Source organism: Prinia subflava, chromosome 3, assembly GCF_021018805.1.
Source record: "Prinia subflava isolate CZ2003 ecotype Zambia chromosome 3, Cam_Psub_1.2, whole genome shotgun sequence".
In the NCBI taxonomy this organism is placed as follows: Eukaryota; Metazoa; Chordata; class Aves; order Passeriformes; family Cisticolidae; genus Prinia; species Prinia subflava.
The window spans coordinates 79578351-79722529 of NC_086249.1; the positions used below are offsets into that span (position 1 = coordinate 79578351).

The following is a 144179-nucleotide window of genomic DNA, read 5'->3' on the forward strand; positions in this document are numbered from 1 at the left end:
TTGCTTATCAAAGGATTTAGGTTTAACTTCCTAGAAAAAGCTGGCACAGACTAAGCCCAGCTCAGCCCCACCAATATCTAGGAGAAACTGGGCTCCTCAGTTCCCAGACCTCTTTGAAAATCCCAGACTTCCTCTCCCCTCCTGCCCCTGAGGGACTGGGACCATCTCAGAGTGCTTACTTGTGACTTATTTCATAATGTAGCAAAATAATAATGATATGGCAGATCTTAAGCTCACTAAACTCCAACTATGGATGCTGAAAACTTAATCAGAGAGAGAAATTAGGCAGCAGCGGAGTTTGTGAGAAATCGAGGCACATAACTTTCTCACACTGGCTTGAGAAATTGTGAAGAAGAATTAAAAACAATCTTTGAAAGCTGAAAAACCATTAAGGTGGAAAACTGAGGGTGAAAAACTGTTAGCAAGTGGTGGTTTTTTTTACTTGTTATTTACTTGGAAAAAACGGTCAAGGGGTTGTTCTGAGTGTCCAACAGTGTTTCTTTCTCAGAAATGCCTGTAAAAGAATGGTGAAAAAATGAAGATTGCTCTCTTTGCCTTCTGAGAATAGAGAGTCTGTGTGGTTGTTATTTTACCATCCCTAATCCTACAGTGATGTCCAACAGCCAGTGTAACGTGGAGTCTGAAGAGCTGGCCATCATAAATGGTTTACTAACAAGTGTTTACAGTGCCTCGTGATAGCTGCTGGCACTAAGACAAGGGCAGCAAAAAGTGGATTAGATTAAGATAAATGTGAGACACAGGCAGAAACAAGTACTCTAGCAGATGTGTGTGGAAATTAATGGGCTGGTGATAATAACAAATTCTGATTCGCCACACAGTAAATGTGTCTCTTGATAATCGGTTTCCAGCAGAACACCAGCCGGGCATGCAGAAGACAGAAACCTAGATGGGGTGACATCTCCACATTGCCAATGCATTGGATGGACACAGAAAAGCTCAAAAAAGATAGCTGGAAAAGTTGAGTTTGTTTTGTACCCTGCAGTTTTCAAGATTTTATTTTCTGGATCTGCGACCAAGTCTCATGACAAATAAATCCCCAGGGCTACCAGGGAAAGATTTCTCCCAACTCAAGATGAGATCTTGGCCATGTTCCAACCACTGCTGCAGATATCCTGTCTGACATGGGGCAGGCAGCCACCACTGACCCCACATGTCTGCTCATCTACCAAACTGGGATGTGAAAGCTCCCACACAGCACAATGCTTTGCCAGATGTGTTGTTGAACTTCATGTGTTTATGTTTGTGAAGAGAACATAGGATGAAAGGCATTGCAGAAATGCAAGATATGATTTGTTATGATTTAAAAGCCATTCTGGTTTAGCAATGCTACTTTCAAATATTTGCATCCTGCAGGAATTTCCAGATAAGGACTCAAGCCCAGCTTTTCTTTTCCGGTACCATTTTTTTAAAAAAGCAGGATTGTTTCCAAACCCTTTGGCAATGGAACTTTGAGCTTGCCTGCTGCAGCCTGTGTGACCACAGGGACCAGGCTGTGGCTCCACAGGCATGGAGGCATGGAAAGCAGTCCTGGTTTTGCCTCTGTTCCCTATGAGAGCCTGTATCTCCTCCAGCTTCCCCCTGCACACCCATCCTGGGGGGCGTTGCAATGAAGGTGACACAGCCCGAGCTGGGACATTTTGCCAACGTGTGTGGGGTTGGGGCTGTGGCAGGGCAGGGAGGGCAGGAAGCCCCAAGATTGCTGTCACCATGGAAGTAACTGCTAAAAGGACCCACCTCATCACTGGTACCCGGAATTTCTACCCACTTACCCAAAGTAAGGTTTGCATGAATGTGAGAATAATTCCTGTGGGATGTCTCTGAGCCCCTGCTAAAATCCAGTAATTTGAATAAGCATAGGGAACTAAAGACAAAGACAGCGGAATTTATGGATATCTGTCTTACATCCTAAAATAAATATGACATTTTGCAGTGAAGGTAGCAAGTACCTCCCTGCTCAAAGTCATCCAGCTGAGAACACTCTGGCCACATGTGATGGTGCTGCTGAGATACTCTGGCCCATGACCCCTTTCTCTGGCCTCCCCATGTTCAGCCGTATCAGTCCTGGGCCTCATTGCCTCAGGCTTGGGTAGTGAGGGGTCAGCAGCTGAGTGCAGTGCCCCAAAATCCCCAAAAGCAGTGAGTGGGGACCTGCTGACTTCAGTCTACCAACAGCAGCCCAATCAAACGTATCTAATTTCCCAGTCACTGCTTCTTGCACACACGACCTGTTAAAAGAATTAAATTAAAAAGAATTCCCAGAGCTAATCTAGTGATGATATGATGAAAGACAGGAGCTCAAGTATATCCCAGAGGTCACTGATCAGGTTTCCTAGGATGTATTATTTATGGGGCCATCTGCTTTAGACAAGCGTTGAAGTCTGAAGGGGAGGAGGATTTTGATGGAATTCACTCATTTAACTGGGACAGGGTGATGGTGGAAGAGATACCGTGGTTTCTTGCCACTCTCACCATCCCTCTCCAAAAAGTGATGCAGTAGTTATTTATGGAATAAAGCTGGCAGCAGGGTACCTCTGTGTCAGTGCCTTCAACAAAATGCTGCTGAGCTCTGAGAGCTCACGTGTGTCCTCACAGAAGGGGCCATTCACGGCAAGGCCCATTAGCATAAGGGAGAGAGGTGAAAATATGTTCCAGTCTGAGCTACTGCTACTGTGAAAAATACAGGAGTAGAAACAGAGCCATGACTGGAATGTGGGAGGTAGGGGGCGGCCAAAAAGAGGCAGAGTGGGCAGGTGAACAGGAAGAATTTTCCCAAGATAGATGATTTAATTACTATACAGCTCAGTAACTGCAGGATCTGTTTACAGCAATTACAGACAACACAAAGCAAAGTCACAAATATATAAAAGGAAATTCTCTTTCTGATTTAGGCTGACATACTATTTAAATAATGTGGGTCAAGCAATCTGAAATAAAATATCTTCATGAACAGAATTCCCTTCTGTCCATCTCCCACAGCGCTAATAGTAGCCACCTTCTGCTGACATTTCCCCATCACATGTGCTTTATCAGATTTCTAAATATTGACGCTTCCTCGGGGTAGTGTCTAAGCCTTTCTTAGTGATCAGGAGTGAAAGTCCTGAAAGTCTCAAAGCTTTGGCTGGGAAAGTTCTACTAAACCTTTACACAGAAATTTGCTGGAAGCTACCTGTCAATTTGCTGCCCACTTTCCAGTAATTCAGACTAATGACTCGTCAACACCCCCTTTTTTTTGCCTTTTGCATCTGTCTGGAAGGAGCTTTCTGGTCCAGTTACTGGTTTAATAACACAAAGCTATGTACCGAGGCAAAATTCTCACCCAGTCTTACTTGATTTGTCTCATGACTGTTTTTCTAATCCTTAGTTTTCAGTTTTTGAAAAACATTATCTGAGCAACTAGTGCTAGCATATAAAGATTTGTACTTCTGAATTGGAGTATTGCTTCAGAGCTGTTCTTCTGGACCCTGGGTTTATGCAGGAAAGTTTTGATTACAAAAACTGCAGCCTTAGAGTCACAGGCTATAAGAAAGGTGGCTGTGAACAGCACCAGAATTCCTTTTATGCAGTTTTTGCTTAGCTGAAATTTCAGTTTCTGTGTTATGGAAGGTTTGTCCCAGAGTTGCTACCCATCAGTGTTTTACCAGACAGGGAATTAGACTTCTCTCTGGTGATTTGTTGTATCATCCGTGTGCTGGATGTTCAGGGTGGGACACACAGCCTGCAGAAGGAGCCTGGATTAGGTCGTTTGGCAGGATTGCTCTTGCTCATGAGTTTCACTGAGGTGCCTTTCTGGTGTAGCTGCTATCTCACTTCACCCTTGGCAGTGTGGGGACATCGTCAGGCTCTTCTGGCTGGAGGACGGTCATGGATGGTCATGGACAGCTACGGATCATGGCAGCCAGGAAGAGGGAGCAGCAAAGGTCCCCCATGAGTGGCCTTCAGCCACAAGTGTAACATCAGCTGCACCTCCCTGAGGGCCTGTGGCAACCTCATCCCCTGCTCTGTGGCACCCGGACAGTGAGGGTTAGGGTGCTACCAGCTGTATGTGTGCAGTGCAGGGAGTCACATGAAACCCCATCCATGGGGCAATGCAGGCATGTGTCCCTTGGATACTGCCAAACATCCATGAAGACAACTCCTGGGCACGTGCTTCAGTCTCTAGACAGCCAGCAAGGTGTGTGCAGACAGAAACCTGCATGAACATGAGTGCCTGGGGACAAGCAAAGATGTGCACTCTCTTCTTGCTGCAAAAGTTGGAGTCAGCAAGGTGATAAAAAGCAATCATGCCACTGGAGTCCCTTTCTGTTCTTGTTGCTGCAAAAATAAAACTAGTGGAAGATTTGTCTCTCCACCTCCAAGCCCAAAGTTGTCCCAAGGACTGGATTTCTCTCCCAGATTACTCTGATTGGCATCCCCTCACTTCAGGGAAATGACTCACAAAAGACAAGACCTTTGGACAGGACAGAGGGACAGGAATTTCAAAGCCCTTGCAGACAAAATACTGGAGGTGCTTGTCATGTGAGTGGTTTTGAGCAGGTATCTCTACAGAGACTTCTTCATTTTCCAGGAAAATGGGCTGAATACGAGAGCTTCTTAAGGAGCACCTACAGCAAGCAAGCCTCCCTGTGTGTTGGTGCAGCCCTTGCTGCTGCTACTGTGCAGTTAAAGGAGGGGTTAATCCTCCATTACTGCTGGATTAATTTTTGCTGGGTTATTCTTCTGCCAGATTATTCTTCTGGTGATTTAGTGAGTTAAACTGTAGGTAAAGAGATGATGTTGGAGTCAAGGTGGTATAGGCAGTGAGAGTAGCTCCTGGATGGATGAAGGGAGAAGAGAGGCTCCTCTTGGTGGTGAGAGGTCACAGTGTGTCTGTCTCATCTGACTTGGCTCTCAACATTGCATGGTGTTTTCCCTTTCCCTGTGCTGTGTCTCGTTCAGTCAGTGAGAGGGTGAATCAGGAGATCAAGCGAAATGATGGGAAGGTTGTTTCTCTCCTTTCTCTTGGGGTATTTGCTGCCGAAGCTGCCTCCCTGATCTGGACCATGGCAGGACTCTATGAAGGGCCATATGGGCAGACACAGAAATGTGGGGAAAAGCAGGCCAGAGTTTGCTTAGCCCACTTTTGCTGTTAAAAAAGCATTCACCTCACTGGAGCTTCACAGATCAGACCTGAAGCTAAATTTTATTTTCTGAGAAGATATCTCCTCGAGTAAGCACTGATGTTTTCTGTGGAGCCAGCAGAGAAAAGAAAAGGCTTTTGGTGGCTTCCAGGTGCAGTTCCTTTAGGTTTAAAAATCTGTGCCAGGTGGACTGGGTTTTGCTGAGTAAACAGCAAGCCACAGTGGTGGTGCTTCTGAGGTCTGCATGATCGTGTTATTTCCAAATAATGGCAGTAAGTAAAGCCTCTCTTCCCAGTGCTCCTGCATGAACGTGGACACATGGCTGGCTGCCTAGAGGTGAGCCCCATGGGCAGTGTCTGGGCCCCTATGGACTGCTTTGCCACTGTATGTCCAGGTATGTCCCATGAGCAGGAATATTCACCCTGATGTGGCCAGACATCCTGAAATGTGATCCAGAGGGTACATCCACTAAAAATATATAATGTGCCTCCAAAATACAGCTGTAACTGCTTCAAGTATTTAAATTAATTGCAATTTCCTTGGGTCATTTGCAACATTACTGGGATATCCCACTGAAAAAAAGGAACTTTTTAATATACAGATGCTCCAGTCATTGTCAGTTCCTCATTACCTACATATTCAGATAAATTAATTTGGTATTATTGATGTCCATCTTGCTTATTCCTCCTGGATCATCCTTAACAAGATGTTGAAACCACTGCACTTGTGGTAAAACACTGCTTTGCTGCCTCAGCCTCGTGAAGTTTTGAGCATAATGGATGTTTACTGGGAAAATGAGTATTTATGAACCCCAGCCTTGTTCTCTGCAGTAAGGGGAGCCTGCTGGTCATGCCTTTGGCCTCTGGCCCTCCTGCTGACCCCAGGTGTGCTGTCCCTCCTGTGTCTCAGCTCTGCTGTACCGACACACGCTGGTTCCCAGCACCTGCAAGGAGTTAAAGAGCACTGAATTGTTCCCTGGAGCTGGGCGCTCATCGTGCAGTACAGCCGGCACAAAAGCTGGATTCCTTTCACATGAGAGCATGGGTACATCTGCTTGCAATCATCTTCCTGCAGGCAGCGGCCCGATCAAGGAGAGATGTGATTCTCCACACTCGGTCCAAGGGGTGCTGGGCAGACAGCCAGGGGGCTGGGGTTTGGGAGAGGCAGGATAAACGCGCCTGTCGCGCCCGGCATCCCCACCAGTCCCGCGCTCCCAGCCTCGGTCGCTGCTTGCCCTGCTGGCAGGAGGGGAGGCGTGCTGAAATAAAGAGAAACTTGTTCTGTGGCAGGAAAGGTCACTTCTTCTGGCCGGGCATTCCCATCCTGGGAAGGAGACAGGAAGCGTATTACATTAAAGGTAAATTGATAAAATACTTGTCTGCTAGAGGAAGGGGAGGAGTGTCAAGAACATGTCAGTGTTCTCTAGAAAAAATTATTGTGAAGTCTTACTCCTTCTCTGACAACAACTGTGGAGGGTCATAAAAAAGTGGTTTAGGTTTCAGTGATCTGTAGCTTCATGCAGGGCATTTTCCTTGCTGGAAGGACGCCCTTTGTCTGTCTGTGAATGCCTGTGTGTGTACACACTGGGGTGTGAATGCATGCTCTGCAGCAGAGGAAATGACTGGAAGTATCAGAAGTGAGTGGACATAGAGGGGATACTGGCACAGTCTCTGGGAAATCTATTGTTATTACTTTCTTTGTTGCAGCTGACCAATGAGAAAACAACTAAAAAATCACTTCTTTGATGATGAAGTGTGCAGTTTGTAACACAGATGTCTTATGGTTTGTGTACTTCTGTAGATTAGACACATTCCATGTTAAAATTTGTTTTTCGTGCTGCTACACAAGAGGAGTGAAGAGGTAATTTATAGGTACAATTAAGAATGCCATGTTTGGGGAATAAAGGGAAAGTATTTGTAACAGAAGCAAGCTTGACAATTGAGTGGCTCAGCTTCACTGTGATTCCTGAAAACAAGCTGAAGGCAGCAACCACAGCGTACTTTTAACCTTCACATCTGATCATCAGTTAATGTGTTTGTAAAGGCTCGGGTGCCCCACCTCCCCAGGCTGTATTTTACCAGCTCCTACTCCAGATAGCCTGAAGATCTGAGCCAGGTTTGCAGAAGACATTACAAACTCAGTGATGCAGTTGTAGCTGCAGTGCTCCAAGGGCACATGAGTCCCAACCCAGCCACAGCATCCCTACAGCTGGACTGATTAAAATGATCAGAAGTGACAGTTCACCACAATCCTGCAGGAAAATGCAGTGCTGCAGGCTGGGCAAGAGGATCTGGGGCACAGCAGCTTGCTCTGTGTATGCTGTTTGGAGGTATGTGGTTAAATCAGGCATGGGCTGCTCCCAAACTCTTTGAACTGAACTCTTGCTAAGGTCTTGGTTTCAGCTAAGCTGTATTCTTGGCCTCAAAAAAGTGTCTAATAAAGAAGACGGTTCTCTTTGTATTTTAAAGAATCTGTCTTGTTTAGGAAAGTTTTGGTCAGGTGGAAGAACACCATCCCTTAACAAGTGCAGAGAACAGTGATGGACAGATAATGTTTAAAAAAATTGGCATGCAGAGGTTTTGCATATTTTACCATTGCAGTTTATTCACATGCATTCCTGTACACACGTAGAGTTTTAAGGTGACTGTAGAATGACCTGTGCTAGAGCATGAAAATTCAAAGGGAAACGTCTGTCATTAAAAAACAACAGGAAAAATCATTTATTTAGCACAGGCTTAAATACAGAAATGTTTGCGTGCTGGGTTTGGCTTGATTTACTATAGGGAAGACTTAATGATGTACAGAAGGGTTGTCTGTAAGAAACTGTGTGGGGTCTGCTGTTTGCTGGGGCTTCTCACATGAATGTTCATTTGGGTGTTGCAACACACACTCTGTAATAAATCCACCACAGCATTTTTTAAAGGCCTCATACTCAATGTACTTTTTTTATGGTTTCATTCCCTGTGAATACTAATGCAGATATTTAGAGATGAAAAGCTTTCCAATGACAGACAGATGGGATGCCTTTAAGGCTGTGTCAGTGGCCTCTGAAAATATTGATTGCCAAGTATGGTTACTGAGAAAAGATGCTGAAAACCTTTGGAACTGAACAGTTAACAGAGCGTGCATCCAACCTGGATTTTCAGTTCTAGGAAGGAAAAGCCCATGTGTCAGCCCTTCCCTGTGGCAGCCATTGACTCTGAGGGCTGGGTCTCAGTGTGGCTATGGGAAAATGCACATCTGTGTTCCTCTGCTTTGTGAGGGCTGTGCTTGCAGAGAGTGTTCTTACCACTCACCACACAGATTTCATCCTCAGCAAGAGGAGGAGTTTTCATTCTGGGTAGGAGGCACAAGCATAAGTCTTTAACTTTGGGGAGTAAATGGAATTTGTCAAGGCCTTGTAGAGTCACTCTTGTCTGTTGGTCTTTCTAATGTTACACCACTGCCCTTTGCCTCCTCTGCCTCTTACTTGCAACCTCTCTGCTCCTTGTAGTGCTGTCATCAGCCACCAACCTTTTCCAGGTATTGCCTGAAGCCACTGCAGAGCAATTGATGGGAAAACAATATTGGTTAGGTTGGAGGAAAGTTGGCTTCATCTGGCATTTTGTATAAATTTGGACAAATCCATTTTATAGGTGACCTGTAAATGTACAAACTCTACACTACCACCTGTCTTCTTCCTTCTCCATCCATCTGAAAAGGCTAGATGACATCACTCTAACTGCATGCATAATTCAGGTCCTCTGACATCCCTGTATAGTCATGTTTCAGGATCAAGAAGAGTACCTGTGACAGAGACTGTCTTTTGGCAAGGAGAAAAGAAAAAAACCTCTCCTTGATTAAGAAAGATCCACATAGTCCAAGACAATTCTTTAGAAGTTGTTCCAGTATTGTTAACAGCCATCTGATGTTTCCTCTTAGAAGTTAGACTCTGAGCCCATTACACATCCAATTAGGTTGAAAGTGCTTCAGGAGGGAGCCTGCTCCACTACTCACACATGCATTCTCCAGGCACAGAATTCAAATATCAGTAAGCAAAGTGCATATATTTCATAAGTGTAGTTGCTCTAGTCATAAATTCAACCTCAGATCATTTGGGACAATTTGTTCCTAAATCTGCCTGTATAGTCAGGGAAGGGAATAGGAGGATACATTTTCCATCGTATTTGCTATTCAGAAAATGTGCTTAGATCTTTGATTAATATTCCTACTTTGTATTGCTTATTTGTTTATTTACATGTAAGAGTTCAGTCTTCTGTAATGAGAGCTTATTTTTAAATAAAAATATAGGATGTTTAAGTGGAGACTGGAGATGAATAGGAGAGAGACAGCTCGGATGAAATAATTAGAGTTGGAATTTGTTCATAATGAAACCAAAATGAAGGTATTCTGTCAGCCTTTGTTTTAATCTGCTCCTTTTTTAGCCTTGCTTGGAGCTGCCTGTGTGCTCCCAGGGAAATCAATCTATGCCTTGGGCAGTGGGATCTCTCCATGGCTAGGGAAACTGATTGATTGTTTCGTATATTGAGACTGTAAGTTTGATGGGAATTCTATAGGAATAGTGACAGCAGTGGAGACTTGAGGGTTTTGGCTTCTTTACTAAAATACACCTTACACCATATGTTCTTTCTTATCAGATGAAAAGTCCTCTCTCCACTGTGTATTTCTTTCTGTTGTGTATTTCTCATCTCTTTTGTGCATTCCTCTCCTTACTATTCAACCATCTCAGTATGGATTGTTTTAAGTACAAAATAAAATTAGTAAGTCAAGTAAGATTAGTATTATGCAAAAGCTTTTCCGTGGACATATTTAGTGGCTTTGTAATGATTCAGTGATTTGGTTGTATGTGGTGCTTTTTTTTTTTTTTTTTTTTTTTTTTTTAATGTAAAACAATTTCTCATGACATGGCCAACTCAAAACCCATGACTAAAATTTCATATGAAATTTTACCATGGGTAAAAGGTTGGCTTTACTAAACCCAAGGACAACTATTATATTTAAATGAGGAGAACCAGGACTTTTTTTATCCAGGTGCCTAAACTTTGCACAGCAGCAAGCTAGGCTCAGCCTCTGAAAGATGTGCTCCCATGATGGGTATGGTGTTCTTCAAAGTATGACTGATCTATCATTTTCTCTTAATTGAAAAGGACTAAGCAGCAGAAAGCTTCCTATCTGCTCCTATCTCCTCCCTGCTGTCCAGGGAAGCATTGGAGTCTCATCCCTGGAGGTTTCTAAAAGATGCATGGATCTGGCACATAGAGACATGGTTTAGTGGTGGACTTGACAGTGCAAGGTTTGTTGTTGGACTCCGTGGCTTTAAGGTCTTTCCCTACTAAGTGTTTCTATGATATGGTGATCTTACCATCTCTGGTTAACAAGTGATTATCAACTACTGAAATTCACAAAGAACTTCTTCACAGAAAGGGTAACAACATTGGAATGGACTCCCCGTGGAGATGGTGGAGTCACCATCCCTGGAAGTGTTCAAGAAACAACTGGACGTGACACTGCGTGCCATGGTTTAGTTGATCAGGTGGTGATTGGTCAATGGCTGGACTTGCTGATTTGGATGTCTTTTCCAACCTAAATGATTCTGTGTGACTATCAATATCAAAGGTATATTGCTGTCCCTGAATCTACATTAATCAACATAAAAATTAAAAGTTTAAATTACCATCTTCATGAAGATGTTTCTATTCCAGTTGTAACTTGAGTAAAAATAAACAATCTAACATCACTGTGTAGCCTCTCCCAGTCTATCATAGTCGTTGCTACACTTATGCCATTTCTGTAAGGTACAAGAAATCCCCAAAGGTTTGTCTGTGTTTACTCACTGTGTGTTTAAACCCTAACCTGGACTCACATGTGAGAGAAAGAGATTGGTGTCATCAGGGCACCAGGGCATTACCCAGATCTGGTCCTCCCCAATTCCAAGTACCATCCAGCCCATTTCCAGATACTTGCAGTCCATTTTAACAAATAATTACTAGGTGAAAGTATCTTTTCATTGTAGCCGTTAGGTGGTAACATTACCTAATAACAAGGCAGTCACTGTCCTTCACTCAGGAACAGTGCTTCAGATCTGCCATGCAGGATGTGAAAACGTGTTAAACCATGACAACATACTTTAAAGCAAAAATCCCTGTGGTTCTCTTTAAAATAAAGAAGGAGTCAGACACAAAGATTTATAATGGCAGATCTTGGAAGAGAAGGAGGTGAAAGAATTTTGTGTTGGTTTTGGTAGGTGATTGAATTGTTCATTCCAACTTGAAGAATTATGTCTTCAGAATTCCTCTCTCTGAAACTGATTAATTTCCAGATTAAAGCTGGTATCTGGTCTGACCCAGAAACTGAATAATCTGACCCAAACCATGGCTGTTTGCCTACGAGGGTATTTTTGATGGAAGGAAAAGAACGTGCTGGACATCGATGGCAGCATCTTAGTTCTTCTGTGCCATCCTCTGTGGCAGGAGTCCCAGGGCAAAAGAGCAATTATGCCACAACCTTGAGGAGTGAGCAGGGACTCCAGAGGCCTGTCTGTATTAAAAACTACAGGCACATTCTTCTGCTTGGTTGATGGAATGCCAGCATGGGTTCAGGAGCTGTGCAGTCCTACTAGCATGAGGAGAGCTACTGAGCTGGGTCAGGCCCCATGTTGTGATTCAGGATCAGAGACCAGCCTTCCTTTCTGTTGCCCTCCAAACACAGGCCCAAGAGAGCAAAGAGGTGGGGATGAAATGCCCACCTTTCCAGCAGAGCCACATTTCTGTACAACAGTGTTTTGTGTTACCCAGGCATAGAGTGGGATTTAATCTTTCTGAGATAAATGGGATTCCATAGGGCTCTCGTGATTAAAAATGCATGTGTGCATGAATACTTGCAGGGTGGGTACCTAAATGATCACAACAGGCAAAAATCCTCCCCTCAAATTTCCATAGCCCACAGCCACCCACCCTTTGAAGTTGCTGGCATCCAGGGACAGCTGGGTGCAGTGGGGCTTCAGGGGGAAGATTAAAGATGTCACTATCTCTTACACAGCGGCAGGGCAGAGAGAGTACAGAGAGTGCATTCCCCTGGAAACAAACTGAACTGTAAATCAGAGGGGTAATCCAACATCAGATGAGCAGAGGCACGGGCTTGTTCTCAGTGAGACTGGGAAGCACAGATATAAAGCAGAGCCAGCAAGAGCGGCCACAGAGCAGATCAAGAGAGGTGTAAGGTCATATGTGATAAAGTCAGGAAGACAAGTGAGGTTTCTGCTCTAATAACCTGAGAATCATGGTCCAAGCTGCCATGCACTGCATGTTACTAAGGCTCCCAAGGGCTCCTGTTTGACCCGAGGAGAGAGCAGCCCCTGCCCTCTGCTGCGGGTGACTCTGCCATATTTTGTATTTTGACTGTTTGGGCAGACGTTTTGCATCCCGTGGGCCTGCCTTGGGCAGGCTGACAGTGCTGCTGAAAACTGCAGCCCATGTGATTCCTACCTGCCTGAGAGGGCAGGCAGGGGAAAGCAGGTTGTTTTGTTTATGCTGAGAATGCCTGGTATGCTCCAGGCAATGTTCCAGCTCCTCTGCTTTGAAACGTTTGCTTCACACTGAGCCAAGGGTGGCAGCAGCTCTTGGGATGTTCCCCTTTCCCTTCCCCATGAAAATGCACCCACTTTCTCCCATTTCAAATAAAACCTCCACATTTTGACAGCCCGTGCTCAGTAGGCTCGTGCTGTGTCCCTGCAGGTCTCTGAGGCTCCTGGCTGTGCAGGGTGCAGTGGAGATGCACAGGGCTTGTCCTACTGCCCCGGCTCTCCAGCATTCCTGCAGGCTCCTGGCACTGTGGGCACCGAGGCACAGGAAGGCAAGCCTTGGGTAGGCCTATTCCAGATTCACCTGCCACTCTCTCAGGCTCTTTGCTCCTCAGAAGGCAAACCTGTTCTGCTAGTAAACTTCCCTGCACAGGCTGAAACCCACTCTGGAACATGCCCACATTTAACCCATGTCATCACTAAGGGGTCCTGCAGGGACCAGCCTGAGGCACTGCCAAAGCCTCAGATGCAAGGCAGGGGAAGGAAGAAATAAGGTGGGTTGGGATTTGTGTGGAGTCAGATTGTCTCTATTTCTGCAGCCACCTGCTCTGGGGACTGTGCTTACCAAGCAGCAAGCTTCACCAAACCCGCTTGCTTGGGAGGCCTGAGGAGGGAAACAATGCTGTCATGATGAGGATTTGGTTGAGGGCCCAGGAAGACATGGCAACCAGAACGGAGCTGCTGGCATTACTGTTGGACACTCCTCAGGGAAGGGCTGGATCCCTGGGAACAGTGCTCACTGGTGACACAATGCAGCACAAAGTCAGACAGCTTTTTTATTATATGAATAACACACCCTGAGAAAGCCTGAAGTTTTGGGGAAAGAACAGAAATGTGTACAAACCATTAGGACAGCAATAACCTGTAGGAAAAGGGATGCTAAAACCAAATTGTTAAATTTAAGGTTTTTGAGACTGCATTTCCTAATCTTTGAGTGGTGCAATTTGTTGAGTGGGTCTGGGGGTTTTTTTTGTGCGTTCAGGGGTCCTTTATGAGAGTGTGTGTGCATTCTGGATATGAATAATAAAATAAGGCAATGAACATAAGCAAAAAATAGCTCAGAAATAAGAGTTCAAAAAAGTATTCTGAGGCATAAAAAATAAGTATCCCAAATTACAGCAGTAAAGGAAAGAATAATTTGAATGAAATCAGGCCATGCCAGAAGGACAGATATTAATGTACTACAGCCCCTCTCCATCTCCCTTCCTGTTAAATCTGACATGCAGACTTGCTATATGCTTCCAGGTTTATCCTAAAAGTGTGCTGGAGGCAGTGGAAGAGAAAAATGAGAAGGATTTCTTAGAGAGAATGTTTTTATCCCTCTGTGGAATGGAGGCAGCCATGATCTGATAATGTTGCTGAACTAATCTCCTTCTCACCGTGCTTATTACCAGAGCAGTAAGGTAAATTCTGCAGTGAGGGCAGCAAAGTACTGTCAGTCAGTGAAGGGAGGAGGATGGACAGACCAACAGACACCATTTCTTATCTGGCAGACTCAGACAGAAGCTGAGAAAAATATCAGCACTGGGCAAGCAGGAGAAAAAAATCCCAACAACTTTATTTTAAGCTATTTTCTATGGAAAATATGAGCTCCAATATTTATTACTAAAATGAACTAAAGAAATAGTGTAACCAGTTGAGATGCAGTGGCTGAAATGTGTCCCAAACCAGGTGCTAAGGACAATGAGACTCACAGCTGACAACAAATCAACTCTTCCTAAAGAAAAGTTGTTTGCCCTGAGACTTGGGGATGGTCCTGTCACTGTCAGGACCTCTCTGGGGCAGTGGAAAATAGTATGAAACTCAAAATATTTTAGAAAGAACTGACTGATTATTTAAATATTCTTCCTTCTGTTTGGAAGGAAAACACGACTCCTGCAGTTTTCTTGGAACAGGCTGCAGAAAAAGATTTGGAGTGCCAAGTGCCTCTACCCTAAGGCAAGCAACCTGGACAATATGGCTGGGAGATTTATAAAAGCCTTATTAGCAGAAAGTAATAATTTTCTGGGAGTTAGGAACACTGTTCAGTGCTGCCATGTTCTTGATCAAATGTTCTTAATCATTTTAGTAGATTGTTAAAATCTATACGGTGCTTATTTGCAAAAGACAAAGTGGCATCTCCTGCACTCCCTGGCCAACTTCCATCTTATCTATTTGCCTATTAACTTATGCTACTTTGAGCCTCGTTATTTTATCCTAAGTCTCATCATATTTGGTGGGGGGTTTTCTTGGAAATCCAACTTTGGGAATCTTGTGATTATATAAGCATTTAATCCACACTGTGTTTAAGAACTTTACTGTGTTGAAACAATTAAAATCACAAATCTTAATAAAGAAAGATGGAAAGAAATCAAAATCAGTCTTTTTAGTGTATTTTTTCTTGTGCTTGGAATTACTGAATATCCTTGAATAGCAATTACTGATTTTATTTCTTACACTTCAATGAACAAACCACAGTTCTCTCAACAGCTACTGTGATGAGAGGCAAAAGCAGAGGAGTCTCTGCTATTCAGAGATCTCTTTGTACAAAATTTTAGGTAAAATGTAGAATATTAATATTAATAATAATAGTAAAACACTTAAAAATTCAGGACGCTTTGAGCCAGAAACTCCCCGCCTCCCCATTTAGTTCATATCAGTTAAAGAGCCACACATGCCTACACCATTTCAGGCAGCTTAAGTTTAAACTGCTGGGCTTGAAACCAATACACATAAACTCAGAGATCACAGAGATGAAATAGGGTTGCCTGAGTAGTCACCAAACCTGCTGCAAGTTGAAGAGCTACTTTAAAATCTAGGGCCTTCTTTGCTTACTCTGAAAAACATACACTTAGTCCTGCAGGCTCCCAAGACAAAGCTGGCCAGGAGCAGACTCGGCTACCAGAATTTCTTCAGTGAGCTAGCTCCTTGGCTTGCTCCTGCCTGTATATTCTTGAAGTCATATTCAGAGTGGTTTCTATTGGATTGCTCCCAAATTTTTGCCTCAGGCGTGCAAGACTGAAGTCCTCAGTCTAACCCCATGCTGAGAAAGTAATGAACCCACCAGCTCCATCCTGCTATCCTGCTGCAGGCATCCCTCCAATTCACAGTCTTTGTTATGCTGAGAGGCTTGATGGAGTTTACACCATGCAGGAAAGGGGCCCTGCTCACTGCTCCTCTTTCCAGAGCTCTCTGGGGAACAGTCCTGCTGACAGCATTAATTAACATCTTTCAATAAAGTTTCGGCGTCAGACCGTCACCAGTGGTGATGAAAGACATTTAACCAAATTACATCATTGGTGCAGACTTGCTTACCTAATGCCCTTGAGGATGCTGCCCAACCACACCAGCAGAGAGCTTCCAGCACTGGTGCCAATGGCAAATCAAGCCCTAAACCAAGCTTTAAACGCCTCCGAACACAGAATCACAGAGAATCACACAGAATCACTAGGTTGGAAGAGGCCTTCAGGATCATCAAGCCCAACCCCTGCCCTAACTCCTCAAGGAAGCCATGGCATCGAGTGCCACATTCAGTCTTTTTTTAAACACATCCAAGGATGGTGACTCCACCACCTCTCTGGGCAGACCATTCCAGTACTTTATCACTCTTTCTGTAAAAAACTTTTTCCTAATATCCAACCTATATTTCCCTTGATGCAGCTGGAGACCGGGTCCTCTCATTCTGTCAGTTGCTGCTTGGAGAAAGAGACCAACCCCCACCTGACTACAGACACCCTTCAGGGAGTTGTAGAAGGTGATAAGGTCACCTCTGAGTCTCCTTTTCTCCAGGCTAAACAACCCAGGCTCCCTCAGCTGTTCCTCACAGGGTTTGTGCTCCCAGCCCCTCTCCAGCCCCGTTGCCTCCTCTGGATGTGCTCAAGCATCTCAATGCCCTTCCTAAACTGAGGGGCCAGAACTGGACACAGCACTCGAGGTGTGGCCTCACCAGTGCCCAGGACAGGGGAAGAATGACCTCCCTGCTCCTGCTGGCCACACCATTCCTGATCCAGGCCAGGATGCCCTTGGGTTCCTTGGCCACCAGGGCACATTGCTGGCTCATATTCAGCTGCTGTCACCAGTACCTCCAGGTCCCTTTCTGCCTGGGCACACCATCCCCAGTGTATAATGTTGCAGGGGGGAGTTGTGACCAAAGCGCAGGACTCAGCACTTGGACTTACTAAACTTCATCTTATTGGACTCTGCCCATCCATCCAGCTCTTCCAGGTCTCTCTGCAGAGCCCTCCCACCTTCCAACAGATCTACACATGCTCCCAGCTTAGTGTCATCTGCAAATTTACCAATGAAAGACTCACCCCCCTCATCCATCAGTGAAGATATTGAATAAAACAGGCCCCAGAACAGACCCCTGAGGGACACCACTGGTGTCTGGCTGCCAGCTGGATGTAATACCGTTCACCACCCCTCTCTGGGCCCGGCCATGCAGCCAGTTCTTAACCCAGCACAGAGAGCTCCTGTCCAAGCCATGGGCTGCCAGCTTTTCCAGGAGTGTGCTATGGGAGACAGGGTCAAAGGCCTTGCTGAAGTCCAAATAGACAACATTCACAGCCTTTCCTGCATCCACCAGGAGGGTCACCTGCTCATCAAAGGAGACCAGGCTGGTCAAACACAACCTACCCCTCCTAAACCCACGCTGGCTGGGTCTGATACCCTGCTTATCTTGTAAGTGCTGCATAATGACACTCAATTTAAACTGTTCCATTACCTTACCGGGTACTGAGGTCACACTAACTGGCCTATAATTACCAGGATCCTCCTTCCCATCCTTTTTGTGAATGGCTGTCACATTGGCCACCTTCTAGTCACCGGGAACCTCACCAGTGAGCCAGGACTCATCGTTGGTAAACGATGGAGAGCAGCTTTGCAGCTCATCTGCCAGCTCCCTCATCACCCTGGGATGGATCCCCTCTGGGCCCATAGATCTATGGACATTCAAGTGGCTCAGCAGTTCTCTGACTGCCTCCTCCTGGATAACAGGGGGACCATTCTGCTCCCTGACACCATCTGTCAGCCCAGGAGGACAGGTGTGCTGAGGACAAGCCACCTTCCCACTGAAGACTGAGGCAAAGAAGGCGTTAAGCACCTCCACCTTCTCCTCATCTGCAATTACTAAGTTGCCTCCCACATTCAGTAGAGAACAAAGGTTGGTCTTACACTTCCTTTTGCTGTTAATATATTTGTAAAAACATTTTTTATTATCCTTCACAAAAGTTGCCAAAATAAGTTCTAACTGAGTTTTGCCCTCTCTAATTTTTTGCCTGCATGCCCTAGTAACCCCCTTAAATATTTCCTGATCCATCCTCTTTTTATTCTTAAGTTCCTTCAAAACCTCATTGCCCATCCATGCTGGACATTTGCCTCGTCACTCATCTTTCAGCACACAGGGACAGTCTGTTCCTGTGCCCTCAAGATCCCTGTTTTGAGAGTCTTTCCTGGAGTCCTTTGTTTCTAAGGGCTGCTTCCCAAAGAACTCTCTGAATAAGTCTCCTAAATAGGCCAAAGTCTGCCCTCTGAAAGGCCAGTGTAAAAGTCTTATTGATGTTCCTCCTGATTTCACAAAATATTGATAGCTCTATAATTTCATGATCATTGTGCCCCAAGTGGCCTCCAACCACCACATCTCCCACCAGCCCATCTCTAATTGCAAACAGCAGGTCTAGCAGACTCTCTCCCCCTCACTCACCAGCTGTGACAAAATGTTGTCCTCCAGACACCCTAAGAACCTCCTGGACTGCCTCTTTTCTGCTGTATTAAGTTCCCTGCACATGTCTGGCAGGTTAAAGTCACCTATAAGAACAAGAGCTGATGATCCGGGTGATGATGAAGAAAGGGAGGTTTTAAAGAAAGCAGTGTCATGGCTGATGGAGAGATCCCAGGGAAATGCTGCAGTATTCCAGCTGTACACACAGCAACTGTGTTTTTTCATGGTAAATAACAGAAAGGAGTACTGCAGACATGTCAGTAAGCTTGGATATTTACTCAAGGATAAATACTTGGAATAACAATACAGTAGTTGCAAGCTCAGCAGAAAAATGTGTCTTACTACAATACTAGGGCAACATTGCCTTAACTCCTTAAAGCAACCTGAAAAGAAATAGAGATTGCTACTGGGAAAACATCAGTCACCTTTGACCACTGCCTTTGAAAAGAAGTGCTGTTATGCTTTTTTTACTTTATGTCAAAAACTTCTGTCCCCTGAACTGAGAAAGTGACTTCTTGAAGACACAACACTCAGTTTAAACCTGAGTGTTATAGTCTTCTGTCAATCATTTTTTCATCACTAGAGCAATGAATTTCTATGATAACCTTGTACTTGAGTCAATCCCTTCTCTGAGTTTCACAAGATTGCATTTTATCCCACCAGTTTCTTGAGTCATCATGATGTATCTGGTATCCAGAAGAGGTTCTGAGTTTTGTATTTCCTTGGCTTAGAGGCACAAAGCACCTGAAGTTCTGCAGGGCCCCAACTCCCACACAAGGCTTGTTACAAACCAATCAGCTGAACAAAACACCCTTTGCCATTACCAGTATAGCAGTAAACCATGAATATTCATGAGCTATTGCCCTGGTTTTATAAATTAACTCCATCGCAGATTTTCCATGTAGTCTTGCATATGTGCTCTTCTCTTCTGTCCTTTCTAGCTGTATTCTGCAAATAACTATCCCCAAAGCTCTGGTGGTTTTAGCAAACAGGCTGTCAGTGTTGACCTGATGAAAGAGTGCATTGATTCAGGAGAAGGGCGTTTGCTCCAACACACGGTGTTGTGTGCTGACACGTGAAGCACGGGGCTACAGGGAAAAACCACTCGGACACAGTGACAGAAAAGATGAGCAAGTTCTGGTTCACATTTGTGTGGGAGTTGAGCAGGGACCCCAGACTCCTGTGGAAGTGCTTCCATCACAGCATCAGGAAGGTGCTGCTCCCTCCTGCTCTCTCTCTGTGGGAAGATGTGGATCCTGCAGAGAGCAAGAGGCACTTTGGGTGGAGCTCTTGATCGACTTTGACACTGTCACTTGGGCTGGGATAACAGAACCATAGAATGGTTTGGGTTGGAAGAAACATCAAAGATGATCTCATTCCAGCCCCTCCCCACCATAAGCAGGGACACCTTCCCAAACACCAGGTTGTTCAGACAGCCCCATCCAACCTGGCCTTGATCACTTCCAGGGATGGGACATCCAGAACTTCTTGGGACAAGCACTTCCAGGGTCTCATCACTCTCACAGTAAAGAATTTCTTCCTAATATCTAAACTAAACCTCTTTCACTCTGAAGCCCTTATCCCTTGTCCTATCACTTCATGTCCTTGTAACAAGTTCTTACAAAAAGGATGAGCAGAGGTGCCTGAGCTTTAGCTCAGGGGTGCTGGGGGATGAAGGGCAGCAGGGGAAATCTTTGAGTGCAGATTTGAGTGACTTTTTCAGAAGAGGAAAGACGTGTGGGGCAAACAGGAGCAATTTCCTGAAGCAGCATTCAGGCTGGGACACTGCTGAGGGACCAGCCCATTCTGGTGATTCTTCTGCATTTTACAGTGAGTGGTGAAGCCAGCCATGGGGCCTGGTCCCACCCCCACGATCTGCTGTGCCTCTGTGGGTTCCACACCTCATCACAGGGAGTTGCCACAGCACTGCACAGCTCCCCCACCAAGCACTCGTGGCTGTGTAGATGTATACACGTACATGTTCAATGTCCATATTTATATACAATTGCAATATATAGAGTGTGCACTCTGTGTGTGTATGTGTGTATTCATCTGCAACTGATCTGGAACCGATCCTTCCATCACGGAGCCAAGGCCCCAGCACTTGCCAGATTTCTCACAAGAAGTTTACAGAGGAAGCCCTGCTCTCCCTTGCTCTCTGCTGGCACAGCTTCAGCAGGAGGTGAGATGCTCATTATGGTCTCCTGAGTGCTGCGAGGGAAGAGAGAGGTTTGTGTCTGTTGGGTAAGGAATTCATTAGGAATTCATCTCGGGTGTTTCTGGCATCTGCAGGGGAAGGTACTGATAGAGGATTAATTCACCAAGGGAAGGTTTTAGTCTGAATTAGGAAAAAGAAAGAGTAAGTTTAGGCACCATTAGAGTTATGAAACTGCTGAGCAAGGGCTCTTAGTTCGTGAGTTTAGCTTTTGGTCCCTGAGTTCTTACAATAAACTAATACTGTATATTTATATATATATATAAAATTCCAAATTATTTTTTAAAGCTAAAGTGCATTTTGATTTTCTGTGGGTTGGGGCAGTGGGTGGAAGGGAGGCAGAGAAAACCCTGAACTAAGTCACCTTTGGTTGATTCTGTTTAGTTTTTCCATCAGGACAATCTCTCCATTTCCATGTACTGTTACAAGGATCTGGCAAACTGGGTTTATATCGAGAGCAATGTGAAATGACACGCTACAGACTTTTTTTTTTAAACTCCCGTGTCAGAAAAGCCTGCATGAGCCGCTGACAGGTCTTCCCCGGTCTCCCTGGGTTGGTTACGTGTCACTGCAAAGAGCAGTGCTCCTGGCAGGTGGCCGAGCCAGGCAGGGTGCCTGGTCCTGCCGCGCTCGGAGCCGGGGTGCAGCCCCGGGGATCCCCGGGTGCCGAGCGCTGCCCTCGCCCCCCGCCCGTCCCGTCCCCGCCCCTCCCCGCCGGCGGGACCGGCCCTTCCCTCCGCTCCCGCTGCTCCGGCCCTCCCTCCACCTCCGTCCTCTCCGTCTCGTCCCGCACAGGTGGGACTGCTCTCCTCGCCCCTGCCGCCATGCCGCCGCCGTGTCTCCGCGGGGCCCTGCCCGGGGCCTCCCTCCTCCTCCTCTTCCTCCTCCTGCCGCTGCTCTGCGCGGCCCCCGGTGAGTGAGCGGGATGCGGGATGCGGGACACGGGCAAGCACAGCCCGGCCCGGGGAGCGGGAAACACCTTCCCCAGGCACCCCGAGTTGGGGAGAGCCTTCGGACGCTCTGAGCCCTGCGCTAGTTGGGCATCTTTTTAAAAAGGTGCTTGTTTGCCAGTGAGTGAAGCACTTCGGAACAGCCGAGCCGAGCGCTCCAGGTCTCCCGCTGCGCTGCCGGTGTGGGGATCAGCAGGATGACTGCTTCGATGTGCTTTGGGGCGGGATGCCAGGCACAACCTTGGAGCAGTCTGATTGTTAGCACAGCCCTCACCCAGTGACCAGGTGCTTTCAGCATTATCATGCTGCTCTGGGTGCTGGTACTGGCACCAGCTGCAGTTTTCTGATGAGAAATGTGATCATTTACTTGGTGAAGAAGGCCAGTATAGGGTTCCCTTGCCAAGAGAGCTGGGGAGAGGATGCTGGAGTGTCAGAAGCTTCTTTGCAGTGTATATTGCACTCAAGTGTGGAAAGGAGAGCAAAGAGAGCAAATTTCTCCTGGGAGAAATTGGTCTGCTTTGCCTGTTGAACTGGAGCTGTGACAAAAATACTTCTGGCAGTTTTTGAGGAATAGTCTTTTGTTGCTGCTGTTGTTGATGTTTTAGTTTTTATTTCCTTCCCAGTAAATGTATGTGTTTTATTTTTATTTCTCTAGATGTTTCAAGGGGAAATAAGCTTAAACTGATGCTTCAGAAACGAGAAGGTAAGTGAAGGGCCAGTGAAGGGCCAGTGTAGGGCCAGTGAAGGGCCAGCAAAGCGCGTTCCTCAGTTCTCCTGGGAGCCGCTGTCAGCGGGAGCTGCCGATGAGCCGTCCCTGTCCCTCCAGCTGCAGGAGCAGGGGGCTGTGAGCACAGGGCCACACCAGGAGCTCCTGCTCGGGCACAGCCTCTGCCTACGTGCCTGTTCGGGGTGCTGGGGTGTTGGGCTGAGGGCTCTGCTTGCCGCAGCTCCTCTGAAATCCGAGGTTCCTAGCCTCAGGCAGCATGCCTGCCTTTTGCTCTGCACAGAGCACAGCACCAACTTTTTCCAAGGTATGCAGGGCAGACGTGGCGTTTATCTGGCTTATCTGGGGAAGGCACAAACTTTTCCAAGAAATTATAATGCACAGAAATACTGCTGGCTCAGGCACAGGGAAGAATATATGCAAACCTGGCTTGCCTATGATGCCTTGACTTGTTCTTTTTGTCTTCTTGGCCCCACATATGCTTCCTTTTTGGAGGACTGCTCTCTTATGGGAGCGATGATGGCCAAAGGCCCAGCAGCCAGAAGCATGGAATGGCTCACTGGTTGAGGGAAGGTGGTGGAAACGATGCCAACTGGGAACAAGCTGCACCACAGCAGATGAAACATCCCAGAAGTTTTGGCCAGCTCTCCTCATCCTGCTCTATGGCTGAAACAAAAAAATTTATACCTTCCCCAGAGGGGACTCCCACTTTCTGCCAGGCTTTCTAATTTTGTGATGGGTTTTTTTTCTGGCATCTCTCCACACATCTTACCAGAACTAAAATATATATCCCACCCACCTTAGTTTTCCTTGTGTGTGGGTTCCTACGTCACCATTCTGCAGTGCTTGTGTGAAGATAGGAGAGACCTTCCTGCACCACAGCAGTGGCCACTTGTTTGTTCAGGTCCCCTGGGGACAGGGGATGCATGGGGAGGACTATCAGGGCATGCAGATAAAATGGCTTAGATAGGAAGGACTGCAAAATTGATGATGGAGAGAATATGAAGTCTCTTTAATTTCAGCCTTGCTCCCCTTTTCTGGTTGTTTTCTAAAAGTGAGCAGGCCAAAGGCACAGTTGTGCTTCCATTGCTGGCAGTGTGCCCTGTGTGAGGGCTCATTCATGGGACATTTGCCCAGCTGTCCCTCTTCCCAGTAACAACACCCAGTTCATGGTCATGGTGAGTTATCAGTTTCCACCTCATCATTGCAGGACAGCCTACTGTTTCCCACTTAGTGCAACAACTCATCTATCACTTTTATCTTCAGAATCTCCTTCTCTATGCAGTCCTTTGCCTTCCTCTGTGAGTCTGCCCAGCTCCTACTTCAGTGGTTTTCACCACTTCATCTCCACTTGACTTCCCTGTCTACCCCAGTCTCTTCACTCACACCCTCCAAAAATCCCATGCACACCCATGCTCCTGATTTCTTCCTCACTGAAATGAACCATCTGAAGGCAGGACTTCTACTCTTACACACTTCTTTCACTGCCAGATCAGTACCATGTGTTATCATTTCTGTATGTGGCCAGAGGCTGACCAATCACAGAATCATAGAACTGTTAGATTAGAAAAGATCTCTGTGTTTAAGTCCAACCATTTACCCAGCCGAGCCACGTTCACCACTAAACCTTGTCCCCAAGTGCCAAATGTATGTATTTTTCCAACACTTCCAGAGATGGCGATTCCCACCATTTCCCTAGGCAGCTTGTTCCAAAGCTTGACCACTCTTTAGGTGAAAGAATTTTTCCTAACATCCAATTTAAGCCTTCTGTGGCACAACTTGAGGCCATTTCTTCTCATCCTGAGTAGCCCTCTCATCCATGTCTTTGGGAAGTGCATCGATTCCTCTAACAGCCACAGCAAGCTGCTGTTAGGCATGGAGCAAGCTAGATGGCACATCTGGGTCTGGCAGGTTGAGGATATTTCCATGCATCCCTCACGTAGGTTGCTATGAAAACCTGACGGGCTTTTATTTTCAGGCATACAGGGTGTTCAGTAGCACTCAGCTAAATGCTACTTTTTTACACATTAGATTTGAAAATCTATCTTTTTAAGTGTTTCTCCCTCCTCTCTAATGTTAGCAGTGTTTCTCCAGCTTCCTCAGTCTTTTTAACTTCACCTCTCTTCTTCAAGCCAATTTCTGCAACTGTAGCACTTAGGGCCAGTCTCCTGTTCTCTCCTGAAAGCACAAACACACAGTTTATATGCTCCTTGAGTTTGGGTGTTTTCGTTTAAATTCCTTAGTTAGCTGCTGTACTTGAGCTCAGAAATGCTTTTCAAGGATCCAGGAGAATGAGGGTAGCAGAAAAATCCTATTACATCAGTGATTCCTGGGTTTATTACTGTTACTCTGCTACAGGCATTGCACTGGCAAGCACAAAGGCAATGGCATGATGTGAGAATCATTTTCTTACTTGCTGCAAGCAGTACGCTTCAGGCTGGCCAAAAATTTCCTGGCATGCCTTTTGTGGGGGGGTTTAATTTCAGCCCCTGCTGCTGCGAGGCCTGAGGTGTCAGTGAAAGAAACAGCAGCCAAGGAGTTCCTGAGCAGCCTGAGACGCCAGAGGCGCCAGCTGTGGGACAGGAGCCAGCCCGACGTGCAGCAGTGGTACCAGCAGTTCCTGTACCTGGGCTTCGACGAGCAGGTGAGTGTGAGATGTGGAGAGGGCTGATGAAAAAGAGGGAGAATACACAGGGGTAGAACAAGGGGGATTTGGTTTAAATGGAAAGAAAAAAAAAAAAAAAAAAAGAGATTTAGATTAGATACTAGGAAGAAATTCTTTACTGTGAGGGTGGTGAGGCACTGAACAAGTTGCCCAGAGAAGTGGTTGATGCCCCATTCCTCTAAGTGCTGAAGGCCAGCTTTGATGGGGCTTCGAGCAACCTGGTTGAGTAGAAGGTGTCCCTGCCCAGATTTCTTCTTTAAAGTGGCAAATGTCACACAGAAATATAACTTCTGTTACATGTTAGAGATCCTTGCATTATTTTATTAGTAGAAAAAATTACATTAAGATCTTGTATAGAGTTCCTGCCTGCTATCAAACTTAAGCTTAATAAATTGTAACTGGACATATGAACAAAGTTTGCTTTGTGGAATAGGTGGCCAGACTCAAAGCAGTCGCTCATATTTCAGAAAGGTAATTTGTCAGCCTCAGCCTGATCAGCTTTTAAACATGCTGAGAAATCCACACCCAGCTGGCTGTGATTGGCACTCCTCAGTGAAATGGCACTGGCATTATGCACCCAGTGTACACTTGTGCCTCCACAGCGTGGGCAGCTCCTGACCACCATGAACACTGGCAGCTGTGCCTCCACTCTGCATGCAAAAGGAAAACCACTGGATGATATTCAGTCAACCTCCCTTCAAATGAGAAGGACACATTTTCTAAAAACACTTTATTTGTAAAAACTCTGGAGTGGAATCAAACTCTTCACAAAGCTCTACTAAATAGATGCTGGAATAGGGCAAAAAAAGTGTGTTTGGTCACAGTCCCACATGTAGAATCATTTCTGCTGTTAATAAGAGGTAAAAATAGTTATAGGTCTTGAATTCTTGGCTTCTGTCAGCTGCATGAATATGTTTAATGAGATTGCATTGGCACAGGCAGGAAAGCTTCATGCTATGTGGATTGCTTGGAAGATGAATGCCCTCATTTTCAAAGCTGCAACAATTAGAAAAATAATCCTTTGCTTGAGCTGAAATAACGAAGGGTTCTTTTTTCTAAATTCTTCTGGATATCATGTGGATAAAAATCATTTCTCAACAGCATGGCTACATCTCCCTTTACTAATAGGAATAGGAAAAGTGATTTTATACATCAGAAACTGAAGACTGGGGGAAAATACCAAAAGAAACAAGGACAAACCATGCAGATAAAGTAAATTCTCCTCTGAGTTCCTGTATGCATTTCAAAAACTGAAATGAGGCCTGTTGTGGGATACAATGAATCCACTTAGGTTTTCTTGAGTATTAAGACGAGTCTTAACAATGAAATAACTGTTTGTTCCAGCAAAGGACTTGGTCCATACTTATCCATTGTGTATTTGCAAAGCCTTTTTTTTTTTTTTTTTCCCAAATCTCAGCCAAAAATATTTCCAAAGAGTCATTCAGATGGAAAGGCCTTGGCTTGGCAAGTATTTGATATCCTTGAACACTATTTTTCATCTGCTGTTGTGAGCAGAACTGAAGTGCTTATTGCATTTCCATAGCTGGAAGGCTGCATTGTACCTTTGTTTTTACCCGTGCAAGGTGGGAGTGAGAGATCACAGACAGAAAGCAAAAGCCTGTTGCACCCCAGTCAGGGACAGTGCAACTAAAGGCACATGGCAAGGGAGGACTAAACCTTTAGATTCTTAACTGTAAAATATTGACATAATTTTACAGTCCACCATTGTCAAGGTAATCGAAATACTAAAGGTGCTTAGTGCACATTTCAGATGAAGGTGCTGCCAGTTTAAGCACTTTGCAGTGGGCAGGACAATTCCTGCACACAGGATCTTGATAATCCCATAGAGAAGGTGGGTACAAGTCACAAACCCCCTTAGATCTAAAGATTTAATTTATAACAAGGCTCTTGCACCACTTGTTTCATCTCATCGCTGCAGTTTCAGGCTGGAAAGCAAACGCTGTCTTTTTTTTCTGGCAGAAATTTGAAGACGACATCTCCTACTGGACAAACCTGGGGCGTGCTCGTAACGAGTACTACGGGGGATACTACCAGCACCACTACGATGAGGATTCTCCCATTGGCCCGCGAAACCCACACACCTTCAGGCACGGAGCAGGCGTCAACTACGACGATTACTAATGCCATTTATCCCGCTGCAGCCGGTGCCTGCAGGGCTGCACTGGGCGAGGCTGAGCCCCCCTCGGTCAGAACAACCCCGCTTCTTCTTCTATTCATGTCAAACAGCAAGAGTAAAGGAACTGCCAGACTTTGGTGAAAGCAACACGACTTTTTAAAACTATCATTACTTAATAGTACACTATATATATAAAGTGTTATAGAAATAAAGCTTTTTTGATAATCAGGTTGCTATTATTTTGTAGACTTCATAACAGCAAGTTTAATTCCAACTGTATTACTACAGATTCCCTTTTACAGGGCCTTTTCATTTGCTATCCTACAATCAATTGCAAAATTACATTATATCATTTACTTTGGCATATAGAATACATAATATAAGCCAGTACGTTTAAGATGTGCCTGCCCATTCACATTTCTATTAACAAATAAATCCAATTATTCTTGGGAGAAAAGGAAAAAAAAAAGGTTTCCTGTCAATTGAAGTGCTGCCTTGTTGCCTCCTCTGCTGTTTCCATACCTACAGTGTGCAGCCCTCCAAGCCTGACATGGCAGTTCTGTAGCTCCTGCTGGGTCAAGGACACAGATATTCACAAAAGCTTAATTCAGTGCAGACGAGCTCGCCTACCTACAAAGCCTGTGAAAGGATCCTCCAGGGAATGGGCTCAAGGCAGGAACTTGTCTTTAGCAGTAATTGCTGAGGCACAGAGCATCCAACCTGAGCAGCCCCAATCCCTCCCAGGCATGATAACCCCAAGGTTATCTTTGCTGAATACTCCCCTTTGTGTCCATTCTACTTAGCATCAAGCTTTCAGCCTAGCTCAAAATAGGGAATAAAACAACAAAGTAAGCTATTTAAAATTAAGTTAGTGTCAGACAGCATCCAACACAATTCCCTGACATCATAATTTCCTGTTGCAGAATTCCCTCTACCCCAATTCAGACTGAAACACGCACATTAGGCTGAACATCAAAATATATCAGAGATCAGGCATCTGTGAGTGAAACACAGTGGATTAAAGGGGAATTGGTGGTGGCATCATGTATGTTAGGAGTCCTGAAACACAACCAATTTTTGTATCACAGCAACATCAGCCTGGGAGAGAGATTTCAGGAGGAGCTGGGCAGAGGAAAGCACTGCCGGTACTTGACAAATGTAGAGGACTGGGGCAGGTGAGGAAGGCTGGCTGCTCCACGACTTCTGGAACTGAAGAATCAGGATAAAGAGAGACTAATGTGTTCTACCAACTGCAGCAGTCAGAGAAGACAGCATGGATGCTTTAGCTGTCTCTCATCTAAAGCTTACAAGAGATTTCCAAAGCATGGATCATGGCAACACCATACTTTACACTTCACTTCTCTCTTAACTCTGAGTGTATTTCTGAATCTTCTGTTTAAGGCCCTTGATGTGTGATGGACTGTTGTCTAAGAGATGCAGTCCAGCACTATGCAGCGCCCTGCAGGAACACTTCCCAGGAGACAGCTCTTTGCTGAATGAACACGTTGGTCCCTTCTCTGCACACACAGATCCACACTGGCCTAATATGCTCCAAACCCTCAGCCTTCCCTAGGTTTAATCTCAGCAGAATTCTTGCCAGTTTAACTGGTTTAAACTGGTGCATTTGCTTGGTAGAAGAGTGTTTATTCCAAATATGGAATAATCACATTCTGAGTCAAGCACAGACTCTTTTGCACAGTTGGAAAACACCTATTCCTAGAAGAATACTTCCATTCTCTGTATTATCCAAAAAAGTGCACTGAATTTGGCAACATTTAAACCATTACCATTGATGGTAATTTCCATCATTTCCCAGAATTTACAACTGGGAATTCAGACCAGCTGAATAAGGAAGAATAAAAGAAGTGCTCTACATAAAGACCATACCTCCCCAGGCCTTTGTAAACTCTGCCCATTCCTGCAGGCTGACTCAGTCTAGCAGCCTTCTGTGCCTTGCAGGCTCACAACCAAATCTATGGTCTCTGTCTTTTGAATTCTCCAAGAGGAAAAAACAATCTTTTCAATAATATTGTGTTGCAGGGTTAAGGAGTGGGACAGAGCTGACTTTCTATACATATGATAACATGTTTGAGATTTGTGACTAAACCAGTGTAGGCAGAACACAAATGTTTTTGCTTTGGGTGAGCAGTGCCTGCACAGCCTATTTTCACACTGCCCCCCAGCAGGCAGGCTAGGAGTGAGAGAATGGGATAGTACAGGGGTGAGAGAGCTGACCCAAACTGGACAATTCTAAATGATGTAATGACTTGCTCAACACTAAAAGCTGGGAAGAAGAAGAGGATGGAGGCTTTTCTTCCCAGAGAAGCCATTTCTCAGAGACTGGGTAAGCATACGGCTTGCTTGGGAGAGACAGTGAGTGGCCTTTGCCTCACCTGGGTTTTCTTCTTCTTCACTCATTAAACTGCTCTTACTTCAGCCCTCAAGGGTACTTGTCCTGGTTGTCTAATTCTCTCCCACTGGGGCAGGGGAGGGAGCAGCTGTGAGGGCTTTGCTGTTGGCTGGGGTCACTCACCACAAGTGCTCTGAGGTGAGGGCACTCATTCTTGCAGAATGCACCCTCTGCCTTGCACTGCAGCAGTTGCAATGATGGAAAGCAAGCAAGGATGAGCTGTCAGGCTTGGGCAAAAGAAGGATTACTGGGGAAAAAAACATCATCGGATATGCTTGGAGTGCTTCAAAGTTTAATTTCTTTTGACTATTTCTGTTCCAAAACATAGACAGAACTGTGCACCTCCTCTCAACATTTCCATTCTGCTGTGCAGACAGCGCAGAGCACTTCACATCACCCTCACCCTCAGCCATCCCAGCACTGACACAACGTAACCTCTCCAGCAAGACAGAAGAGCAGCAATTGTTCATTGTGGCTCCCTTCAGAGCAGGAACAGCTTGGCCGTGCTCCAGTGCTTCATGTTCCAAAGCCTGATCCCTGAGTTTGTCAGTGTCAGCGCAGCAGATCCATCAGACTCACAGGGCAGTGCTGCCTCCTTTGCTGGTAACACCTGCCAGCAAACCCCTCTGCCAAAGAATGGAAGTATTACTGCTGTGTCCTTTTTTCCCTTTTTTGTTTGGAAGACATGTCATCATGCCCTTTAAGTTCCTACTTGTGACACAAACGTGTCGGGGATGGGGGATTGAGCACTTCTAGCCCAGGACTGTTTCCCAGGTGGAAGATGTAGCCTTCCTTATTTAAAATAGCTTTCTCTGCAGTGGAGTGGACAGAGCCCAGATTGCCTGTGCGTGGCTTTGACAGCACTTAAAAGCCACTGTTCCCTGTGGCTCTGTGCTTTGGACCCTCCAGCTGTTTCTGCCATGGTATGGACCAGTGATTCAGGGGATCCTGCTTCTTGCTGAGGAGCATGTCAGCATCTAGGGGAAACACTGCAAGAATAAACAAGCTGGTGCTTGTTCCAGGCTGTAAATGGCAACAAACCAAGATGGCCAAACACTTGTCAGATCTGCTATTATGAAACAAGCAAGAGAAGGCCGGAGACAAGGAACAGAGAACCAAAATCTGGGGGTTTTTGCAAGAAATATGAATTATTATTTTAGCAAAGCCTCCCTGTTGGTACAGAATTGTACTCAGGAGCCTCCTGCCACACAGAAGGAGCCCTGCTTTGCTTCAGAACTATTGCTGCTTTTCATGGTAGCTCTAAGGAGTCAAAAGCTGCAAACAAGGCATCCCTTCTGCCACCTGAAATCCCTGCACAGGGAAACATTCACAACAGAGAACTACAGATTTGTGTCAGCTACATTCCCAGCCACTTCAGGGATGTGTGGTTGTTAGGGCTAGCAGTGTTGAGTATTACTTTCCCTTGCTGTTAACAAAGCATCTTCTTCCTGTGGACCAGCCCCTAACAACCCTCAGAGACTTCCTGGCCTCAAGTAGCATTAAACTCAATACTAGCAAAGCTGGGGACTGGCTCCATCCATCAAACTAATCGAAACCTTGTTTTGCCCTCTGTATCCTGTTCTCTAAGGCAATTATGCCTCTTTCAACTTTGAAACACAATTCAAATCCCAAAAAAAGTGACTTTTGTTTTCCAATATATTATGTTTCTAAAACATTTATTGAAAAAACTAGACTAAGACACATGAATACTCAGATGGCAGTGAACTTGCTGGCCACTAAACCCACCAGTCTATATAGTGAAGCTGCAAACACTTTAGACACAGAAAATACCAGATAATTATTTCCCCATACAGCAAAAAGTTAGGCATAAGGCTTCTCTAGAATACATATTCATGGAACTACATAAATTAGGTCTGCAAGCTCCTCCTTAGCTTGTCTGTAGACCAGCAATGTGACTGACAATGCTCCTCAGTAGCCTACATTGAGAAATAAAGGAAAAGTACATCATACTTGAAAAAAAATAATAAAATCCAACTGTGGATCTCATCCTCCAGCAGCAGGACTGGTCCTGTGTGTGAGGATCAAAGGATGTACAGCAGTGTGTGCCTTGCACACTTTTTCTTCTGGAAAGCTGGTCTCACTCAGCAGCACCACACTGGCCAGTTCCCTCTCCTGCATTGTGTTTTTCCTACTGAGACTGAGGATTTGCACCCAGCACCAGCACAGCTGCCCATTTGTACAGATCACTGTGAGTAAATAGGCACCTCAAATTAGGTCATGTTAGTTTCATTTTGTCTGCCTGACCAGATGACAGCAGAAAATTCCAATTCTCAAGTCTTCTAGGGAAAAAAATCCCAAGAGCATGTCTCATCTTAATTTACTCCCAAATCCTGTATTTTCAAGCTTTCAGTGCTGTATTCCACTATCCTCCATCAAAAGTGGCTCTTCTTGAGAGGCAGCAGCTCTTTCTTACCTGTGGTTCCCAACACACTTGATGCCTCTTTCTCCTGCTGAGATGTCTAATCCGAGATGGGAGCAGAGCACCAACATTCAAACCTCCATCTGCCTTCTGGAAGACTCAGTTCAGGCCAGACAACTTCAAAGTACCCCAGACTTTCAAGCATCAGCAGACCCCTAACATGATTCATTCCTTTCAAATCAGCCCCACAGTCAGTCACAGTCAAAACCTAAGGGCAACAGCTGCCTCAGCTCCTGTTGCTGGAAGATACTATTAAAAAAGAATATGGGAGCTGCATCAGGAAGCTCTGAAGCAAAACTAGAAACAGTACGAGCAAAGTAGCAAATCCAGAGTCTTGTCATTAAGGGCCCAGTGGGAGGCATCACACACACTCAGAGATGGGCTGTACTGGTACCAGCCACTTGCCCTCTCTTCAATTTGCCCTTTTATGAAGGAAGTCAGGCTGTGAAGTAACCTAAAGAGCTTTTAAATCCTTCTCTCGTGTATCTAAAGGTTCAGACTTCCCGGGGGATTATTTTTTTTGAGCACACACATTTTGTGCTAGTCTGCAGTAGCATGCTTGTACCTGTACAAACTCACATACTTTGTACTGAAGTCACTGGATTAAATAAAAGACATCCCTGGAAGTAACAGCTGGCAGCCAGAGCTCCCATTTACTCTCCATGGCTGTGCTGAATGTTGGACCAGGGCTGTACCTCTGAGCCATTTCTTCACAGACTTTGGCATTCAATGGCACAATCTGCACAAGGAGTGAAACCTAAGGAGAAAGAGCATCATCTCCCAAATATACTCTCTAGCTTAAGGGTTTTAAGGGTTAAAACCACCATGCTGGGAGCTGATTAACAGTTCTCTCCAAAGAACTATTGAAGAAGTGGGCATTACTTTCACACATGTCCAGCTGTGGCTTCGAGTAGAGGGAGAGGCTGTGCTTTGTGAGTGTTTCAGTAATGACAGGTTACAGGCACATTGTGGAGCAGCACACCACAGTGTACTTTTCAGGCAATTTAGTACCGAATAAATGCCCAGATCAACGACCTAGATAAAGGCTTCATACAAAAAAAGTAGATCTCAAGCTGCTCGGCTGTGAAAAGATGGAGGTAATGTATAATATCTAAATTCCACCTCTGAATCCAGACAGGAAAATACATCCTGGCTCCCCATCTCAGCTGTATGGCAGATTTCCAACGGGAGCAAACCTGCACTTGTGAGCAGGAAAAACCCATTAGTCTTAAAAGGATCCCTGCAGCCCCACTCCAGGCAGGGCACAGCAATGAATGCAGCAGCCCCACCACTGCTGGAGTCACTGGGAACTTTACCAGACAGACTGGATGGGACTCCAGGCCATGCAGGCACTGTGAGGCTCTGGCAGACAGCTCAGACAAAGGGGCACAAACACCACGCTGCTCTCAGAGTCTTCCCAGGACTGTCGTAACATCACCGCTACTGGTAACTCCCAATTTATCACAAACCTAAAAATACTCAAAAGCCAATAAAAATATCAACCTTTAATGAGATACAGTCAAGTCACTTTGCCTGATGAGGTTTAAGATTTTCAATTTTGAGTGGCATTAAGCCAAAATACCTTTTAAATACCTTTTAAAAACTAGAAGAATTATTAAAAATAAGGGGAATTGAAGTTTTCTTGTTTGGTTGTTTTTTTTTTCTAAAATGATAGGTATTGTTACTAAAGTTGAAAGCATTTACTGGCAATTTAGTAATTGCTTAAAATAGAAACACTTCCTCAGTACTTCCTCAAGAAGGCTGAAGTTATGCTCCATGGTTTAAAGAAGTATCATACTCCTGTATCATTATCAACTGCCTGAATTGGAATAAATCAGGATGGCTTTGTCCAATCTATTTCAATAGATATCCTGCAGCCTTGTTAAGAGACAAGCAATGCAAGACCAAAGTTATTAACTTTGAGTGGATTATTCACAGACTGTTACTTTATAATTAATACACAATAAATCCACAGATGTGCAAATCCAAAGAAATGCCCACAGTGAAACCTTGAAACTAGTAAACAGAAGTTTCAGTATTTTATTAAAATAGCATATTCAACCACTGTAACCAATAATACATTAACTTTATTCCCAGAGTACGCACAACACAGTAGTGATTCAAAATATCCTTATCCATGGTAATCAATGAAAATATCTCAAATTCAAGTGTACAACTAAAACTAAACCTTTGAAAAAATCTCTCCTTTAAAGAATACATAAAGCTCTCATACAGAATTCTTTTAAACTCTTCTATATGCAGATGTCAGTGTGTCTCACCTGACAATACCACTAGTTTTTTTCTTATGCATAGTAGAACATCTCTTATTTTATAGTACCCATTTTATAAATAAATTGGCATTTTCCATCCCGTTTGTGTTTATCATCAGCTTCACAAAGAAACCAGTAAATAAAACTGTCAAGGACAGTCACAACAAAATGATCTCACATCAAGATATAAAACTTGAAGATACTAAAAGATGCTTCTACTCTATTTTACATAAAAAGACAGATTTAAAAAGTGCAAGGCAAGATTTGCAGGGAAAGGGAATATTTATGTTATTTTTAGGCACATCCACTTCTTTAAAGCAAGCTTCAGAATGAAATTCCAGTTCGTTCTTCATGATACCTGTTTTAAAGTCTCTCTCAAAAAAAAAAATTTAAAAAAAAATTAAAAAAAAATTACATCTGTCAAATGTCAAGCAGGGAATTTCCTGTCCAATAGTCTTCAGTTATGTCTTGTTCTTCCTTTTTTCATCCTTGCAGGTTTTGGTTTGGGAATATACTGGTTGTTCGCCTGATACTCAAGTTCTTTACGGAAGTAATGAATTGCTTTATTCAAACCTTCTTCCAATGGGACCTGTTCCCAAAAGTGAGGAGAGAATGGTATCACTCTAGGTTCACATCAGCTCATTTCACAACAGTATTGTTTATAACACAGCTATCACAGGGCAGCCAGGGAGTCTCACTCCTAGCCAATCTAAGCATTAACAGCACCACATGCTGGTTACATCTCCTCACTGCTGATACAGCTCAGCTTTTAAACAGCACATCTATTTTCTGACGGAAGTTGAAAACCCAACAAATTTAAATCTCGCACATGGCTATGATGGGTCTGCTTAGTATCAAAACAGACATGCATAATTCTGCTTTCAATTCTTAATGCATTGAAAGAGACAAACACCCAGCATTTAAGCCCCTTCTGTTTGTAAGGATTAAAGATCCTCTCTCGCAGCATGGTATAAAGCTGGCACCCGGTATCTCATTTGATATTCTTAAATCCTATACAAATAATTGTAATCCTACAAATTGCAGTGTTTAAATACAGGCACAGAATATGGAGACAGGAACAACAGAGGAGTTGTTTTATCAGGAGCCATATGCTCTGACATGCTTGCTTGACACCATCACCAATACAGGAACACAAAACCCGCAGCACAGAAACTGCTTGTCTAGCTGTACCAACTCTGTACTGCTACTTCAGAGCAAGTTTTGTTACTGCCTGTGCCAAACACAGAAGGATAGAAATACAAAAGTTAAACCTCCTGTGTTTGCAACAATTTGTTATCACCCTTGTGCTGTCAGACATGGTCTATCAATACCAGGTGCCTCTGTGAATCCTTTCAGAAGAGTTTGGATCTTTTTCTATTATTAGGCTTACATTTACTAGGTAGGTTCACGTTTCCCAGCATGACTTTTGTTGGCAAATTTTAAAAAAGGCTACAAACCATTGTGCTAGTTAGGATGGGGAGATGGCTAAGAAAGTCACACTTTTTCTGGGAATGAAGCAGATCTCGCCTCTCCAAGCAAACCAACATCTATTGCCAACGACAGGATTGAGGATTGCAGCAAGACCAGCAAAACCATTAGCTACAGGCTTGGTAATGTAAGTAACTATGTACCATATACTTCAAATGATTCATCTGGCTTACAGAAAGGTAAACATCTCATAGTATGCAAATTAAAAAGTTAAAATATTAAAACTGTTCTGGAGATGGCATTAGGCAGATATTCCAGTAAATGTATTGCTAACATGTGGCCCTCCCTCAGCCCCCTGTGCCTCCTGGTGTTTTTACCACACAACAACAGTAATTCATCTGTACATACCACAGGTTCCCAGCCAAGGAGTAACTTGGCTTTTCTGATGTCTGGTTTTCGTTTCTGAGGGTCATCCTGTGCTTCTGAGAGAAACTGGATTTCACTCCCACTGCCTATTAAACAAGACACTGTGATTTATCATCTGCAATTCACTATGCTTTGCATTTACATCTTTTCTACCAAATGGAGCAGCAGGTCTTTCTGCAGCTCTCTGCTTCGTAATTCAACCACTGAAATGCTTTGCACAGACACAGGTGCACTGCATGCAACAGGTGGGTGATCCACCTTCCCCACAGCAACACGGGTTCACAAAGCATGGATTCATGAAAATTCAGTTATGTTCACAGGCCAGTCTTTTAACCTTCTATGAGGAAATGACTGTTCCAGTAGCTAGGGGCAGAGCAGTGGATATCACCTGCTTTGACTTCAGTGATGCTTTCGACACTGTCTCCCATAACACCTTCACTGAGTGCTGGATGAGCAGTAAGGAGGACTGAGAACTGCATGGCCAGCACCCGAGAGTGGGGATCAATTAGAGACTGGTAACTCGTGCTACACCCCAAGGGTCAGCATTGGATCAATACTGAATTGCTGATACACCAGAGCACTGTGCTGCCATCCAGACCTCGAGAAAGGAGGCTGGAGAAAGGGCTCACAGGAACCCTATGAAATTCAACAAGTCCAAAGTCCTGAATCAGGGGAAGTACAGGGTAGGGACCAACCAGTTGGAATACAACTTGGCAGGAAAGGACTGAGGGTCCTGGTGGACATCAAGCTGAATACGAACCTGTCATGTGCTCTTGCCATGAAGGCAAATTATATCCTGGGCTGCACAAGTGCTGCCAGCAGGACAAGGGAGATCAGCTTTCCCACTAACCAGCATTGATGAGATCCATATGGAAAACTGGGTCCAGCTCTAGGCTTCCCAGTACAAGAGAGACATACAGAGCGAGTGCAACAAAGGGGCCATGGTGATGATGAAGGGACTGGAGTATGAGGAGAGGCTGAAAGACCTGGGACCCTTCAATCTGGAGAAGAAAGGCTATGGGGAATTTCATCCATGTGTATAAATAATAGATGGGGGGATTAAGAAGAGAAAGCCAGGCTCTTTCCAGTGGTGTCCAGTGACATGATCAGAGGCAGTGGGCACAAACTGAAACACAGATGGCCCAAGGAGGATGTGGAGTCTCTATCCTTGGAGATAACTTGAAAGCCATCTGGACATTATCCTGGGCCAATGCTGGTTGTAGGCTACCCTGCCTGAGCTGAGGGGTTGGACCAAGTGGCTTTCAGAAATCCTTTCCAAGCTCAACCATTCCATGATTTTTAGCACTTCAGCATTACAAAAGGGCATCAGTTTCTCTTTGCTTGTAATCTCCAGTCTGACTTAAATAACCAAGACTTAAACAACCATGCCTCTCCTGAGAATGACACACAGAAACAGGTCAAGTCTTCTCACCAAATCTAGCAAATAGTTTACATACCATTTAGAACTAAAGCACCTCCCTGAGTGGACTGGAACAGCCTTTTATTAGAAACAACACATGCATCAGCTTCTGTGTTATATGTTTGAACTTGTCTTTTTCAGATCTGTCAGAAACACTTCTGGAATGTACAGACTAAAAGCCCTTGGCTAATGGCAGCAGGATGTCTCATCTCATTATGGAGCCACACTAGAAAATCAAGCACAACCATTTCCTTCCATTCTTGAGAGCTCTGATTTGCTACAGGTATCAGAGCAAGAATGAAGAGGAAGCCATTTTCTTGGAGGAAGAGGAAGTATTTTCTTCCCAGGTGTTGTCAACCCTTTCAAGAATCCCTGTTAGAAACCGTGATAAGAACAGAGAAAGACTGTTGCCACAGCATGTGGTTTTTAATGATAGTTGAAGGACCACAGTCTGCACAACTGTGAAGAACCACCTTCCTGATGGATCCTTACTGTAGCTAAGATATTATGCAGGACATTTTCATTCATGTATTTTACATTTCATTTATGTACTGTCCTTGTGCCAAAACAAACCTAAAAATTTGTCCAAGCATTATGAAAATTCCTGGGTATAGATTGCACAGATACACAGGAAATGTATTCATTCTACTCTTCATGTAATAATTTACAGACAATTGAGAGGATTTGGATTATCTTATTAATATTTAATGATGTGATTAACTGCCTTTGATAAAATTATTAAGAAATCCAAAGACTAATTAAATTATCCACTTATTACACACACTCATCAAGTAATAATTATCTAATGACAAGAAGTACTTTATAAACTTTACAAAGAATTACTAATCATACTCACCAACAAGTTTTTTAATTAACTGGGCAAACTCGAGGATAGTGTGCTCTTCTGGATTTCCCTACAAACATAAGAGATGCTCATTTCAATAACAATTAAACACCTTACAACATGCTAGATACGAGATGGTTCCAACAGGAGCATGGTAAACTCTGAAAAAGCTAAACTTTAAGCTTTATTCTATTTTGTTGAAAAAAACCCCAAACAAACAACTTTAACAAGCTTCTTACTCATTAGAAAGTTTGTTCTCCATTATATTCATGTTGGTAATTCCGTGTATGTAGGGAGGTGGTGTTCCCTGCCCTCCCTCCATCCCTACCCCCAAAAGGTCAGTCTGTAAAGAGGTGACAAACACAGTAAAGACCTCTGTCACTGAGCACCCCACACAGCCACATCGTTTGGAAATCTGGATTCAAGGACTGTGCCCAGCTGAGGACAGGCATCATGAAGAAGTATGCTTCGGTTCATCCAAAGTTAGGAACCCAGACTCATTTAGCTGCAAACAATTGCTTCTGAATCTACTACAGCTTATATATTTTTTTAAACCAACTAGCACATAATTTCCTGGTCAACATTTCATAATTAAATGCTGAACACTTTCTGCTAGCATTAGTTCACCTTCATCAGACTCAATTCCCCCCACCCCTAGCTTTCCTTATTTCAAAATTCCTCTTTACCACGTCTCATATGACCTAAAGCTGAGCACTTAAGATACATATAGATTTACATATTGAGTTTTCTGAAGACAAAGCATGCAATAGTGTTTAAACACATCAGCATTTGGAGAGAAACACAGAAATTAATTCACGGTCACAGGAGAAAAGGAAAATCTAGTAAACAACTGCCCTGCAGAGTTGAGTATCTGATTTGGCAAAAGCTGGCATACACAAGAAATGACTTGGGATATTCATCCTTTTTCTATTCTTGAATCCACTACTAAGAATAAGGTGACAAACATAACAGAACAAAATCTTACTAGACAAATTAAGTTCCAAGCATTTTAAACAATATTAGAGAACTATACAAAAAATACTATCACATTTTCCTTGAATCCAGGGTAGTATGAAATGATTTCTAATTACCTAGAGCTAAGGACTCCTTCAGTGCTTTCTTTCCACTAAAATCACTCTTCAATCATTTTCTTGGTGCACTTTGCATGTGTCACCCACATATTTTTTCCCCTTCACATTCTAATTACATCCTCTTGCTAAAACAAATGGAAAACTCCAGCAAATTTATCCTGTTCTTGGAACTTAAGATCTCAATATCTAGGGGCTTAGTTTTCTTATTTATAAAGAAAGCACATAGGAGAATATGTTCTTCATAATGAAAAGAGCTTCCTTTATTTCATTTACTTTCTCTAGAAGTCAGCAGCAGTGACAAGGAGGAAAACAGAGGTGGTGTTGACCAGTGCACTGTAACTCAGGAGAGTGTAGCACTCATACTCACCAAGTTGACAGGACTGCTGACATTGCTGTTCATCAATGCCACCAACCCATTCACAAGATCACTGTAAAAAAAGGAAGAACACATTGGGGCAATTTCCACTTCTCTATAAATAATATTCTTGGTCCAAAAAGAGAGCTGACTCCTAAGAGCTCCAATAAAGCAGATCAGGCAGCTCAGGAATGCTGAAATCAGATTTATATGGGTGCATGTTTTCTTGAGTGTTTGTATTAAAAATTTATTAGTATTTCCTCTTCTCTCCAGTATCCAAACATATCTGGACGCTGATTTCTAATGCATTTCAAAAAGAATAGAGCAAGTTTAATACAGAGGCACATAACACTACCACCTGCTTTGCAGCTTGTTGTTTGAATTGTCTTCTCATTTTCAAAAATTCTTAAACCAAGTTTGCTAAAAAACAGTATTTCAGTGTTACTTTCCCCCAGCAATATAATCCATTGTTATTTTGGATCATTAGCTACAGATGTAGCACCCTAGACACAGAAATCCAGATCCTTTTCATTATGACTTATAATTAGGAGAGAAATGGGTATTTTGACCTGATGGGGTTTCTTTAGTATTTATTACCACTGATACTACTTTCAGCAGAGGGAAAGAACATTTCTAAGCAAAAAATGCTTAAAACAACCCAGAAGTCCTGCAAGGGTTTTTTTAGCTTTTTTTTGTGCAGTCTGCACACCAAGCACAGCAGTCCCAAGGACACGAGGTGGCAGCATTGCATTAAAATACAAGGAGTGACAAACTGTTCAGCACTAAAAACTTGTCTGTTACTTGCTGTGTCTGGAAAGGAAGAGCATGTTAGTATCTCAAGCAAAATTCTAAAACAATGTTTTTCTCCTCCATATTTTTTAAAATTTCCATGTCTCCCTTCTGAAAGTAAAGCTGCCTCCTAAGAGCTCCAGTAAAGCAGATCAGGCAGCTGAGAAATTCTGAAATCAGATTTCAATGGGTGAATGTTCTTTTGAGTGCTTGTATTAAAAAATGATTTTAAAAAGTAAAGCAAATGCACATGCAACCAAGTTGAGCAGGCTAACCGAACCATGAAGTAAATTATCAGCCAGAACAAACAGGGCTTACCTGACATACTGGAAAGCTCTTGTCTGAGTTCCAGGTCCATAGACCTAAAGCATACAAAAAATAGGAAAATTAATAAATACAGAACTCCTCTCTAGCCCAATTATCTTTTCCTTACTATTCTAGAAAAATGTCTCAAGGAGAAACATTTGAGACACAAGCTCAGTGATACAGGAATGGAAAAAAATGTGCTTGCAGAGTCTTTAGCAAAGTATCAGTTCATTGAAGGTCATCTTCCTCTTGGATCTGTCTCCACTAAACATATCCCTAGGTATTTTGTTAACCAGAATGCTGCATGAAGGAAACCTTCTCAGAGATGTAGGACAGAGTGATGCTTTGTCCTCTCCTGGAACATTGAAAAAAGGTGCAGTCAGCACTCAGACAGAAAAGAGTGCCAAAGATTTAAAGCAAACTTCAGACTACTAAGATGTGGTTATGATGAGCAGTTTTGACTTGCTCATTAACAACAGTCAGCTTCAAAGAGACCACTAAATGTTAGTGGTCTCTAAAAAAATTGTTGAGAAACAGCATGGTGTTTAAAGCAATCAGGACAAAAAAAAAAAAAATCACGTGGCTCTAAATATTACTATCTAGGGAAATGGGAAGCAGAGTAATTTCTAGATGATCCAACTCACAAAGTCACCTGTACAGATTTGCATTAATTAACCTTAGAGGGGAGAAAAAAAAGTCTCCTCAGATTACATACTGGTACTTTGGAGAGAGTTGCTGAAGTTCAAACAGACATTAATGTATACTTGAAGTGTACAGAATGGTATTTGATATCATTATTTTTCACACAGTTTAACCAAGTGCAGTACTAAAGTCTTTAGAACATGAATATTCTTATATTCTGAAAGCTACCAGTAGGCACATTTAAGTGGTGAAAACATTTCAGTTTAACTGGGGACAGAGACATTTTACCATCAACCTGCTGCAACAGAACAGCTTCTGGAAGGACAGAACAGAAAGCATGCACGTTTTCCTTGACGACAGAAAGGGCAGTACAATGGTACACAGGCCACCTGTTACTTTGTAAGTCTTGAGCTCTCCAAGGCTGATTCAGAGCCCAAAAGACTTCACATTTGAGTACACATTGGTTAAGATCAGGAGTTAAACAGTTTACCCAAAAAGTGATTCAGAGAGGAACGCACCAGGAGCACAATGACAGCCTTCCAGTTTGTTCCCAAACAAACAGGAAGCAGATTTTATGCATTTATGTAGAGCTTCCTGCATTTAGCTTTACTTTTAGCATGTGGGATACATTTTACAGAACTAAATATTTGTACATGATTTTTGCAAAGACAGCCATGTGGTTATCTTTCACAGGCAATGGCTGGAAAATACAACATAGTTTCTATCTTTCAGTTTCTCGTAATAAATCTTTCCTTTACAATAACAGAACAACAATCATCATATTTGCATAGGCCACAATTTCTACAACTCAGTGATACTGTTCTCTCAAGAGATTATTTACTCCATTTCGAACAAGTACTCTGGACCAAGAGACCAAATAGACAGAGTATCTAAAGAGATAACACACTTGGTATTCCTGTCAGACAAATTCTATGATGATAAAGGAGTAATTTTTTTTAAGGTCTCAGCCACTGCTTATTGCTGATAATTAATTTTATTTGACCTGGTCAGTTAAAGAACTCTTCCTTTAACATTTTTTCTCAGATCCAGTAATTTTCAACATCAGACAGTTATTTCCTACAGAACAGTGATGTTGGGCAGAACATTTTATTTTAACCCCTATTACAATTACATTCTTGCTAAAGTTGAGACAGCATGGTAATTATAGAAATAAAATAAAAGCTTTTAATGTGGCCTGCCACAGAAGAACATGGACTCCAGACTTCTCTTACTGATGCTCTGAAATAGTCCATGGACTGTATGTTTTAATTTAAGGTAAATGGTTTGTATTTCGTAAGGCTTCAGAAAACTTCCAGTCAGCGTTCTCACTCTGTTCTTATAAAAGGTTGCAGTACTACTGCCAACAAAACTCAAGAAACTATGCATGAATCAAAAAAAAATTGATTGGCCAAATATGGTAATAGCTTGCTATATGCACCGGGGACCAAACCCAAAAAATGGAAATACCTTCTGATCCTCTATAAGCCAGTATATTTTCTAAACAGCATTTACAGCCTCACACTTTATGCCCAGGGATGCCATCCTGCGAACATCAACACGCAAAAATCAGCACGTATTTTGATACAAGCAAGTCCTACAAGGATACAAGGTATGAAAAGAAGAAGCTCCACCTTCTTGTCTACTTCTATTTGTTTAGTTCCAATAGGCAAGTTTGGGAAGACACCTGGATAAGAAAATGAAACTCTTTCTGCAGGAATTTAAATTCCCTTTTTTTAATGTTTGATAGGAAAAAAGCACTAACCCATGTGTTTGTCCTGTCTATGTAGTGCTGAAGGGATTCCTATCAAAGGCTAGACAAGCTGGGCTCACTGGTTTAGTCAGCTACCCAAGACTAAGCCCTGAGGTCTGCACTCTTAATGCTGACTTATATGGCAGATTAAATGTCATATGCTCTAGTCAACACTGGGTAAGTTACAGTCAGCATCACACAATAGCTACCATACACTAACCACTAATAGTGATTTCTACAAAAGCAGTAAATCTCTGGAGGAAAAAAAAACTCTTTAGGAGATGTGGCAAACACAGCATTACTGCAGGCCTGTAACTCTGAAATAACCACAAACCTAAACTGGAAAATTAGCAAAGGCTAGGAACACCAGAGTAGCCGAGATCTGTCACTGATGACATTAAAAAATAGTAACAAATTGCCTAAGTGACCAATCACTGTTAAATAGCAAGCAAGTAAGCAAATGCTGACCTCCAGAGAAGACAAATCTTTCAAGAATTATAAGTACTTAAGTCAGGTGATGTGCATTGCTTTGCAGAACATATGTAATCTGAATTCCTTAAATTTTCTTCCTTTGGAAAGACTTCTAGATTTCACTCTGTCAGTAGGGTATTACCTACCACCAAAGTTTTGCAGCCATGCTTTGGCTTTTTGAAAAAGATTAAAGTTGGAGCAGGTCTCTCACAGGACACCAAGCTTCATCTTGCTTGGCACGACTTATTCCCTATATTAAACTCTTCAATGCTCTGTCCAGTTCCAGATTTTGCTCTGCAAGAATCACAGTTGTGGAAGTTACCACAAAACATTCATCCTTCTTCTCCCTGGATTGTCTGCTTCTTAGAGGTAGAGGTTCCTGATGGAACTCTGGACTTTATTTATGTCCCCAGTACAAAGAATGCTGAAATGCTTCTGCAGATTGCAACTGGTAGCCCTGTTTCTTTCTGGGAAAGAAACATCAGCCTCATCGACAGAGCACATCTTCAGACATGTCATTCCATCCATTTGAGTTTGGTATACCAGAACACTACATTTTGGAGGAGGGGAACATCAGTATTTTCTAAAATCTATCCTCATTCACAAAACATCAGGACAGGATATAAAGATGAACAGTTCCTCCTATCACCAGGAGGTCATCACTTACTGTTAGTGGTTCTCCCTGGAGAGCTTGTAGGATAAAATTACTGACAACTCTTCCATCATTCATATGCATTCGTGGACCAAAGGTATTGAATATTCTGGCAACTCTCACTTCAACTCCTTCCTGTAGCCAAAGAAAAAAAGAATTGTTACTTCCTTAATAAAAGCCTCTTTCTCCCTAAAAGCGTAAACTCTCGCCTGTCAAAAAGCTTTTTAAGAATCCATCTTTCAGCTTTAACATGCACTATTTTCTAATAATGAACCACTTCAAATCTCTCCTCAGCCCTTCTGAAAAATGTAGTGCATATAGCAAGGTAATTTATACTAGTTCTCAGTATTTGTAATGCAAATTTAAATCAGTACTAGAACAGCTCATGATTTTAGCACATGCATTTTCTTCCAGGAAGAACATTAAGATTTTTCAGTAATACCTTTCCAATAACAACTTACTTCACCTTGTGTCTTGAGGACTTAGCTACTTTTTTTGCATATAAGTGAAATCTCACAATCACCAGATTTAGTACCAAGGCAGCACTTCCATAGATTATAAAAGTCCATATTTCAGAGAAGCTTAACATATCAGAGAAGTATGTTTTACAAAGGTCACAAAGTGGTTTTGTAACCACATCATTTTCTAGTGCCCTTATTATTAGGCTGTGTAAATGCTTGCATTACAATCTTCAATGGCGCAGTTTTTTTCCAAGAAACATCTTTACCATTTCCAGAAGTACTTTCTACAGAATATTTTGCAAATTTTCAAAGCAAAATGCAACAAATATGTAAAATTGAAACCTTTCTGGACAAAGCATTTTAACAGTTAGAGACTGTAGACTGAAGTAATCTCTCTTATTTTGATTGAAACATTCATTTGGACAAGCCACAGTTTGTGATAAAGTCTACAAGAAGGATGTTTGGCCCTTGTGCCCTAGAACAGGATACTGCTGAGTTCAGAGCAATATGGTATCCTGTAAGCAGAGAGATGCTCTCATCTGAGAGTGACAGTCACAAGGTAGGGAAGAAGGTGTCAACCTCAGTGCAGGCCTGTGTATCCTCCTCATATTACCTGGTCCTCCCACCTTCCAAAAAAAGACATCCTTGTATCACTTAAAGGAAAAAAAAAGTGAAGCAAACTTTCTGTGCTCTGATTCAGCTGAAGTCACAAGCACAGTACTCTGGAGCTGCTAATATTCCTTCCATAACTATTCCTTCAGAGGATACACAGAACATCCTGTATTTTCCATACATTTTACTAAGGCTTAGACCAATGCTTTCTCTTGTCTCGGAAGAGGGTGTATGTGGAAGAAGTGTATTGTTGGTACATCCATGGCTGAAAGCCGCAGCTCACACACAATTCACTCAGAAGAGACCTGGAAATACATTTTTCTTGGAAATAAATGCAGCTTCATGTACAAGAGACACTTGCAGGAAAATGTGACCTTCTCTCTTAGGTCTCCAAGTGATGCATAAACAAACAAATCCTCAAAAGGATTTTCATGAAAGCAGTAGAATTAGCTTTTTACACACAAAAGGGACATTCAATACATCACCTATTACTCAGTGTTGAGAAATCAGGAACATCAAGTAGTACAGGTGAAGACAAACTCCTCCCAGTATGGAGAAAGTCAAATAACATTTAATTCCTTTTAGCTGCAGGTAAGGTTTCATTTGTCATGATCAAACTTTGTTTGCAACTGCAACTAAATGGTAAACTAACAGTAACAAGGGAGGTAACTATTGTGCCACAGGAGAAAGATACACAGTCTTTGTCCAACAAGCTTGTATCCACAACAGAGCCAAAAAAATAACCTCACATCCACTGGGTCCTTGCCGCTGAAAGAGACTCTGGAACAAGTAGAAGTCCCTTTCCATGCAAAATGCATCAACTGGGAATATGCTCTTTACTTCTTGTTAGCTAAAAAAACACAGCAGTGTAACATTTTAAATGTATACTTCCAGCAGCACATGACAGAACCATTCCCAAAGCCTCCACTGCATTTGGAAAGACATACTCTCATAGAGCTGCTCCTTCGTTTTGCCCAGCACTTCATCTTAAGAAGGCCACTGACTCCTTCAGGAAGGTACTGTATCTCACATGGGCTTTCCAGATATTGTCATTAATAACAAGTGTAGTAAATAAGGCACTTGGAAGCTAGTATTCAAGATAAAAATAACTCATTCAACAATCCTGACCAAAAAGCCTCTCTTGCACAATCTACAGCAGCAGCCTTGTTTTCCAGTATTGGTTGGAAACTAGCAAGGGATCTAGAGAAGAAAAACAACACATTCTCTATAGGCACTTACGCATAGTCACAATGAATACATTATTTCTTCTCCCTTCTATTTATTCACCTCTCCCCTTGTAACGTTGTCTTTTAAAAGGAGTAACCTTTTATTTATAGTATCATCTAGCAAAGATTTTCTCTGCAGCCTAGTGCTTTGAAAAATCTATGTTCCATGCAGCTGATTTTTCATTTGCCCCTTTAAAACTGGAATCTGTCATCTCAAAAGAAACTCTTCCACAAAGATTTTGGAGCCAGTAACTTAAAAATTAACCCTCCTTTTGCTGTTTCATGAACATTTCATTTGAAGTTATCCTTTTTATATGTTGAGCAGCTCTACTCCTTCTTGTATTGTCTGTGTCTTAGCTACGTCCCTTTATTCCGAATATTATCAAATAACATGTAGTAATGACCTCTACCATATTCCCCACTATCAAAGTCAATTAGTTCCCCAAGTTTAAAGCAGTAAATCATGTACAGTATTTTATCATATCCTAGAGAAAGGAAAAAAACCTCTTTGGCTCATATTTATACTACTAAATGTAAGAGAGCTTGAGATTTATCCCTAATGCTGAGATAAAATGCAATCAACTGCCTTCTGTCCTCACAGTTGAAGAAAATGCCTTCCCGCAGCAGATTGATCAGAAAGAAAATTCCTTGAGCAATCCAAAAAAGAGCCTGAGAGCAAGATCATAAAACGCAGGACTGTGGGCTAGCAAAACACTTCAGCTCACTCTATTATTTATCAGTATGAACTTCTTCACAGAGACTGTGCCTGTACAGATGAAAAGAAACAGTAAAGAAGCAAAAGAGATTGTTATGGCTTATGGAGATATCGCCTCTGAATAAGTACTCAAGACTATTTTATAGCTGTCAGTCAAAATGCAGCATAAATGTAGCATTAATTATCCAGTCTCCCCTGCAAAACAAAGCTGTCCATGGTTTTCAGCATCAATCTTTGCCAGGGATTCAGTTTTAGAGATCTCAGGTCCAGAAACTATCAAGGGTATAAAGGATGTTATAATAACTCCTTAATTTAAAAATACATATTTTAATTTTATAAGCTTTTTAAGAGCAGGTATCTCCTTTTGTTGACTGTCTTAGAAAACAGATCAATACAATTCAAATGCCGAGTTTCTCTTAACCAAACCAACTCGAACATGGTATGTTGCAGCTGTAATTTACAAGGATATCAGGGCAAGCTTCTATTAATTACCAGTCTTCCTTCTTTCTTCTTCCTTTCCTCTGTGGATCTATCTGAACAGCAAGTATGAGTTAGACCTCCCTGCATAAAAGACCAGGAAAGGAAAAGCTACAAATGTCTGCTCTCCAGCAGACAACTGGAATTAAAAACTGCTGGGGAAGTCCAGACAGTAGCAGGGCTATCACTGTGACCCGATACAAATCTTTACTCATGTCTCAGCCAAAATTACTTAGATTGTTGTCTGCATTCCTTGCTCTAGTAGTCATTTTCTTACTGATTCATATTCTTTCCCATGTGTTTCACAGATCATTAACTCCCAAAATTGTTCCCAAACCTCTGAATTGCAATCACAGAAGAATTGCTATCACTGTGTACACTGGATCCATCTATGATGTGTTTAAGCTACAATACTCTACAATGAGGGTGGGTCTAAGGAATTTCATTTCTATGTTCTGTCAATTGTATAAAAAATGCCATTAATACTCTGTTACCAATAGCTTATTTGTATTATTTTGCAAAAACAGTGATGTGGAGATGTGAATTTCATAAACACTAAAGCTCCTAAACAAGCTAGGAAGGATAGCCTCACTGATCTGACTCTATCCTTTGGGCATAATGCAGGTCCCTGAACACAACCTACAACTTTACAGTTAAAATATTACCATGCTTATAGTTCAACACTTCAGCTACTCTAAGGCAATTCCAAAACTATCACTAAATGTGATAGTTATATCATAAACAAGCCCATTTCTTACCATTAAAGCTTTCAGAGCCACATAGCTGGTATAAAAAAATAGATAGAAGAAAGTGGAAGAAGAAGAAAAATTTTCCTGTAACATTCCCTAGCGACCTAAAGTGTTGCTTCAGCTCTGGAGAACTTCCTTACAGGTCAGTAGCATAAGAAAAGAAAGAAATCTAGTTCACAAAACACCCTTAATATGCCCCGCATTTAAATTGCTGTGTATTTTTGTTTACAACACACCTATGCAGATGATGCAAATCCCTGCAATGAAGGTAGTATCAGATTCTAGTCAGTACTTAAATTAATCCAGAGTATTGGAGCAAACATTAATACCTAGATTTCCAGGTAGCTCCAGAATGCCAAATGCAATTTTTTTAAGGTTGAACAGATAACTGAATGGCAATTCCTGAACAAAGCACAAAATTCACACTGCAATACTGTGTGCTGAAACTTCCCTTCTACTGCTTTTTCAGGTGATGAAGTCAAGAAATGCTTAATTCATAGGGGTCAAAATAAGTGAACAAAACAACACTGCCAGCAGTAAAGAATGAACTGAAAGTGCCTTGGTCAGGACAGGCTAATGAGGAACTCCGACAACAGCAAATAGTCAGTTTTGACTAGATTCAAAAACCATTCTGATTCAAACAGGCTGCCTGGAAGTATAATGCAGAAATTTAGTTTTACCTCCCATTTTTTGGAAATACTATTAGGTGTTTAATGTACCTAGAAATGTGCATAATGATGAAAATCTTTGTAAGAAATGACAAAAAAATGCAAAATAACTTTGCCTGTTGCTTCTTTTTATTGAAGCTGAGAGATTCTGGAAATAGTTTAGCCTGAAATACTGCAAATCCTACTGTTTCGGGCTAGGTCACTGCTACTGAAAATCGTCTTAAAAGCACAATGCTTATTTGCATAGAGGAAATCAGACCTTTTCAAAAGGTAAGGTTTCCCCCACTAATATATATAGCATATCACCTAAATACTACCCACCCCTCTCTCTTCCCCACACCAGCTCAACAGTGTTTCAGAATATATCTGAACACAGGACAAGCTTGGGCAGACTTCACTACCCCATGATGAAATACAGGAAATATGTCACAGAGCTGCCCCTAGGACAGACAGCTCATGTGCATTGAGTTTCTGCTTAATGTATGTGTGCACTGCAGTTCCACCTTACAAACCTTTCCTATTCATTGTAAATCCTGCATAACATTTATGAGATACTATCATGACTCATTCTGTGGTTTTAAGATACAGCCCATGATTTTAAAAATTACCTACTCATGCCCTTCTAAAAGAATACTGCAGTGTGTACCACGAATCTGCAAAAAATGGAACACCCTACAGCACAAGGATTTCTCATAAAAACTGCAATCTTTAACTGCAAATGCGTTTCCAGACTGACAAGAAATATTTTGCTACAGTGAAATACTGGAGACATCATCCTCAACAAGAGTAGTATCACCATATTGGACCTTAAATGATTTAAAAGAGAACAAAGGTGACAGAACCTCTGCCTTCTCTGTCTGGTAGGAGAGATAAGACAGAATTACAACTCTATACTAAAATAGAATTTCCTAAAGTCTTATCACTTCAGCTTGATTCTGTTTTCAAGGTTTATAAAAGCACTTAGGATTTTATACTTTAAAGGTTTAAAATTCTATAAAATACACTATGTTTGATTTATACTTTTATATATTAAGGCTAAAAATAACAAGAAATACTGATACCATTTTCTTTAGTCTGCCACATTTGCTAATTGAATAGTCTGCTGGAGCCTAGCTGAACTACAATTAAGCAAGATTTACATACAGGTAAAGAGTCAATGCTACATTAGTTAATGATGAGTTTCTACTTGCTGGTTAGGAAACAAAAGGAAACTGGCATGTATAATCTCCTAAACGTATTTTAAACTGCATTTTTATTCTCATGTTACTGTCTTTGTCTGAAAACAGGCATTACATAGCTAGGTATTCATTAAGGTCTGTATTTATACTTACATAATTTTAAGACATTTCAAAAGTACTTGAAATACATTGCTTCTACATAAGTACTCATTAAAGATCTTCCCCATTCTTACTGTATATTCTGATTTTGATTATTCTCCTTCAACATTCCACATTTATCAGTAATGGCCCCATTCAATCTCATTGACTTCTCAGCACACTAAGGTCACCTCAGTTTAATCTGTCTAAAAACTATTTACTATACTGAAAGACATATTATACCTGTTAAGACTAAAGCACATTTTCTACAAGAAGACTGCTCATCTGAAAACACGCAACAGATGGGAACAATAAAACCTTCCCATTAAAGAAAACAGATTTTGCAACAACAGGATAAGTGTTCCTACTCAAGACGTTCTCTTCTGCCCTCTTACTCCTAAATACACATATTCCAGTCGTGCCATACATTTGCCTTCAATAATTACAGAAAAACCACTCAATCTGATGCAAGTTTAATACCTGCTTCATGTATGCATAGCACATGGTCTCTGCAACCCGCTTTCCTTCATCATAGCAGGCTCTTGGACCTATTGGATTCACATGCCCCCAGTAGTCCTCATTTTGAGGGTGAACTTCAGGATCTATGGAAAAAAAACCACCTTAGATTATGATATATCAAAAGATGACTATATATGATGAAACCTTCAGTAGAGCATTGGTGTTCACAAGTCAGCACAGCTGCTCTCTGAATTCGGCATTTTAGAAAATCTTACATTTTAACACAACTTCTTTAAACTGCAATCACTGGAACCATGAAAATGGCACTGGCAGAAGATGAAAGACTAGTAAAATAACTGAGTACAAGCAAACAGCAGCCAGCAACTGCTTTCCCTAAAAGGGTGTGAAACAGAGGGTAAATTCAACTCTTCTATGCAAAGACACACTATCTCAAGGGCATAAACATGACTTTTACCTAATGTTCCTCAGAGGAAACATTATAGGTTATGTAGGCAGCAGTTATGTAGGAGGCATTATAGATTATGTAGGAAAGTAAAGCATATTCAAATTTCATAAAATACAAGAGGGGAAGAAAAATGGAGAAAATAGGGATGTACTGAATTCCCTAAGGACATAAGGGTGATATACCACGAAGCACTTAACATTTCTTCTATTTTACCCTAAGCATTTTTACTAGCTATCACTGGGCACAATCAGGTTAAACAATCCTTTCATTTGATTCAGTATAGAAGTTCTTGATCATAAAAAACAATCAAACAACCATCACCTAGGAACCTTGACAGTGTGTGCTTTATATGCTTGAAAAAACACAAACACTTGGTTAGACTTCTTTGTTGTCTCTAGGACAGTGTAATTTCTACTGGGTTTAAAGTTTGCATACATTACTATAGAATTTCCTAGTGTTGAAAGCTAAGTTTTGAAACAGCCTTGACAGTCAGTTCTGATTAAATCTTCCTGATTTTATGCTGCTGAGACATAATTATGAATGAATTTGTGCCAGACAAAAGCCACAGAACAATGGTAAAGGCATACAAGTTTTACATGATTATAAAAGCCCACAGCAATCGTACAAGGGCCTGAAAAAGTGCTGTGGAAAAGGAGATACTCCAGAAGGGAGTTTGTTCAGTTACAGAAGAGTCCTTGGGACTACCACTTTTCTCTGCAGAGCCTGAGCATGGATAATCTAAGGCTTGGGAGGCAGCAGGAATGCTGCACATACTCAAGCCACTTTGGCTGGCCAATCATCTCAGTGATCTATTGCTAGGGCATTTACTTTGAATCTTCTGCACTGAAGTTGCTCTACCCAAGTGTACGCCTGGAGGCGTGTTCTTTGTCCTTCCTCACTTTTTGCTCACAAAGCTTTGTATCTTGTAACACGGCTGATCAGTCTTTGTTAATCTGTTTGTTCTTTACAGCCAAGAGTCAAATCTACTGTTCAGCAGGGTACTGTGCCTGTGTATCTCCACTAACCTTGCAACATTGCTATTATCAATTATGCAATAATTCAGAACAGAAGGAAGTTTCTCTAGCAGGCACAGGGTCTGTTACACACCCAAGGAAGTACTAGAGATTCTTGCTGCACCATTCTATCCATCACTCTTCCACTCCTTCACTTCTAACAGTAAGAGGAAGATGGAGAGCACTGCCAAATATTACATTTTAAGAGACACCAGAAGAACCTGCATGCACAACCAGTATTTTCTTAGCTTGGAGGTTACATCCTTTGTCTCTTACACACCAGGACAATTGCTAAATCTTAACAATACAATTCCTATGTGATGGGAAAAAGATAGGCATATTTATTACTGAAATAATCTTTCTTCTTAGGTTTTCGTTATCGGGATTTTAGAGTACAATACTCAATTTCCCCACAAGCCCTTTGGAAAAAAGAAACATAAACCAGGGCATGGGAAAGATACAGACAACACCATAAGTCTCCTGCCACCACTCTTGACTAGATACATAAAACAAGCACTGTAAATGCCCTTCTCACATTTTAAACTCTAAGAACATCTCCTAAAAAAGCAAGCTAAGACAGTGATGAAAATCTATTGTTCTGGTATCTGACAAAAGATGTGTAAATATCCTTTTACACAGTCATATCTGAAGAGCTCTAAATACTGTTTTATTCTTCTTACCTCCATAAACCTCTGATGTAGAGGCCAGCAGCAGCCGTGCTCCAACACGTTTAGCTAAACCTAGATTTGGGCAATGGGAAAAGAAGAACATAATTAGAGCAAATGCAAGAATCTTTCACTCATGCTGGCTGTTTTAGTGTGATCCTGTTTCACATGTTTTTACAGAGAATTAGATTTTTCTAACTAGGAAAATTTAGCTGTAAATCACATCCATAACCCCCACTTCCAAACTAGAAAGCTTAAGAAACAGCAGAGCAGCACCTGCATGTGATGTGTTTGTCTCTGGGACTAGTAGTTGCATTGAATTAAGATCCAAGAACATAATCTATTACAATCTAAATAAAGGCCAAGGAAATCAGGATCTTAAAACAACACAGTATATTATGATTACCAAATCCGTCTTTACACAGATTAAAGACAAGCTATGTGAAGAAACTTACAAAAAGTCACATGTTATAGGACAAAAATCAATCTTTTCTCCTTTATTATGCCTTTTTAAACTGCTTGGATGATCCTGCCCATCAATTGAGATTATCCTGCATTTCATTTCAATGGCTTTCTGCTCTTCAAGTTGGCATGGTAATCAAAGAAATCTCTCACCTGTGCCATTCTGATACCTCAATAGCTTCTGAATCACTTGATTCTCTGAACTGTACTCTCTACAGTATCACTCAAATAAGAAACTCAGCTATGCTAATGCCCAGGAGTTTTTCAGAATCATAAAAATTCTTAGGATCAATGACACTCAGATCATTCTGCATCAAATGGCACAAAGATGGAAGGAAAATGCAGTGAGTGAAGGCTTGAGGTCTTCTTTTCACAGACCCATTCCCAGTATCAAAACTAACAGACAAAGCTGAAAATATTGCCTTGTAATTATCCAGCATGAAGCTAGACATTAACACTCTTTCAGAATTTGCTAGCCAAGGCATGCACAAGAGAGTGCACTAGTCCTGATATCTGGAGTTTAAACCAGTGCAGTTCCACCTAGTCCAATGTTTGCTGAGGTGGAAAGAAACATTCATTACTTATGGTAACTGTGGAAACATTCCAGTTACCAAAGTGAAAACTGCAGGCATGAACACAACTGTGCTATAAAAACCCCATGCTCTTAGTTGTTCCTGTTACTTCTGTAATTACTGCACACTGCATAGCCACCTTAAAGACACAAAGTTCTTGTGCTTTGACAGCCATGTTGTCAGTGTTCATTTGCAGATACATTTAAAGGACAAAAATCTTCAAAGAGGGTAAAAATACCCCAACCTTATTTTGCTTAAAGAAACACCTTTTCAAAATGAACAACTCATTTGCTTCATCCTCCCCTCTCCCCAGCAACTCTGCCAGGCTTATATGATGTCTAACCAAGTTAAATAATAAAACATTCCACTTACCCAGCATGTTTAATGTCCCAATAGTGTTGGTCTTCAATGTTTTTATAGGATTATACATGTAATTTGGAGGAGAAGCAGGAGATGCCAAATGGTAGATCTGGTCCACTACAGAAAAATGGAGGGATAGGATTTTAATTTTCCCACATGAGATACTAAATGAGAAAGAATTTAAGTCAAGAAACAAGTATTCCTTTGTGCACTTCCTAGCACTGGAACCCAGCACTTCCTGTATTGCTGCCCACAGACGACAGTACACAAACCTGTTGTAACTCTAAGAAAAAATTTTTAGTAAAACAAAACCTGGAGCATAATGTAATATATCAACAATGCTGATATGGATATAGATGTCTGTGTTGGTGTTCACACTTTTCCACTTATAAGAAATTTAGCTGAGTACTTCCGTATTTGCAACATTCTGTTACCTCCAACTTTTTAAGTGGCTACAAGCATCAGAGTATTTTTCTAAAATAGACTGTGAAGCAAAAATGGTAGAAAAATTTTTTCAATATGAGGAGAAACTTTTTGGGAAAATTAAATACTGTATTTTTATTTCTAGACCATCTGTCAATGAAACATCAATCAGCTTTGTATAATTTATATATTAAATATACATGGCAAGACACAAGCATGCAACTTTTGTCTTTTTTTCCTGTTACTTTTGTTATATATATGCAATGCTTTGGATAATACAGTATTTTAGCTTTAATTAAAAAACAAACACACAAATCAAAACCCAATGCAGAGATTTCAGCACACTCCTCCACTCCCTGTTATGAAATACAATTAACCGACATACTAGTCAAAATTCATTCTCTGAGATCATTGCAGATTGGAGGTATTAGAAACAAAAGACTGCTGGAAACAAATTTGTTAGATTATAATAAAAACAAAGCAATGAAAAATGGATTCATTTTCACAGACAGTATCTGATACTCAAAAGCTCAACCTGCAAGCCTTTCATAACGTGACTATTGTAAACATGTAGATTTCTTTCTGTCTTTTATGTACCTTGAATCACAGTAAGCCAGAACGGTGTAAAAAAAACTACTCATGGACAAGCAACTGCAAAAGCAGAAATTAAACATAAGTTCAAATGAGATGTTACGGAAGAACAAAAACCCCCTATAAGGTCATCCAAGAAAAACAATCAAAAGGTGAGGTAACAATTAGAATGGCCTGATAACAGAAAGGGAAAATAACTCCTTTGTGTTTCAAAAGAAAAGTTAGATTTGGTTGCTTTTTAATTTTTTTTTTAAAGAAGACTTGACATTGAAACCAGAAGGAAGCTGGAAAAGTCAAGGCTAGCTGCTATACAGAAGAAAAATACTGCATGGCATAAGGCAGTCTTGCCCTAGAACAGAACACTACTGGTCAAAAAAATGTTTTCCTTCTACTTCCTTATGTGTTTTATTATTAAAAAGCAATAGCAAATCACAGCATTAAAAAATAATCTGACCACATATTGATTTTTCTTAGCCTTCTGTTGGGGGCTTTGACTTTCAGAGTATCTGTGACATAATGCACTTTTTCCTCCAGTTAAATTACTTTTCCCGCTTAAAACAGGGTAGAAGCATCCTTGATTTGCAAATCAAAAAAAACAAAACAACCCACAAAAAAAAGCCAAAACATTTCTTTTTCTCCACCTGAATATAACTATGCTTGCTAAAACAGCACAAGCTGTATATGAGTTATATCTAAAAGAATTTTTTTCTAAAAGAAAAAAACCACCAGAAACTAGAAATAGTTTGAATTGTAAGAGACCTTAAAGATCACCAGGATCCCACCACACATTCCACTAGACCAGGCTGATCAAAGCCCCATCCAGTCTGGACTTGAACATTTTCAGGGATCAGGCATCCACAGCTTCTCCAGGCAACCTGTTCAGTGCCTCATCACCCTCACAGTAGAGAGGTTCTGTTTCCTCTCTCTAATCTAAACCTACCTCTTACAGTTTAAAGTCATCTCCCCTTGTCCTATCACTATATGAAAAAATAAAATATCAACTATGAAGTTATCACCTGCTTTTAACTAGCTGAAAACACTGAAATATTAGAGGAATGTGCCTCCTGTTGAAGACGTCCTTCCCATTCTCAAATTTCATTTGACAAAGCAAGTACTCAAATCTATGCTTTCTGACCTCATATACAGATATATATATATTAAAAAAAGCAGACTAGTAGGGCAAGAGCATACACAAATGGCTTGAATTATCCCTCTGAAAGTCATCCCTTACTTTTCAACAGTCTATTGAGCAATGAAAAAATGAAAAGTAGGTAAGTCTTCAAAGCACAAGTATCTCCTTCACTTTAAAATATTACATTCTTTTTAAGATAAGCACGTAATAACACTTTAAAAATACCAGCAATATTGGCATGGTAAAATATTCAACTAACTTTCTTTCTGAATCCCTAATTTTGCGTGGGATTAGTGAAGTTGTATATAAATCAAGTTTTTCTAGATTAACTGTTGTCTATTCTCTAATGGGCAAGCTCAGCTCCTGAGCCTTGCACTGTCACTGCAACACAAGAAATCCTGCAAAATAATTCAACTCACTGATTAAACTCACAGTGTCAAGTGACCAAAATAAGGAGAAATTATTTCAAGCCATACCTCACCCCAGTGAACAATTAACTATCAACATAAACATAAGATGAGCTCCTAAGGCAAACTTAATGACTTACTGTAAGTTTTACTGTCTTGACAGAGTAATGATATTTGACACTGTGCTCATGCAGAAGCCACAAAACATATCTACTTATATGTTGCCATGCTCTCTTTGGTCTACTGCTGTTTATCTCTAGGGCAGGGATGAAGCTTCAGCTGCCTAGATGATGTCAAAACAGCTCAGAAAGTTACGGAGAGACAATTTTTGCAGATGTGTAATGTCATTGAATATTTTTTCTCACATAAAAGGTGTAGAGAAGTAAAATTTCATGTAGCAGGTTCTCTGCTATTTGTTCTTGAATGATCAGGAAATAGTCCATCCAACCACTATTAACTCTGATGCAGCATCAAGAGAGAGTTTGTCACAAATAGCATCTCTAATAGCAACACAAATAGCATCCAAAGACGACCTGATGCAGCGAGAGCTGGAGGAAGAAAGCTCAGGCTCAGTTCCAAGCCCTACCTGCATTGCTAATACAACTGAAACTTTTAGGAGTTTGAAGCTAGTTAATTGTTCTGCATGATGAAGTGTGACATGGAATAACTACTCCTTACTTTGGTCACTATGACACTGTAAGCTTAAGCAGTGAATAAAGCTGGAATCAATTTCTGTGCTGGGGAAATACTGCAAAAAATATAGCATGGGGTAAATTTTAACTGGTTTGTTGAACTAAAACACACTTCCTTCAGATGAGTTCTAAACATGAATAAAATACGTGACTGCCTCAAGTTCTGCTTTAAATATCCCTTTCCCACAGCATGCACCTGTCATAAAACCAAAGGCAAGGGGTAGACTGGAAGCTGGCAAAATGAATGCTCCATAAAGATGCTGACTGACAATTGCAAGCAGCAGGTAACTGAAGCACAGCAGTGCAGAAAAATCAACAAAGCAATTGCTGAAGTCACCTACAGCCAACTCAAAGCTGAACTCTGACCTGAGTTTTATGCTGTTTCTTTCTACCTACTCCTTCACAACCCTTCCTGAATCAGGTTTTTGACAAGCTGTGGTGGAATTTTTGGAAAGAGAAAATGTCACTTCAAAAGCATTTTGGTCTGTTAGTAATTTACTGCCCAGTCCTGATCTGTCAAAGCAGAAATTAACTCTTTCCTGCCTCCCTCTCCATCCACTTAATTTTGTTTTGTGATTTCTTTGTTGTTTTGATTTAAATACTACTAATTTTTGACTCACAGCAGCTCATATAGGAACGGTTCCTTTAATGGCACATGGCAATTAAGATACAGAAGGTCAAAAACTACCATTCCTTTTGCTCCGCAAGGATACAGCTAGGTCTGTGATTATCCAAGTGGTCATTTAACTGTTAGCTAGAAACAAATGCATATAAAATACAAAACCCCAGAACCTCCTTATAATATTCAAGTGTATTTACTTATTTTTAAACATAAAACTAAGTGTAAAAAACAATGCAAAAGACAGACAGAAAGCAAGAAAGCACTCTCCTTTGTTTAGTCCTTCATTCTTCCTTTGGTTCCCAGCTAGCGCTTGTTTTAGCTATCCAGCTAGCCAAAGGATTAACTGTTTGGGTGCCTGGGACATTATCTACTGAAGGACAGAATGAAACACATCTACTAATTGACCTCCACATCTCTTTCTTTTTACTCGAGGTAAAGAAGTTTTACAACATTTAATACAAAGCCTTGAGCTAGCTTTGCAATAAAGTCATAGCATAATTATTTCAAAATAACTGTGTGAGCAGTTGTGCAAAGTGTTACATTAAGAACCACAACAGAAAACAAATGGTAGCAATAAAATCCTGCAAGTTTTGTGTGTAACTCACACGGAAGACTAGAACTTTGTTAACTGTGAAGACGGCAGCAAGTAGCTTACCAAGCACAGGATAATAGACTACTGATAAAGAAACATCAAACAAATTTGTCATGTTACAATTTCATTGAAAAAAAGGCCCCCAAAAATTAATTTCAAAACAGCACAGAGACAGAAGCTGGCATAGACATTAAAGCCAGGTACACAAGGTACACCACGGCAAATATAGTAATCTGTGCTCAACATAAAGCTTAAGTAACACATTGCAAAATAAACAGCAACTAATGTTTGCCAATTATGCTCTTCTCTATGTAAAAAGCTAAAAAAAAAATCCCTAAGATTTAGCATACATGGAATCTGAAATACCTAAATTTGGACACAAACATTCAATCTTGTGTTTTCCTTAATGCTAAAAAGAAATGATAAATAAAACCACTTGTCCTAGGGTGACTAGGACATAATACTCCATAAAACTCTAAACTACAACCATAAAACTACTTTCCTTCATATCATCTTTATTTTCTAGCCCTAATACTGCATATATTCTCCATGCTTCCTAAGTGAGTGGTAAGGGAGAAATCTACCACCTCTCCTATGACAAGAAATGACCTTCATCTTCAATTTCTGCCTTCAACACATGTCATGGGCCCGGAAAGGACTAAACGGGTCACTAAGTCCTCTAAGCACCTCCATCCATCACTGTATTTGCTAGTCAGGAAGCTCTGAGCAGAAAAGCTTTGATCAGAAGCATAAAAATAAGTTTCTACAGCTTGAATGTATGGGGGGTTTTTGTAAAAAAACCCAGCTGTGCCAATTTCATTACTGGAGGTCAGGCCAGAGACGCTGACACAATGAATGAGACATTTCTATTGCCCTGAACTAAAAAGGACTACAAATACAAGTTCATTTATCTGATGCTAAACTCGTTGTCTGTAATGTCAGGCAAACTGGAATAACTTCATAAAGATTTATCATATTGCTCATACTGGAGCAGTTTTGGAAAGCCTCACACCAGAGATCAAGATCAAGGCACCAATGCACTTGGCTCTGGATGAACAAAATAAAATAGCACTTTTTACTCTCTGCCTTGCCATAGACTTTCCTGACCACACAACTTGAAACCAGCAAGCTGAACATATTAAGCACAGAGAACAAAGACTAGGAAGGGAAAAACCTGGGATGGAAGTATGGAAGGAAACAAAACAAAAACCAAACAAACACCCTCAAAAAAACCCTCAAAACAAAAAAAGCACCATGTATTAAAGACACTCTTTGTGTTTTTATTTGTATGTGCTTTGAATTACCTGTAAGAGGACTTGAAGACTGAACAATTCTGGGATACTGTAGAACACTGTTTAGTAAAATATTACTATCCTGACATCTGGAAGGCTGTTATTCACAAGAAGTCTACAGACTACTCTTTTGACCAATTTTGTGAGACTGTTGGTTTTAGCCTTAAAAATCAACTCAGACCTAAAAGTCAGCAAAGCCCTTGAAAAGAAAAGGTTTTTTTAGCCCTAGTCAAGCAAATGATTTATTTAAATTCTATAAAAACTGTTACTTTACTTACCTATGTAACTAGCAGCTACAACACCTCCTGAAAACTCTGAAAGCCAATATCCTTGTCATTATGTGTATCACAGGCTTACACCCTGTCTCTCAACTTACAAAATGTGTTTTTATTATATCCTTTTAAAATCTTTTTCAGTGGGAGTCAAAAGAGCCAAAACTGCTTTTGTGTTCACAACAGTCACTGAAATTAGAGCCAACTTTTAAGAAATGTTTTCCAAAAACTGGACTGCTGGCACAACGAATTGAAACAGAACAACAAACCAAGACCAAAACTGAACAGCTTTAGTTAACAGAAGATGAGTTAATCTCAGAACATAAGCCCTATATAGAACAGCTTATTATTACCTACCACTTACACTTTACTTCTCTCTCATTTCATATTATATTACTAAGGTAGTGTACACGCACATGTATTATTTAAAACCTTTTGAGCATCACAGTGGAACTACTCTTCGCTGCTCTACCCAAAAAGAGTTTGTTTCAGGGCAGTTTCAGCTGCCACAGACTGCAATTTTAGAAGTACCATAGTATTTTTCAAAACATACAGTGCATCTTTGATTAGGGAAGTGAAACCAGTTCAACTGACTCAACTGTTTCCACTGTTGACTGTAAACCTGTGGCATTATCATGTCTGTTTTTGTTTTAAATTTGTGAAAGGTGTGGTAAAAACAAAACTATCAAGCAAGCAGAAAGAAATGCAAGGCCGAAGTGTGTTCCTGTGAACTGTGAAACAGTTCAGCTGAGGACAGCTTTCAGATACAGGAGATAGCTGGGTTTAAAGGAAATGTGCACCTATCACTTTACAGAAGATTATTTTAAGGGTTCCAAAAGTTGCTGAGGAAGCAGGAAGAAGAAACTCCAGTGGGAGAAGGATATGGGCTACGTAAAACTGTCTGATGTTTTCTTCCAGATTTATTCAACTGCTGTGTGCGTCTAAGGGTAGTTGAAAACTGGATCTCAAGACTGAAAACTGAGAGGCATTTTTTCCTGTTTGGGGGTGCAGTCTGTGGAATGATCATGTGCCAACATCACCTTGAAAGTTGCTTGGTTTTTCAGGTGTGTGTTTTTGGGGATTTTATGGGGTACAGGGGCTGTGTATTTTTGAGGTTCTTTTGGAACCTCAAAATTTTTTGTTTCCATGTATCTGTGCTTTTAGGTTGGAGTTCTTTTTTGTTTGGTTGTTTTGCTGTAGTTTTGGTTTTGTTTTATGTCTTTTTACACATATATTCAAGTACAACTATTTCACAGTAGAAATACAGACTTAGGTGGCTTGAAGCAATAGAAAAACAAACCCTTTTTACTACAAGCACAAAGTCAAACCTAATGCAAAGGTGAGTATAAACAAGATATCACTAAAGCTTATGTCACTATGTAAACCAAGTACATTACTAATAATGTACATTTATTTAATACAGAATTTCCTTTGGCATTTTATCTATTTTCCTAAAGTGGGGTACATCACAGTAACACCAGATAAAGCATTAATTCTCATTTGTTTTCCAATTAATATCTGTGTGTCTTTAACATTATGGTTTGTAAGAAAAAGAGCCACAGTGCTCTCAGGTGACTATCTTGGGGCACTGGTAATCTTAATGAATGTAGAGAATGAGGCAGAAAATAACTAAAGGTGGATTTCTATAATTTTTTTTTTATGATAATACAAAAAGGAGTATTAAGAGATTATTTTCTTTCCAGACAAGCCTTCAGGAAAAAACACCCTGTCTTCCTGTACCAAAAAAGTGACCACTTAATAGTGCATTAAAGCTCTGTGTGAGGGTCAGGGTGAAATTAAAGTATCTTTAAAAACACTGAACTGAACTACAATATGAAAAGAGGGTTAATATAGCTATTTCAGACTTTTTTTTTTTTTTTTACTATTTTTCATCTTTCAAGATTCCTGAATTACTTTTATTCCACTAAAGAACTCAAAACTCTTTCTCTTCTGCTTGAAAAATACAAAGTGAAAACCTGTGCATTTTCCATTGACATTTCCCAATGCTAAAGCAAATGAAATCCTAGTAGAGGAAAAAGACATTCAGCACTAGTGGTAACTACAGCTGTCACAGGGCTAAAAAATAAAATGTGTGTTTAGGTGATTTATTATTGTCTCTGGCCAACCTAGATCAAGTTCCAAGAATGCTGAGTCCCACTTTATGTCATGGATCAAAGACAATGACGCAGCCAAGGCAGATTGTGCGTAGGTATCTCTGTGAAGCTGAAAGCTCCACATCTTGAGACTAAATTGACTTTTCCATACCCAAAGTGAAAGCACTGTTCTTTCTGGACCAAAAATGAGGTCTCTCAGAAATAAAGCACCGATTATCCTCTCTGGAACTGAACTGTCAAACAACCTTATATAACCTGGTTTAAACAGAACAGCAAATACAGAGAAATTCTTTAGACACAAACCTACTTTTTATTGTGACTGCACATTCATTCCAACTTCTATTTACAAGTAAAAGGGAGAAACCGGGACTAAGAAAAGAAGTATCTGATCTATATGCTGACTTGCTGATCTGTCACAAAAACTATCCCCCCCACTTCCTCACTGGACTATAAACTCTGCAATGAAATAAATATTCATCATGTTCTTAGTGTCTGAAAGTTTATTTTATGTCAACAGTTAGTCATGCCAGCCTCAATTTATACTGCTGGAAGATGAAAAGACGTTCAATAAACTACCCACTGAATAACGTAATAATTAGCTGTCAGTACAAAATAGGCAACTGGTGTCTTAATTACATAGGCCATAGGAAAGGTAGCTGAAGGATCTCCAAATTCCCATTCATTAGTGCCTAGTTAGCTGGGCAACAATATTAGCAAAGATGATAATTCTCTGAGAAAGTCTCAAGTGTAATCAGTCAGAAAGAAGGTAATGCATGGAAAAGATCAGAAAACCTGACAAATTGATCTGGCTGAGGTGTGAGCTACCAGCACCTGCAGTCAGTTAATAAGATCCTTGTTCCATTATCCTGTCAGTGGAAGCAGAAGTTTGAAGTAAAACATCAGGCAGTAACTGAACCAGTGCATTGTCAGAACAGAGCCGAAGCATGTGGGATTTTTTGCAGGATTGTTTGAGTAGTGTTGCCAGGAGTTCATCATAAGCAGTAATACAAGACATGCAATTATTAGAGATACTTCCTATGAAATTCCATCCACTAGGATTCAGCAGGAATTAAACAAGGAGAAACTTCTCAGTCATTTTTTCCCTTAAAATGAACAAGTACATTGCTACAGAGTTTTAAAAGGATGAAGCACACCCACCAGAACTGCAGTGTAATTTGAGCAATGCTTTCACTGACTCATTATATGGTTAGATACTCCCACAGAAGTCTATAAATGCATGTCTCTCTCAAATACAACCATGTTAATGGTGCCTTAAAATCTGACTATTTAATAGTTTGAGGTTTATGATACTTCAGATTTTGAGCTACTACTTTAAAGCACAACATACTTTCTTTAAGATGGGTGTACTTTTTTTAGTTTTTCTGTTGAAAACTAGGGAAATTCAGTGCTGCTGCTTTCCAGCTCTTCAGGTTTTAGAATGCCTGTACCTAAAGCAGGAGCAATGTCTTCTACATAAGACATTGAAGGCAACTAAGGAAAGATAATTTCCTCTCAACTGACCACACACAGTTGCAGGATGGATGTCTAATATAACTGCAGCCCTCAATTAAAACTTCAGTTCATGAAACATCTGAACCACATAGTCTACGTGCATAAGCCTATGGAGGCACCTACAAAAGTGGGACAATGGATGGGACAGACAGACCAATCCACTGCCATCTTGCCTTCTCACAAAATCAGACATATCAGGATGTTTTAAGGTCTCTTTACTCCTGTCCACACAGAAAAGAACTGATTTCAAAGACAAAAGTGCTCTGAACTTCTTACTCCATACTGGTCACAGAAAATAGGCTATTAATAAACAAAGCATACAGATATTAGCTAGATCAACCCAGAATTCAGCATGTCAATATCATCTCTTTACAGACACACATACTTAGAAGGGAAAGGCACAAAAAAAAGTCCAAATACTAAAGCAGAGACTACCTACCTTCAATGTACAGGGGCTCAACGACATCATGATTTATTAGTTCGAAGTTCTCATGACCAATCCAGTGCTCCACATTTCTTTTCCTGCCCGTAAAGAAGTTGTCCACAACTGTAACCTCATGGCCATCCATCATTAGTTTGTCAGTAAGATGAGAACCCACAAACCCTGCTCCTCCAGTTATCTGCGTTAGGACAGTTGGTATAAATTTCTTTTTCTTTTTACAGAAACACTAGACAATGTCTACAAACATAAAGACAGAACAGTAGGTTTCAGATCTTTGCTTACTCCAGGGGAAACAACTCCATTTCCATGTACATTTTTTTTCCAAGATTTACAGCTTTTAAAATTTCAAGAGACATACTTGACATGTTTCATCACTGTCAGGCTAGAAGATCAGCTACCTAGTCACATCAACAAAATCTCTTTTTCAGATTACATTGTCCTTTTCTTCCTTCAGATTGGATTGTGCTCTTTTTTGTGACAGCAAAGTCTAAAGATGCAGAAAGGTAACAGAAGAAATAGCTGCAAATACCGTTTCTCAGGAAAAAAAAGGTATGACAGAATGCCAGGTTATTTTCATGTCAGATCCAGCTTTTGTCTGGTTCACATGGAAGACATGCTGGGTGTTGTAAATAAATACTGTAAGTTTTCACCCACAAAGGAGGAAGGGAATTCTCTGAAGACCTTTCATTTGAAATATTTGCTAAAACCAAAATCATTCTGTTTTAATGCCTCCATACATCCTTACATCATCCTAGCCTGAGGAGGTCAGTCAGTTGGATTAGATGGTCTTTGCAGGTCCCTTACAATTGAAAGAATTCTTCTATACCATCAGCTCTGACATAGAGCACTTGCCTGTCCTGGAACTCTGATGTTCTGCTGCAATGAAGCAAGCAGAAATAAAATATTTAAAATCCTGTACTCCTGTTTCATTGAAGAAACAAGGAAGCTCATTAATGTTTCCTTTTTGCTGCACAGACTTAAACAGCAAAAAAGCAAACAAAAATCACTAATTCAGTACAGAAGGAGTCAGCACAATAAGCAGAACTGCAAGTTGTGTGACACATCCAGACCTATTGACAGAAGCAATTATTTTCTCTGCATTTCATAAACTGTTTTCAAGAACCAAGACACAACAGATCACAACACTCAAAAAATAGACTTGTAAAAGACCTGCGTGGTATGAGTTATATTATATATCTGCATGGTGAAATTCACATTTTAAAAGTGATTCAGCTGTTATGTCCATTCTTTAGCTGTAGTGACAACTTACTAAACAATGAAAGGACAAGGTGGAATCAAGCAGGAATCTAATGAATAGATGGTGTACTGCAATGACAAAGTGCTGGGTGGAAAAGGATGAGATTCCTGAAGTTCTTTTGCTTTGGGTTAGTCAAAGGCTAGACATTTATCCTGCCCATTACTCTGCCATCCACTGTTTTAAAAAGCATGGTTAGCAGATATTTTTTTAATACTAGGAAAAAAAAAAAAAAAGCAAAGTAAAACCTCCAAAGAATGAAAAGGAAAAGAACATCTGTCTTCTTCTGTAAAAACTTGAACGTCCACTTCTTGTAGTCTCATCCTTCTTTTTCTTATTAAAAATTCAGGGGCATCAGTGTGTCAAAACAACTGTAAGCAGCAGTTAATAAAGAATCATTTAGTTGGTCTATTTAGTTTTCTTCCGAGTTTGTCAGGGCTTCCTTGTGGCAGATTCAACATCTTACTCAGTTCCCTGACAAATCTGAAGGAGAAACAGGATTTAGGAGAAATCCTCTCTGGAATAAAAGGAAGAATCTTGAGGCTCATGTTATGCTGCAACAGAGAGGAGGGAAAGGCAGGTTTCTGGCAGAATGCTGAGAATGAGGAAAGAGCAATAGCTGAGGAAGAACAGCCCTTTGCATGTGTCACCACTTACCAGAGGGAAAAAACCAAACCCATGCATGGCAAACCTAATGTCGTGAGTCGATCCTGACTCGCAAGCAAGCTGCAGCCTTGATGAATGTTTCAAGAGTTTTGGCATTGCTGTGGTGACCAGGACAAGACTTTTCTGTAGAAGATCTGAACCTATGCCTTCAACTGAGGCCCAAGGAAATCTCCTGCTGCTACTTTTATTTCCGAGATTCTAGAGAAGATAAACTCAATGCTTGCAATATGTGTCTTTGGTGCAGTAAAAGAAAGTGTCTTCTTCCCGATAGACATTTTGCAAAAAAAAAAAAAAAATAAAAAATAAAAAAAAAATCACAAAGCCAACCAAAAAAAGGCAAAAAAGCACAAAAAACAAAGGAAAAAAGCACACACACATAAAGAAGAAAAAAAAGCACCATAAAAAGGTCAAAAAAAGCACAAACCAATTCTGTCTGGAAAGAAGTTTCCAATTACCTTAAACCTTAAAGTAAGTTTTATGATGAATATAAGTTGGCTTTATTAACATATCACTTCCATGGGTATTAGACAAACAACTTAAGAAATGATTGAAAAAGGAGTTGAATTTCCCCTGGAAAAGTAAAAAAAACTATGTAAATTATGTTTCTTATCATTACTTGAGACAATATTAAAAAATGATTTATCATTGAAGTTCATTGTAAAAACTTCCTGTAATTACTCATAAAAGCATCACTTCTAAATACTGCTTCCTGCAAATCACAATGACATATTAATCTACATAAACATAAGTTGTACATGAATCACATCCATATCAGAACTGGAGTACCAGCACTTGGGTCTTATAAAGGAATTATTTATTAAGACAACATTAATAAAAATATTTAATTACTTAGTAGTGCACGTATGCTTGGTAACTCCAGCATCTACTAAAAGGCACAAATATTATAGATAATTATCTTCACTAGAGGCACTCACAAGTTTCTCTATTTATTACACATTTCTGCTGCTGCAATCAGATTCAAAACATCTTACGCCTCATAAAGAAATGATACTTTTTTTTTGTTTTCTGCTTTTATCAGTTTACTATATTCAATTCAGAAAAAAGCCACCCAACAGACTGAACCAATGGCAATACTATCTTCCACAATAACAGAATTCCTTCTCTTGTATATGAAAGCTTGTGGCCTAGTCACTTCAGAGAACTCAGGAAATAGATAAATCATGCACAAGTTGAGGATCTGTTTTCAATGAAAGTGACAGGATATCTGGTCTCAGCTGAGATACCACCACTACCAGAAATCATCTCCGAAGAGATGTTGTTTAATAAAAAGTAACTGCTAGAACTGTTGTCTCGCCAAGACAGTGCTGTGGGGGATCTCCAGGCTGGAGCTGGAGACTGCAGTCAGAATAATAATAACAAAAAATTAAATCAAATTAAGAATGCATTCGAGAAAAAGATGTAGTATTAACAAAATACAAAGCAAAAATACCTGACCTAGGAAAATTCACTTGGCAGGCCAATTCTTTAGAATTTTGAAGTGTCATGCAATGTTTTCACAGGAAATTCAGCTACTCAAAAGAACATGGATTATTTCCTCTAGGATTATGACAGCAAAAATGTAACAAAAAGAGAACTGCCCACAGGGGTGGGAGGCCTATGAATGCCCATCCGAGTTGGCACAAAACTAGCCAGGACAAACTGCCACTCCTCTTGGCCAGCTTTCTCTGCAGTCATTTAAACTCCACAAAATACACAGGGAACCAAAAAGCTATTCACCTCCAGGTCAGCTGAAAACACTCCTATTCCAACTACCTGCCATCTCTGATCAAGCAACATATTTCAACAAAATATCCAGTGTTTTTCAGTGGCAAAGTCTGGAAGTGAACATTAAGAGCTCCACAGCCTGTTAAACAACTTTCACTGACACTTTTGTTGGAAGTACATTCTCACTTACACAGAAAACATGACATACTTTATACCCTTGCAAACACACGAAGCACAATTTAGGAATTTTCAAAATTAAACCTCTCTCTATTTTCCTCAGTTTATTTTCTATATACAACAGGGGGACTGGGAGTCTACAGGTCTCCCTCCTTCAGACTGTCATAAAAATGACAGAACACCATTGCATAACTAAATTAATTTGGTAACACTTCTTTGTGGAATTTTGCAATAGCAATGAAGATTATTACCTAACAATGCAGTAAAATAATTTTATCTGCATCTCTTCAGTTTTCTTCAAGATTCTGAAGTCAAAGCAAACAAAAGCACCAGCTAAGTTAGGCATGTTAGCAGAGTTTTGTTGTAGACTTTACTTTCTACTAAGGAAGTAGAAGTTCATACTCTATTTTACACATCTCAAGTAGCTATACTTTCTCTGCCTTCAAAACACGGGAACAATTCCCACCTCCCCAGATAAACAAAACCAAGAAAAAAATCTACGCCACAGATAACCACAAAAGTGTTTGCAAACAAAACTAGAAAGCTGATTTCCAGCAAAATTCACTAAGTTTAAGAATGCCCTGGACAACTATTTGTCCTGACTTAGCCTGCCATCCTCTTCCACCCTCAGCTGCTTAATGATGTTTCAAAGTAACAGAAACAACAGAGAAGATACAGAAAGATGAACATTCCCTGGAGAGCAACTTCTTTTCCAGCCTTACAACTGCATTTTGCCCAATCTGGTCACACAAGGTTCCCGTCAAGGTGTGCTTAAAAAGTTTCCCAGTCTCTGCAAGTTTAAGCCATCTGGGAGCACACACAAAGACTACAAAGGCTCTTTGGCAATGTGATCCTGAAGTTACAGGGAAGAGCAGTTTAGTTGGCAAGTCAAACTTCAAAAGCAGAGTCCAAGTGTATTGTGCACATGGCTGAGTTGAGAATACTAACACAAGTAACTGAAGCAGCACCCTAAAACCTGTGCAACACATATGACATCCAAGGTAATTCCCTTCATCCCTTCTCATGTCTTTAATTCTACAAAACACATTACAATCCACAGAATTTTTTTGTATTTCCCCAAAACAAACTCTGAGTAAACAAACTTACCAGGATTCTTTTACGATCCTTTTCTGATAAAAATTTCACTGGTGGGTATTTCTGGGTGAAACTACAGAACATTTCAAAACAAAGAAGAAAAACTAAGTAAGTTTCAGCCTGGTTTCTTTCACATACGTCTTTCATATGTGAGAAACTACTCTGAAAACCTTTCATTCTTAAAGTTCTGCTAAGAGTATATTTAGTGCTGTATTCTAAAAAAGAATCTGGGTCAACACAAGACAATGCCTATGCATGGTGAAATAACAAAATTCATCTGCAGAGTGCTTTTAAAATTTCTGCCTGATTTTATATAATGAATTACTTGACTTTTATCTTTTGAGAACAGAACTAGTGCCAGGCATGACATCAGAAGAGAATAAAACAATAAAATATGAGCAGTGACTGGACACCTTTTTTTAAAGTTTTAAAAAGGCAAACAACTGTCTTTAAAAAGCTCTGGAAAACAAAGCAAATTTTGTTGACTTACCGCACTGACTTCAAACACTTCTTCTTGGAGTTTCAATGTGAAACTTACAACATAAAGTTTCAATTTTCTTTAAAGTTTTACAAACACCAATACAAAGTTTACGACCAGAATGTTGAAAAACCATTTTAATGTATTTCAACAATTTCTACAAGAGAGTTTATTCAGTATGAAAACTAATCTTAATTTTCTTAGACATACTAGACTGCTGTTTATTTGATGGTCTTCAAGTCAGTAATTTAATTTTTGCACCCTCTTTACGAGAACTTAATCAATCCTTACAAGAACTTAATTGAACCAAAAACACTATAAAATTAAATTAAGTGACATATAAGTCTTAAGTGCTTTCTCAAGCTCTCAATGCTTCAAACCTTAGAATAACTTCTCTCCCTCCCTGGCATGCATTCTGCATAGAGCAACAAAGTTCTCTGAAAGGAGGTGTGAATTTTATTTATTTATTTCAGTAATTAGCCTCATAGTCTTGGCAATTTAATAGCTCACTTTTCCTTAACTAAATATCAGCGTGACATGGCACAAAAATTAAACTATGCTTAGTCTTCTCCTTCAATAAGTCCACAGGCTAGAGATAGCCCGGTGTAGCATGCAGAAGCCAAAAATGCCAAGAGTTACACCTTCTTCTACTCAAACAGCTGCTCACTGAACTGACCCTACAACTGTGATCTTGAAGCTCCTCCTCCTCTGCTCCTGACCTGCAGTACTGGCTCAACAGGAACTCTTCAGCTCCAGAGCACACATGCTCCTGTACTTTTTCCAATTTTCATCACAGCACGGACAAATCCTTCCAGTTTCTTGAAGAGGGGAAATATGGCAATGGAACTTTCCAATGTTAGCCACACTGGGAGAATGAAAAGAAGCTACCTACACTTGCCTTACATCACTTCACAGGTCATTGACAATTTCTTTGATTTATGCTGAAACAATAAAAGACAGCAGTGTGCAAGTACAATGCATACACATGAAACACATCCCTCCTGAGACAGAGAGGAAAATTCACTCGTATCAAGTCATTTATGGAGTTCAAAATAAATTTAAGTGCCAAATAACTAGATTAAGGCAAGGCAAGCCTCTCTCCTCCATTCCAAAGACCACTATTTTAAGGTTGCAGTAATCCAACCTGGAGTCATATGGCTGCCAAAAGGACCTCAAAATCATTTTTTGCTCCTTCTATTACACCAGTAGCAGTTTAGAGGCAGTGAGATAAGAGTCTGGCAGCCAAATGATGACCTTTTGGCAACAAAACAGAGTTTATCTTGACTTAATCTTGCTTTGATGACTACATGGCAATGCTTGTGCTGTGCAAATTCTTAACAAAAACTTTACAGCTCTAGGTTCAGTTAAACTATCTCTTGTCATGAGACTAGCATTACGGAATACTTGTCTTTCCTGATTCTCAAAAGCATGAAGATGGCTTGCTTTCAGGTTTTATCAGCTTATAAAGTAAGAAAACATTGACAGTAAAAAAAGCTTTGCAAGCAGGATCGGCTTTCAGGCATCTGACAGTGAGTAGTTATTTACTGTCACTTCACACAGATATAAAATTAAAAAAAATTAATTGCGACAACCCACATTCAGCTGAACCACCAGAGATAAATGGCTATATTATTTGAAAAATAATAAAATGATAATAATAAGAGCACCTCTTTTTTATAATTCCAAACTGGTTCATACAGAGGTAAAAATTATTTTGACTCTTTCTCCTTTTCCCTAGGGGTCTGAAACAAGGCTTATCAATACACATGAAGAGGCAAGAATATTTATATGGCTTGTGGGAGAAGTTTTAATTTAACGGTTCTACTCAACAACTCATTGCTCATTTGAAAAAATACAATTATTGAATAAAAAGGAGCTAATCAGGATACCCTCCCACAAAGGTCTTCTGTGGATGGCAGAAGAAAATTGAACTACCCACAACTGAAATTGAAGGTTTACTGGACTATCAACAAAGATTAAATAAATCAATTTAATATTGTAATTGGCAAGGTGGTGATACAATCTGCAATTTGTTCTACATTGCCAATATATGACTAGTTCAACCTATGAAGTTCATGTGCACATTAAGAGATGAGCAATCAGCTCAGTATTCTCACTGAAATAAACTGCATGTGGCAGGTCACTGAACCTTTCAAATCAATTGTAAAAAAAAGAACTCAAATTCTTTCTCCTTTTCTTTTTATCCTTATAGCCCAGAAGGGCTGGGAGGAGGAGGGGCAGCTGCTCACTCACAGGACAAAACCCTGAACACCAAAGCACTGCAGGTGTCAAGCACCTCTGGCCAGCAGCAGGGGCATTCTGTCCCCTCTCCAGAGGAAGAGCACACAGCCACCCGTATGCAATATGCCAGGAGGGCTTAGTGATACTGCTTGGACAATCCAGACCTGGTCCTTCGCAATGCAGCGCTCTCTGCTTTGCCTGGGACACCAACAGTGTCACCTGCAGAACACTGGCAAACGCAGCATGTCCTTGTCAGAGCTGACAGCTCCCAGTGCCATACCAGACCTCATTTTGTGATGAAATCATCTGTCCATGACGACACCCAGATCAGAGAACTGATGTGACACAAAGGCGAACAGGCAAGTGCAGGATAACACATCCCCTCACAAATCCTGAGAGAAGCAGGTCAGTCAGGCTCATCCAAAGCACATACACAGGCTAAGATGCACAAGCAAAGCACTGTGCAGTAGCTCAAGCAGAGTAACTGATCACAAGTGTGGGAAAAGTGTGGTAAAACATATTTTAGGTCTCTTGAAGATGAAATCACTATGTCTTAGCAGACATAAACCACGGTAAGCCATTCATCAGCTGGACTTCAAACAGCAAATTCCTCCACAGGATTTGAACTTTCACGACAGTCCAGTACTCCCAGCTTGATTTAGTAGGATCAATCATCCTGAATAACTTAACCATTACTGTCTTAGCATTCAATGTCCTGTCCTCATCTATATATGATAACAAATCAAAGGTGCTGAAGGTATATACAAAAATTTATTTCAAGCCTACAACTACAGAAGTGACTGCAACAGAAGAGAAATTGTGCCTTTGAGCTGCTTCCCAAATGCAGCAGATGACATACCTTTTTTCTAGATCTTTGATTTTCTCCCTTAGAGGTGCAACAGCCTAAAATAAAGGAAAAACATTTAATCTTTGAAGAATAGAACAGGATTCACAGCACAAAACATGCACATAGGGAGCTGCCTTAGAGCAAAATTCATGGCAAACAGTCTCCTATGCAGATCTTCACTGAAGACACTCCAAGAAACTTACATTTTAAAGCCTCCTTTACATAAAAAAAAACCCCTTGAACTTTTCCACCAAAAATCAGATCACCTAGAAAAGTGTGAAATGAAATCCCTTAGCTTACCACTGAAAACAAAACATCTCAAGGCTACGAGTACATAGTCTTGACAAGAACATCCAATGTTATGATTCCTGTCTGGCAAAGTGAAGTCAAAAAATACTTGTCTGAGGTTGCCAAAGGTAATCTATATCCAGCAACAGAACAATGGAACAGTAATTTAAATGTCAGCTACTTAAATGGGCAACAGATAAGCATACAGAGCACACAGACAGAGAGAGGGGCATTAGCTCCAATAAAACGATCGTAATTCTCTCAGAACATGGTATGCAACTATACACCATGTTTAAATATCTAAGTATGTTCTACAGCATGATTTGAGGGTACATTTAGGCTTAAGAAAACATTCAATAGAAATTTGTTAGAAAATATAGTTCACCTACCAAGACTTCTGTTTGCATTTTCACAGCTTTAGAAGAGAGAATCACTTGAGCTGGCATCAGTTTCAGTTTCTTTATCACAGGACCCAAATTTCTAACAGTCCTGTTGAATTTCAACAAGAGTCCCCGAACTCTTGTTTTGAAGTTCACTAAAGCATTGTCACAAATTCTACCCTCTTGGGCTATACATAAGTTGAAAGCTGTCAGAGGTTTTAAGTGGTACTAAGTGGCAGCACATCAGCAACCACCATAAATTTGTTTTATACAAATACTTCTGGTTAGAGCTAGACAATTCAAGAACTTAATAAACTGAATAAAGCTGTACATTCCCATTAAGAGGAAATAATATGGTATTGTCATTTATATTCATTAAATATTTAGCTCTATGGAACAGCAAATAGTTCTTGAAAGTTATTCTGATGGTGTAAGACATTATACAACTTTAAAAATAAGATCTAGAAATGCCCAGCTTCTAGACCCTACAGTAACTCTGATCTGCACGTTGAATTTCAAGTATTTCACCATTCTTAAACAACTGGAATATTCACAATGCTTGTTGCAACACTTACCAGATTTTTTTTTAAAAACCAAACCAACCAAAAAAAAAAAAAAAAAAAACAACCACAAAACAACAAAACAAAACCAAACCAAACCAAAAAAACAAAAACCAACCAGAGAGAGAGAAATGCAAATACAAAAGACAAACTAAGAATACAAGCTTTCCACTGATTTTAAGCAATTTCAGTGAGCTGCTCACTGTGTCAGAGGAACAACTGCTATATAAACCTGCTGGAATACAAGACACTAGGCAGACCAGACTACACTAGTGCAGGAACATACACCCACACAAGGGTTAGGGGTATCAATCTCAAGGACTTCTCTATCTATTTAATACTTTGTTTTATTGCTATTCAACTGGAAGGCTGAAACATTTGGAGAAAGATCTATTGCACATCTTCTCAATATTTCAGAACAAACTGAGGCTGAAGTGGAAATTCAGAGGTACTGGTACAGTACAGTTCAGAACCTCAAGTATATTCAGTCCCCATGTGTACTCAAAAATTGCCAAGACCTGTGCTTAAAGCCTTGGCACTGCACACCCTCCCCAGCCACAAACATTGCTCTATCTGTTCACTAGTCAAGAACAAAGCAAAGCAGTTTTGAGCACCTTCAAATTTATAATCCACCTTGTACATACTTCACATTTTGTAAGGCAGCCAGAGGAAAGAATTTGTGTACATCGTTTCAATAACAAATAAAACAGTTCTTGGGAGGATTCTACCATAGTCTGTGCAGCAAATGCATCAGCAGATCTATCACTTTCAAGAAAGGTTTTAATGAAAATAACGTGGAGTCACAGATCAATGTTAGAAACTACACCAGAGAGAAGAACAGTTCAAAAACTTACATACAGACACAAATCCAATGCTTTGGTTTTAGCAGAATCAAGAGTAATGAGATAAAATTAAATATACCACTTCAATATGAAATGAGTGAAACGGAGTCCTCAAAATAAAACAGATTACAACTATTAGTAAACTAACCTCCTCTATTCTACTTTCCACCTTCTGATCCCCATTTTCTTGAAGAGACCTGTTGGCAAGAAAAGAAAAAAAATAATGCACACCTAAGCAAAAACTGCTCTACTGCACCTGCATCATATTAAAACAGCACCTGCATCATATTAAAACAGCATTCTCAAGGCATCTCGAGTTAGTATTATTTCAAAAACATGATTAGAACAAATTAAAGAGGATAGTCTAATTTCCATTGAAATCCATCATTTTGGCAGAAACTGATCCAAGCCCATAGGAGAAATCAATAAGAACTACATTAATTTTACATAGAAAATTATCTTCATTTTAGAAAAGTGTCTGATTACTGGGTTTGAGTGTAACTTTACTGTGCAAAGGCCCAAAATATCTCTTTAAGGGTCTCTGCTTACTGCATGCTGACAAAACATTTTCCCTTAGGCAAAACTATCTCACTTTGAGCTTTTCCAAACACCCCAAATGCACTAAAACACGTCTTGAGTGACTGCCTGATGGGCAGCACTGACTTCTCACACAAATGTTACTCATTTGAAATGAGGCCAAGAATGAAGTATGTCATGGTAACTTGTGAAAACAGAAACTGTCTAAATATCTTGCACAAATCTGTGTGGTCTTATTTAGCTGATTGGGTAAAGCGTCTCAGTTATGTTCACTTTTGAGTAAACTTTTACAAGTGTGGAATATGTATTTTTAAATTCTACCTCTTGTATTGAGGTTATGCAATTTTCCTTACATTTGTGTAATTATACATTTTTTTCAATTAAACTTTTTGAAAGAGGAATTATTTATCTCATAGTAGTTAAGATTTTGCATACTAGAGGATTCATGGGTATCCAACATAAAATGCAGTTCTTTCAAGTGAAAAACAGAGCTCCTTTACTTGGGACCTGAACTCATTGCACCTAGAGAAACAGAAGATCCTTTGTTAAGCAGATATATATATATATACACACACCACACTGTTAGAAGTTAAAGCAACGGTTCCCTTCATAACCCTCTGTAAAACTCTCACTTTTTAAAAAGTCAACTCAGTCTATTACTGAGGCAAAGACCTTACTGACCAGATTCATTTGTATCTCTAAAGAATACAGTAAATTACTACATTAAGACACATATTCCCTGAATCATCTGTTCAAACTAAGTTGTCATTTATTGCACTAGTGGCAAATAAAACTCCTGCAGCTAATGTAGAATGAATTTACTATAAGAAAGTGATATTAAACTGTATTGGTGGATTTTGAAAATTTTTTCTCAAGTAACAGAAAATTACCAAAAACTATGCAAACAACTGTGAAACAGATAGCCTTTCCTCTCTTACAAGTGAGGAAGGAAAATTTGGAAAACCTCTCAGAATTTAGAAAGGTCCCCTCAAAAATAGTTCCTACTGTTTTTAACTCAGAAATCCTGCAACTCAAGGACTGGCAACTCTACGGTCTATTTTTTAATGAGCATTATCCCCCTCACAAAGACAATCTTACTGGCTGAGGACCAACATCAGTCCTTCAGAAATAATTTTCCGCCTCACCAGCTCTACAAAGGACACCTCAAGTAAGAACTCAGAGGCAGGTAGTGGCAAAATTTGTAAGGACATCTTATCAGGAAATAAACACACTGAATCCCACACCCACCTGTCCTCCTCAAAGTCCTCTCTGAGGTTCTTGTCCTTTGTTAAGAAATGCTCAGCTGCTCATGTAACAGCTGCTAAGCAGCCATAGTTTGCTGGTCATGACAGCATGGTAATCTAACTGCTATCTCTACCTGCAAGCCACAGCAGCCCAGCAGCTGTCTGCCTGACAGCTGAGTACTCTTTGCATCAAGGGTGGGATCCACGAGGAATAGTGGACCACTTGGGACAGGAACAGACCCCAGGGTGAGCTGTCCTGGCTGAATTAGAGCCTAGAGAAAATTCATTATTATTCTGATTTTGTCTCAAAGTTTCCCTATTACATGCTGGTAAGAGTGGCAACAGAATACCAAAACCCTTTACTAGCAAAACAACACAGTAAAATATTTTGTTCTGTATACACAATGACTTTGCTGTAGGGAACAAGCTGTCCCCATATTCTCTTCAATTTCTTTTGCAGCTGGGTCTTCCCTGTGAATTTTCCAGCAGGACAAACTCACATGCAAGCAGAAATGTGAAAATCTGCACGTTTTGCATATATATTGTTTATGTCTCTATTTCTAAAGGAAAAAATTCTAGGGGACAATGCAGAATTTTCTGCTTTTCAGCAGTTAAACCATCAGATTCTCTACTAATTAACTGTTGAGGAGGAAAAACTCTCCAAAACGCATTTCTGATTCCATGTACAGAAATATAATGATGGCAAGCAGTGGAGAATGTGCTGCTCCCTCAGTATTTAAGCCCACATTACCACTGAGATATGGTCACATCTGTGCTGAGGAAAAGCAGAATCCAAGCCTATACAACCAGGTATGCTGACCAACTGGTCAAAATTAGAAGATGAATTTGTGCAAAGAAAAGTAGGTGAAGTGTGAGTAAAATCCCAGGTGAGATCTATAGCAAACATGCAACCATTTTTGAGACTGAATACGTTGTATTTAAAAAAAGTGCTATCAGCTGCTTAGCAACCACCCAAACAACAGTGAGTTGCTGTTTTTCTCCCTACTTTGTATATATTGATGGGAAAGGTAAGTTTGTTTTATTAAACATAAGGACATTCAATACAAAAATTATATACATTACCTCATATTGACAAAGTTTCCCCATACAGCTGGAAAATAAGAAGAGAGAAAACATTACTATGTCATATAGCAGTACCCAAGATAATTTTTTCCTATTATCAACAGAAAGAATTTAAGACAATATCAAGTATGTTAATCACAAATTATTTAAGTAAGTTACATATACACCATCCATATATAAATGTCTAGAATTTAATTTCAGAGTGTGGGTGGGATTCTGATGAGATTACATGAGACTGTAAAAAAATACCCAAGAATTATCTAAACTGTAATTTGTCACTGCACACAGATTAAATAAACCAGAATACTCATCTTGTTTATTAGGGATACAGGAAAAAATGACAAGAGCAAGAAAGGAGCCCTGTAGACCCAAATCACAAATTGGGAACTGCAGAGGGACTAAAGACTGGCCACTACAGGTTAGGGCTGAACCAGTCCAAAGAGCTGCCTCAAGCCCTGCATTAAAGGTAGCAAGTGCTTGTGTGCACATATAACTGTGTCTAAATACAGATCTATTGTGAAGACGACACAAAAGGTATCTAAGCAATATAACATAATATGCCTCAGTAAGCAACCAAACTCATTTATAACTGTATGTACGGAAAGAGTTTTAGAGAAAGATAAATCACAATATAAAATCAAAGACCAAAGATGTAATAGATATTTCAGGGTTCACAAAAAGATCCAGCTGCCCAAATTACTTTTTACTAGAAAAAATAAAATCATCTGAAACTGGTTAGGGTTTAGCTCATTATAGGAAGATTATGCACTGACTTTGCTTTCAACTTTCAACTAGGAAACAGAGTGCAGTTTAAAGTGAAAAAATGAGAAGCCATAAGACACGCTACACTGCCAAGGAAGACTTGACGAGTTTGCATCATCCACGTAAACAAGGTTAACATGGAACAGTTCTGTAAGGGACTCTGCAAAATAAGCAACATGGGAAATACACTCCAAATATCTCCAGAAAATCATGCTGGAATTGCTCTTTAAGAGACAAGGCTCAAGCTAAGCACCCAAATTACATTTGGTCTCAGGGAGTAGCCCATATGCAGTATTACCGTACATATAGAAAACTCCTAAAGTGTCCACAGATTTTGTAAGTTGTACTGCAGCTCTTGAGCAGCAGCTAGTGAAATATTTTGCCTACCTTTATAGGGTTTGCACATACATTTCCATCACTATTAGTCAATGAGCTCAAGCAGAGGAGGCGTTACAGAAACAAAACACATTGCTACAGTCACAGGCACCTTCCAGACAAGAGAAATGAAACATTCCCAGGAAGGAGGAGTGAGGAGGACACAAATGAGGATTCAGTAATGCAGCTGTTCTACCCTTCAGGGGATGACAAAGCTACTAAACTGTTTTTAAGTGCTGAGTGCTGCTGAGTAATTCACAAGTAACTTGAAAGAATCCATGACAGACTACGAAATACGCTGTAGGAGGGCCCTGTGTTATCTGTGGCGAGACCATAAAACCTCCTGTCATCTTCTAGGGAAAAGATAGGGAAGCTGTATTATATAAGAACAAATGGTCCATAAAATCCAACTGAATTTTTAAATAACTTGAATTTTGTGTTAAGCAGATAAAGTAAATTTAATGTGGTGAAAATGGGATAGTGTTGAGCACAGTTAAATTCAAGTTATTTATCCTCTGGCTAGTATTTTAAAATTATGTACGATAACACTAATGGACAAACATTTTGTTTTCTTTCAGTGAACGACGAAGATCTGGCAGTTACAGATACAGAATCCTCCAGTTAAACATGACTGAGCTATACTTACAAAGAATTATTTTTCTGGGCTACAGAAACCCATACAAATAATGTAAGTAGTTATGCAGCAGCAGGAAGCATCTGGGTTTAGCTGGTGAAGTAGGAATTGATTGAAGGAAAAAAAAAAGGAGTTGCCAGCTGCAACACAAATACCACCCTCCCAGTTTTGTTGCAAAGACAGTGAAGCCACATTGCATACAAAGAACTGGCTTCCTAAAGAAAACATGTGCCTTGTATGTGCTCAGTGTCCACAGCAGGGAAGGGAAGCTCAAAAAGGCATTCACATCCTTCCAGAAACACTGTTTTTGATATCCCACTTCTGTAGGAATACATGACCTTGCATTAAACTTTTATGAAGTATACTGGGTACCACTGCAAAAAAAAAAAAATCAAATATTGCAACATTAACCACACAGGAACTATTATACAGAGAGCTCTGAAGAACCCTGAAGTCTCTCATGTGTAGAGAGATGTTGCAAAAACTCACTTCAGCATACTGACTGCCCTCATAAAAGATTCTGAATGCACAATTCTAAAAAGGATCTCTTTGGCTACTGGTGCTCACATGGAGCTTACACCAAGGTTGAAGGGATCAGAGCTAAGATTCTTGCACAAGAGTGGAAATAAGGTTTGGCTGTTTTTCTTCCAAATACACAGCTGTTTATATAACAGGCTTACCCAGCAGCAGAACCAGAGGTACAACTCTGGCTCACAGAGCATTTCCTTGCCCTAAAGGTTAAGTCAAGGCTGGTTTCACATTCAGGCAAGAGTGACTGAACATAGAGGTAAGTAGGTCCAAATCCACAAGCAGAACAATGAAAATTACAAGCCTAAATTCAAGATGAAAAATCCTTACAGGAATCACAAAACCACTTGACAGGTGCATCGAGTTCAGGCCCCAAAAGCTGCAAACAGAGATGGTTTAAAAAATCTTCTACATCAGCAAGGTCATGAATCAGGCACTACACATAAACCCAGCTTTCAAAAGCATGAGCCTCCTAATAGACCAAATTTGAGCAAACACTAACACAACCCAGAACTTCACTGTAAAAGCCAGTTTTAAAAATTCAAGTCTAAAGCCAAATTTTTTAAGCCAAAAGGTATTAATCCAGGATAATAGTCCTGTTCCAATCCTCAGACTGTAGAGATTTATCACCCTAACCAACCCCCAGTAACACAGAACGTACTCTACAAAGAACTTCCAACTCATCCAACTAGAGAGCATTCATAAACACAGTCCTCCTGCCATGTACTGGAACTCTGCTTTGTGCAAAGGGAAGAATTCACGATTCAATGGACTAGACAGAAGCACGACTTGTAACTTAACAATTTAGACATCACCTACAAGAGAAAGAGACACAGGTTTTACTTCTTCTTTCAAAGATTGATTGTAAACCTCACCCAATGACTGATTAAGGTCATAGTAAGTTGTCATTAGGGAAGTGATCAGAATATCTGAATTGTTGTAGCCTGGTTTAATGGCCTCTAGGAGGAGTAAGAATAGGACTACATCTACCTGCTTTGAGGTGTTTTTTCCTTTGCATCCTTTTCATAAAATAACAAAATATTTTTTATTGTAGCATTTCTGCAAGGATTAATTGCAGGTACCATGAAGAGTAAAACACATTACTCATTAATCATTCCCACAGACATTACTCTTTAAAGTGAAGACTTTCAGAGAAGAAAAACATGCCTTGAGTGAAATGATGAAGAACTCTCTAAAAGAACCTTTTTTAGGAAAAAAAGATTTCTTAATGTCCTAATCACAGTATTGTTATTAAAGAGGTATTTATATTTATCTGACTAAGCATTAATCACACTAGGTTTTTAGAAAACTCCAATGCTTTTTTGTTTCTTTCCTCAGCCTCTGAGATTAAGCTGTAAGTATTTGGCAAGCACAGCCTTACAGTAAAATTGTTGTCGGTTTTCAAGATTTCTCAAACCTACCTTAAAAGGCAATTAGTCATATATGAGAAAAGAATGTGTTGTTGCTTCTTTTCCCACTGAATATATTTACATTCCTGGAAATTTAAAAGTTTGTTTAGTTTTCCTAGAGAAGCCCCATTCTGAAATGATGCTGGATGCAGAGAACTGCAGTGACTGGGATACTGTCAGCAAAGGAATACTCCAGGAGCTATCCTCTGGATACAAACCAACCCTGCCTACATTAAGTAAAAAACAAAAAAACAAAACAAAACAAAACCAAAAACAAACACCCCCCCCCCCCCCCCACACACAAAAAACAAAACAAAACAAAAAAAACCAAAAACCACCACACCAAAAAAAACCCAAAAAACAACAACCCAAAAACACCCCACAAACCCCTCCCCCCCCAAACTACAAAATCTGTTACATCACACTTGAAAAATACAACAGAAATCCCAAGCACTCGGCTGGGGTTTTGCTGAGCATCTTCTACTAAATGGACACCTCAGTATCACAGTCAGACTTTCAACTCTGACCAGCTGCACCTCATAGCAGCCAAATGTTATCTTTCCAAATCCTCAGAACATCACAATAGGATGTATGTTTTCATCTGAATATCCTTAGAATTTGTCATCTGAAGTAATATTTTTTGTATAGGTTCTATAAAATGCAGACTATTGTACTAAGAAAACCTTGCATGCCGTAATTAACTCATCCACAGTAGGCTGGGGAACCAGAAAAATAACACTGCATAATCTGAAGGTGGGAAAAAACACAATCCTAAAAGAAGCCTCTACCTTTATCTCTCTTCTCTGTATCTCTTTAAATGACATTAAAATCAAGTTACAGACTATCACAGGCCCTCAACAGTAACACACATTCAATCTGAAATTATTAGTGACAACACTAGTTTCAGCATCACATACATTTTAAAAAGCAAAACCATGATGTCCATAGAGATCCAACTGTACCAAAACCAAATGTAATCTCTTTTAAAACCATATTCTTTTCCAATTGCTTTGCTGTTTGCATTTTCAGGACACTGTGTTAAAGAACCTCTTACATAAACTTTTGTCTAAAAGATTTAGCTGAAAGCACAGGAATTTTCCCCTGTATCTCCCTCCTTTCAACTTCTACTCCTCAGAATAAAGATTACAAGATGATGTTTGTTACAAATCAACAGAAACAGCATGCAGGAATAACATGAATTGATATGCAGTCATAGCCAGAACTTCTAGAGCAAACTTGTATGCTCTGAATATCCAAACTGAGATGCTTCAGTCAAACTTTGCATTTCAGAGACATGCAACAGCATTCGAAATAGGGTTTGGTGGGGTTTTTTTGCTTAAATCTGACTCTCCACAGTCACTCAGCAACTTCAGCCTCCTGGTTAAAATAAGGTTTTTGTTTCCAAATGTAAACATGACAAAAACGGACAGCATGCAAAGGGAAATCATAAAATGCTTAACACAATTGCAATTGAGTTTTTATTTAATTACTTTACATATTTAATAATGTAAAGAAAACAAATATTTTAAGAAACTTAATAAATTATTAATAATAATAAATGATTTTCCACACAACACCTTGTACCTAAATTGAAGAAATATGACTTTGACGGACTACTCAAGAGATGGCAGCTGGGTGGCTGCATCCAGGGCTCAGTGCCCAAAGGGAGATCAGTAACAACTGGTGTCCATCAGGGAGGTGTGCTGGGACCAGTACTGTTCAGTATCTTTATCAATGACACAGACATTGCAATTGAGTGCATCCTCAGCAAGCCTGTAGACGACACTGAGCTGGTAAGCGTATTGAGGGAAGGGATGCCATCCAGAGGGACAATGACAGGCTTAAGGAGTAAGCAAACATGAACTTCAATGTTCAAGGCAAAGTGCAAGGTCCTGCACCTGGGTTGGAAGAACCACCAGTATCCAAGCACAGACTGGGTTACAAGAGGACTGAGAGCAGCCCTGTCAAGAAGGTCCTGGGGGTACCGGTGGAAAATTTGGACATGAAATGGCAAAATGCACCTTCAGCTCAGAAAACAAATCACACGCTGGGCTGCACCAAAAGAAGTGTGGTCACCCCGTCAACTGAGGTGCTTCTTCCTCTCTGCTCCACTCTCATGAGACACTACCACCAGCTCAAGGGCTCCCAGGACAAGAAACACATTGACCTGTTTGAGAGGGTCCAGAGGAGGGCCACAAAACACAGTCAGAGGCACAGAACACCTCTCTTATGAGCACTGTCTGAGAGAGTTGGCTAGCAGAGCCTGGAGAAGAGAAAGCTCTGAAGAGACCTTATTGTGGCCTTACTTAAAAGGGGCTTCTAAGAACAATGAAAAACTTCAGTGTAGTGACAGGACCCTTAAGAGGCAATGGTGCTAGCCTGAAAGAGAGAAGTTTTAACTGTGAGGAAGCAATTCTTTACGATGAGAGTGGCAAGCCACTGGAACAGGTTACCCAGAAAAGTTGTGGATTCCACACTTAGAAACAAGATGAGGGTGGACAGGGCTCTAAGCAACCTGCTCTACTGAAAGATGTCCCTGCCCATGGCAGTAGGGGGCTGGACTAGATGATCTTTAAAGGTCCCATTCAGTGCAAACCATTCTACCATTTGGCCAGTATATTCCAAAGAGCCTTTTATAGTCTAGATTCTGTAAGAATAAAAAACCTCTCTCAATTGTATTCAGTCTTTCATTCCAGCAGTATGTTAATTTGCTTTAGGAAATTATTTTACTGATAGGAGTATTTTGCAATATTAGTGGAGATAACAACATACAATTACTAATCATAACCTTGTATTAAGAAATGTCACCTTCCTGAGTGAAGTTTATGATTATGCCTTTGGGGAATGTACAATAACTTGAATACTAAAAAAAGATTTAAAAAAATATATACCTCTGGTAAGTCTACACAGATCTCTGTATGGCAAATACCTCTTCTTGTTGCATTTCCTGAACTGATGCCTTGCTCAATAGTAAAGTTTCTGCCCCAAATCAAAGACAGCAGATAGGAACTGTAGCTTTTCTCATATAAGAAGTATCCTAGACACAAGGACACAGGGTTTGCTAAGGAAAAGATCTCTCTCTGTATCTTGGACAGCATCACTGCCCCTCTGTGTCAATTCTTCAGCTAGTCATCAACTAGCACAACAGAGGCAACACAGTCACCAGGAAATTTCTCCATCTTCTCTTAAGAACAAACACTTAAACCCTAACAAACCAATACTCTCCCACAGCTGCGAGATATAACATTATGCAAATTTTCTTTCTTTACAAGAATTAATGGAGCTTCATATTGTATGGGAAAGTAGCCAAGGATACTTTTTCTTACGTTTCAATTAGCATCATCACTTTATGACTGAATTTTGTTCTTAGTTTCCCAGATGGAAAAATCTCTTGAAATTTGCTATAAAGCCTTTTTTCACTTCTCTGTTCAGTTACTACTCTTTCCTGCCTCATATCTTCAGCATACCATTCTTTACCACTGCTCCTCCACTGACCCATCTGCTGATAGCTAAGATTGTTTTCAGTGGATTCACAGAATGTTCCAATAGTCAGCACTGTAACTGCAGCAAACTCATTTTTCCCAGCTACCTTTCACAAATCCCTTCAGGTAATCTGATGAAATAATCCCTCCCTTTCCCTCTCTACAGTCCATAAATTAGATGCTGAAAACTACCAGTTTCTACCAAACTCTGCTTTGGTCAACCAAATTCAGAAAAAAAGAAACAAGCAATATAAATGTCAGAGAAATATTCACCTTTGCAAAAATAGAGGGTAAAGAAGGTGGAAGCTCTAAGAGTGTTTGTCTTTAAGTAGAATGATGACATTGCTGTCTCCTGCACAAGCTGCAGAGGAGACAAATACTAAGTGGAGGTAAAATATTAAAGACAAATATTAAATGGAGATAAGAGAGGAACTGTAAGATTCATTTCTCCAGGATGCCAAAAATTGTTTTAAAACATCATTGCTAGCAAGGCATTGTCAGAGTCTATCTATTCCTGACCAGCACCTGAAGCATGAACAACTTTTCATAAGCTACACGAGTACAGCTAGTTACAAGCCTGATGAGCACGGACAGTGAACTTATTTGCATAAATCCACAAAGGAAAGGCAACTTAGTTAATGTGAACCAAGCCAGCAAACGTTTTGGGTTTGATTTTTTTTGGTGGAGAATCCATGGCAAGCTGACACAAAAAGTTAGCAAGCCTCATGGCCTACACAACCATTTCTAACTCTTCCATGGCCAATAAATCCTGACATCTAGTTATAAAATGGCTGGGGAAGGAAGATTTCTGATGCTGAATAACATTGAGACAGATAGCCTGAAGCAATAGGGCAGGACCAACTTGATAACTGGCTTTCAATTATGAAAAATGGAAGTAAAAGCTTATCAAAACAAAACATTAAGTAGTATTTAACCTTAATTTTGAACATACGAAAGACAAGCAAGGGGCTGGTAAGATTGAAACTGAAAAGCTCACTCACACCTTGGCATTTTGAGAACATTGCATTCTTCCCAGCTGATGAAAATCTGACAAAAACAAATGGCTAATCTTATTAAACAAAGGATAACAACCATGGAAACTAACAATGTGGTGAAAAGTCAAGCCACTATTCTACAGGATATATTTCCCTTACATTATTTTGACATTTCATTTTTAAGTTGCTCTAATAGCTGTGCTATAATTTATCTTACAAAGGAAATGAGGTCGTAAGCTTGAATCTCCTGACAGCTCCCTACTATTCCATTTTCCCCTTGGAAAAGGAACAAGGTTGCTGATATACTTCCTGAGAACCATTTGATCTACAAATGAGTAAAGAGAACTGTTCTACTTTACCAGAAATACAGCTCTTAAATTTTTCATTAAGAACATGCAACTGCCCTGTCATACCAAGACATCAGCAGATTATTTACAGTAGCATCAAGATTAAAGCAAATCATGCAGATTGATGAGTTCTGGTTTTTAAATCCTGGCTACGAGATTCTAAGTGTATTTCCAACAACTTAAATAAGGTCCTGATTCTGCAAAGACAGTACCACTGCATGTCCATGTAAAGCTGAATAAACATTTAAAACTTCCAAGGGACTGAGTTCAAGGTGTCTATGTATTGACATTCCAACACACAGGTGGGGTTTTTAAAAATAGAAGAACACTCTCAGCCTGCATATAGTTATTCATATTGTGGCAACACTGAAGTTTTTTTGTATTATTGATTTAATTGACTGCTCTTTTATGATATGTCTACATTTCTCATTACAGAGAACAAAAATCAATCAGACCCACTTCACCTCTGTTTACAAACACCTCACGTCCTGAAGCTGTGGTTTTAAAACAGCTTCAAGATGATGTAAGTGGAGCTCATGACTGAAAGAATTTGTTTCGGTCCCCCTCCACACACCCTTCCACCCCACTTAAGTTAGCATTAGCACTCCTGCACTATTTTGCTGGGGGTTAAATTAGAGGAAAGTTGGAGCAGAAGACTTTGTCCCTTTAAAAGAACAATGTAAATTCAACCTCTAGACAAAGTTTCCCACTATATGAAGACAGCAATGAAGGTGAGTCAACCAAGCTAATTATGAAGAGTATTTAAAAAAAAATTGAGTGGCAGTCTAACATATTGATTCAGACAGCTTGCTAGCTTTAGTATCTCCAAATTCATCACCTGGGCAATGGGGAACAACATCACCCTTTTCAGCCAAGGCTTACAGAAGAGGCAAAAAGCAAATGTTAAATTTTATTCGCTTCCTATTCCCAGAAAATAGTTGCTTAAGTTACAACAGCTTTTAATTGCCTGCTGCATAAATATGCTCCTTTCGACTTCTATTTTTATACATACAAACCATGCGTAGCACAATGTTCCAAGTGAATGATTTTTTAAAAATTAATATAAATTATATTTACAGAAACAAGGCATCAAATACTACCTTAATTCAAATCCAACTCAAGGATTTTTCTGGCTCTAAGTGCTACTAGCGAATTGAGTGCAGTCCATGAAGGAATCCTAGGGACCTTTACTATGACCCTAACAGTGTATCTCATGTCATGGTGGTGAACAGGACTCCTTCAGAGAGTCTCCTAACTGCAGACTGCACCGCATGTGATGGCACCGCTGCCAGCAGCACTGCCAGCTTTCATCCCTTTTTACCACTGTGCGCCACCTCCTCAGGCTGGGCCAAACAGCTGCCGAATACCCACACTGTCACACGCCTAAAACACAAAAACCTGATCTCAGCCCAGAACAGTTCCCTCATCCCATGCACAACTAAGAAATTTCAGTCACCGCATGGATGTGGAGCAGAGATACCCAGAACAGCCCAGCCATCCGTCACCTTGTGTGAAACTACCAAGAGAGCTACTCAAGGACTCTTGAGAGTGAAATAGCTCACAGTCCTTCAACCGTATGCAAAAAAGCTCTTTCTCTAGTTTGCAAATTTGCACAGAGAAGTTCTTCAGGCACCTCTGTAGCAAATTTGCATTCAAAGGCAAAACATTTCTAAGAAATAAGACATTTTTCTAAATGATACTCCCAAAACATTTGCTCAGGGTTTCACACACAGGCTGACAAAATGGCACTATTAAGAAGTCCTATCCTCTAGTTCACAAAAAAGTAATGTACTTGCCAACCATTGCATTCCCTGCAGAATGCTCCAAGTCTGAATGGCCATGCCCTAGTACTGAATGGAAATTCATGGAAAGGAGGCACACAGCCTAAAAACACTTAGTCATTTGGAGAGTACTTCAGAAAGAAGGAATGTAAGAAGTGCCAGCACATACACCTACACCAGCAGCTCAGTTTTCTCAGATTCTCTGCTATTTCAGTCAAGCATTATCTGACTGCAAGCAGAGCATAGTGATGATTCAGTAACACTGTGAGGAGTACCCTTTTAGGGTAGGTGAACGGGATCATAAATAATCACTTTTGAGAAAAGCAAACAAAAAATACTCTCTCTAGAATCTGATAGACCAGTGGCATCCACTATCACTCCATACTATGTAGCTGACACCTAAGGATTCCACTACTTTTAATCTGTAGTCAAAAGATGGGAAAGCACAGCACGTTAGATTTGCAAAAACCACGTTCCCATCTGACACCAACTTATTCCCTTCTCAAGCCACTTTTTTGCCACACTGACCTGAAGTTCCTCTCCTCCTCCACTTTCATTCTGAATCCCAAAAATCAAGCAGTCAGAAGGCTTCTCCGTAAGGCTACCTTTTACTCACAAAGTTAGAAAGCAAACACCGACTACTGTCCACAAAATATAATCGATAGCTAGGTCCCAATACCCACGTTAACTGCCACTAAAATCCAGTTTTCACAGAAGCCTATTAACTTTTGTTTTGAAAACTACAATTTTTAGCAAAATATGTAAGCCTTTCAAAGTAAGAACAGACATTAAGCTGTCAGGCTTAATGATGCCTTGAGAGGCTACTTAGAACAGGAGCTAGACAGCATTTAAGGAATACAGTAGGTATTTATTAAAAGGCCTTCAAAGGATACACCTTGGGCAGCACAAGAACCCAGCCGAGGCTACACCCAAGATGGACAATGGGTCATACACTTTCACGCTTTTATAAGTTTTGGTCTATTTACATATTAAGGTTATCTGTCCAATTACAGCTTCAGGTTATGAAATCCCATCTTCCCAGATTGCTCTCCTCTATTTGCTGTTGTTTATACTTTTTGGACCTGAAGCTGCAACAGTTCTCAGGCTGGAAAAGGATTGTTTTATCTAACTAAACTGTGAAGTGAACTTGCTAACACTTTATGTGAAGTTCAGAGTTATATACTAATGTAGCATAGAACCTGGAAAATATGAAAGCTAAAACTTAAGGCATCAAGGATGCAAGAGACCTGAAGTCACTTGCACAAACACTGTCCTGAAGGTCAGAGCTGAAACTCAACTTCAATGGTAACACAAGTATCTAAATAGTGAGGTCCAGTAAAGACATTAACCTATGGTAATCAGGGAATTGCTGTGTTTCTGTGGTAGGAAACACCACCCCTCTGACAAAATTACTTGTGTTGTACCTCTCCACCTTCCCAAGTCCAAAGGGAGGATCTGAAATGTGATGCACACACTCACCCCCAAAGCTAGCTCACCTATATGTATGTGCCTTCAAGCATCAGGAGAATGGCTTGCTCCCTGCCCAAACTGACAAGGTTCATATAGAATCTAACTGAGTCTGAAAACAAAACAGGCTAAAATAAAACAAAATTGCAAAAGAAAAGCAAGTAAGGGAAGAGAGCTGACAGGACAAATGTTTTAAATCCATCTTAAATCTATCTGACTCACTCCTAGTAAGTGAAGTCATAAACATCCCCGTCACTGGCTATTCTAAGATTTTCTCAAGTACCTCTGTGCCTCTCTCCTGGCTCTTAAGACTCCAGCTACGCGCTGAGTTAATAAACAAACATTTATTTAGCCCCAAAAGGCGTTGGGAGGATTTTACAAAAACCAGACACGAGGCCTACCCTGGAAAAACTTCCCTGAGGGCTGCTCACTGCTACCAGGTGGCGATCGGGGCGCACAAAGCGCGGTCTGAGGAAAAGAGCGGCTGCGGAAACGCTCCCTGAGCCACGTCCCGCCCGCACCGCTCCCCGCAGCCCTCGGGACGGGCCAGGGGAGCGACGACTGACGGGGACGTCCGGCACGGCTGCCCGCCGCACTCCCAAAGTTTCGGCAGGGCAGGGAAAGGGGGAGCCCCGAGCCCGCCACCCGGAGCCGCGGGGAGCCCCTGCCCCGCCGGGGCCGGAGCGGCCGCGCTGCGCCGCGCCCGCAACCGGGCAGCGCAACGGAGCGCGGGAGGTGCCGCCGCCACAGCCTCCTCCTCATCCTCCTCATCTTCCTCTCCCCCACGGCGGGCGGAGGGCGCGGGGGCCGCCGTGCCAGCGGGCAATGAATGGTCGCGCCAGACGCGCCTCCACCCCCGCTCACTCACAGGCGACGTAGGCGACGAAGGCGAGCCCCACGAGCAGCTTCATCCTCCTGCGGTTGATGGCGGTCAGCAGGCGCAGCAGCGGCCCCTTGCTCACCATGCCCCGCGGCGGCGGCACGCAGAGCGCCGGGCACGGCCGCGGCCACCCACGGCTCCGCTCGGCCCCGCTCCGCCCGCCCCGGAACCGCCCGCGCAGGCGCAGCGGCGGCGCGCGCCCGCTCCCCCGCCCGCCCCTTCCCTCCCTGCCCGCGGCCGGAGCGGCGGCGGCGCATGCGCGGGGCCGTGCCTCCCTCAGAGCAGGCGGTTCGCTCAGGGCCGCGTGTTCGCTGCGGGGTGCTCGCTTCCCGCCCGGTGCGCCCGGGGAAATGGTGCGGCCGCAGCCTCCTCGTGGGCCTCGGCTGGTCTGTCAGGGCCGGGTCACCTGTCGCCTCCCGTCGTGGTGGTCCTTGCCTGATGGAATGAGCAGGCAGACGTGGGCACACACATGGACAACACGTGTGTTGCGCTGGCACCTTCAGTGCCTGGTCCTTTGAAAGCAACATTCGCCTCGTCCCTAGTGTGCATCACCTGGATGCAATTTTGCAGACTCACAGAATACTCTTAAGTTGAAAAGGATCCACACAGGTAATCCAGTCCAACTCTTGACCCTGCAAAGGACAGCCCCAACAATTACATCATATGCCTGAGAGCACTGTCCAAACGCTTCTGTCAGGCTGTGACCACATCCCTGGGGAGCCTGTCCTGGTGCTGACCACCCTCTCTGGGGGAAAAACCCTTTTGTGATATCTAGCCTAAACCTTCCCTGATGCGACCTCAGGCCATTCCCTCAGGTCCTGTTATAGTCTGCCAGAGAAAGGAGGTCAGTGTGTGCCCCTCCACCACGTGAGAAGCTGTAAACTGTGACGAGGTCTCCTCTCAGGGTGCACTAGGAAGACCCTGTTTGAGCATGGAGGTTGGACCACATGACCTGCTCTGGTGCCATCCAATCTTGCCCCTTTCTGTGATTCTGTAAATTAAAAATGTGAGGATTTCCCCCTTCTCCTTCACACCCCTGCCAAGTAGTAGTTTATGACTTTGCTTCTATTCAGGATAACAAGATTGGTTTAAAGCAAGTTGCATTTTTACTGCAGCTTCTGTCTGAAGTCCTTGTGGCCTATTGCAAACTGCAGATTGATATTTGCCTGTGTAATATAAGATCTGGGATAATTCATGTTCTTACAATGTAAATGTAAAACCATTCATGTTCATGTAATATGATGTGGAATAACCCGCATTTGTGATTGATGGTATAAAATCAGTCGCATTTTAGGGGAATATGGTAACAGTCACTTGGGCTTGGAAAGAAAGTAAAATGGTTAGGAATTGTAAACGCCCTTGACCAAAACTTGGGCCATGATTTACAACAGAAAGAAGAGTGACTATGAGAAGAGATAAGCCCACTCTGGACATGGACTCAACAATGACCCATGATTATCGCTTGATATGGATCTAGCTTCCATCATCTGGGGTGTGCATCCCAATACGAAATTCCCAAAAATCGAATCAAGTATTCTTCTCTACTCAAAAATCCAATCAACCGTCCGGCAGTGAGGACAGAATTACATGAATATGGAAAAGGAATAGAAAAGACAAAGAAGTATGAAGCAATACCCTGTCCGGCCGAAAAACTATATATAAACTAACCCTGCTAGGACTGAAATTGTGAACGGGGGAGCTCTGGTGTGATAGAGGCCAAAGCTAGGTTCACCCAGTGCCTGACCTTGGGCTCGACACTGACTTTGTTTGTGGCTTTTTTGTTTTGCAAATTCTGTTTCCAAATTTTATTGTGTAAATTATTAATAAAATTCTTTTTTATTAATTTGATTGGCTACATATTTATAACACCTGGAAGGGTGGATGCCTTCCTCATGTGTCAAAACATGTTCTCCTGTCAGTAGATACACTTAATCTGAAATCTCTCTCCACAACCTGACCTTTTCCTTGAGTAGTGTGGCTTCCAGACAGTTTGTAAGGGATATTCTTTCTCACACTTGCCTCCCACAGAAGAAGACTGTGAGAGGAAGTGCTCTTGAATTAAATTCTTCTTTTCAGTATAGAAATGCAGCTTGTTTACACCAAGAAACTATGACCTCAGTCGAAGAGCTCATACAGTTAACAAGAGTTAATACCTTATTACAAGGAGTAAAGTCAGTGAAACAAATGTGTGAGTGTCAGAAGGGTAAGTGCAGTAAGCTGCTGTGCAGAGTGATTAAGAATATCCCCCTCTGTGAGACTCATGGAAGAAAAGGCACTTTTACAGGAAGCCTTGAGAATTGAGATTTCCTAACCCTGGGCTCTGATTATAAGGCCACTCCTTTCCTCTTGATTTTGTTTCCTTTAATTTGTCTTTAATTTGACATGACTGGAGCATACCTAACTTGCAAGTTCATTCCACTGTTTCCAGCTACATGAAGTAAAGGGAATAACAGATCATCATTTAAAACATGATCTGGCTCCAAATTCATCTTATGTAGTAATCTCCCCAAAAGTAGCAGAGTTTTATACCAGCAGTAAATTTGGCCATCAAAAAGCTATAGCTGAACTGTGCTGCATGAAGGCTAGAGAATATTACAGGATATATTGATATGCACAATATAAAATCCACAAGCCTTTAGGGCTGCCCAAGATGCTTTTAACAATTGCTCTGCCCTAAGCTCCTCTGCTCAGTCTGTGACTCAATCGTGTTGCCTCTGTAAGGAACCTTGCTTGGCACCTCGCTCAGTCTTCATGCCAGTTTTGCTGTAGAAACATGTTCAAACAGGCTGCCATCTGTGAGGATGGGAAAAGGAGAGTGCAAAGGAGCAAGATGCATTATGGAACTTCTGGTGAAGGAGACTTGAACTCCTCAGGAGGCAGGCTGGCCATGCTCTCTGCAGGGCCAGCTGTTTGTCATGTGTGTCACCAGGGCCAACTGTGTCTATGACACTCTGCAAATGAGACAGAATGTGTCTAACTTAACGGCAGGGGGGGTGACTGCAAGTCTGTCCCATCTCAACTATGACTACACACATGTACCTTGTAAGTACTGTACATTTCTCCAGACCCATGATGGCAGCAGCAGGGACACATTTCAGGATACAGCTGGTCGCATTCACAGCCTCTGTACCAAGGACTGGCAGCAGTAGCAGAGGTTCTGGTATGTAGTGGCTGTTAGATATGGCAAGACAGGGATGATAGAGTTTTGAGTGCTGAGTCTTAGTGTGCTATAAATCAGGTAGCGGGCATCCATCTACCTTCGGGTCATTATCTTGGTCAGGCTGATCGCATGACATGGCAATCTTCACTGAGATGGTTTGCAGGCAGAATACCCTGTCTCCCACACTACAATTTTCAATTTCAGTTCTCAAAGTGCTTTATGAGAGCATTTTGATTGTTTTTGTTCACTAAATCACAGCCTGTAACACAATAGGGGTTTTTAAATGATGGCATTTTAAATAACTTTTGATAATGATTAAAAATGTGAATGCGCTGGTATATCTACTTGAACAACCAGTATGAGTTTAGAATTCACAGCAGCCCTGCAATGTATTTTTCCTTGATACCAGATCAGAACTGTGCAATTATGCAGATGTTGTTCCAGAATCAGGAAAAAAACCTCACCAAACCAACTGCTACAATTTGCAGAATTTTCACATGATGCCACATGTGGGAGATTCCTCTGCCATGTGGAAAACCAGGAAAATCTTGGCTTTCTGTCCCACTCATGTTTCTGCAAGAGATGACATTCCACTGTATGATGTGGGAGACATAGGTGGACCCTGGGCACTGAAACCCCACCAGAGAGAATTGCTGTGTCCAAGATAACAAAATGAGTTACAAAGCTCTGAAGAAAATTCAAGAGTAAAATCAAGCCATTACCAGCACTCTGCTTTCATGTCTTGTAACTTTGGTCTCTAAGTCAGAAAGCTCAATGTAGCCGAGAAAGTAACACAGAGTAGCTCATCTACTTGTATGCTTCCACCATTCAGCTGTATCCTAGAGCTAGCAATGCTTACCTGGGAGGAATTCTTCTGGTATCATTATCCTTCTCTAAAAATAGATGATTCTGTGGAGGTACACTGTTGTACTGCACTGTCACACCGACTCAGACATACAAAGCCCAAGATAATCTTAAAAAACTAATAACATTCATGCATGCACATATTGTAAAATGTGATTTAAAAGAAAAAAGAAAAATTGGAATGTGATTTTTTGTTTTGGTTAGTTCTACTTTTAACAATAGATCATAGTGGGGAGGGGAATGCAGACAAACATGAGTTAAAACTAGCAGTACTTCTTTTCAGGAAGAGTTAGAATTTTGAGGGTTTGTGGTTTTTATAAAGGATAATGAAAAGAGAACATGCAGTTCTGGGAAGAGAGTCTATTTTTTTAGTATTAACATCTCTGGAGGAAAAGAAAACTTCTAAGTGCTTCAGACAGTTATTATTTATTATTTGGATGGTAATAAACAGTTTCAAATACAACTGGATCATAACAGTTCTGAGCAGAATTGAGACAGTCCCAGCCATTAAAAACATACAAATTAAGAGACAGATCATCCAGTGAATGCAAGCAAACAACTAAATGTCAAAGCACATGAAAATGACTACTTAAATATGAATTTACAAAGATTAGGTGAATCATTTAATGATTTACACAGTTATTTGCAAAGAATAAATTATGACATCTAAGGAAATAATTGAATTTCAGACTACAATGGGATCTATCTGTTTTGTTAAGTAGTTTTGTTCATGTGGGCATAGTCCTAGTATTTCATTCTGTAAAAGTTGAGGGTCTTTTTTTACATCAAGCATATAGAAATCCAAGACACAAGACCACTCAAAAAAATTGCTTAAGGCTCCAGACTTCAAACTGATATACTGACTCAATTAAAAAAATGTATAAATTAAACAACATTCCTAAATTGACTGGTAGTATTGCTTACATAAAGTACTTGTTCTTCATGATGCATTTTCCCCCTGAGTTAACTGAAAGCAGCTGTGTACATTTTCAAAGTTGGAAAAAGAGGTGTTTTATTTATTCTGAAAATGCAGAAGGCCACGTGCAAGATCCTTTGGTAACTGGGTCAGAATGAAATAGCAGAGATAGTGGCTAAATTAGTGATCATCAAAATTTGTGAGCAGTTAAAATCACTGTTCCTCAAGGTTCTTTTATCATCCATCAAAGATGCTAGTTTATTAGGCTGGGTCAGCAAGTTACTCATTCACTGCTGTTTTACATTTCATAATTTCCCAAGCCCTCTGGAATTTTTTAATTGGTATTGCTCTACCCTAGAGCACTTTGGAAGTAATGACTTTGAATGCATCCATTTTGGGCTGTATTCAATCCATATCAAGAAGAAATTAGTACTGAAGAAGCCCATGCCTTCCTCTGATGGTATGTAACAGTCAAATCTGTATGCCCCTGTTTACCTTTATATCCCTGGCCCAGAAAGTGAACAAAAATAAACCTACTCTGGGGTGGGCAAGGGATGTATAAGCATGTAATATGCATGTGGTGGCTGAGCACTGCTCCTTTTTAAGAAAAGCCACTTGGGGTTTATGCTGGAAGTCTGTGCTGGCCACTGTAGCACTAGGAAGAGGGAAATCCTTTTTATTTTGCATCTTTACTTGCAGTAATACTAGCTGGATGGAACTTTACCCATGTTAGTGGTGTGCTTCAGAGAAGGTCTGCCTCTCCACATGCAAATCTCAGGCAGATGACTTACAAGCCACTTTAGTGGTAGTGCTTCTGTGTTACAGCAATGTGAGGATTGTCATCTTAATTGGGAATAAGGAGCTGATGCTAAGTAACTGAAGGAGCAGGACTGCAATATGCTGGAAAGTACATCTACTCTGCAGTCTAGATATATCTATTGATGTTTTCTCCTCTGAGGCAAGGAAAATATTAGTGCTGTTCAACTTCTCTCAGGCTGTAAATAAAACAGAAAGTAAACAAGGTTATTAAAGGTGTTCAAGAACTTATACAGTTGAATTTATAGAAAGATATTACTGAGAAGTGTCTTCACAGTGCATTGAATTGCATTTGGAGTGCAAACATTCCTACTCCTGCCTGATGCTATTACTCTCTCACAAATTTTTCCAGCTGTAGCAAGTTAGATGGCTGACAGAGAGGACATGTACACACATACATTTCTGGAAATGTAGCACAAAAGCATAATTAAGTTTATTTAGTCTTCAGCTATGACAGTCCATGGGCTTATGAAAAAGGATCTAGGACAGCTGCAAAGAGAAGAGCCTCATGTATCATCTGAGTGGAGGCAAGCTGTACCCTCAGCATACCAAAATGAGAGAAGAGGCTGATATGCCAGAGAGCTGTGCTTACATCCAGACAAACCTTGCCAGGCTGGAGAAATGGGCTTACAGGAACCTGTCAAAATTCAACAAGGAGAAACTCGAAGCACTGCACCTTGGGAGGAACAGCCCCAGGCAGCAGTACAGGCTGGGGGACAAACAGCAGGAGGTCCTGGTAGGCACCAAGCTGGACATGAACTCGCCATATGCCCAAATGGGAAGAAGGCTAATAGTATCTTGGGCTGCATTAGAAGGTGTCCTGCCAGCAGATGAGGGGAGCTTTCCCCTCTGGTCAGCACTGGTCAGGCCACACCTGGAGTGTTGAGTCCAGTTATGGGCTTCCCAGTACAAGAGATACATGGATATACTGGAGAGAGCATAGTGAATGGCTCCTAAGGTGATTAACAAACAGGAGCATCTCTCTTATTAGGGAAAGCTCAAAGAGCTGGGATTTTTTTGTCTGGAAAAGTGAAGACTCAGGAGGATCTCATCCATGTGTGCAAATAACTGAAGGTAGAGTATAAGGAGGATGGAGCCAGACTCTTTTCAGTGGTGCCCAATGATAGGAGCAGAGACAGAGGGCACAAAGTGAAGCGCTTTAGTTCCCTATGAAATCAATAAATACTTTTGTACTGTGAGGGTGACTGAGCACTGGCACAGGTCACCCCAGGAGGCTGTGAAATATCCATTCCTGGAGATACTCAAAAGCCGTCTGAACAGGAACCTAGGCAACTGGCTATGGGTAGCCTTGCTGGAGCAGAAGAGTTGGACTGAATGACCTCCACAAGTGTCTGCCAACCTCAAACATTTTGTGTTTTGGTGTTTACAAAGCAAACAAAAGCACAGATCCACATATTTTACTTAGATGTGGGTTTTGTTCTTTTCCAGGATACAACTGAATAGATACAAAACCAAGCAAGTGCCTACCTTTGTATAAACTAGCTTTAGTTATCTCAGTAGAAATATTCCTGTGAGGATGGACAGTAATGAACAGCCTTGTGTATAAACTTACTCTTGTTTGCAATTACAGGCTTTAGAATTACAGCCTATAGTCAAGGTAATTTACAGTATCAAATTTCTTTTTTGAAGTGAGGAGGATTAGGAATTTCCAAAGAGGTTTTCCAGTAGCTAATAAGATTTAACCAAATAAATTTTCATTGCTGCCTTCCAAAGTTAAATTATGGTCTTACATAAACAGTGAATTTGCTTGGTGAATACCAGTTAAATGAATTTGGAAATTGTTTTGCGGCCCAACAAGCAACCAAACCTAGCTAAAGAACCTTTGAATTTTCTTGTTATACAGAGAATAAATTCACTGCTGGTGAAAGCAATATTCCATAGATTTCCAAATCATCTACAAGCATTGTGAACTTTTGAGTATGAAACTTATTCATAAAAAAAATGACAATTCTTATGTGCACATCTTGTGCCTCCCATTGGCACTGAAGATTTATTACTGCAGTGCTTACTAAAAACAACAAGCAAAAGACCAGAAAGGTCTGATGTATACAGCATTTGCATTATTAGATCAAAAATAATTATCAGAAATTTATCTTTCCGTGTTATGCCAAGGCTTCCATGGGAAGGTTTTATAAACAAACAACTTTACATTTATGGTAGGCTCCACATTGGGAACTTAAACTAAGTTGATTAGGCCGCCTGGATTAAACATATGACCTTACTGGTTTCTTTAGCCTTCTACTTTTAGCTATGGAAGCCATACTGTGAAGTGAATCATGAATTGAGGAAGGAATGCAATGAAGGCAAAGCTGAAACATACACCTGAACTATATTTGGCAAATATTCCTATGTCCCAAACTTTCAATGTGTGGACTATGTTGAAGCATTCTGGAAAAGGTTATGCAAAAAAAAATTGCATTCTGAAAAAAAAAAAAAATGCTATTGTCAGTTTACATCTGAAGTCTGGGGGAGTCTGTAGATCAAAAAGGTTTGGAAACCTTTCTTCTATGAACATGTAATAGGCTGACTAGGTAGGAATAGGATCTCAAACTCAAGTGCATGTTAAAATGAAAATCATTATGTTGAATCATTGGTAATTCCAGTAAATACATGGCTCAGAAACTTGACTACTGTATATACAAAAGCATTTTGTATATACCTAGTTGGACCGGATAGTACTGGATAGGTGGGCTTCCAGATAGTACCAATGTGCCTGCATAAATTATATTGGAAAATTACTCCCTTGCCAAGATAAACTAAACTAGTACCCTGAAAAGAATCGGGCAATATTAGTAAGATGAGCTGTTAATGTAGACCCTAATGTCTGTGCTGGTAATGGCGGTAATTTTTTTAGCCAAGGTACATGCCTGTATGTATACATTCCTATGTCTGTCTATGTATCCCTCTCTGCTCTCCTGTCTCTCTGGTCCCTCAGTAATTTTTTAGTCACCATCTTGTTTCATGTGAAATAGCATAGCTCTTAGTGATGGTAATTTCCCCATACGTTTATTTGTGGTAAGAAGATGGGAAGTATATATGTTATTCTTAAGTCTTGCTAAGCAGCAAAAATTCTGTGCAGGAGAAAGACACATATGAACACTTTGACCATGAGAGTTTCAATCAGTTCTCACATTTTGTTAGATATGAAACAATCCAACCAGAAAACACAAATACTTTGGAGACCAGGGTTAATTAGTTTTGTCTTCCTGGAGATACTAATCCTTGTAGCAAAACTTAAGAGCAAAGTCCACAGTGACATCTCCCTGGGAGAAAGGAATGAGCCCTCAGAAGAGAAATCTACAGAAGATGGAAAGTACTATGGAAAGAGGGAAAGGAAAAGAAAGTAGTCTGTTGAAACCGTGTCTGACTGTCTTGAAATAAAAGCTTTAATTAGCTGTGTTTCTCTCAATAGTTTTGAGAACAATGCCAGATTATAACAATCTAAATAGTTTTCTGATCCTTTTTTTTCTCCCCACACCCAGGACCCTGTGGCTGTACAAAAAGAAGAGTTTGTGTGAGGAGAGTAGAATGAAGGGTGACATCTACATGAATGGCACTTCTGTGCCTTGGCTCAGCCCACCACTCTCACCCAAAGTGAACTTGGCTGTAGAGACTCCAATTATTCATCTCATGCGGCCTCAATTTGCTAAATCTGGCAACTGGAGAGAAAATGCAAGTAAAACCAGTTTTGTATTCCATCTGTCAGACAATTCTCTTGTCTTCTGTATGGTTTTCACATGTCAACAGACAGTGTGAAAGAAAATGCATTTGAAGGCCTTTTGTCCATTCCATTTTTTAAAGAAAATGACCACACTGAAATATCACATCAAGAAGCTTTGTCTAGAAACTAGGTTCTCCAGAAATTCCAACATGATATTCCTGACTATCTTTATAATTTATTAAATAAATTTATTTGTTTATGGCCAGGTAGACTTATGGTTTACAACACCTAAATTAATATTGTGAGACTATAAATTCTGGAATACTGTTAGAGGAGCCACCCTTCACATTTGTCTAGCTTTAGTAAAGGCTTTGCTCATACATTTATGGGCTGAGGCACTCTGTGTGGTTACTGAATGAAACAGCTATGCCTGAACCAAACATTTATTGAAACCCCAACTGTTGAGGATGTCTGATGCCCTTCAACGTAGTCATGTACTTTGGGAAATGGTTACAGTTTATCACTTTTCACAAAGAAACCGCTCTTTTAGCTGTAGTTGCTGTCTGTATTGCACTCTGCAATTAGGTAAGATGCTGTCTGTAGGACTGTAATCCTCACTGGGAGCTGAAGTACCTAGTACCAAGTTCAAGTTGTTGCTCACTGTTTTTATCTCAGACTAAGCATCAAAGCATCATTAGAGTGCAACAGCTGTTACAACAGCACAAAAATCTTTGTGCTCCCCAGCTTTCATATGTCATCTAGTATGTCCCACTGTCAGTCTTGATGATTTCTTTGGGTTTGAATGCTCACAGCTCCACCTGAAGAGTGGCCAAGTACTGGTCCTGGGGACACCACAGTCAAGCAGTAGGGAATGGCAATAGTCCAGCGACATGAACACGTGACAAAAATTGTCATCTTCCCTACATAAAGATAAGCTAAGATACTGGACAAAGTAAGTAGAAATGAAGGCTCTTTATGAACAGAGATGCAGAGCTGGTGTGGTGTTGTAGATTAATCACTGGAGATAGCTCAACCCCATGCAGCTGTTCACTCACTGCTCTCCTGTCATCCACCCCCCCTGCTGTGGGAAGGGAGGGGAAATGGGAAAACTTGTAGGTTGAGATAAAAACACTCCAATAGGTAAAGCAAAAGCTGCACATAAGTGAAAATAAGTAAATCATTCAACACTTCTCATAGTCAGGCAGGTGTTTAGCCATCTCCAGGAAAGCCAGGCTGCATAACGCTAAGGGTCACTTGCAAAGATGAATGCCATAACACCAAATATTCCTTCTTCCCCTTTCTCCCCTCAGCTTTTATATCTGAGCCAAACATCGTATGGTCTGGGATATCCCTTTGGTCAGCTGGCATCAGCTCTTCCTGTCTTAATTCTTTGTCCACTCCCATCCCCCTCACTGATGGGATGGGGTGGGAAACAGAAAAAGCCTTGACAGTGTGCAAACCATGTCAGCAATAGCAAAAATACTCCTGAATTACCAACACTCTTCTGGTCACAAATCCAAAACACAACACCATATAAAGTGCTCTGAAGAAAATTAACCCTGTGCCAGCCCAAACCAGTACACGTGTGCAAACAAGTGCCTGAAGAAGGGCCCAGGAAAGGTATGGGATGTTGGCTTGGATTGTAGCATAGGTATCATGGCCTAGTTCATTCCATGCTGTCTGTAGATATGAGTAGACCGCTGAGAAAATGGGGCTGCAAAAGCATGCTCTGTGTCTTCAGTGGGGCTTTCCACCTAGGGTTTGTACATGGACATGGCAACACATCTGTCTATTGGTTCACGTGGCCTGGAAACTCAGAAAGTCATTAATATTCATTAATCAAATGGGAAGAATGCAGGCTGAAAGGAGAAGGAGAGGATACTAGGAAGAGTTTTAGTGCAATAGCTTTCTGTACTTCAAATTTTTACTTTCATTGACTTTGTCTGCAAAACACTTCTTTCAGCACTGAGCCTGCTCCTGGCTATTGCTTCTGCTTGAGATGATTTTTAGTTTCTACTCTTCAGCTTTTCATTTGTTAATTTCCCTCCAAACACACAGACACAACCTTCCTCAAATATCTTTCTTTTTTTATATACCTGAACAGTGTGGAAAGGCAGAACCCTGTAAATAGTCAAGTAAGCTATGTAGAATTTTTGCATCCCTGCAGCAGAGCCAGAGAAAGCAGTCATTCTACATCTCATATCTTCAGTTTACTCAGTGAGATCCTTTGCATTGAACCTGCTCAGATTTGTTATTGGAAATCAATTACCAAAGGTGAGGAAGTTAGGGGTTTTTTTTCAGTCTTTTGATGTATTTTCATTACCATAATGCAAATTACCATCCCAGTTTACAGATCTGACAATCTCAAAAAGGTAACTAAAGCATTTTAAACAATTAATGCAAGACACTGAAAAACTGTTCATGCTTCCTTTTTTTTTTTTAGATTTCAGTAAGTTAATTGCCTCTTGAGCCCAATGAGGTGTTGGTCTCTGCTAGACTGCAAAAACTAAGGCTATGCTGGCAGTAATTTAGAAATGCAAATAGGGTAATTATTGTCTGACCATCCAGTTTCCAAATAAAGCCTGGAGAAATGTTATTTAAAATCTCTTCCATCAGCAGAAGCGATCCTATAGTTCACATAATTCAATCTGGTAAAATTAAGAAATGTCTATTTATGATCTACCTACTCACTGATTAGTTTGCAAAAGAGAATGATTTTTTATTTAGATATCACTGACTCACTCCAATCCTCTAGGAGCAAGCTAACTCAAGAAGAGGGAAGAAAACAGCTTAAGGGGCTGCTACTCAGAGGCTTCAGTATTCAGTATATGTTAATATGTTGCCTTTCTTCCAGAATACACTTTTCAACAGTCCTTCTACTCCCTGTGAGTTTAATGGGGGTTGTACATACAAAACACACCTTTTATGAATGTGAGTCATTGAAAAGTCTATAAAGACTCTTGTACATGAAACCAGATGAATTACCTGAGGTATGAGTTAAAAGTAAGGAAGTAAGGAAAGCATAATTCAAAAGGGTGAATAACTAAGTGATTGGTTGTAGACACAGAGTTAAACCACCTGTTTAATGACCATATCATAGAATGATTTAGGTTGGAAAAACTCTTAACATATCAAGTCCAATTGTAAAGCTAAAACTGCCAGCCTACCACTAAATCATGTCCCTAAGTGCCATATGCACATATTTTTTGAACACTCACAGGGATGGTAGTTCCACCACTTCTCTGAGCAGACTGTTCCAATGCTTGATGACCCTGTTGTCAAGAAATTATTCCTAATATCTGGTCTAAACATCCCTTTGCTCTACTAGAGGCCATTTCATCTTGTCCTATTGCTTTTTACTCGAGGACAGACACTGCAGTTCCCTCAGCTGTTTATCACAGGATTCGTGTTCTAGAGTCTTTGTCAGCTTTGTTGCTCTTCTCTGGATGCAGTGTAAATCCCAAACTAAACTCTGGATTGGGAGATTGATAACAAAGGATCCATGAAGGCTGAAGGAGAATCTTGTCTGGCTGTTCTAAGAAAAACTGCATAACTTCTGTGCAGACCTTTTCCAAAACAACTGTTGAGACACTAAACCCACCACCAAACATGAATTCCAGAAACCCCTACTCTTCTCAACTTTCCACTGAAAAAATGCATTTGCAGAATAATAGTTCTATTCTGTTTCCTTACGGCTGTATCTGCAATTCACATGTAAGCACATGTTACAATTGTATTAAATTCTTTGAGACCCCACTTCGTCTGTAACTGTGTTGCAGAAGTTAAAGGCATCTACTAAGTTGAGAAATGTGAGTGGAATCTTCTTCACCCACCCAACAGCATTATAGCAAAATTGTTCACATAATATAGGTGAACTCCTTGCAGGTTCTGAATCTGCTGGGAACACAACTTACTTGACCCCGGGACCACAGGAGTCACTTTATAGTTCATTGTTTGGATGGACTTTACTCTGGGCTGGCTAATTCTCCTCATATATTAAGCAGATTATTCAAGGCACAGGGGTATAGCTTCAATTCTGGGGTCAGATGTCTAAGAATTAATCAATCTTGGGATTCAAGTTTCAGGTGATTAAGTCCTTTATCAGCTCTAGCTCAAAATGTCTACCAGGTTCCCACAACTAGTTCTCTTCTGAACATCCTTCATTCTGATTGGCCCTTTTTTGCACTAGTTATCATCATGGGACTAGATCAAAAATATCTTCCCCCTTATTCATAGTGAAAAAGAGGAAAACTGGAGCAACCCTGGGGTTGCAGGTTGGAGTAGTTGCAGAAGAGCTAGAAAAATCGGTATTACATGATTTAAATAACGAAGGTAGTCTCTGTAAGCTTGGAGGAATGCCTGCTTTATCAATTCATGGGGGTTTTATAAAGAACTTCATAATAATGTTCTTATCTGAGTCTCTTACTGATTCTTCCATCTAAATTAATTTGGTAGTTCACTGTACTCAGCTAACTAGTTATCTAATTATAATCTCACATTCTGATTCAGTGTTTTTCATTGACAAGGAGCCTGAGTTCAATACTAAGAATAAAGACTTGTCTGAGTTAAATTGTGTGAGGATATATTTTTTCCCATCTGTCGCTGAGAAATAGGATGCTTGTCACCTAAAATACAACAATCTCCATCCATTTTTAAACATAACCAGATGGCAGTTTACTTTTCCATTTTTCTGAGATTCAGTATCCTCAGATAGTGTGGTTGACAAGTTTTCTTACAGCCACATGTCTTTTTTTTGCATAGAGCAAACAGTAAGATTTACTCTAAAAGTAACTGTTTTCATTTCTTTTAAGAGATCCTCACCATTGAAAAGGAGAACCCACACTGAGTGCTTATTTTAGAAGTCCAGAGGGTATCAGCCCATTCCCCTCCCCTCCTGGGAGTTTGCCTGCCTGGGCTTGGTGTTAAGAGTTTAGCTGTCAGTGTTCAGGCTGGCTCATTGAGAAGACTTCTTGTGAAAAAGAGCTAGAAGATGGCCTGTCTAAAGGTCCCCATTCCTTTCCTTCAGTTGCTTTTAAGCTATTTCTTGCCCATGTTCCCACTTGAGCTACCTTGCAACTGTGCCACAGTCCTGCCCATCCCCAGCTGTGGATGCTGTTGATCCAGACTGATCTTGACATGTTGGCTTCACTCTGTGACTTGATCGTTCTGCTTTGTCCCTATGATCTTGTCTCATGATCAGAACTCTCAGCCTAGCCGAGTACTGTCACCACACCTTCTCTGCTTATCTCTCTCAGGTACTGTGGGACTTGACCCTTGCTGTCATGGCCCCTCTGTTGGCCAGCTGCTTCACCATCCTTGGTTTCCCACTGCCTTTTCCTTATGGCATGGTTGGACTTTGCTGCATCCTGGCAGGGAGATTCTTGGCAGCAGGCATGTTTTTTAGCAGTAGCCTGGGTGTCAATACTGGGCAATGCCTGCCTGAAGAAAGAAAAGGCATTTGAGAGGTTAAGAGGGCTCTTGTGCAGGTTAAGGAGTAGTCACGCTCAGACCTTGTCTGTACTTGACAATTTTTCTCTTTGTAATTGTGCCAGAAATAAAGTTCTATCTTCCCCCATCACCCACCCACTGAGATATACTCTCAGCAGGGTAGTAATGTTACTATTTGACCTACTATGAAAGGCTGAGGGGTGTGTTCTGGACTACATGAAATACATGGCACCTATAATTTTCTAGCATGGCAAAAAATCATGCATCTTCTCACCACTATACTTAAAAAAGGCAAAATTTTAAATATGCATTAAAGTCCAATTTTTACTTTTGATATGTTTGGATGGTATTTGAGTTACCGATTTGAGTATTTGAGTTAACAATGATTCTGTGCTCCATACTAGTAAAGCCAAATCCAGGCACGTGAGAAAGTTTGTCCTATAATGTATGCAATGATGCTTAGAGGTACATATACAGCTTTTTCCTTTTTGTCTCTCTGAGCAGTTTGCTCTGCATGTTTACACTGCATGAACACAACTACCTAACATGCAGGTGATAAAATCACACTAGAGCCAGTGTGATGGGGGGCAGGTGTGGATTTCATGTCTGATGATAAGTAAATAGTTGTGGGTTTACGTCAGCCCATAAGGCTGTTTTCTGCCTATTTGCACCACTTCTATATGACTTTGACTACTGCCTTTTAGGATAGACCTTATCGCCTTTTGAAGGTTTGTAGACTTCTCTTATAGTTTTCTCTCCTTTAAATTCTTTCTACTACTACACGGTTTTTTCCTCATTAAAAAACTTGTTTCTAGTAATACCTTCTTAAAGGTGAGAAGTAACTTTTAGATGGCTGTTTTCAATAACAGTTTTGTTGCCCAGGGCTCAATCTGTGTCAGACTTATTTTGGAAAAGACATATTAGTGGTCCTTCAACAGTTACTGGATTACATTTATGCACAAAATTATTCAGAAAGAGTTTTGCTGTAGCAACTTCCCAGCAACATCCAGAATTCACACAAGCCACATCATTGAAGTAGCAAAGTATTGCAGTAACAAAGTAATCATTTGCAGCAAGCAAACCAGCTCCACATTGGAAATTTCGCTATGAGACATTCACTCTAAATTATGCATTCTTCATAGGCATTCTGCATACAGAACTGGTGTCAACCAGGGGGAAATAAAACATTTGAGACAAAAGCATAAAGCTAAGAAGTGCAGTGTGTGGAGAGAAAGAGACCTCTTCCTCTGCTTTATTTGTTATGTAAACAGTGTAATTTTGGTAAGATTTTACAAGACTACCCAGCAAGCTCAATTATGTATTGCAACCCTTCCCCATCTGCCAAGAGGTTTCTGCCTCTGGGACTGTCTTACACTAGGGCATTGGCATACTGTGTGTTTACATTTGTCTGGAGGGTTCCCACAAGCACTGCACCTCACTGCTCTCATAGCTACTCTGATAGCCTGCCTTCACAGTAGAGTTAACCCGATTGCAAGTGTAGTGAAAATGTGGTATCAGATCATGCAGATTAAAAGTATGTTAGGTCTGGAGGTCCTCATCCTTTGGATGCTGTAGTCCAGACCAATGTGACTGTGTCCATAGAAACACTGTCCCAGCACAAATGTGTTAAAAAGGACTTTTCAATGAACTCATTCACAAGGTGCTCTCTCATCTGCCCAGAAATGCCCTTTATGGCAGACATGAAAACAATGCTTTATGTAAGTAGCTTCCAAGCAATTATTCATTATAAATGCAGACAGTTCTGACAGCAAAAGCAAACAGCATTTGGCAGCAAGAACTTAATAAAAATGTCATTAAGGAATTCAGTCTGCCAACCAGCATGTGCTTTGTAGTGCAGTGAGCTGACTTCCCTTGCCTCTTTGCCTCTTTTTTTGGCTGCTAATCATAAAAATGTCACTGTAAGTATATTTTCCCTCTTGATGTGTTCTACTGGTACCATACCACAGCTTACCAGAAGATTGATGTCACCTCTTGGCAATCTGTATTTTCTGTCAGTGTCTCTGAGATGGAACAGAAATAAAACAAAAATGCACAACACAGGAGAAGTATAGCAAAGCAGTACAAGCCTGGTAATACAGGAGTGTAAATGGTGGTATCAACATTTAGTTTCTCTGCATATTCATTGCAGGTATTTGCAAACACAAGCCATTATTTGTGTAGGTACTTTGCAGGGTATTAACCTCTGGCAAGGAATAGCTGATAAGAATGATTCCTGATGAAAACAGTTTATATTTGCTTTACTCATGCTTACTCGGTGTCACAAAAATGAAATGTGTTTAAGATTAAGGGAATAAACTATTTTTTAAAACCCCATGGCTCTATCTTGACCTAGACAAAGTAAAACATTTTTATCAAATGGCTGGAACAAATTGATATATTAGTTGCTTTACAAAGGTTAATTTGCAAAATTGGCATGTGGCACTGAGTCTTGGCATGCCATATACCATCCTATGTGGGTGTACAGAGACAAAATATAATTTAGTGCTCTGGTCTTTGTCCAAATGTATCTGACTTTCAGTCAACAAGTGAGAATGTATATACTTTTTCACTACAGGGGATCGGCAAAGAAGTTTATCTGTTCTTTTTAAAAAAATAAAAACAAAACAAGAAGAATAAAAAGCCTTATGTTGGAGAATGAGCAGCACTTTACAGAGACTTTTTTTCTGGGTTTACTTCCTAATGTTACCAATATCAGGAACAGAAATCTTGACCCTTATACATTTGCTGAAAGATTTATTCAGAATTTAGTTGAAAGAGCAGAAGTGTTGAGTGATTTACACAGACAGTATTTTTTATGAATAGTTTAATTAAATGAATGTAAACTATCTTTAATAAAACTTCAACAAATTTCACAAATGAGATGTTTCAAACAGTCTGAACAATGATCTCATTTGCTTTACCTGGTGAGTCTGATTTCCTTGATGTCATATCACAGCCCTGCCATTTCTCTCCATTTTCTTTAAAACTTATGGGTGCATCAGAATTTTGAACTTCTAGTTTCCATGATTTTGGTTCTCTATCTGTTTTTATGTCTATATATGGAATAGTTAGCTTATTACAGTTTAGATGACCAATGACTAATTTGTCCAGAGAGGATACCTATTTTCCTCTGGATTATCCCGCCCATCCTACTGCTTTAGATGCTTTATTTGAACTAACTAGTTTATTTTTACACCACTTTCAAGAATTCCTTATGGGCAACTGAATTCTAACAAGGGTAGTTAGAAGTGACCATTACCAGTACCTTTGACACTTTTACACATCTTTGACTTTCCCCCCTTGTTGCTGGAAAGATAAGGTTCATATTATTAAACTCCCCACCCTTTAAAAACCTTTTTGGCTCTAGCTCTTCCTTCACTGAATTTCCCATCTTTGCAATTAGAGTAGTTTGAAGACTTGTCAGTTACTAACCCAGTTCCAACCCCACTGACAGGCAGAGTGATTCTGTAGGAGAGAAGTGCTATCTACATTAGTAAGCATTAGTGGCACTCAGAAAACTGGGTGTTCTGAAGAAACTCTGCATGTTGCCAGTTCTTTCTGCCATTCAGCACTAATGAAAGAGTTGATGACCTTGCTGCAGCTAACAGATGCTGCAGGAAAGGTTGCAAGCTATTAAATTAGGAACAGAAATACAATACATTAAGACTAATTGAGTATGTTGGTTCCTCTTGTGACTGTGATATTGGTGGTTTGATAATGACACCTCTGCTGAGAGTTTCTGAAGCCTTCCAGAGTTCTGACATTGGAGCAGATGAGAATTAAAGAATAGCAGGAATTTCTGAAGTAGTGTTAATGGCAGCACTGACAGTGCTGGTGAAAATGAAACAGGGAAAAAGAGTCTGCCTAAGACTACCAAAATCTCAGGTCTGCTTTGCTATGGAGAATGCAGGATTGCTGTCAGACTAGTGTGACAGAGTGGGTTGAGAGGAACCTTTAGGTTTCACCTATGAACTTGCCCTACCTTACATTTCTGGGACTTATTTGCTGAGCGCCTAATGGGACTCTGAGCTCTGTATGGAATTGCTGCAGTAGTGCCATTCCTTCAACATAGGGGAAAACTATGCCTCCAGTATGCTCGATTCTTCAAAACTTTTTATTTCTTCATCAAATTATATCAAGAAATTTACATCAAGAAATACAATGTTTCCCTCGAACCAAGTGCTTTCCATAAAGATTGCTTTTTGGAGAGGAAAGGTTGATTCAGAAACTTCAGGAATGGTAGTGATTCCATCAGAAGAAAATCAGTTGCACTGGGACAGCACAGCTGAACTCACAGCATCTTGTGGTAATACAGTTTTGGAAAGAAGAAGCAAAAATAAGAAACCCTACAAGTCTCTAGTGGCTAGAATTTCAGACGAGGAAATGTTCTCTTTTAAACCTATTTGAGTTTTGCTGCAGAGAAAGAATTGAAAACTGGGTCCTCTCTCCATACTCTGTTTTATGGGCAAATTAGGAATATTCACTTACTAAGAAGTTGCTGAGATGCCCAGCAGGTTAATCACAGAGATTGCCAGGACCATGGCAAAAAATTTACTTAGTGCACCATGACTCTTCCCTGCTCTCTGCCCTCCCCTGAGCCCTCTCTCACAGACATCTAGAGCATAGACAGCTGTTACATATATTGCAGTTTGGTACTGACTTGGTCTAGTCATTGCAGACTGGAAAACAACTCATTGTTGGGTGGGACTTGAGTAGGTCTTATATTTTTCAGAATTGATTGTCACACAGGAATTATTTTGATATTACAAGTTCTCTACAAGAGGCATTAGCCGTTTCTTTAAAGAGTGAACAAAGTTTACCATCACAGGGAAGCTTAGATCTCATTCACAGGTTGCAGCTCTGTATTTCTCAAAACTTTTCAAATTATACCATCTGTGAAGTGGACAAGGTCAGTCAAAAATGATGGAGAAGGTAACATTAAAACATTCAGTAGCCCCATCCTTTTACAGATTGCCCCTCATCTCTTCTCCACCATGAGGCATTTCCCTCAGCAGACTTCTTCTTCTTTCTAGCCCTTACTGTAGAAAATGTAATAAGACACGTGTCAACATGTCTTATAGCAGGCTCTGTAATTTACCAGAATTCAAGATATTGCCCTCACAACAACAGAGTAGGGAATATTTGTCAAGGAAAATGGTTCTTGTGCTGCAGAACATACACATGTTCATTTGCTGTTTTGTGTCTTTTAAACTCCATTATGAAATTGCATCACTAAAAGCTGAAACCACGGTAGATTAACTTCTCTGGAATTCATGTGTGTCTACTTGATACTGTGAACTCAATGAATCCTTGAGAACATTTAACTTTGTTTTCTGTCATTTCATGCCAATATTTTTAAGGTTTTTTTTACTTATGGAAAAATTAGACAAAAATTCAGAAATTGAAAATACTTTCAAAAAATCTCTATTTCAGAGGTACTCACAGGAACTGTTGTTAGGTTTCTCATGGCATGGTTTTCTGTATTCTGTTTTTCTTTCTTGATAAACCATCTAAGGTTGCCCCAAGAGTACCCACATGAAATTCATACTGGGAAATTGAATCATGCTTGGTATTTTGACCTATGGAAAAGAAGGACACTTAAGACAATAAATTCTCATGAAGCTCTATAATACGAAATCTTAAATAAATTCCTTTTGATTAGTGAAATATTTAGTTTCTCAAAAAATTAATTAGTTTTTACTTGTCAGGACTTTTTTTCAGGGAGAAAAGTGTGAGTCACTGATGTTCATGATTTTGAAAACTTTGAATTGAAAATTTTAAAAACTGATTTTGAACAAAATTTAAACAGCTGTTTTAATCAGCAGAAAGCATATATGATGAATAGAGAGCTTATTTTTAATGCTTCTTAGAATATTGTCTTCCCTGCTTCTATGCTCTTAATATGAGTGTGATGGTAAGCAATGCTAACTCTTTGCGTAGTCTTTCAGTTAAGCTGGATGTTGTTTGCATTTGTAAATAAATAGTTGGAGAACATGTTGACCAAGAATAAGAATAAAAAAATCATAACACCTAATTTTTCACATGGTAGGTGATAAGAAAAAAATATGTTGAAACATAGACTTGCTGCTTAATCATTATTTTCCACTTTCCACCTTTCCCCCTTGACATAATTAGATTTGTCATCAGTTGCTCAGCATATTTGGCCATGCTGAATCAGAAAGGGAAGAGAAAACAATTAATTCCACTTCCTGATGCATCTTTCCCATTCTGTTCATTTTTCCAGGCAGTGTTCAATCCACTGCTTACAAAGTTATTTTATTCTGGGGCTTTGCAGATAATGATGGAGAAAGTTTAAACATGTATTTTGAGCTGTAATTAGGCATGACTGATTACTCAGATTGAAGCATAAATTATAAAATCAGGCATATATGTATTTAAATCCAGTACTGTTAAGACCAAAATTAATGGATTTGCTATATAACATATGAAGGCCTAAAAGCCATCTATTGAATACAAAGGGCAACAATACACTCTGATGCCAAACTCATACAAAAAGAACAAGAAGCACATGGATTTGGACTTTGACAGGCTGTCTCCACCAAAGAAACTGGAACTCTGCAAGCTCTGCTTCAAATTTGAGAATTTTTATTTTATTCATTTGTTCTCTTAATAGTGCACTTCAAGTCACCAGAAGTGTCACAGAAGTTAAACAAGAACATTCTTTCTAGATTAGTAACAGAAAGAATGGATCACAGTTTGGATTTAATTTCTAAGCTTTGGACACATTGTGGAGACAAGAAGTTCAGCCTAGAAAAAGTTCTCGTACGGCAGAAAAGGGATTTATTTATTTTTTAATGTGACAGACAAAACTGTTGACAGGCACAATGAGGAACCTCAAAAGCTTTTCAACACAGAGAACAATGCCTGAAGAATTGTGCAGTTTCTCACAGGGTCTGTCTATTCTGCTTTTTAAAAATGTTCTGGTTAGTTGAGCTTTTATCCAGTAAGATTTATGTATGATTTCATGTCTGTCCAAAAATGAATTAGTTTTATTGTGATTTTTAATCAAAATAGTGGCAATTATATCCACAATCCCCTTCTCTCCCATAAAGCTTCTTCTTTTCATGAATATTTCACATGCCTACCAAATATGTGAAAGGACTAATGTGCATGTCTAAAAGTTATGTTTCATTCTCTATTTTTCTAATGGTTCCATACACATTCTCCTGATGTAAAGACAAGAAGGTCATGGGAGATATTACTTGCCATTTACTGGAGCATATTATGGGGCTCTGTAGCTGCATCTACATTACACTTTGCATTAATACACAGCTAAAGCCATGTAGTGAATTCCTCTGCCTCTAGCTGTGCATTGGCTGCTTTGACCTGTAGAGCAATCACATGCATACAAACTCAATATTCTTTTGATGAACAAGAATCTGTGCTTCTACTGTGAATCAAGTGCACCCCAACCCCTAAGAGACCTGAGGGTCTAAATCAAGCATGGGCTTTCAGACAACCTCAGTCTGCTGCCAGAGGATGGATAAAGGTAAAAGTTCTGTACCATCCTGTGCAGCTATAAGAGACAAACACTGACTGCTTCCCTGCTGAGCCACTTCACACCCAAGTACTTGCTAAAGCTGATTTTGCCTCTGATTCTTCACTTCCTGTGAAATATTTTAATCTCATTTCACTCTGATCTCTTGCATGCCTCTTTGTTTTCCTATTTTTTTTTAATTTCTAAAAAATTAATATAAGCAAAATGGCTCAGAAAGTGCTCAAACCCCATGGGATTTCCCAGTCTAGCAGTTGATTTGGTAAATCAGTGCAATACCTTCATATATTGACAGCTTGTTCAGACACATAACATTCCAATTATCTAGAACAATGATTCCTGGAATGGAAGCAGATAATTTCATAGTTTTTTTAAAGAATCTACTTTTAGTAGTCTGATTTAGAGGGAGTGCAGTAATTTAGGATTTACTTAGTGTGTTAATGCTGAGCCAAATCGATGTGACACATTTATTCCCTTTAATCACACCAGTGTTATCTTGACAATTAACCTTTGATGATTCAAAAGCCTTTTGAAAGGACTAGTGGCACTATAATTCTATATTTAGATCTAATTAAAGCTTTTGTTCTGAACATGATTTTCCCTTTAATGCCAATTGCATTACTATATGTGCTACAAATGCAATCATATAATTGAATGTGTTTGAAGTAGTAGCTCAAAAAGAACAAATGGGCAGTCCAAGTGGCAAAACGCTTCAGGAAAAAATGAAATGGTAATTACTTGGCTAGCACAGCATTTTTATATTTATATTATGAAGAGCAGAATATTGACATATTTTTTATTTTATTTTCATCATGTCACCTCTGCTATTGCTATTTATATACTTTTGCTCCTTGAACTAATTTAAATCTATGTCTTAATCTATTTTTTTCTCAAAAGAACAGGTGAAAATAAATATTACTACCACTCTTCTTGCAGTGCAAGTCATTGCTGGGCTTGAGCTGGTTTAACTGAAAATGATGGAATGCTCTCTCTTTTCAGTATATTCAAGGCAATATTGTCAAGATATGCAGAAGGCTTAGCTATTATTCTGAATTGTTACTACTCTTAATTGTTTCTTGTGTTCTAATCTTATCAATTCTATTTTTTTTAATGAGAAAAAATCAATTCAATGACTAAATTGAACAATATGGTTCATTTACATATTGTATGTATTTATAAACATGTAAATCCCACAAAAATGCCTATATATACACTTCCCCCTCCACCCCTATTCCCATAAACTACATTATAAGCAAATTAATGCTTTATCTGGTAGCTATAAATTAATTTTAGCAAACATAATTTCGGACTGTGCATTTGGTAGCAATTATCAGCACACAGATTTCATTTAACAGAGCTAGGAGAATGAGAAAATTAATGGAGAAGTCTTATCAATTTAATTCCTTCTCTTTCTCAGGCCGTGGTTGGGATGGCCTTTCTGTCATAGTGAGATGGGGGAGAAGAAAGGGCAGAGGAAGTGGAGTGGCTTTATTTGAGTGCTTTCCTCTACCATAGGTAATGGCACCTGAGTCAAAAGGGCAGGCAAGTGAGAGGTAAAACAAGGCAGAGGGGTGATGTCACTGTTTCAATGGGCAGGGGACCAAGTCAGTTATCATAACGATGAGAATGTCACTTCTTATTTCTTTTTAGGTAGTGTATGACATTCCCCATATTGATGGTGTCCCATTTACTTTCTGTGTCTTCTGCAGAGATTTGGTACTTGTAGATAAGGAGTTGCTGTCTGGGAATGGTACATGAAAGGGGAAATAAGTAATTCCCATCCTTTTGAGTGAGGATTCACTGGGGTTTGTAAGACCTGCTGTGCATCTGGAAGGGGCAAGTGTTCCTGGCATTGCTGGGAAGGCCACTCAGCTGTGTTTCTAGAATGAGTTTATTTCATTAATAATTGTATTTCCAAGGGAGGCAGAGTTTTTGTAAAGCAGAGGAATTGCAAAAGCAAGAATACAGGTGCCTCTCAGATAGCCAGCTATGGTGTGTTAGGCAGTGAGAACTGTCATGCAAACTAGCAAGAAATAAATCTCTCCCTGCTGCCTCACGGTGAAATATCTATTTGCTCCTGGAGTGTGGTCTTTTTGCCAGTGATGAGCAGCAATAAAAGTGCAGTGAATAGAGGGCCATGGTATGTAAACGATAGGCATTTAAAAAAGGTGTTACTTCTAAGGACTGTGCTAAGAACACTTTTACTACACAAGAAAAGAGAAGTCTTGTTTGTGAGGTGGCACATAGCACAGTTAGCAAGTAGTATTTTGAAGAAATCCCAGAGGGTCTAGGCCATGATAGAGGATAAGAGAAGATTAAAGAATGAGTCTTCTTCTATGAACTCTGCTCTGCATAAAACTAGTGATGGGTTGAATAAACTGTGTAAAAGATGAGTACACAAATAAGATGTGAAGCTGGAATAATTTTCTTACTGGAGGTTCAAGCTTTCACAGGAAATCCACCATTCTAGAGAGATTTTGGCAACACAGCCTGACAGAAACGTAGCCATGCATCTCCCAAATTGCACATAACTTTGTTTCCTTGAGGTGTCAGAAATCAGTTAAGGGGACTAGATAGTCTTACTTTGACTTGTGCTGTGACTAGATAGTCTTACTTTGACTTGTGTACTTGACTTGGCTCTTCCTTGACTTTACCTTGTAATTTCTGGAGAACACAGGAGCTTGGTTTGGAGGTGAAGAAAGGAAGGGACATGGTCTCAAGGCAGCCTTTGCCATTCAGTTTCAGAAGGGACACAGAAAAAGGTATTTTTTCTGTGATGGTAGTTCTAGTTAGTTCTCCAAAGGAATAGGTGTCACAGTCATTGAGGGTGAAAACTGTCTGCTAAGACCAATTGTCAATGAACACATGAAAAACAAGGAATTCTGTGCACAACTCACTCAGAACTGAGGTAGCCAAGCTTCATGTATGTCTTTCTCTTCATCTATTCCCTGCTTCTTCACCCCTACAAGAGGAACTTCTTGTGTTTAATGGAGAGTTAAAACATCCCTTAATGAGAGCACCAAATACACAGCGTGACTCCACAAGCTTTATTTCCTTGTATGACCACAGTACACCCTCTGTCCCTTTCCTAGTTTAAACAGTTGATTACAGCTCTTACCCAGGGCAGCAGTAGGGGAAGAAAAAACACTGCAGAAACATTAATCTTTGTTCATGTACAGTAGTGGAAGTCTAGCATTGCACTGGTCTCTGAAGGGACCTTCAGGTGGGAGTTTACCAGCCTAAAGATCTTGCAGTTTATCCTATTGTATATTTAATTTTGGTTTTGTTTTTAATTTGCTCCTGTTCTTGCTGAGACTGGATCATTGTTTACCAAATCCAGTGCCCACAGAGAGCCTACAAGGAGCAGAGCTCTGTCCCCATGGCCTTGGTTACAAAATTCTAACCCTCTAATGCAATAAGGCATCTCAGAGCAACCTCACAGCAATCTGTTCCGGTTTTATATATGCTTACAGTATAAAATTTAAACTCTTCAAAGATGCCTCTGTAGTATTTTTCTCTCCCTGGGAAAAACTATGGTGAAGCCATAAACAGATCTAAATGTGAAAACAAATAAAATTTGCAATTTAGCATGTCTCAGCATCAGACAGGAAGGAAATGCATGAATGCATCAGTGTTCTGAAAGAATTAATTTTAATTTGTCTTCCATTTGATTCATTTCACATAGTTTAGCATTGTTTAAATTCCTATGTTTCACTGGAGCTGTAATTTTAGCATGATTTTTGTATAATATCATGTTTTGAAGACTTTGCATAATATCTACTGCTAGACAAAGATCCAAAGACAAAAGAAAAGAGATAACTTTCTACAAGACCAGAAACAGAATGTTTGTGATTGTGGTTATGAGATTTATTCTTTTACTTCACTAAGCATCTCTGGTGTTAGTGCTCTGGTATTCTGTTGTACATTGTTGCGTTTTACTGGATGACACTTTTGCACTCCTTAACTGTCACAGATTCACTGTTCATGCTGTTATCCTAACTAAAATTGTTTTATTAATAATGGGAAGAAATCTGAATTATTTCATTCACAAACACAAGTCAAAGCCCTTCTTTCAGGGAATCCCAAGGATTGGCATGATACAGTCCATGTTCTATGCTATCCCTTTTGCCAACTGAGAGAATGCAGATCCAAGTGGCTGGACAGGAGGCAGAAATTTTGTGTCAGACTTGTATTTGTGTATTATGTATAGAAATGCAGAGTGGGTGAACAGCAGCACATGCTCTTAAGCCAGAGGGTGACAGTGAGGATGGGGAATGGAAGCCCTGTACCAGCTATTCTCGGCCTGTAGCCCAGAAAGCCAAAATTGTCCTGGGCTGTGTCAAAAGCAGCACGGGCAGCAGGTCGAAGGCTCCTCTCTATTCCATTCTGAGATCCCACCTGGAGTGCTGCATCCAGATCTGGGACCTCCAACATAAGAAAGAAGTGGGCCTGTTGGAGAAAATCCAGAGAAGGGCCATGAAGATGGGCAGGAGGGCTGGAACTAGGGGACCAGTAAGGTCCCTTCCAAACCAGACTATTCTGTGATTCTATGATTCAGTCTATGATTTTATGATTGTATTCCCAAGATTCTGTTCAGCCTTTAGCATTAGCCACCAAAATCTGCCTGGTATATGCAGCAATTCACTCTGCACTAAAGTTCTTTCAGTATGTCTTGTGAAAATCTGTTGCATAAGAAGTGCCAGAGTGAATTCTGGCTAATTTGTGGTTTTCTCCTAATGAAAACTTTTAATTTATTGGCTTTTTCAAATGAACCAGTTTATTATCCGTAGGGCAAAACTTAAAACTTGCTTGAGTATTTAAGATTGATTTAAACATGTTTTATAATAAAGGAATTTGCACAACATCCTCAAAACTGGGAAAAGTACTCATCAACATATCATCAAAATCTATTTTCAACTTATCTCTTGAATGCATTTTCAAAATTTCTACCTAAGTCAATAAGTTGAAATCACACAGAATACACATGAATGAATGATTGATTTTGGCATCTGAAACAGTAAGATTATAATAACAGAGAGTAAAGCACCGGTGTCATTTCTGCCTTGAATGGTTGTTAGGGTAATAACACAAAGTAATGAACTGTCTAGCGCAAATAATGAGAACAGTTAAGCTTTCATGGTCTAAGCAGCATGCTTTGTGAGGAGCAAGATTTATAAAAAGCTTGTTTTGCAAGATATAGCACCATCAACCCTTACAAAGACCTGTGTAATCATGATTCTTATTTTCAGCTCTCAGTACCCAGCACTGAATTTGGCATAATTAAGGTAGCATAGGCTGCTATGTCAGGCTCCTCAGCTGGCATACATACTAGTTAGAGAAAGGCTTGCTACAGTAAGTGTCCCAATGTTTGATATTTCCATAAATATCAAGAAGAAAGTGGTTCAAGTCTTTGAGCATAAATGTTCTGGTCAAGTCAGTGGAACTATACCCTGCTGATCTCAGCTCAGCATATAGCTCATCCTGACAAATATCACTAAAGTAGCAATTAAGTTTCTCTGAAAAGTATGACAGTCTTATTAGCAAGTAAATCAAACATTTTCAGAAGTAGGTTTTTTTTTTTCCTTTTCATTGGCTTACTATGACACTGGATGAATTTCTTGGAGGTTTTCCAAGTCTATTTTACAGTTAAGGAAAAACACTCCTAGAATTTATAACGATTGTTACTGTTCATTTATAGTTCCTCAAATGCCCAGAGAAAATCTGGAAATACAATAGCACCTATTCTATATCAGAATGATTCCACTTGTTTCCCTTGTTGTCTTTGTTCTTAGGTGGTAGAACAACATCTTGTTGCACTTATATTTTTATATAATTTATATAATTTTCCCCATCTCTGCATGGTCCTTCCACATATGACAAGAAAGAGCTGCTTCTCATGATGAGGCTCTTCAAAAGCAAAATGTCAGTAACCATAACAACATTCTGGTGACCCCATCAAAAGGGTATTTTAAAAACAACAGCAACCTAAAAAGAGAAAATCCTGGCATTGCAGCAAAAAAACATAGGGATATTGTGGGCCTAAGGAAGTTGATGATGTATGAATTAGATTGTGATTTTCTTGCTGTTTCAGCCAGTTTTACCTGTTGCAACATATTTGTCAGAATGGCTAAAGCATTGAATGTTTTCAGTTGTTCCATTTTGCTAGATGTGCCAAAATGTTCAGGCTGTACCAAGACACTTTAGAAAGGAAGAATTATTAAAAGTTTTAATGATACTACTCAAACAAATCGTAGAACAATGAGATATTTACATAAGCAAGAGTTGCTGAAAGATGCAGCAGCTTGATTCTGCAGAACCAAATAGAAAGCTTATAATGTAATACCATTAACAAAACACTTCCAACCAAGAGTATTTAATGCATCAGAGCTTCCTAAAAACTCAGCACCTTAGTTACCATTCAGACACTGAATGGCAACAGTACTGATCCAAATACAATGGTACATTTCCGGGCAGGCTTCTTTACTGGGTTTTCTAGCTTCACTTCCCATTCCACCAGTCCATCATGACTGGAAAATCTAAAAAGTGTGTATAAACCAGAGTGGTCTAATGATGGCAGAATGGGGAGTCTTAACAATAGATAATTGGGGTTCTTTTTGTTATTGCTTTTGTAAACTCTGTCAGTGTTTTAGCTTTCCACTATTTTCATTTGAATAATTTTCATTTGAAATTACTTTTATTGCTTCTTCTCCACTTCTAGCATCTCTTGCCAATGTGCTGTGTGACTATTAGAGAGTCACTAAGTGCCAGGCCACTTTTATGGTAGCTGTCTCAAACCCTGTCTTTATTTTGACTTTCTGAAAAAGACTGAACTTCTGAAAAGAGAGATGGGGGTTTCAAGTGTTGCTAAGGGATTTGCATGCTGAATATTCTGGAATAATGCATAAATTTGGCATTTAGCTTCTGTAACAGCTGCAGGCCACTCTCACCCTCACTTAGTGGTAAAGAGGAGATACTGCAGGAGTCACATTCTATTAGATATTGTACTTTTACATATTGACTACATATAATTAGGTATTTATGCTGGTTCAGAAGTGTGCAGGCAAATTATGACCTGCTTCATGACAGAGTACAAAAAGACTTTAAACAGAACCATTTCATCATTCATCTAAAGGAAATGGAACGTTGTCTTTCAATATAATTTTAAAATCATGATGACAGAATAAATTTTGTCACAGCTATATGGTAAAGGGCTGTCAAATTCATACTGCTGCCACTTTATAAATATTAATATATCTGCCTTTTTGTTTACTGATAAGTCATTTTTGAGAGAAATGACAGCTATATGTTATTAAACTAATTTTTGCAGGTTTGCATTGCCAAGTATGCATGGCTAGCTGAAAGCTGCAGAACTCAGTTGTACTGTTGTAGAAAACAATGTAATGTCATTATTTCCAGGCTCTTTATAAACAGATTGTCTTTAAAAGAAGACATGTATCTCAAAAGAGGCACTTTGACCAATTTTTGTTAAGAAATGATTTTTTTTAGTTATGTCTAGAAATATTTTTGGGTTTATTTCTCATATCTTACATTTATGTTTCCCTTTTAATTCACAATTTTAGTTTGTTTCCATTTTATATTTTAATATTTGAAACATTTCTATCCATTATTTTCCATGAAAGCAATTTATTTTCAGTTTATTTTATTTCATTTTTAAAATATGGAAAAAATGATATCCAGTTCCAGGACAGTAGCTGATGAAAATTTTGACAAAGTATTGCGCATTTTCTTAAGTCAAAAGCTTTTTTTTTCATTTGTCTGTATTTTCTGCAATGTTTTACTCCAAATTTTGTCTTTCTCTGGTGTGTTGAACACTTGCATTTTTGTATTCCCTCTCCCACACTTTTCAGACCTAACAGAGTTTCGTTTCTATCATTTGCCTTGCATAGTAGCTGGAAGTTTTCCCTCTCCTCATCTAGTATTCCTGTGCACAGGATTTTTCACAGAAACACAGAATCACCAAATCTTTTGGTTTATAAGGGACTTCTGGAGGTCATTGAGTCTAATCCCCTTGTCAGCTTCTGTGCAGAGCTGCTCCCCAGACAACCAGGTCCCAGCCTGCAATAGTGCAGGGGGTTGTTCTGTCCCACATGCAGGACCTTGCATTTGGTTCTGTTGAACTTCATGAGACTCCAGTCAGCCCATTCCTTTATCCTGCCCAGGTTTTCCTGGAGGTTTTCCTGAAGGGTGGTTTTCCATCCAATCTGCAGTCGACAAGGGAATTTAAAGAGATCTTTGGCTATTTGTTGCTTAGCTACGGACAATTTGAAAGATTTTGCAGACATTAACAAGAGTTGTGTTAAATTTATCACATATACCTATGTGCACTGTACAGGGTTTGGGGAGATCTAGATGCCTCTAGTGATTCCTCCTATCTTCCCATTCAAAACTATGCATATTGCTTTCTGAAAACACCTCTTTTGATCTCTCCCTCTCTCCACTTAATGCAGAGAGAAGCTCAAGGCTCACCACTATTTAGTGTTTGGTAACCTTGGGTCTTATCTCTCTGGGTCATGTTGGGCTGTTAGTAAAGTAATTCCATCTGTGGAATAAATATTGTGCATTGAGTACCAGACCATGCCACTGATCATACATCCACCTGTACAAGTGTTTTAAGAGCAGCTTCCTTCTTTTTATCCAACTCCCAGCAAGAACTAAGATGAGGATGAATGCATTGAGAAGACTGTGTGGCTCGCTACTGAATAAGAGAGCAGTCTTACATATTGGCTCATTCCTTCTGCTATATCTGCTTTCACTTCTGCCAGCTTGCTTTGATGTTTTCCAAATAATGAAAATTTGATCCTGCTGAAATCATTATTTCTACTGTCTTCTATCTCTGGAGACAGCATGTGCAATGATACACTGTCCTACTGGTGTGTGCAAATAGATGACACAAAGAGCTGTGTGATAAGTGAACCCTAGAGAAAGAAGAAAAAAGTGTAGGAAATTCTGCAGGACCATTGCAGCTCAATGTACTGTGCTGGGCATTTCCAGATGGAAACAAGAGCTCATGTCTTATGGTTTGACATTTTGCTGTTGTCTGGTTTAATGTGTGACAGAGAACGCTCCCCGGGGGACATCCTATACAAGAAACCAGGCACAACTGCTGTCACATAATCTTCAGTGCCTTCTGTGCTGCACTGCTTGGTGATGTGGGTTGCAGCCCTGTGGATATATTAAAAAAAATACAATTTTGCTGTAACACTTCTAAATTAGAATTTTTTATGGCCACCTTCATATACATGTGCCATGTATACTACTGATTTCTATTTCTAGTCTGACAGTGTATAAATAATATATTGCATATGGCAGGATTGACTTTTTCTTCCAACACCCTGTCACTGAGGGGAAGCAATATAATGTGCATTTCCATTTTCCTACCTCTAGATTTCATTACAACCATCTCCAGCACCAGCCCCAAGAAAACCTCAAAGCCTTGCATCTTTGCTATTTTAATTTATATGTTCTCAGTTATATTTAAGTTATATATTCTCTCATTAATTCTCTCTTTGCTCTTATTAACAAAATGATTAGAAAGAGTATATGAACAATATTTCTCATGAATCTACATGTAGTGAGAATGAAGGAGCAGTGTGTTGCCATTTTGGATGAGGTGATCATCATGGTTTGAGTTACCATAGATAATAGTATCTTAAACACCATCTGTTTGGTATATTTAAGGCTGATTGATAAGAATTAATAAAATTCCATTTTGCATAACTTATATGTAGGTCAACTGGTCTGGATTTTTTTCAGCCACAACCTGGGATTTCCTGCTTCACCCCAAGGTCTTTTTTCCTTAGTAGCTGATGCAAAAGAGTGACTAAGTTAAACTTTATGTTTTAATTTTCAGTAATTCATTGTGCTTTGGGCTGCTAGCTCAAGGATTTTTTTCATACCTGTTTACATTGTGCTGAAGAAAATGCTGATAGAACATCTGACACATCCAATTATGTTTCATTCTGAAAGAAATCACTCCAAGCTATTTTTGGGTTTGTGTAAGAATGCAACTTGCAGGACTTCTGAAGCTCTACTATTTTATAAAGGTGTGCAGGAACGGAACTTTATAAAGCTGTGTCTCAGATTTGAACAAAATTAGACTGAAGGCTTCTTTTAGAGCAGATAATTCTTGTAGCTCAGTTCTTCATTGCTGCAAACAGACAAACCCAAGATCAATGCCTTGGCAGCTAATGGAGATCGTAGGTGAAGTTGTGAGTTTCATTTGGCATTTACTCTAAACTCTTCATTGCAGCAACACTCACCCTCTTTCAAGGTAAAAGCCAATTACCCAAATTTTATTAAATTGTTCCTTCACAGAAATATTACTGATCTTGACAATATGATGTGTGATAGTAACTCCTAAATGAAGCCAAGCTAACAGCAGGACACTGTACTCACCAAGGATTGGTGAGACCAGGATGCCCACATCAAGAGTAGAGCAGACTTTTCTAGATTTAGCTATTTCCCTGTTTAATAGGTTCTTTGAGCTGTGTGGTAAAAATTCACTTATGGATTGCAATATATTTATCAGACATAAATTTTTGTATTGCTTAATAGATAATTTAGCAGAAATGGTATATTAATTGGGTTACTGCCACAGTCATATAATTCAGTGTATGTATTTTATTTCCTTTTAAAAATGTGTAGTTCATTAACACTCATACTTTTTTTTTGCAACAAGAGGAATTGCAAATCATCAACTGACTTAATTGGTTTTATCTTATCCACAGAGTCTCTGCCCTAGATTCTTATTCCTCATCCTGCTATTCTTTTTTAACTGTTGAAGGCTATTTTTGATCAGCTTCCATATGGAGTAGTAATTCCAGGTACACTGAGAAGCAGAAGATCTGAATGCCAGCCATAAAGAACAGTTGTGAGCTGTTTTCTAGCTGGGCTGATAGACCCTTGATTCCTTTTGTAAGTGCAGGTGCGCTGAATTCAGAGGATAGGTTCCTGTAGTCATAGCTGTATTCAACTTGACCCATGTGTGCTTCCCCTCCATAGTTCTTTTGGATTTTAAAAAGATGTATGGGCATCTCCTGGGACTGCCAGGTTGTCTATTGGGGCTGCGTTAGCCACTGATGTGCTTTCAAGTACTTCTGCCTCAGAGGCACAGAATAGGAAGCAAAAGAGGTGTTCTGGCATAACTCCCTTCTTCTGCCATTGCAAGAAGAGCTGAGCTGAAAAAGAGCAAGGCACAGTCCTAAAAGCACTGTCTACCTAGGAGTTCCCAAAGCTGTTAGCAGAATTTAAAGAGAAGTTACAACAAAGGGCAACTTTTGGTCCATTTCTCCCCAGGGCAAGCAAGGTCACTGTGAAAACTCATCAAAAATAAACATAAAAGCCATGCCTGGGCTTTTTTGTCTGACGCTTCAGTACCAGGAAGGTCACATGAGCTGAGCACTGCTGCAGCACAGGGAACATAATTAAAATATAAAATGACAGTCGGCGATATTACTGTCAGTGGAAAGTTTGTCTGACTGCTGCCTGCAAGTTGCTCTGAATCAATTCTGAAATGGTGACATCAATATGAGTGTTCCCAGCAGCAAGAGTCACAGTGGAAAATGTTTAGAACTTTGCCTAATTTCTGACAGTTAATGAGACCTAGAGGGAATATTCACAGAGCAAAAAGCACCTTGGTTTGGCTTGTTTGCTTTCTAATGCAGAATATTTATTTGTCTCTAGTCACTCCCTAATGACACTTCTGTCTTTCAATCTTCAGCCTTGTGCCATTCAGGACATAAATAAATAAGTAGAAAAAGACTTTGCAAACCATTTTTTAAAACTGTTTCTTTGCATTCCTGTGGGACCTCTGCTCCTGTTTGTTAAGTATGAGGACCTGTTTACTTCCCTGGTGTCTAGCCCAGGAGAGCCAAGGGTGTAGTCCTGAGCCTTTTTCTCTCTCCAGCTTCCACGCAGGAAAGGCCTTAAATGATCCATCCTGACATGTACACTGGCATGTTGCATGGATTGGCATGTACACAGACTGCCAAGTGGCATTCTGGTGCCTGGGGCAGGATGCAGGTGATGGCTCTGCCTGGCAATTTGATTTGAAAGCAGGGCTGTGTTCATTGAAAGGGTGGTATGGAGAATCCTCCCTGTGCAGCCCATTGTACAAGCACAGTTTAAGGAGGAAAATTTTGTTCTGAAAATACATTTGTCCTCTTTTGGTACCCTCTCAGGACAGACATCCTTCTCTGCCTGGGCTTTGGCATGTACCTGCAGAAACTGCCTGTGGCACTGGCACTCACTCACAGTTACCAAACAAACTGGGTCCCACGGGGTAGAACAATTTGGGTCTTGTCTGCAGGGGGAGGGGACAATGAAGAGAGTTGTGAAGCTGGAGGTTACAGTAGAAAGTCAGTACAAAGTGTGTGTGTGAAGGGAAAAAAAACCAAACTTCAGCTTCAACCATTTGTTTGAAATTTTAGTAGTTATCAAATTTATAGTGGTTTTATACTTCCTTTTGAATTAGTCCTACTATGTCTAGATTCACTCCTTACTATATTGGTGTGATTCACTATTTTGCTTATTTTGGAGATGACCTAGAAAACCTTAAAGAAAACACTATGATGCTCTACAGATACCAGGTCAGTAGACCTTCACAGGCAAAGCTGTATGAAGCTGACCAGTTTCAGTTGGCTAGAATTCTTAATTTTTTTTAATTCTTTATCTAAATGATTTAAATTAGAAAACAGATTTTGTTCTTAGTGGAGAATTTCAGAGGAAAGTTCTTTGCAAATTTCACTTTTGACAGATTTTGTTTAAAAGGCGATTAAAACAGTGGTGGTACTTCGATTCTAAACTCAGGTTCTGGAGTTTTATCCCAAGTTTACTCTGTACTAGACTGAACTTATTTTTAGGTTTGTAAAGCTCTGCAAAACACTTGGGAGGACAGACTTGGAGTGAAATGGATGCTGTTTGGCTTTGGATTGCATTGTAAAAGCTTTCCTTATCCTGTAAAGGCTTCTCCTCCACAGAGAATAGCTTTCTATTCCTTTCAATTGACAAAAGCTTTTCAGTTGTGTTTGCTTCATAAAATCTTTTGTATAATTTGATGTTCTGCATTCCATCTTTGTGAAATTATCTAAAAAACAAGCATATTCAAGAAGTATGCATGTTTCAAGATAAAGAGGTACCTCTCATTCTGGAGTTATTCTGCATCTTGCTTACTTTGGGGCATAAGGGAAGATGAACCTAATTCTTTGAGTACCAGAGTCAGCAGAAAATCAGAAGTGGGACTAATTCTATAAAAAATAAAGAACATTTAGGTCTTGGGATAGGAATAAATAGGATCAATATCTGATACATTTTCCCATCCCCTATTTTGTCAGATTGCAAATCTCCTCAGATAGTCCTACTAGAATTTATTCATATTTTGTTGACACTCTTGAGGAAAAGAAGAAATTACTTATAATTTAAGAAACCTAAATTAATTTTTTGGAGTGCATTTCCACTTTCAAATTAGAATATTTCTTCCTGCTTCATATGCAGCACAGTACAAATAAAGCAAGAAAAGCATAACAAATCTGCAAAAACTTATTTTCCATATGGGACTGCATGGCTTTTCAGGTCTCCAAACACTATATATATATTATAAGTGAGAAAATCTAATCTGGGCCATCAAATCATGGAATTATTCAGGCTGCAAAAAAGGAGGGTGAAGGGCTGGAGGGTTGGAGAGTTGTTAGTCCAGCAACTTTCTCAAAGAAGACTCAGCTGTCTCAGATTTGTTAGGACTTCATTGTCAGGTCTTGAAAACTACCAAGGACAGAGATTTTACAGCCCCTGCTACGTTTTAGGATACTTCTCCATTGGCAACTGCAGTAGAAATACCCAAGAAAGCACACAGAAAGCCTTTTCATATAGCACAGGAAGATTATTCCCTTTTAATTTGTGTATGTTGCATCCTATCTGCACCTTGGTGAAAGGAAGATATTTTTGATCCTGTTTACAGGTTTATTATTTTATTTCAAGTAATTAAATTTATTTGCTTATCTAGATCAAACAACTTCAGAAACAGACTAGGGAAACTGAGCAGTGTTTTCTTAATATTTTTTCCTCAAGTTATATAATCTCAGGAACTATAAATAGCTTTGATTTTCATGTTTTTGTTTTATGAGCTATTGTTGTCTAAAGAGATTGTGTCTTTTCCCAGTTACTTCAAGGCAAAGTGTTTTTTCATATTAAGCAGACTGGATTTTCTGTAAGCTGTACATTCTTGAGTGATACATTCTGTTATGTAACCATCATGTATGTAAACAGTTGGGGTTTTCCATGTAAAAAATTAAATTAATGTGAAGATACCAGCTTTATGTACCATTGTACATTCTGTATGATGTTAATGCTGTCAGTATTAGAAAGTTGCACATTAGTTCCAGCACCCTGGGCTGAATGGAGAAGGGCACTGTCCGCAGATTTCGAGAGGTGATTCTTGCTCTCTACTCAGCTCTGGTGAAACGTATCTAGAATCCCAGGTTCAGTTCCAGGCTCCCTAGTAAAAGAAAGACATGAACTAAAGTGTGTCCAACTAAGACCACTAAGATGATAAAGGTACTGAAGCATCTCTTCTGTGAGGAGAGGCTGAGAGAGAGTTGGGATTGTTCAGCCTGAAGAAGAGAAGGCTCAGTGAGTCCTATTCAAGTGTATGATTATTTGAGGGAGAAAATAAAGCAGTCAAAGCCAGATTCTGCTTAGCAATAGCCAGTGGCAGTAAAAAAGGCAGTGGATAAAAACTAAATACTGTAAATTAAAATTAAATGCAAGATTTGGTTTTTTTTCAGTGGAGGTTATTAAACACTGGCACTCTGGTGCTCTGAGAAGTTCTGGAGACTCCATCCTTGGAGAGATCCAAACCCTTCCTGGTTAGTGTTCAGTGTTGCTTCAGTTGACCCTGCTTTGAGTGGAGTATTGGACTAGAAAGTCTCCAGCACTGCCTTCCAGCCGTAACAATTCTGTGATCTGGTGTTCAAACTCTTAGCCTAACCCATTATTATAACTTTCTCTATTTCATATTTTTCATAAAAGAGGCCTTTGCTGTGATGGGGCTGTGCTCTAGACATTGTTATATCTGTGGATGTATAGCACACCAATGTGTGCTAAACCTTATGGATCTATGGATGTGCAAAACAAGATAAAGCAGCTGAGGCGTTAACACAGGCTAGTGCCACATGGTTATTTCTTTTCATCAGAACAGTTCAGAGCAGATGTCTTCAAGTCCAAAATGACGTCTTGAACTGCGTTCAATGAACGTAATTCAGAGTGAGAGTGTGGAACTTCCACAGGCATTAAGAATGAAAGATCAAACCCTTTATTATCAGGTTGCTACTTCTCAGTTTGTGGCATTCTGGCTTGGTTTCAGTCCAACAATAGATGGCTTTAAAAAAAGTGAGTAACTCTTAATTCTTTTTTTTTCTTTTTACTTAAGAGAGGAGTGGAAAATTTAATTTCTCCTTCCTTCATAACAATATTCCTTTTGCTGTATTTTGGCAACCATAAATGAAGTACAGCCAAATTTTGAAGATGAAACTTGGTGCTTGACCTCCCTGTTGACCTAAGTAAAACTCAGAACTGTGGGAAACAGGATTGTGAAATATATCCTTGGACATGCCAGTGAGTTTGTCCAAGAGAAAATTTCTATCTCTTTTTATGTAATACAAGAACTTTTGCCTTATTTCTGGACATTCTTAATGAAGTGAAAAAAAAAAAAAAACCCAAAAAAACCCCAAAAAACAAACAAACAAACAAAAAAAAAAACCAAAAAACCCCCCAAAAACAAGTTTGAATTTCTTTTTTTAATAGCCACAGAAATACCATCATGGCTAGATCATTAATTATGAGAACTATAGCAGCCACAAAATCATAAATCTGTCATTGTAACTTTTGCATTAGTTCTTGGTTTTCTCCTGACTTCTTGTTATAGTTTAAAATATATAGTTTAAAGTTTCTGCTCAACTTCAGTATAGCAGTTTCTGATATTTGTAGTTGGAAACACATGACTGGAGATATCTGGACCATTGCACAGACAAGTCTGAATATAACTTATTTGTAATTACCCCATTTATATTTTAAATCCTTCTTCTTTGATTCATTTTTCATGGGCTAAGTATTAGGAAGTGAAAAAATTATTTACACTTTACAAATCCATTCTTATCTCAAAGCATCTATTGACAGAGATGGAAATATCCTCCACACTCAGATCAGTCTATAATTTTAAGGATAAGTCCTCCTCTTTTAGGAAAAGAATGCTTTGAGTACTTCCATACATTTTTTATGAGCTCCTTCAGACTAATGAGATCTGGCACACATCCTTTAGGCTGAGGCTGAATCTTCATGGGAGAAATTGGAACTTCATGTCCATGAGTTGAAATGGACACATTTTATGTGTAGGAGCAGCTAGTGTACCAGGGCCTAACACTAAAACAGGGATCAAGCCAAACTCATGGTGTATATGCACCCTCTGATGGTTGTTTCAATGCACCGTTTAATTTTTATTTTTGAGGGGGAAGAAGGGTAATATGAGAGCTGTGGTAATGAGTTCTTGTTCTCTCTTATTATATCCTGGAAAACTGAAGTCTACTGTTTTCCAAGCTCAGCTTTCCTTGAAAATCAATCTAAATTAACCTTTTTTTTCAAGTGTGAATTGAATCTACTGCAGCCATTGCTGATAAGCTGTATGAGGGGACATACTGCTGCAGAGGCATATGCCTGTTTGTGTTTATCTTCATTCATTCTGAAAAGAAAAGGTCAGAAAGGAGAAAATCCAGCGTAGAGGAGTGGAATTGATTTGGAATGGCAACATGAACTGTTGTGATAGAAGTGCTAAAACCAGTGAAAACAGCTAAAAGGGTAGAGGCGTTTGTAAAAGCACAATGTGCAAAGTGTGAAAAGAGACAAAAGAAACCATGTCTGGCTCATTCCTGTCAGGATGCTTTTATGGTCATCAGTGTCTGTGTTGTCTGCTGGTTGTGACCCTGACACAGGATAATGTGTGCAAACTCAAACATTCCTTCTGGTGGGAAGGTTTCTGTCTGGGTGACCTCAGTTGTTAGTTTGTCTCTGCCCACCAATATACCTACCATGTTGTTTTTTAATTCCTCTGGAATAATCTATCTTGAGAACAGTAATATCTTTGTTTAAAAATTGTTAAAATAAAAGCATTTTTCCTTTATAAGCTTGCTCTATAAAATGAATCTACTCTACTAATATGGGTGGCCAAACCCCACATGTCTTATGAGTGCTAACTACATTCAAGTTTCATATTAGTTTTGTCCAAAAATAAACAAATTCTGCTTATTTTTGTAGACTAAAATACTTAAGAAATTCAGTGCCAAAAGTTACATGGAAGATAGTAATTAATAATCATAACCTGAAAGTCCACAAATCTGCAGAATATTTGCCTCTGTGTTTAAGGCAAATATATGTTTATTCTGCAAATACTGTCAGAATAGCATTCAACAGCTTGCTATACACACAGCCAAATAGAAATACTGTAATGTTTCCAAACCCCTCTTAGCTTGCTTAAGACCAGCAATTTCCATGTATAGATTAGCACCAATTATAAAAGTCATTCTTCACTGCCATTTTCCTGAAGAGTTTCAGTTCACTGTTTTCTTAAGAAAGCACAGATTCAGTATCTATATCTTTAAAGTGCAGATACAGAAGCAGGAACCCACATGAGAAATAGATGAAAAAGACCTTTCCAGCTCACTGAGTGAAGGGCTAGCTCTGTTTTGAATGCTGTTACTGCATCCAAATTTCTATTTCACCTCTTGGGACTCAACTGAGGAGTGATGATTTTAATGAGACCCTTCACCAGTCTTACTTGCAGTATGTGCTTGCCTTGTAGTGCTTTAAGTCACGAGTTCCTAGCAGGCAGCACTTGCTTTCTTTGTCATATTGAATTTTCCTGAACTTAAGAAAACTTACTGTAAAATTAAAATTGTTAGACCAAAATTCTGCCCTAATGCTCATTATTCTTTATCCAAGTTGAGCCTTTGGTTAATGAGTTAAAGAAATTTGTTCCTATCCCCACTGGAACCCAAAGCCCTGTTGAGAACCTGCTTGGAGAACCTTCAATTTCTTCTGTCCTCTCCTGTGCAGTCTTGCTTGTTAACTCCCACATAGCTGATTTCAGTTTGTTGTTTGGACATCTTCTTCAGGAAATACATCTTGTTTATTTCCATGTCTCCATGGGAGGTGGGGACATGTACCTGGTGGGGAAACACCTTGTGAGTTGGGATTGCAAGATGTGTAAAACTGTTTGTGTGTTGGTCTGTAACATAGAGCTGGTATATGAAATGGAGTTTTGGAATGATCAGTCAATCAAGCAGATAACGGGGAAAAACTGACTCTCTGTAAATAGGCAGACCTGAGGGAAGGAGTGGGGTGGGGATGGGGGACTGTTTATGTGCATTTAGTCTGGCAAATAGACAGAAATTTTAATTAGCTGCATGAGCAATACAGGAATTGCTTGCTGTACAGTACGAGCTTTCAATTTTGGTGATTTACCACAAGCCAGCCTTTGTGGGGTTTGTGGCAAAGAGATTTTGATGGCAAGGGTACATGTCTGGCTTGAACTTAGTGACCACCAGGACATCCTTTTCTACATATCTGCTTTTCATCACTGGGTGGCCCCCATCTTGTAATGCTGCCTGGGGTTGTTCCTCCCCACATAAATGGCAGATACAACTCAGCTACACTAAACTCCTTGTATTTTTTCTTTTCTCTCTCATCTGCATCCTTTTTTCTTTTGAGCCTCATTGCCCTGTAGATATTTCAGAGAAGAAAGTAACTTTGTGAGTGACAGCAGAAAGCTCATCTCTCTCTCTCCATGGAAAAAGCCCTCAGTTTGGGATTATGTCTCAGTGGCTGTGCCCAGACAACAGGGAGTTGTCTGGAGTACTGGACTGATGGGTTATGAGTCTGTCTCAGCCTTAGTAAAGCAAATTACCAATAAAATGCATGACAGCTTATCAACATGGAACTAGTCGGTGTGTTAGAAATCTACTGTGTTTTGAAAGGGGAATAATGTGTAATCCAAATTACACTATTTGTTATATACTAACAGGAATGAATAACAAGATCACAGACAGTCTGTTGGAGTATTTTCCTTTCTGTATCTCCTAAGTTTTACTTGGCTTCAAGAAAAAGTGCAGCATGAATTATGCTATAGCAAACAATTGACTTCAGTGTGATCCATTTGGGAAGTAGGTGTCAGTTCTGGACCATGCTCGACTCTGTGCCACTGAGACCTGGGTTTTTGTGGCCAGTAGTGGTGGCCAAAACCATTAGAAAACTCCAGCAACCATGTCCAAGACTGGCATTTACACATTATCTTCCCTTGTTGCTTCAGACATTCCTGCAGCAGCCCGGATGCTGACCCGGGTTAGCTGCAGTCACTGGGACAGGAGGGAAGCTCTGAGCACTGCCTGAGTTCCAGGTGGGGACAGTTTGTCAGCACATCATATATCACAGAAGAGTTTGGCTCTTGGGGATGTGTATGAGGCAAAATGCATCAGGACAAGCCTAGTGCAGAGGTGGGCTGGCAGAGGTTTTCATCCTCCCTTGGTAAAATGCTAAATTGACATTTTAAGTGAAGAATTTTTACTCATTTGTCTTCTGTTTCACAACGACGGGACCTTTTATTCATTTCTTCTATTGATACTGCCAGTCTTTACGTAGGTTACTAATTCAGTCACAGCGTGTAATTCATTACAATCAAGTCTCATTTCCTCTCACGCTTTACTCTCAATTATTTCCTACCAGCAGGGGTCACACAGCTACCGCAGCTTCTCATCACCACTGCCCAGCAACTGATAGCAGAACATCACTTCTGGCTAGGACACATGGAAATGCTTCTCAGAGACACTGAAAAGATAGCTCGTAATGACGATCCTATTACATATTTTCTGAGATATTATATTAATATGTATAATATTTTCTGGGAAAGAACCCTTCTTATCTGTAGCAGGATTTGGGGTTTTTTTTTGGAAGCTTAGATTTTTAAAAATAGTAACATTATTACTGTTAAATTACTTGTAATAGTTAAGATACATTACAGTGCCCATTATGCACTTCTCTGTGTTTCTAGGCTGCTACTGCTTTCTCACTGCTAAATTTTACTCACAAATCTGCTACAAATGAATACAAAACTTCCACTAGGAAAGGAAAAATGAAGTAGTCAGCTGTTGGAACCCCACTAGGAAAAGCAAATTTACTGTCAGGATTTTAAATAAAACATTGATGCTTTCGTATCTGATATACATGTTAGATTTGTCTCCTTGGCAAATTTTGCTTCAAGGAAAAAAATTAACAAAGGAAAGAGCAGTCAAGGAATAAAAGACTGTTATAGCATTTGAAAACATACATTAGGAGGATGTAGTGTGAAGCCTTGAGCCTACTTGTGCACAGTATGGGTATTTCAACTGCAAAAAACTAAGGTTTCTACTGAGGGACCAGGGTTCCCCTGCACAAGACACTTTGCACGCAAACACCAGAGGGACAGGATTTTTCCAAGACAACCAGAATCCTGTTTGGATAGATAGAAACAGTGGCTAAAAATATTTTTTCTGTCACTGTTAGCTGTTTTAGAGATTCACAGCTGTGTCTCTTACAAAGATGTTGATATCTCTGGATGTTACCTGCAGGCTGACCAGCAATGCACAGTCTGAGAGGACACAAAGTGCTGCTCTCACCTCCCTTTATAGATTGCATCATGAAATATATGAGAACAACACATTTGACAACTGTACTGAAGTTTGGGATTAAATTTTCAGACGAAAAGGTTCAGGCTGTGGCCGTAGGGATACTGCAGAGAGAGGCAAAGTTTGCTGCAAGGGGCATTATCCTGCCATGCCAGGAGAGCTCCATTCTTCATGGCTGCATTCTCCAGCTTCAGTCAGGGAATCTGGGCTCACATGTAGGTTTGAGCAACAGGTGGCTTGGTGGCACTAAGAATGGTCTTTGCTCTGTCACCACATTTCTGCAGGTTGCTGGTTGTCTGAAGCCAATTTGCAGACTTTAGCTGCATGAGAACTTATTCAGATTTAGTTTCAAATGAACAGGATGAAAATATCTTACAATGGAAAAGGGAAAGGAGAAAAAAAGATTTTAGTCTATGACTATGAAGGTACTTTAAACTGTCACTTGGATTACTTTAGTGCCCTTGATTTTGTTTGTTTGTTTGTTTGGGGGTTGTTTGTTTGTTTTTTGTTTTTTGTTTTTTGTTTTGTTTTTGGTAGTGAATTGAAGTAATTAACTTCAAAAAGTGGCAGGAGAAGAAATATCAGAATTATCAAAGGGTCAGAGTCATGTAGGTAGTTTTGAAAAAAAAAGACAAGAAATGAGAGGATGACTCTGCAGATGTTAAAGGAAATAACAGGAGAGGGTGCAGTTCAATTATTTCTATAATGACAGTACTAAGTAGACATGCAACAACCTGTCTGTAACGGAGAGAATGAGCTCACTAAATGAAGTTGAGGCTAAAATCTGCCTTACTTTATCTCTTTACAGCTCTGCTTCCAAGACATTCCAAATCAGTAAAACATTACCATATTAGACCAAGAGTTTCAAATCAGATGTTAAAATTAGTTTGTAAATTTCTGTGAAGGTTTTCATAACCTTCAATTATTCCCTTGCAAATGCCCTGAGACCTGTTAAGACAGAAATAGGTGTGCACTCAGCAGCTCTCTTTCTAAGACTCTGAAGTTACATATATTATCTATTACAAACACTGAGACATTGAAGTGAGACCAACTGGTGAGCTTGAAACATTAGATCAGAAATTGTAAGATGAGTGTAACTAAAGAACTGATGCCTAGAGAGCTCATTATCTAGCTTCCTAAGATCTTACTGATGTTATTAATTTCCTTGTGTCAAATAGGCAACATAGTGTGAGATGCTGAATGACCAAGTAATTTCAAGAAGAAATAATTAAAACATTTTCAGCTGCAAATGATTCTTCTTTTTATGACAAATGATGGCCTTTTCATGGCACAAAATTATACTACAAATCATGAGGTTAATATGTGAGATGTGTTCTAATTCCATCCTAAGCTGCAGGATACCCTTGTTGAAAAAATTGTCTGTTCACCCAGAAAGATTATACAGTGCATAGCCTAAAAAGTAGTTAAAGCCCCTCCAAGGGGGGTTCCCATTAGTGCTGTAAATCCTCTTCTACCTGATGGGAAGTCTCCAGCAGGAGGTCTATCCTGAAGAGACTGAAGGAAAAAGGTCATAAACACCCCAAGTGTAGCACCTCAGAAGAAACCAAGAAGAAGAGATGCAAGGGATGCAAAGGATGCTGGATGACAAGTTATGCCTTTACTCAGATTCAGATGGAGATGAAACTGTCCCTCTTGCAGAAAGCCTCCATGTGGCAACACCTTAGAGATGCTGACCAACACAAAGAGGAAAAGGATAAATTATGTCATCTCTTCACCACTGCTCAGAAGGCATGGTCCTTAAAGGGACTTTTGCAAAAAAAGAGTAAATAGGAATTAGAGTGGCTGGGATCTTTAAGTACTCTGAAAGAAATTGTGTCACTGTTTCTGGAGGTGAGCTCAAAGTGCTAATATGGCACTGTTCACCACTGTGCAGCACCACGAGTTTATAATCTTATACCAGCTAGTACCACACTTCAGTTCATAAACCAGGTCCTCAGATTCTGGTTTTCAAGCTGCCTCTTGGGCCGCCTGCATCTCCTGCTTTACACCAGAAAGTTCTGCCCCTACTCCTCCCCACCTTTTTGACCTTCCAATAAGGCCTCTAGAGAAGCTGATATGGGGTTAGGTATGGACAGACATCCTCAAATATCTGGTGTCCCTGTGTCTCTGAGACCAGAATCTCTGAGATCACACAGCCTCCCCGGAAGGTTTTTGTGGCTAATCAAATTCTCATTGGAGAGCTGTGAGAGAAGAGGCTAAAAAACCTTCTATGCCCTGGAAATTTTGAGTCAGTTTTCCTCTTTTCTTCCTTTGTAATATTTCTTTTGGAGATGGTGAACTGTGAGTACAACTCAAAGGTCTTTTAGAGGCTAAGCGGGTGAAGTGATGGTAATGATCTGTAAAGGTTTTGTCAGTGCATGTTCTTAACGGATTGTTAGTGTTTAATCACCACTTGAGGGAATGCTTTATGTGTCTGTAAACATCACTATCCCAAAGATGCTGGGAAGATAGTACTTCCAGGCAAATTGTTTTTAAATGTGGATGAAATTGCCTGGGGAATTGTATTTTGGCACAATGATGTTAATCCTACTAGGCATAATACTGTCTTTGTTACTCATGTCACCTTTTGCAAGAGGATGTAGTCAAACCTGTGTTGTTTTGTTTTGTTTTTTCCTTTGCCCTTTACTTTCCTTTTTCTGTTCAGACAAGAATATTCATCTCAACACCTTATGTTGAATAGAATTTCTTGGCTGCCATAAATGCTGACCCAGACTGACAATGCTCATTACAAAGTTCAAAAATTGATTATTTTTTCTCTGGATGTGGTAAAAATACTCAGATATGTAATCCAGTCTTCTAAACACCTGACAGACAAACACTCTGCAAACCTTCCAGAATAACAACATCACTTGGGAAGATTTATTGGCTGCCAATAGGAAAAGGACTGAGCTGTACTGGCTACTGAAATGCATTGTGCATATCCAAGGTTATAGCCTAAACAATGTAATGGAAATATATACTAATTAGCTCTTCATCATGTAGGGCCATAATCAAGCATCTTGGCTAATTTTACAGTGTACAGCAGAGTAAAATTATAATTTGTATGTCACCATGACTGTAATTCATTGAAACGCAAGGCATTTTTTTGCATATCCAATACACATTTTCATAATTATTTTAATTTTATTCAGAAAAATAGGATTGTGAAAACATGGCAGAGATATTAGATTTCCGAATACAAAGTACACCTTCTAGTGCTGCTCATTCTACTCCATACTTTACAAGCCACCAGGAAAACCCAGGGCATTACAGTGGCTACAGCATGAATTTTTGTGCTTGTTTATAGGTATTAACAGCATGTTTTAAAGAAAGCTAACAGCATCAGTTATCATTGTGTTGAGAGAAATGAAATGATAATTACCAAGAAAGATCTATCCTAATATTCAATAAGTTTATTATGTTCCAGGAAAAAACAAACAAACTAAAATTAAATCACCCTTCCACTCAGGTCTGAAATATGAGCTTTTAGCAGATATACATGTGTCTTGGGTTGAAAAATGTAACCAAAAATGTGTATTCTATTTTCATCTGTTGAAGCCAGTTGGGAGATATTGTTCTTTATCTCTTGTAACTCTAGGGGGGGGGAGAGGGCGGATGCCTTCTGTTAATGGGACAACTGATAACACCAGATAAGGCAGTGCCTTCTTATCTCTTCCTCCACCCATCCTCCTCTCAGGGACATCACCTGTGAATGGGCCATTTAAGGCCTCTCATATGACTGCTAACATCACCTCATTCCATTGTGAGATGCTCCACCCAGTGGGAGGAGCCAAAGCCTTTCCACCAGCATAAAACCTGCAATCCCAAACACTAATTCAGCCTGTTTTGTACTGAATTCCCAGAGGAAGACTGGATCCACCTTGCCAGCACTGGACCCTTTTACCTACAGGATCATCTCTACTTCACAGAACAACATCTGTTACTCCAGGAAGACTTAGTTGGACTGCTTCCAACACCCTGACAACAGGGTGTCAGGTCGTATCTCTGACTCTGTCAGACTCTGTCTGACTCTGACTCTTTCCTAGGACTTTTGTTTGTTTGATTGTTTGTTTTTTTGTACTGCATTTGTATTTTTTATTATTCCTACTAAACAACTGTTATTCCTATTCCCATATTTTTACCTGAAAACACCTAATTGCAAAATTGTAATAATTTGGAAGGAGGGGTTTTTACATTCTCCATTCCAAGAGAAAGTCCAGTTTTCCCTGACAGATACCTGTCTTTTCGAACCAAGACAAGATACTCTGGCAAAAAGGAAACATTGAGTGCAACCGATGAAAAAAAAACAGCAGGTGGGAACAAGTTATGTCACTACTGGTAAATTAGATAAATGATAATTCACAGACTAGCAGCAGAGGAATAAAAAACCCTTAAGTTGAAAAATCTTTTTAAGTATCAAAAATGGTGTCACTGCAGAGTTTTATCTGCAGAAGGAAAATTAATGCCAATGTTTTAGGACAGCGAATATATTTATATATTCTTAACATACATCTGACACTACTGGCACCAGACTCAATTTATGGAAATATCTAAGACACTTGACATTTTGCTGCAGAGCATAAAATCGTGTACGAGCAGTGTCCAGCCCTGCAGCTTGTATTGTCATGAAGTCTCTTGTACTGAGAACTAAAAGGATTAATTGGGTTAGTCAATTTAATTAAGCTTTTGCTTCCCAGCTTTGAGTCCAGTGTTAGATTTTTGTCTCACAGTTTATCAAACATCAGGCAGTGCAGCTCTAAGGAAGATTTCAGGTCATGATTTAATAATGTGGTGGCTTTATCATGAGTGCCACCATCTCAATTCCTACTCCTTCTGCCCACACATGGGCAGATTTTTCTCTGCACAGAGACTGAGGGGGTGATTTCTCTACATTAGGAGCAAAGAACAATGGTAGGTTGGTGAGGATCTTTATCCACCCTGGTTAATTCAATAATGGAAAACACTTTTGGAATTTTTTTCAGTTGGTGGTGACATAAAACAAATGTGGTTTCTCCTGGGAACAATATTTTCCATTTCTAAGTGGGTCCATTATTTGTGTAAATCTTTTTTCTTGGACAGAAGAAAGCCATTCCTTAATGTTTTATGTGAGACGAAACTTCTTTCTTTATTTATTTATTAATCATTTAAATAGATCATATTCTTTCAACTCTTTGAACTTTTTAGGGTTTCATTCAGTGTTGACAGAGGATCAAGAGGGTGGTTGAACCCTTACAGTTCAGACACCTAAATGTGAGATGACCAGTCCTCAGATGTAGTTATCTGTTCCTAGTGAGTTTAGGAAAGTAGTTCAGTTCACATATGTAATTTTAAAGTGGTTAAAGTAATCGGAGAAGAAACTCAGTCTTTGGTACAATTTGGTAAAAATTATGGGATGTCATAAACTCAGACACTTGGAAGTCTTTTGAAAAAAGCAACCGTGTGTAGTTTTCTCATGACCTGGAATGCAAGTGACTCTAAAGAAGTTTTCTTTTTTCCTTTGTTTTCATTTTTCCATCTTATTTCCTGTTGAAAAACATCTGTTTATCACTCAGAAATTCAGATTTTCCACTGGCAAATATGTAAAAAGCACAATTATTTTGATAAGTTTAGTATGACTTAATGGTGTATAAAGAGAAGCAAATACATTAGACTAAGTAGCTGGAAAGAAAACCAAGAGTTGATTATTCTTTCACTGTTTGTGGTAGAACCCAAAGCAAAGCAAAGTGCTTATCAAAGCACTTTTCAAAGAAAACAAAGCATAATGTTTGCAGTTCACTATCTATATATAGTTTTATATATGTACTATACCTATGATATGGTGTGTATAATGGTATGCCAGCTACAGATAAACCATGGAATCCATTGTCTAGTGATTTTTAGATCAGAAACAGAGAAGTTAAATAGCCATATTCAAATGATCATGTTCTAAATAGCTGTATCTAATTAAAGTGAAGTAATGATTGTTCAGGTGAATAAGAAAATGTACAATAGAAAAAACTGCAAAAATGAGTGTGTTTATGCCTTTTTCACCTATCACCCAAACCATGTCTTTCTTCTCAATGTATTATGAATTTTAAAAAGGAAGACATAATAAATAATCTCAAAAAAGCAGAGAAAGCAAGAGGGTGCCAAAGAGAAATGAGATGTGACATTGAAACTCTATTGAGAGATCACTGACCTCATGAGAATTCTGTTAGTAAAATAATACATGTACGGAAGAAGCCAAGGGGAAAAAAAACCCCAAACAATAGCAAACAAACCAAACACATAAAAACCAAACATCCACATACACACATATGAAGGAGAGAGAAAAAATTCTCTTAGGAATACAGAATTATCTAGAAGATGTTTACTCAACTAAGTTAAGAAGAGAGAAGAAAGAGGGGCCTTGAGGGGGCCTTGAGGAGGCTTTCCACAGCAGTAGGTCAGATAGACCTGTTTTCAGTAACAGCAAAAAAAAATTAAGTCATAAATTCTTCAGGGTAAATCCATCTAAAATTTCCTGCTCCAGCTTCTGTATAAATCAGAGATTATCTTTCATTTTAGAAGTCAGACACATTAGATAAGGGAGCCAGAGGAACAGGGAGGTAGAAGCATAAAACTTACAGTTCAGCAGTAGCAGTGCTTTGAAAGCATATTTTGTGTGAGGGTAGACTATAGATAGGATGGGAATGTGAATGCCTCTTACTCCTCTGTTCCCAAAAATGTTTTGTGCACACAAAGGAATGATGATTACAGTGACTCATATTTGTGTTATCCATTGAATATCTGGGTACATAAGTGCCCCATGTCCTTATTTCAGGCTCTTCACAGCTTGGTGGCAGAAGCAGACTGGCAGGAGACAAATGCTTTTCTATTCCTCAGCTTCTGGCCAGCTGTCAGCTCATCTGTGGCCTGGAAATTTCCTCTATATCCTACCTTGTTACATTATTATCTGAAATCTGTTTAAAGAGTGAGTCTCTTGGTGGTCACATTCTTCTGGGGTTTAGTTCCCAGCCATGTTTTTTTGTTGATGTTTTTAAGCAGAAATCTAAATTTGTTCTTAAAGAATAGTACACCTGACAGACAGCTTTCTGAATGTAAAAACAGCAAAATATTTAAAATGTCTACCTTTAAAAGTTCCATAGAAATATACTGTGGCACTTCTATGTTTTTCTGAGCTATTAGCACATGTTCTGGCTTATTAACAGATTTTCGACTGGTTTAGGGTGTCAGAAAGTTTTCTGTACCCACCGAGCTCCAGTTGCAGAAAAACTGTATTATCATACCTGTGTGAGCAATGGTCATGGCTGGCCCTCTTCCCCTTCCTCTTCTTCTTCTCTCCATTATAAATTTGTAATATGTAATGCTTTCATAAAGTAGGTCCCTAATCTTATGCTCTGGTAATCCCTTAAACTAGTCTTTAGAGAGGAGAAACAGGTGGTAAGCATATTCAGCCACTATGTTGAGCATTATATAGTATTGATAAGCAAAATGGTTAATAATTAGACAACTGTGTGGCACACATGCAACCTTTGTGCTGCTGTTTCTGAGTGGAATTCATTGTTATTACGGTTTTCTGATAGGAGAAAAAGAAAATAAAGAAACCCGCAGCTTTCTTGGTATCTCTCAGACCACAATTGTAAATGTGGATGTAAAATCCATTTAGAAATGTATATTGATAAATGAGGTGTTATTTAGGAATCCATTTGTCTTCATGTTTATGTTTCTGTGTGTGTGAATTACAGTACTGTAACGAAATCACTGAAAAAGTATATGTAGTTCTAATTATGAATAATATAGCAGCATCTGGGAAGCTTGGGTAGGTGCCAACATAAAAGCCAATGTAATCTTGATTTAAGAGATGGAAAAGGGGTTTCTGAATACAGAATATCTTTCTTGCATATTTTATATCCCTGGGAACTAGTTCATACCCATCCAAAGCTTATGACTTGCACAAATGTTCAAGGCATGAATTGGAAGGTAAGACTTTTAGGAACATGTTTAAAGTTAATTGCTTTAGGTTGAATATCTCAGTAGAGGACATTCAGCAATAAAAGAATGGAGGTGATTCAATGGCAGAAGGTGCATAATCACAAAGGACAGACAGTGGTCAGAGTGGTGGTTCAGTGGTGTAAAGCGATTCTAAACAAGTCATATCAATTAGCTTGGCTTTTGCCAGGCAAAAATTCAGTTTTGATCATAGCTAAATCAGCAGTAATTTAACCCTATTCTAATTGCACAAAAATTTACATATACTGGTGAAAGATTTTTAAGTGTCTTTTTTTGCAACCTCTGAGAGAAATGATAAAAATCAAGATTTTTCAAGGAAGTGAGTACAGTTTTATACTGTTTTTATTGAAACAACAGCCCATTAGCCTCCTCATACATTTCATAAAACTTATTTTTCTTAATCATGTGAATTCTGAGGCACAAACACAGATATTGTAGCTCTTTAACAGTTAAAATAAGTGCCCAGACATAGAGATTAGAGGTCTCAACAATCTGTGCATTTCTGCAATTTTAAAATTGTATGAGAGATTAAAACATAGCACAGAATATAGACATATCTTTGTCTATATATATATTTGTCTATATCTTTGTCTATCTCCACAGGGCCTGCTGTTTTTACTACAGTGGAGTTTTGTTTATATCAACGAGGATAAATGGTATAATGTACCTTGTAACAACAAAAATAGTTTTTAAAAATTGCATGAGAAAGGATAAGTAGAAATTCTGAGTGCTTTGCAAAGAGCTTAAAATGAAGCATCAATAATAGTATTTCATTCCTTTCAGTACTACTAAGTCAGTGTCATCCCAGAGTAAAGAATAATATTGGAATTTTAGAGATGCTGATCAGTGCAAGAATGCAAAATATTAATTTTGTTGAAATTATTTTATTCCTGACAGTATAGAAGCCAACAAATACCACAAGTTGACTTTTTAATCCTGTCCTGAGTTTGTAGGGTTGATATTTGGAAAGCAGATTTGTACTTGTAAACTGTGCAGGCCTAGTAAAAAGTCATTGAAAATGTTCGTAAATCAAAAGCAACATTTTGGCTTGCCCTTTTTTGGCTGAAATCTTATTTTTATCCAATGTTTCTTATTATGATCTTTCCACAAAATTAAGCCAACTCCTCTCTATAACTCTAATCCAGCAGACATCTCTTTTGGATCTACCCAAATTATTTTGTCATATTTCATCTTCATACAGAGTAAATGCAGTGGTTTATTAACTTGAGTACTCATCTTTTTAGCAGCCGAGATAAATGGGAAATACTGATAAAAATAAAGGAAAAACATAACTGGAAGATAATTGTAACAATTAATTAAATCAAGTACAAGGAATACTTAGCTTTGACTTTTGCTGCAACACATCTCAGGCTAAAATACATTCCCCCAGAGCAACTCATTGTTAAAACCAGGGCTAAGTTATTTTCCTTCTAACTCAGTTATAGAGAGCCCTTCTGGATTCTGGTCATATTGTTCCTGAAGAGGAGTACAGGACTTCTGCTCACAGTAAAGTGGATTTCAGAGACACAGCTAGGAGAAATTTTGTTTTTCAGAAATTTGAAAATTATATATTGTCAATTGAAAATGTTCTCTATTTGTATGTGCTCAGAAGTGTAACAATGCAATGAAAAAGATTATCTGCCTAGATACAGCACAGATGAAGCATATAATACAACTGACCCAGCTGATATGTAATGCTTACTTTTTAATATTAATGAAAATATGAATTTGACACTAGCCTCTCTCCATGTTCCATTTTCCTTTTTCTTTTGCCAGAAGCTATGAAATAAACTACATATAAAAACTGCACATTTTATTACAAGATTAATTTATATATTGGATTACATGTCATACAGAAGTGTGCACAGAAGATGAAGAATCTTACTGATGATAGTTAATAAGATTCCTAAGTATGTAGATTTTGTATCTGTAACCAAAATAATCTCCCAAATAATTTTTACCTAATTAAAAAAAAATAGCCAAATAATCCACGTGACAATGAAACTTCTTAGATACTGTATTGCACACTTCAGCTTAAGATGCAGCTCATTCAAAAGAAAGCTTCACTGTTCAGTCATCAAACATCTACTGTGTATTTCGTTATGAAACACCAAAAATGCAGTCGTTCTTGAAAAAATATATACTTTTGTAATGATTTTCTGAAGCTGGCAAAGGAGTTTTGCCTTTCTCTTCTTTAATTCCATATTTGTATTATATTTAGTTTGTGTATGCATGTCTAACAGCAATATTCTCACTTCTTGCTTAGAATTTC

General features: G+C 39.9%; 2 protein-coding genes across 3 annotated transcripts; one reads left to right on the forward strand and one right to left on the reverse strand.

Moving 5' to 3' along the window:
• The first annotated feature begins 6353 nt into the window (after window positions 1-6353).
• Window positions 6354-27334, forward strand: ECRG4 (ECRG4 augurin precursor). Of its 2 annotated transcripts, XM_063392668.1 has the most exons (5): window positions 6354-6495; window positions 21426-21542; window positions 22236-22283; window positions 24791-24948; window positions 26950-27334. In XM_063392668.1, the coding sequence occupies exons 2-5, from the start codon at window positions 21455-21457 to the stop codon at window positions 27109-27111; spliced, it is 456 nt and encodes a 151-aa protein (XP_063248738.1). In that variant the 5' UTR covers window positions 6354-6495; window positions 21426-21454; the 3' UTR covers window positions 27112-27334. The 2 variants fall into 2 exon arrangements, with proteins under 2 accessions (XP_063248738.1, XP_063248739.1); XM_063392669.1 differs by lacking the exon at window positions 6354-6495 and having other exon boundaries at window positions 21346-21542.
• A 6648-nt stretch (window positions 27335-33982) lies between these two features.
• On the reverse strand, window positions 33983-90981 carry UXS1 (UDP-glucuronate decarboxylase 1). The gene is made up of 15 exons (XM_063392670.1): window positions 90779-90981; window positions 78131-78158; window positions 75415-75463; window positions 73209-73252; window positions 69643-69703; window positions 64710-64890; window positions 54634-54738; window positions 53243-53302; window positions 51105-51226; window positions 44416-44535; window positions 40898-40941; window positions 39803-39863; window positions 38357-38414; window positions 36063-36166; window positions 33983-34815 (listed from the first exon to the last, which is right to left on the reverse strand). Exons 1-15 carry the CDS (start codon window positions 90873-90875, stop codon window positions 34684-34686), a joined length of 1266 nt encoding a protein of 421 aa, XP_063248740.1. The 5' UTR covers window positions 90876-90981; the 3' UTR covers window positions 33983-34683.
• Between the last annotated feature and the right edge of the window lie 53198 nt (window positions 90982-144179).

Excerpts from the sequence above, each read along its gene's own strand:
- UXS1 (XM_063392670.1), bottom strand. The coding sequence starts at position 90,875 with ATGGTGAGCAAGGGGCCGCTGCTGCGCCTGCTGACCGCCATCAACCGC. Across the intron at positions 54,739-64,709 it reads TGAGCCCCTGTACATTGAAG|TGGACCAGATCTACCATTTG; the intron begins GTAGGTAGTCTC and ends ATTTTTCTGTAG. Across the intron at positions 44,536-51,104 it reads GCTATGCATACATGAAGCAG|GAAGGAGTTGAAGTGAGAGT; the intron begins GTATTAAACTTG and ends CTTTGGCTACAG.
- ECRG4 (XM_063392668.1), top strand. The coding sequence starts at position 21,455 with ATGCCGCCGCCGTGTCTCCGCGGGGCCCTGCCCGGGGCCTCCCTCCTC. Across the intron at positions 21,543-22,235 it reads GCTGCTCTGCGCGGCCCCCG|ATGTTTCAAGGGGAAATAAG; the intron begins GTGAGTGAGCGG and ends TTATTTCTCTAG. Across the intron at positions 22,284-24,790 it reads GATGCTTCAGAAACGAGAAG|CCCCTGCTGCTGCGAGGCCT; the intron begins GTAAGTGAAGGG and ends GTTTAATTTCAG.